The 144,179-nt window shown below is 44.1% G+C and overlaps 1 protein-coding gene and 1 long non-coding RNA gene across 5 annotated transcripts; one reads left to right on the forward strand and one right to left on the reverse strand.

Moving 5' to 3' along the window:
• The first annotated feature begins 7,246 nt into the window (after positions 1-7,246).
• On the forward strand, positions 7,247-113,525 carry TNRC6B (trinucleotide repeat containing adaptor 6B). 4 transcript variants are annotated; one of them, XM_077277371.1, is made up of 24 exons: positions 7,247-7,317; positions 10,462-10,545; positions 12,760-12,855; positions 80,445-80,532; positions 85,798-86,167; positions 88,714-91,131; positions 94,361-94,519; positions 94,675-94,850; positions 96,316-96,390; positions 96,832-96,877; positions 96,999-97,147; positions 98,039-98,209; positions 99,488-99,613; positions 99,713-99,844; positions 100,120-100,218; positions 101,386-101,551; positions 101,860-101,985; positions 102,270-102,446; positions 103,435-103,581; positions 104,081-104,164; positions 104,274-104,510; positions 109,713-109,783; positions 109,877-110,016; positions 112,396-113,525. In XM_077277371.1, the coding sequence occupies exons 3-24, from the start codon at positions 12,821-12,823 to the stop codon at positions 112,763-112,765; spliced, it is 5,562 nt and encodes a 1,853-aa protein (XP_077133486.1). In that variant the 5' UTR covers positions 7,247-7,317; positions 10,462-10,545; positions 12,760-12,820; the 3' UTR covers positions 112,766-113,525. The 4 variants fall into 4 exon arrangements, with proteins under 4 accessions (XP_077133486.1, XP_077133487.1, XP_077133484.1 ...); XM_077277372.1 differs by having other exon boundaries at positions 7,267-7,338; XM_077277369.1 differs by lacking the exons at positions 7,247-7,317; positions 10,462-10,545; positions 12,760-12,855 and adding an exon at positions 40,848-41,118.
• Positions 113,526-118,130: 4,605 nt separating this feature from the next.
• Positions 118,131-122,303, reverse strand: LOC143788034 (uncharacterized). Its single transcript, XR_013218537.1, has 3 exons — positions 119,793-122,303; positions 119,362-119,662; positions 118,131-119,189 (listed from the first exon to the last, which is right to left on the reverse strand). It is a non-coding gene; the product is annotated as an uncharacterized LOC143788034 (long non-coding RNA).
• Positions 122,304-144,179: the final 21,876 nt, after the last annotated feature.

The following is a 144,179-nucleotide window of genomic DNA, read 5'->3' on the forward strand; positions in this document are numbered from 1 at the left end:
ACGATGCCAGAGAAGTATTTCAAAAACCATTTCCCTGAAGCGATGAGGTCTGAGTGGGGACAGGTGATAAAGTTGACAGCCGCCAATCAGCTCCCCATCCTGGTCGCAAGGGTGGCATGGATGCAAATTAGAGTCTGCGGCAAAGACTTGGGCCGCCAAGGTGTGGTACTGACTTCGAGTGACACTGAGGATGGATATACTTCCTTCAAGGCTTTTAAAGTTTAAAACATTAAAATTTTGTTAAAGCTACAAACAAAAAATAACTCTGTTATAGTCATAATCGTACTGACCTGAAGAATATGGTCAGGCCATTCTTCCCACACAACACTGTAAAAAATGAAAAAGAATACGACAATGTAATTGCAGGGCTACCATTTTTTTCCAGTACATTCTAAAATTGGAAAATAAATGGTGTCACATAAAGACACTTTTAAGGATTTATTTTATTCCCTGGATCCATCTAAATGTGTATGTAACATGCAATAAAATAATTAGATTGCAGTCTTTCCCGTTCCTCTGATCACTCATGTAACTGAAATTTCGACTCTGGATCACACTGTGCTCTTATGTGTGAGCCAGAAGTCGCTTTTACAATCTAAGCCTATGGAGTCTTGTTCTGAGGCTCCATAGGCTTAGGATATTGTTCACAAGTGGGGTTTTTGTGCCATTTTTTCCTGTTGGTAAAAGAAACGCATTGCTTTACAGTGGCAAAATATATGAGATTTCTAAAATCTAAGTTTTTTTCCCCTTGCATTTATTGAGCTGCAGTACACGGTTTTTCCTTTTAAAAAGGCACAACGCCAGAGTTTTTTTTAATTTCAGCACTGGAGTGGTGCCACTCACCCAATTTCTCTGCCATGGTCTTCTGCTCTTCTCAGTGCCGCCATCTTGAAACCGCAACTTCAGAGTGACCGTAAGTCAGAGGTAACGGTCACAAGCTCTCACTGTAAGTCTAGGAGATCATCGTTCTGGCTCCCATAGACTTACATTGAGTTGTGACTTCCGGATCGCCCAGCAAACATCAAAGCGAACCGGCGGGTCACAACCTGCAGAAGACGACCGGAGCGGCACTGGGAAGAGATGAAGACTGCGGCTGGTAAATAGGATATTGGGTACAGGCAGGGCTGTGGAGTCGGAGTCGTGGAGTCAGAGTTAGTTTTGGTTGGAGTCGGAGTCGGTAGAAATGTACCGACTCCGACTCCAGCTTTAAAAAAAATGTATTAATATTTCATAATTGAATTTTCATATGAATTTTATAAATGTTACTCAAATATATATGTTCTATCAAACTATGAACAACAGTGATAATCAGTTCTGCTGGATATAGAGACATTTCTTACTTCTTGTGTGTCACTGTTCTCCACTGCCCTTATCTAATCTTATACTTGGTTAACCTCATGCTGCCCCAACCCCCCTACTTACAATGTATGAAACTGAAAGTGAAAATGTGTTGCAAATTCTTAGTAGTAAAGCTCCTCATCTAGACTAGATGTTTACTAGGTGTGCGTCTTCCAAGCATCTCACAGCTGCTACTCAGAAGAGGAAGACTGTAAGAAGTATTATCCTTTCAACAAACTTTGAATCAGTTAACTGTGAGTACATGAGGAATAACAGTATTACTGAACACTATATCAGTTGTACGACCTGGCAATAATTTTGTACAATTGTTTTTAGGAAAAACAATTTTCATTTGGATTGTGAATGCAGAATGAAAAACCTGAGAATGTCAAAGAAGCGTCACATTAAATCAGCTGTATTTGAACATTTCACCATCACTCAAGATAGAAAACATTATGTCTGTCAGTGTATGACAAATGATCCAGACGAAAACAAATGCTGTGAAGCCAAGATCAGTGCATATTCAGGCAAAGATAAAAATGCTCCTACCAGAGCTTCTAATCTAAAGAGACATTTACAGCGCTTTCATCCAGAAGTACTGAAAGCAGTGGATGAGAAAGACTGCATCCAAACCAATGAACCAGTGCCCAGCTCTTCCAGCCAAACAAAGGAGCAGAGAACTTTGCAGCCATCAATTGCAAGATATTTTGTCAGTGACAAAGTTACTGTGACAATGACAGTAGATACATTTAAAAAACAGATCATAGCTTTTATGTGTCTGAATGGGGAAATGGCCCGCAAGCTTGGCGTTTCTCTGGAGAGAGAGAGTATTAGAAAATTAGTAATCGAAGAAGCTTTTAAACAAAAGGAAGAACTTAAAAAAACTCTCAAGGGACGCTTTCTGTTTCTTAAACTGGATGCCTGCACACATCACAGAGTGAACTATTTTGCCATCAATGTCCGATTTGTTTGTGACAAAAATGAAATATTTACCAAGACATTGGCAGTAAAAGACACCAAAGCTCATCACACCAGTGAGTTTCTCCAGGTCTTGGTGGAAAAGGTTCTGCAAGACTATGAACTTAAAAAAGAGCAAGTTCTTTCTGTCGTAACTGACAATGCTTCAAATATGATAAGTACTATTAAGCTAATGAGAGTAATGATGGTGACCAGCAGCTAGAAGAGCATTCTGGGTCCACAGACACAGAAATGTTTGAACTAGAGGAACACAGTATTGTAACTGAGGAGCAAACTGAAGTTGCTTCAGATGAACAGCATCATGATAGTTTAGATCATCTTGTTGAAACTGTGTCAATACATTCTTTCATTCATCACATGCGCTGTGTTGTGCATACGCTACAGCTGGCTATAAGAGACAGTCTGCAAGAAGGACATGCTGCTGCACTGATTGGCAAGGTGAGAAAATTGGCTACTGTTGCCAGAACCCCTAAAGTTGACTCAATTTTGAAGAGACGTGCTGGAAAAGGGGCAATTATTGATCAAGCTACACGATGGGGCAGTACTTACTTAATGATTCAGCGCTTGGTTGAACTGAAAACCTTTCTTGTAGACATGGCTAACCCTCAACTGACGCTAAATGAAAGTCAGTGGAATCAGGTGACTGAGCTGGAAAAATTGCTAGAGCACCCATTTACAGTGACTAAAAAATTACAAGCAGAGGACTTAACTCCAGGTATTCTCTTAAAGGAGTGGAAGAACCTGATGTTTTGCCTGTCCCAAAGAGGAGGGTTAATTGCAAGTGGCATTGCTACATCAATGAAACGGAGAGAGGAGCTACTATTACAAAATAACATTCTTTTGGCAGCTGTTTATGTAGACCCAATGCATCGGATTCTTCTAGATGATCAGCAGCTAACTAAAGGAAAAGAAGCTCTGTTTGAAATAGCAGTAAGGATGAAAGGGTTGCAGAACAGTCAGGAGGAACAAGAAGAATTTGGTCGTCCTGCCACATCTTCACCCTCATCAACTGATGAAGAATTTAATTTTGAAAAATATTTGGATTACAAGGACCGTGCAAAGCGTTCCCGCATAGAAGAGTCATCCCCATCAAAGAACACAGCCAGTACATTTCAGCAGAATTTTTCATGTGCACTAAAAGAAATGGAGAAATTTGACCGTTCATCAAAAATAACAGTGCAACAAGCGATTCCTCTGTATCCTGACATTGTCAGAGATGTTGCCCGAGTGGTTACTGCTTTGCCACCAACCCAAGTTAGTGTAGAGGTTTTTCACTGCTCTCAAAATAATTAGATCAGATTTGAGGGCATCCATGAAGGAGGATCTGACAGAGGCAATACTTTTTCTGAGGACAAATTTATATAGTTCTTCTTATTAACTGCATAAGTGTTTATTGCATATTTACTTACAAGAGTTTAGAAAAGTTTATAAAAGTTATTTGCTATATTCTAATTGTATTCTAATAAATATAGTTTTTGCTCTAAGTGGTCTGATTACTTATATGATGGTGAGAAACTGAATAAGCACGATGTTAATATTTTACAACAGTAAATTTATTGTTACGAATTGGCCATTTATGAAGGAGTCGGAGCCTGATAAAATCCAGGAGTCGGAGTCAAAACTGTGGCTCACCAACCCCACAGCCCTGGGTACAGGACACTAGCGGCACAACGGGCAGGGCGCCATACTGGTTGGCACACAGCGCTTCAGCCCACAGTAGGACAGGCGGACGTCGTCCAGCGCTGCCAACATGGCGGCACTTCCTGTCCTCACTTGCTATAGAGAAGCCACAAACCCGGGCTACAGCAGTCACTATGGTAACTCAAAGAATAAGGCTACTTTCACACTTGCTGTACGTCGCAATGTGTCGTTTTGGAGAAAAAACGCATCCTGCAAATGTGCCCACAGGATGAGTTTTTTCTCCATAGACTTGCATTAGCGACGCATTGCGAAGTATGGCCACACGTCGCATCCGTCGTGCGACAGATGCGTTGTTTTGGCGGACCGTCGGCACAAAAAAAGTTCCATGTGTTTTGTGCGTCGCGTCCGCCATTTTCGACCGCGCATGCGTGGCCGAAACTCCGCCCCCTCCTCCCGGACATTACAATGGGGCAGCGGAAGCATCGTAAGACTGCATCCGCTGCCCATGTTGTTCATATTTCACAACGTGCGTCGGTACGTCTGGCCGACACTAGTGTGAAAGTAGCCTTACTCCAATGTTACAGTTTAGGTGTTGATACCTTTTAATGGCTAACTGAAAAGATGGTAACAAATTGCAAGCTTTCGAGACTACATACGTCTCTTCATCAGGCAAAGACTAAAACAAATTCTGAAGAATCACATATTTATGCACAACATAGTATAGAGAAAAAAAAAAAAAAAGAGGGGGAAAAAAACATGGATAAGCCAGGTGACATGAAGCAGAATTACCATGGGTGATAAACAGTTACGTCCATAAATATTGGGCCAATTCTTAGATAAGGATTGTTTTATTGTCCTGTGATTAGGGTCTCTGTTGCTATGACCCCACATGGTCTGATGGGCAAGTTCCTTAATTGATGTAAAAAGACATAAATCCGTGTGACACATTCATTCCTGCAGTTAGAGTGTCAAAGGTCGTCATCAGTTTATATTCCCAGACTCTCCTGTCTTTCTGTGTTTTGAAGTTACCTTTCAATACAAGTAATTTCATGTCCATAATGCTATGATTTGGGAGACAGAAATGTATTGCCACAGGTAGATCCATTCTTTTTTCTTTTATTGTATGGCGATGAGAGTTCATCCTTGTTCTCAGTTTCTGCCCTGTCCCCCTACATACAGACCCCCAGTTGGACATTTAGTACTAATAATTAAGTATACCACATTAGAGGTGACGCAGCTGAAAGTACCTGGTATTTTGTAGTCCTGATGTGAATTGGGGGTCTTTATCTTGTCCGTGGTCATTATAAATGGACAGGTTTTACATATTTTCTGGTTGCAAGGAAAGGTTCCTGCAGCTGTTGGAGAGGTCAGGGAGCTTCTGACAATGATGCTTCTTAGATTTGGGGCTGTCTAAAACACAGAAGTGGGGGGTCTGGAAAAATGGATTGTAATCGGGCATCTTTTTGCAGTAAAGGTTGTAATTTCCATGCAGCTCCCCTTAGCACCTCCAGATTTGGATTGTAGGTAACTACTAGAGGCACCCGGTTATTTTCTTCTTTAGTTTTGTAATGTAGCAGGTGATTCCTTGATATTCTGGTGGCTCTTGTGATCTGATTTTCAATTGTTCTTGGATGGTAGCCCTGATTCAGAAAGGTCTTTCTGAGGCGACCTTTCTGAATCAGGGCTACCATCCAAGAACAATTGAAAATCAGATCACAAGAGCCACCAGAATATCAAGGAATCACCTGCTACATTACAAAACTAAAGAAGAAAATAACCGGGTGCCTCTAGTAGTTACCTACAATCCAAATCTGGAGGTGCTAAGGGGAGCTGCATGGAAATTACAACCTTTACTGCAAAAAGATGCTCGATTACAATCCATTTTCCCAGACCCCCCACTACTGTGTTTTAGGCAGCCCCCAAATCTAAGAAGCATCATTGTCAAGAGCTCCCTGTCCTCTCCAACAGCTGCAGGTACCTTTCCTTGCAACCAGAAAAAATGTAAAACCTGTCCATTTATAATGACCACGGACAAGATAAAGACCCCCAATTCACATCAGGACTACAAGATCCCAGGTACTTTCAGCTGCGTCACTTCTAATGTGGTGTACCTAATTATTTGTACTAAATGTCCAACTGGGGGTCTGTATGTGGGGGAGACAGGGCAGAAACTGAGAACAAGGATGAACTCTCATCGCCATACAATAGGAGAAAAAAAGAATGGATCTACTGTGGCAATACATTTCTGTCTCCCAAATCATAGCATTATGGACATGAAATTACTTGTATTGAAAGGTAACTTCAAAACACAGAAAGACAGGAGAGTCTGGGAATATAAACTGATGACGACCTTTGACACTCTAACTGCAGGAATGAATGTGTCACACGGATTTATGTCTTTTTACATCAATTAAGGAACTTGCCCATCAGACCATGTGGGGTCATAGCAACAGAACGAGACCCTAATCACAGGACAATAAAACAATCCTTATCTAAGAATTGGCCCAATATTTATGGACGTAACTGTTTATCACCCATGGTAATTCTGCTTCATGTCACCTAGCTTATCCATGTTTTTTTCCCCCTCTTTTTTTTTTTTTCTCTATACTATGTTGTGCATAAATATGTGATTCTTCAGAATTTGTTTTAGTCTTTGCCTGATGAAGAGACGTATGTAGTCTCGAAAGCTTGCAATTTGTTACCATCTTTTCAGTTAGCCATTAAAAGGTATCAACCACTGAGGACTCTCAATTCTAAACATTTTTCTACCTACTGGCTAACACGGTACCCAGATATATTTCTTTCCTGTATCACAGTTTAGGTGGACACGTCCCCTTTCATTATCTCATATGCCTCCAACAGTAACTGAGCAGCCGCCACACACCACGGTAAACACGTCCACGTAGAATTTCACTAGTGTAGAACTATAAACATGGCCCCTGACGCTCGTCACGGCCATTGCCATGGCGCCGCAGCGTATAGCCGCTACTATTGGCAGCCAGTCCTCAGCCTTTGGTTGGCAGCACAGAAGCCTCCAGAAATGACTTCATTCCCGCAGTAACAGTGTAAACCGAGGCTTGAACCGCACACGCTCCTACGTCATGACACCATCACGCCAGACTTACAGAGCGACGCTCGGAAGGGCGTGCTCACCACAGGCCCAATAAGGAGCTCGGACTAATAGAGGCGGAACTTTGTGATTGACAGCCAAAACAGCCAATCAAACGCTGAAATGTAGAAGCTGCGGTCCAATGGCAGCAGCGAAGGGGTGTGCTCGTGGCGAGTCATGTTGTGGTGTTGTTGCCAGAGGGCGGAGCTAGCTGTGGTGCAGTCAGGCAGGGGAGCGCGGAGTTGGCGGAGGTGGGAGTTACCGGGGGACCGGTGAGAGGGAACGACGGGGAGCGTTGGGGTGGGGGGGTTAAGCGCTATATGTTACGGCTTCTCGCAGCTGGTATGTGGGGGAATGAGCGGCTGTGTGTGAGGCGACGTGCACGAGCGGTGCGCGCCCAGGGCCTAGTGCTGTGGCAGAGTGTGCGGTGCATGGACTGTGGCGCTGACATGTAGCGCTGTGTGCACACGGTGCGGCCTTCTGCCGCCGGTGTGACTCGTGTGGTGTGAGCTCCTCTCCCCAGGCAGCGGCTGCTCACTGCCGGCCTGCGCTCTCCTCCCCGCTGCCCCAGGGCCTACAGTCCCAGGGTTTTATTGCCCTCCCCCCTTGTACAATGCACAGCCGTCCTGTACTATCGCAGGGTGTGTACAGGTGCCCATCTGTGGAGCCTGGGCAGGGCCGGAGGGTGTACAAACATGGCAGACACCGGGGCTATGTCAGGGGAGGTAGTACTGGGTCTGGAAGGGAGCCCTCCCACTAACAGCATTCCCATAGAATGTAAGTCCGCAAGGACAGGGTCCTCTCCCCTCCAAGGACAGGGTCCTCTCCCCTCCAAGGACAGGGTCCTCTCCCCTCCAAGGACAGGGTCCTCTCCCCTCCAAGGACAGGGTCCTCTCCCCTCCAAGGACAGGGTCCTCTCCCCTCCAAGGACAGGGTCCTCTCCCCTCCAAGGACAGGGTCCTCTCCCCTCCAAGGACAGGGTCCTCTCCCCTCCAAGGACAGGGTCCTCTCCCCTCCAAGGACAGGGTCCTCTCCCCTCCAAGGACAGGGTCCTCTCCCCTCTGTACCAGTCTGTCGCTGTAAAGCAGTTTACTGTAAATGATATCTATAGCTCTGTATGTAACCCCTTTCTCATGTACAGCACCATGGAACTAATGGTGCTATATAAATAATAATAATTATTATTATTATAACAGCTTCTTAGTTGCTGCTCTTATGACTGACAGCAGGGTCTAAGGGGTTAAGAGTTGTCTCATGTCCAGAAATGGGTCACGTTGCCATATGCTTCTAAAGAGAACCAACTTTTTCAATTTGCTCATTTATTGAGAAAACATTTTTTTTTTCTTAGTGTTGCCGAGGTTACCGACCACCCTGCTGTCCACTCCTGGCAACAACCTAGGCAAGGAGCAGGATCTTAGCCTGCACGCGCTGCTCTGACCGGCCATCGGGGACATCAGTGATCTGTGGCAGGAGCAGTGAGAACTGCCTCCTGATATCTGCAGCTCTTCTTTTGATTAGCCAGCCTGGTGCAACATCACATCGTAACAATGACACCGTGCCAGGCCGGCTAATCAAACGAAGAGCCACAGATGCCATGAGGCAAGAGGTGATTCTCGGGGCACAGATTAGTGACATGGCGGCTGGACTGTGCCTTACAAATCAGTTCGTTCTTCTGTACTGCAGAGAAAAAGCCTCCTCTGCTAGCAGCTTGGCAGAAAGCACAGTTGGTTCCAGCGGTGTCACCATGCCGCTGATCTGAACTGTCAATCTTCAGGAGCATACTACAAGCGGCAGAGCAGGAAACCGGGGGCAGTGAGCTCCTGAAGATACCAGCCAACTGGCACCCGACTCGGCTCCTGCAAATTGGATGGTTCATGCCTGGGTTTGCTGGGAATTGGTGTCAGCCCTGCCTGTCACCAGTAGAAATTTGTGGACACTCCTGTAATGCAGGGACATGCCCGTTGGTCCTGTTCTGATCAGTATGTATGGTTCCTGAAACGGGACCTGTTCTGTTATCGCGATATACCCTAAGTGGGCATATGGCAAGGGGCTGTCTAAAGCACCTCTGCTCACAATGCCATCATGGTTTTTGACATCATACCAGATCCTAATGAAACATTTGTTTTAATGGATCTGTTCAGGTTATTGTTCTTACAGCCAGCACAGTTTATTATTCTGACCCTTTAGTGTCCAGGTCCAGCGTGTACACCGGGGAAAACTCCCTGCACTAACTGATATCTGTTCATTAGTGGTGAGCGAATGTGCGCAGATAAGGTGTTATCTGAGCATGCTTTGGCGTGCTCGAATTATATGTTCGAATCCCTGCGGCTGCATGTTTTGCAGCCACTCGGCAGCCACAACACATGCAGGGATTATCTAACAAACAGACAATGCCTGCATGTGTTGCGACTGTCAAACAGCCTCGAGACATGCAGCCGCGGGGACTCGAACATAGTATTCGAGTACATCGAAGACACTCGGTTAGCACATGAGCGTGCTCGGAGAACTTCTCACTCGAGCATGTTCGCTCATCACTACTGTTTATTCCTTTATAGGAGCTCACGACAGCTTTTCATCAGTCTGCGGATGCCTCCCCATGCGTCGTTTTGTCGCTGCGTCGAATGCAACATTTTCGAGTGCAACATGCGCAGCATCAAAACGACGCATGCTTAGGCATCCGCATGGCCTGCGTACCCAATGTTAAAGATAGGGTAGGCGGAGCTGAAGGAAGAGGCGCTGCTGTGGGCAGGGCTTAACGGAGGAACTACGCAGCCCTCCGCAAAGCCTTCGTCCGCAAATGTGAAACTAGCCTAATACCGCATTAGGAAATCATTGAATTAAAAAAGCTTTCCTAAAGGGGTACTCCGGTCTAGTCAAGTTACCCCTCACCCAACGGATAGATTGGGTGGGTCCCACCACTCACCAGAAATGGGGTTTGCATTCCCTGTTCTTTCCTGACCTCAAGACCATTGTCGCAAGGCATTCATTAGAGCAGTAGGTCGCAGACGTACCTGACATTTTTTTCAGATTGTCTATACTGAAGTTGAGCGCTGCTATAAAACCCAAATATATATCACTCTAGACCGTCCTGATGCTTTTAGTCTGGGTTATCAGGCCCACCATCGGGTCAGTGCTTGTGTCTGGCAATGTATTGATTTAGGGGTAAGTTCCAATACATTGAGCTGTAGGTGCACACGCTGCGGTGTTCATTACTGGCGCACGCGGTTGTCGGTGTGGTGCAGTTGGTACAGGATATCTAGTGTATAGATAGGTTGGCCCATAGCGATGTGCGCTTGTGCTTATTGCAGCAGATCTGAGGTCAGGTTCCCGATTCTAGCAGGTCAGAGGCTTGATTCTGTAACATTGCTTATCTCTGGTTTTCCTTTTATTCACAGGTCCTTTGTCTCTTACTCTGTGCACTGACTCTACCCAGGATTTGACACCTTGCTGGCTGTTGTCACACATAGAGCTGGTGAAAGGTACGATCACGCTCTCACATCCCACCAGGCGCATCAGCAAAACCATTCAGCCCAACATAGTGTTAACAACGGGAATGGCTTTTTTTTTTTTTTTTTTTTTTAACTGAAGAAAGATTTCTAGCAGAGTCTGCTTTTTTCTTTTAACTATGCAACATTTTGTAGTTGCAATAAAAAGCCTCACTAAGAAACATTATGCATTATTGTTATGTATTCCAAATGCTAGATGACCACATTAAGCATGGGTCTGGTTATCTGCCCTAGGGAAAACATAATAAATCAGTCTGACATTTTTACATATACTGGTACTATGTCCATGGTTATTTTTTCATTCATTTTTTTGTGGTATGGCGATTTTATGCCATGTCAGACACCATGTGCTGCTTTTATTTTGCACAAAAAAATGCCTAAAATGGCTAGTCGTTGTAGTCTCTTGGTCCCTCTACTTTGAGCCATTTTCCTATCCATGTCCCATCTTTTATCTGTACAACTAGATATGTATCCGCATCATATCCATATCGCGAGTCTTCTGTTTGTGATAATGGGACTTGTGCTTCTACTCCCCATCTATTGCTGATTATATCTTGGGGCTCATTCAGACATCAAGTATTTTACATACAACTGAGGTCTATGTTTTTCACAGAACTACTACCTACTTTAATTTATGGAGCTGTTTACACGAGTGTGTAGTTTTAGAACTGAGTGGTCCCACACAAAATCACGGAGACGTGTCTGGTTTTGACCCAAGTCTTGGCTTAAACTCACCAGATTCAACTTTTTGGGTCCATGTAAAGAAAAATCAGAGAGCACTTGGATGCTGTTCCATTTTTCACGGACTGTGATAGACGTTTGAGAAACATCCCTCATGTTTTGATTTTCATGAAAGAAAAACTGATGAGACTCAGATAAAGCTGACTCTGAGCAAACTCTCATGACTCCGATCAAAGACACTGATGAAACTTGGATCATATTTTTTGTGATAAATATCAGTGAAGTCTGAATGAGCCCCATACGGGCCACAATGAATGGACTGTCCTCCTTCATATATGTCTATGAGGCTGGAAGTTCAGGTTGGGAGAACTGCGGTCGGTCCATGTACAGACCGTGAAATTTTGTCTTCTAATCCTGGTCACACCCTGTCAAAGAAGGTCATATACGTTGAGTCTATATTTTGCTGTCCCTAGATAGGGTCGACTGCAAGGCCCAACATGGTCTGTTTTACTTTGGCTTTCTGTTTTAAAGCCCTTTAAATAAAATGTAAGCTTTTTTTCCAACATTATCCAATTTGCATCTCCACATAGAAAAATTGCCCCAAAATTTGTGGCGGATTAGCTGCAGATTTTTTTTTTCCTTTTGATTTGCTTGCAGAACACTTGCAATGTTCAAATGGGTGTAGAAAAAAATGTCATCCATGCACTGGCAAAAATAATCTGCAGTGGAAATTAACCAGCAATGTCAAATATTCATGAGCATGTGGATTTATGCCACGGATTTCACCCTCTCCAATGCAAACCAGTTCCGTGGCTACATTGGCTGCGCATACTGTGTGAATGTACAGGTAAATAGAGCTGCCCTGGCTAGTTTCCACAGCAGTGTCTGTAACCCTCACTAGTAGAAAAAATGTCCTTCATTACCCTTTTCTCGGTATCCTCCAGCATCCCAGTACCCTCCATCAGTGAAAGAGGTCATAGACAAGAGGAGGATACAGAACTGTCATTGTACGATAATCATTGCACGTTGTCTGTGATGCCAATCAATGAAGGACAGAGTGAAAATCCCAGATGTCAGGGCTGATTTTCTAGTTAACAGTGATGTAACCTATGGGTTCAGGGGCAGTATAGATCTAGAGGTCCGCACACTTTAGGTCACCCGTACTTTCTTCAGTATCAGGGAACTGGCTGAATATTTAACTATTATCCTCAGGTTAGGAACTTTAAAAATGGGCTTTGTCACTGGTGGAATTTTTTCATAACACATACAGTACATGGTCTGGAGCCTGTAGTGATCCTGATGGTCATAGGACTAAAACCAGTATAAGCTACATATTCTGAATGAACCATGACCCGGAAGGCCCATGCATTTTTCGTTAATATGTATTTCAGCACAATCTGTATTTTTTTCTTTTTTGTAAATACTTCTGCGTGTAGTTTGCATGTAACAATTGCACATGATCTGCGTACTGATGACAATGTATTCTTTATCTGATTTTGCTTGCAGGCAATACCTGCGTGTGATTCTTCACCATTTTGCACACCATTTTTCATTCCCATGCAGACGAATGAGGGAGAAACACTTAAGGAAAGCTGTCCCAAGGTCAGTTCATGGAGCAGTTTGGAGGTTTGCACAAGATAAGGCTTAAAATCTTGTAATGGAGCAATATCGAAACATCGCAGTTTATAAAAGTTGTAAGCGGTTTCCTTCACTTCATGTGAGCTGTTCTTGTTTCTTTGGGGGGGAAAAAAAGCATGATCATGATGATCATGTGTAAGAGAAGCTGCCTGAAGGACCCCTTACACATAATTTTTTTTTGTTTTGTTTTTTTCACCCACAATGTCAGAGATGGTGCAGATTGGTGTAAAGGCCATAGCTGTATTCTATGGTCGACTGCCGGGAGATCTACAAACTTCCTCCTACTTGCCACCATCCCTAACTCCTCTTTTGGTTAGCTAACTTGGTGCAACGCTACATATGCATCATGCTATAATAATGGCATTGCACCGTTCTGGTTTATTAAAAGAAGAGCCGGGGATGCCATCAGGTAAGACATAGTTCACAGGCCTCCCAACCATCAGCCAAATATCACTGGTGCGGCCACTGGACTGGATCCTGCTAATCAGTTTGCACCAACTTTTCTTGAGATCTGATGGGATTTCCCATCATTAAAGTGATTGTCCAGTCCAAACCAATAAGTATGCTGTCACTCTGTGACTGCAGACTTATGATTCCCTCCAGCGCACACACTTAGCCCTGTGCTTATTCGCCGGTTTCTGAGACAGGGCCCAGAGGGTATGTATGAGTTACACATACTCCAGACCAATGGGCGCAGCCTCGCTCTCCATACACTTGTATGGAGCGAGGCCACATCTCGTCTAGAGACGTCGCCGACTAGAGGACGTGGCCTCGCTCCCCATACAAGTGTATGGAGAGCGAGGCTGCTCCACTGGCCGGGAGTATGTATAACTCGTACATACCTTCTGTTCACCAGCTCAGAAACTGGCGAATCCCTACAGTGCACGCTGGGGGGAATTCATAAGTTTACAGTCACACAGAATGAGTCTACAGACTTACTGGTTTGGATCGGAACCCCTTTAAGTCCTCCTTAGTGGCAGCTTTCCTTCAGGCAGCAGACTATCCTTGTTGCTTAGTGCATCTGGGCGTTTGCGGAACGTGTTACCAGTGATTATTTTTTTGTCAATTCAATTGATCAGCAATAAATAATTGTTTTTCATTCATGTTGTCCTGCATTCACTTTGGGCTGTCATTGTTACAATTACTAGTAGATGTGCACATGGTGACAATAAGGGTATGTGTCCACGTTCAGTTTTGCTTCAGGCTTTGGTCAGGATTTTATGCAAGTAAAATCCTGACCAAAACTGCACCTGAGGTCATTGGCAGGTCACCTGCGGTGTACCTGCGTGTTTTGCTCATAGTAGCAACATGCTGCGTTTTGAAAAAACGCACCACGCATGCGTTTTCGCGGCAAAAACGCGTGCGTTTTTTAACGCATAGTGGAGTCGGGATTTCATGAAATCCCCTCCACTATGCTGTAACATCTGGACGCTGCGTTTTTGACGCTGCAGAAAAACACAGCGTCAAAAACGCAGCGTTTCCTGAACGTGGAAACATACCCTAAGGGTATATTCCCTCCTGACATATCCACTGCAGATGACATTGTGTAAATGGTGAAAGTTTTCCTCCTATTTCTACCCTTTGCGTGCAGTGGATTTAAATTCCACAACACCGGTCAGTAGGCACTATGGATTTTCTGTATAACTTGTGGAAGAGCGTTAAAAACATTTAATTCTCATTGCTACAATTCTAATACACACATGATTTTCCACATGCCATATTGGGCTGGGAAATCTGCGCATGCTCCCCGTGTGCTGCGCATTCTCGAACTGTCTAGCTATGACAGTCTTTAGTTGGGTCATCTACGAGACAAGTAACGGGCCCAATCATTCTTGCAAATTCCCTTTCTTATTTAAATAAGACAAGCCGCGGAGCCTGGAACTAAATGCTCATCCAGTTTTCTTCAATATGAATGACAAACTGCAGCGCTACTTGTATAAACCCGAATATCCCCATTAATGTCATTTTCATGGTCCCCAAATACTGTAAAATTGGTATAAATATCTTCAGTAAAAGAGAACGCGACACCTGAAACACGCTGACTAGTGATGAGCGAATATACTCGTTACTCGAGATTTCCCGAGCACGCTCGTGTGTTCTCCGAGTATTTTTTAGTGCTCGGAGATTGTTTTCTTTGCCACAGCTGAATTGTTTACAGCTATTAGCCAGCTTGATTACATGTGGGGATTCCCTAGCAACCAGGCAACCCCCACATGTACTTATTCTGGCATTCATCTGTAAATCATTCAGTTGAGGCGATGAAAACTAAATCTCCGAGCACTAAAAAATACTCGGAGGTCACCCGAGCATGCTCGGGAAATCTCGAGTAACAAGTATGTTCGCTCATCACTAATGCTGATCAAACCCCCGGCTGCATGATTTCGGCCATGTATGTCTGAGTGAAACACTGTGGCATTTCAGAAAAAAAAATTACATGTAAAACCCACTGGGGACCATGCTGCTCTGGTGATTAGTCCAAGAGGTTGATCCCCGGCAACTTCTTCCTGCCCTCCCCCACTGGTGTGGCAGATCTTTTCCTATTTGCTTGTGTAGGGCGAAACCTGTCACTCAAGCCACAGGTGACCAGCCACTTGGACTAGTTGCCAGAGCAGCAGGATTCCTGGCCGGCCTTTAAATATATGTTGTTGTTTTTTTGTTTTGTTTTTTTGAAACGGCAGTATTTGAGTAAAACATACTTTGCTACAATGAATAGCGCCAGTGTCTGATACATGCTGCCTGTGGTTTGGGCAGCATTTATCAGCTGTCAGGTTCCCTTTAATGCAAACCTTCACCTCAAATATTACATTATACCAAAGATTTCCATAGCGTTTGAGGGTAATTTCCATCCTAAACATTTATGGTTTGTACACAGGATATGGTATAAGCGTCTATTTGGGTCCCACCTTTGTAACTTTCTTTTATCCTTTACCTAAGAATGGTCCCTATGTTGTGCCGCCAGGAGAGAGAGGTGGCAATGCATTACTGCTCCCAGTAATCCTGCTTTGAGCACGGCGTTGGACCAGATGACCCAGGAGGTCCCTTCCAACTTCCAAATTTTGCTAGACCTTTCTCTGATAGATTTCTTTTTAGGGATCGCTCACACTTGCATGTAAATCGGATGAGTGCAATCCGATAAAAAAATCGGATTGTACTCGCACCAATGTTATTCAATGAGGCCGTGCAGATCTGCGTATTTTTATGAGCCCTTAATGTGTGTACTCATGGCTTTCTTTCCCCCCACCCAGAGGAAGGAATGGTGCACTACCTGGACACATTCTAGAAAACAGCAATGTATTGCAACCTTTTAATCTTCCCTGTGGGATAACTTCAAGTGCTCCGCAATGCTGCGGGGAATAAGCTACAAGTGTGTTACAATGCCCTGGGGGTTAAGGTACGAGTGCGCTACAATGCACTGGGGGTTAAGCTACGAGTGCGCTACAATGCACTGGGGGTTAAGCTATGAGTGCGCTACAATGCACTGGGGGTTAAGCTACAAGTGCGCTACAATGCACTGGGGGTTAAGCTATGAGTGCACTAGAATTCGCGGGGATTAAGCTATGAGTGCGCTAGAATGCCCCAGGGGTCAAGCTACGAGTGCACTAGAATGCCACGGAGGTTAAGCTAAGAGTGCGCCGCAATGCCCCGGGGGTTATGCTGCGAGTGGGTAAGCCACTTGTGTGCCACATTGCCCCAGGAAGATGGAGTGTTAAGCCACAAGTGTTGCCGCACTGCCCGGGGGGAACCACAAGTGTTGCCGCACTGCCCGGGGGGAACCACAAGTGTTGCCGCACTGCCCGGGGTGAAGTTGCGAGCGCGCCTCACTGCTCGAGGGCTAAGTTAAGAGTTGCGCCACACTGCCCCATGGGGAGTCCACAAGAACATTGCATTTCTTCACTGCGTTATAAGACGTTTTTCCACACATTGTGGTGTGGACAAAGTTTGGAAGCGCTTGTGGGATGTATAGACGTCATAAAGGGCACTTGCTTATCAGTTTGATATTGTATTTGCCCGACAGACTTAATATATTCTGAAACGCCATTTAATTCCACCAAATGCAGATTTCTATGACCTTTTTGATCAACTTGAACTTGTTTTATTGCCAATCATCTTTTATCACGTATTGTGTTGCAAAGGTGAACTCCTTGGTTTTGCTTATCAGCGGCTCGTGCTTTGCGAGTGCAGGATCAGCGCAGTCCTATTAGTAAACAGTCATTGACGAGGATCTGCTTATTATTCTCCTGAGAAGCCACCATATAGCATTGCTGCACCGAAAAAAGCTGGTGTCCTCCCAAACCTGAGATTGTTACTACACACAATGGGCGTCCATTTGGTATAAGAGAAGAAAGGGGGAACTGTTTTTGTTTACAAGCTATTAGCAATAATTATGGCGGCTGATGACCACCGCAGCTACAGTAGTTGGGACCCTCACTGATCAGGTGCCACGCCGGTGGCATCAACACTAGTAAATATGGCCCTACTGAGGAGGGTATCTGCAGTGGATCAGCAGGGTGGGTGAAGACGAGCAGTTTTTATTTTATTAGATACATTTGCTGCTTTTTATTTGAAACAGTTGGACAACCTCTTTGATTGGACAGGTGATGGGATCCAGTATGCACCATCATCTTGGAGAGTGGGTTTTCTCAAAAACGAGTTGGACCTAAAACTTTTGACAATTTGTAGTTTCCGTTCAGGCTTCACCTGTACCCCACGGACTTGTGTGGCACCGCAGCGCCGTCACTTTTGGAATTATGCGGTCTCTTGTTATGTTGACCTAAGTCTTACAAAGTGATCACTGCTTTATTTAATGTTTATCGCTTCATATGAATTTTATCCGTCGTTAATCCCCAAATCTTGACTCTGCTTACAAGCATGATGTTTCCCTCTGCGCTTTTTATCCTTTGGTGGGATAAATGGTCTCGAGTGCCACAACGATCAGCAGTGCCGCGGATTGTGGGTTAAATCCTCTCTCCGCTGAACATGTGACTCTTTGTATTTTGTAATTAGCAACCTTCCTGGGAGCATCAGGCATTTCCCATCCCTGGCAGATTGGAGGCCGCTCAGGCTGTAATCTTGTTTGGCTGACATGATATTTTTGAGTTACTTGTACATGTTCTTCACAGGCTTAACCCATGTAATGTCAGAATGAATGTGCAGTCTTATGTAATGTGGTAAGCCGGATTGCTTTCTGTGTGTGGGAAAAGTCCTCAGTTGTGTTAGGCTACTTTCACACTAGCGTTAACTGCATTACGTCTCAAAACGTCTTTTTTCAGAAAAAACGCATCCAGCAAAAGTTTTTGCTGGATGCGTTTTTTCCCCATAGACTTGTATTGGCGACGTATTGCGACGGATTGGCATACGTCGTGTCCGTTTTACGATGGATGCGTCGAAATTTGGCCACACGTCGTCGGCAAAAAACGTTGCTTGTAACGTTTTTTGTCTCCGCCTAAAAAACGTGTCGCGACGCATCCTGCGGCATACGTCGTTGGCTACAATGGAAGCCTATGAGCGACGGATGCGTCGGGACACGTCGTACGACGCAATGCAGCGCTGCAATACGTTTTTTTACACTGAGCATGCTCAGAAGCTGGATTTTGTTGCCAATTGGCCAGACACCCCCAAATCTATATAAACCTGGCCTGGGCCTTCAACCCCACATATGCCAGCAAGACCCAGAGAGAAGACTGCCAGCCACAAGACCCCAGCCAGCCACGTATATAAGTGCCACGTATATAAGTGCCACGTATATAAGTGCCACGTATATAAGTGCCACGTATATTAAATACTATAACTACGTGGTTATACGTGGCACTGAAATACGTGGCACTGAAATACGTGGCACTGAAATACGTGGCACTGAAATACGTGGCACTGAAATACGTGGCACTGAAATACGTGGCACTGAAATACGTGGCACTGAAATACGTGGCACTGAAATACGTGGCACTATGACTGTCAGAAAATGTTCATTAAACGGTTAGGGGTAGGGTTAGGGTTTGGATCCCTTTATCATCATCCGTAGTTCATTAATCGGATGTATCCAGAGTCGCCTCCGTCTCCGTTGCTGCAGAAGCATCCTACGTCTTTCCGCTGCCGCCTCCTTCTCCCGCACTATGATATCCAGGCGAATCGTCTCAAAGATAATGTCGGTAACCAAACTAGCAATGCTCACAAGAACACCTTCCATCGCTGCCACAAAACTAAAACCCTCAAAGATGGGCTGTAAAAACAGTAACTATATAGTTTTCCATATTTTCCAGTAGCCAATCAAATTTGGGAGCCTCCCATTTTAAAAACGGATCAGTCGTAAAAACGGATGCAACGGATGGTAAAAACGGATGCAACGCATCCAGTATTTTCGACGGAAACGTTTAACGGATTTGCGACGGATCCGTCGAAATGCTGTATGCGTTGCATACGTTTTTCACTTTTTTGACGCATCCGTTTTTTCGGCAAAAAAATGGATTTGCGACGTAATGCAGTTAACGCTAGTGTGAAAGTAGCCTTAGTTTGAGACTAAAAATGTTACTAAATGTCTATTCCTTTATTGCAAAGTTGTTGTGTGTTTTTTTTTTTTTTGTTAGCAGGTAAAGATTGCTAAACTCAGGGCAGAATAAATTCCTGCAAGATGGAAATGTCTTCAGCATCAAGACATCAAGTGTTTCCCAGCATGTGGACACGAGGCTTAGGCATATTATAGTAGCCAGTGAGGACAATGGTGTAAGAAAACAAAGCATAATCTATATTACAAAGTTATATGAAGACCTCCCCTCTCTGTTCACCCTTATGAGCCAGAACACAGACCCTCTCTGATGGTTTTCAGATGTCTAAGTAATACAGTCATCTGAAAATGTAATGCAGCAGTGTCCAGCTGTTCACAGCTTTCACTGCCAAAATTAGCAATTTGTTGGGGGTGACGGGAGCCGGAGTAGTAAGGTAATCCTGGTGTACAAATATACAGAACTTTGTTCCCTCCCCCCCGCATTGGATCACATATCAGTCCACAGCCACACTATTAGGTCATGTGATATTTTAGATACTCACTTTTCCTTAGCGATTTCCCTATTGACTGATTTCCATTCATACTGTAGGAACACTACCGTCACTCAGCCAAGGGCCACTCCGTTACATTGACTTCATGTGCCCCACGCTCAGACCAATTATAGCCAGTGTCTTAGAGCACATGGCCCACTTTCCACTTGGAATAATGGTCCTCGTGGGAAAAATTGCAGCATGCACTTTTGTGGTCCAGTATACAGACCAGACTAATGCATGTCATGTAATAGCAGCTCTGGCTCCTATCCACAATACAGACATGCTTACGAAGCCTGTCACGTCTGAATTTGAGGAATAGACTGGCTCGTTTTTCTATACAGCCATCTCAACCTGGCCGTATAATGGGAATTATTTTTTTAGTTCTGTGTGCTGTAACTGCCGAAATAATCAGTTTTATAGTTTGTCCAAAGTGCCTTGTCTTCCGTCAAGGAGGCCGACCTTTCCCCCCCTGCTTTAGACCCACACAGCCGTTATCTTCTTGGCGCCGGGCGCCGCCTCCTCACCGCTGTTTTGAAATGATGCGGCGCCTACGCTCTTTTCTCCTGCCTTGGGCAGGCGCAGTGAGCGCTGGCCGTCTGTCCTCTGTGCGTACGTACGCCCTGCCTGTGAATCCCAGCCCCGCAGTATCTTATGATTTATTCATACTACGGGGCTGGGATTCCTGGGCATGCGCATTGCGTGTCTAAGCCTCTCACCCTCTTGGCAAGGTTCCAGGCGATTGCACGGAGGAGGGATCACCTGAGGATGCACACGCTGTAGCAGGCGGTGTGAGAGGCTTAGACACGCAATGCGCATGCCCAGGAATCCCAGCCCTGTAGTATGAATAAATCATAAGACACTGCGGGGCTGGGATTCACAGGCAGGGCGTACGTACGCACAGAGGACAGACGGGCAGCGCTCACTGCACCTGCCCAAGGCAGGAGAAAAGAGCGCAGGCGCCGCATCATTTCAAAACAGCGGAGAGGAGGCGGCGCCAAGAAGATTTGAGTGACGGCTGTGTGGCGTCTGCAGCAGGGGGGAAAGGCCTGCCTCCTTGACGGAAGACAAGGTATTTTGGACAAATTATAAAACTGATTATTTCGGCAGTTACAGCACCCAGAAATAAAAGCGCCACCTTGTCAGAATGCAGCATTACTGCTGCACAAGGTGGCTCTTTTAGTTAAAAACGCCTGGGGGAGGGGGTGACAGGTTCCCTTTAAAGGGGTTCTTTTTTTTTTTTTACTTCACTTAAAGGTGAACTGTCATCTTCAAGATTATATGTAGTAATAATAGCAAATACCTCCATTTAGAAATGTAGTTTAGTTTTTCTGATTCGCTGTCTTTCCTCATGTGCAGGCATTGCAGGACCTTCGGTATCCATGGTTTCAACCAATAGCAACTAGCTAACTGTCACTATATCAGTGGTTCTAACCATGGATACCTGCACATGAAGAATGAGATGTAGTGAATCAGAAAAACTATACTACATTTCTAATTGGAGAAATTTGCAATTATTATTACACCTACTACACCTTGGGATAGTATCTTGGTGATGGGAATACCCCTTTAAAGCACAGTTGTTTATTTGTTGCTGTTGTTTTTTAACCTCCCTCATTCCAGTGTGTCTCCGCCGCTTCCCCAATCTGTTTTTTGCCTTTAGCAATGAGGCCATGTTAACAGTGCTGCAGCCAATCTCTGATCCCAGTAATTGGCTGCAGTGCCGTTGACATGTCACCGCTACAGCCAAACAACACAGACCGGCACAGCGGTGGAGACTTGCTCGTTATTTTAGTGATGTTTTTAAAATATGGGGTATAGAAAAAGATAGCAAAAATCCATAAGTAAAAATATACCATGTAGTCCCTCACATGCAAGTATGGACAGGACATACATACATACATAGATGTTGCCCCCTCTGATTTGTTAATCCCGGTTCTGCTAGGCAACAAATTTTACTCTTTTAGGCTAAAACCTCTCCCCTTGTTAAGGTCCTTTTACACAGGTAGATGGCCATGAGAGCTGATCAGCACTATAAGTGCATTCATGGGCTGTAATTATCATGGCTTTCTTCACATCCCTGTGTACATGAAAGCCCGTGTTGTGTTAACTTTTGTCATTGTAGGAGATGTGAATGATCGCTTGTGGGATCTGTGGGCGCAGTTGTTCATATGAATGATTGTTCAGGGGATCATCGCCTCGTGTAAAGGGCCTGAAGCACTGTAGTGGAAAGCTCATTAGAAGCAGAGCAATACAGCTGTTGTCAAAGGGTATAAGGAACAAGAACTACAGAAATTATTATTATTTATATAGCGCCATTAATTCCATGGTGCTGTTCATGAGAAAAGGGGTTACGTACAGGGTTATAGATAACGTTTACAGTACACAAATTTACAATGACAGACTGGTGCAGAGGGGAGAGGACCCTGTCCTTGCGGACTTGCATTCTATGGGATAATGGGGAAGAGACAGAAGGTCGGGGGAGCGGTAGCTCAGGCGGCTGGTGACGCGGTAGCTCAGGCGGCTGGTGACGCGGCAGCTCGGGTGGTGGTGAGGCGGCAGCTCTGGCGGTGGTGACACGGCAACTCGGGTGGTTGGTGATGCGGCAGCTCGGGTGGTGGTGAATGGTCATTGCAGGCTGTAGTCATTCCTGAAGAGATGGGTTTTCAGGTTCTGTCTGAAGGATCGAGGGTGGTGGATAATCGGACGTGTTGAGGCGTGGAGTTCCAGAAGATATCTAGGGGATATTCAGGAGAAATCTTGGAGGTGGTTGTGTGAGGAACGAATAAGTGTGGAGGAGAGTAGGAGGTCTTGGGAGGATCGCAGATTGCGTGAGGGGAGATATTGGGAGATTAGTTCAGAAATACAGTACAGACCAAAAGTTTGGACACACCTCTTTTAAAGATTTTTCTGTATTTTCATGACTATGAAAATTGTACATTCACACTGAAGGTATCAAAACTATGAATTTACACATGTGGAATTATATACTTAACAAAAAAATGTGAAACAACTGAAAATATGTCTTATATTCTAGGTTCTTCAAAGTAGCCACCTTTTGCTTTAATGACTGCTTTGCACACTCTTGGCATTCTCTTGATGAGCTTCAAGAGGTAGTCACCGGAAATCCAACAATCTTGAAGGAGTTCCCAGAGATGCTTAGCACTTGTTGGCCCTTTTGCCTTCACTCTGCGGTCCAGCTCACCCCAAACCATCTCGATTGGGTTCAGGTCTGGTGACTGTGGAGGCCAGGTCATCTGGGGTAGCACCCCATCACTCTCCTTCTTGGTCAAATAGCCCTTACACAGCCTGGAGGTGTGTTTGGGGTCATTGTCCTGTTGAAAAATAAATGATGGTCCAACTAAACGCAAACCGGATGGAATAGCATGCTGCTGCAAGATGCTGTGGTAGCCATGCTGGTTCAGTATGCCTTCAATTTTGAACAAATCTCCAACAGTGTCACCAGCAAAGCTCCCCCACACCATCACACCTCCTCCTCCATGCTTCAATGTGGGAACCAGGCATGTAGAGTCCATCCGTTCACCTCTTCTGTGTCGCACAAAGACACGGTGGTTGGAACCAAAGATCTCAAATTTGGACTCATCAGACCACAGCACAGATTTCCACTGCTCTAATGTCCATTCCTTTAGCCCAAACAAGTCTCTTCTGCTTGTTGCCTGTCCTTAGCAGTGGTTTCCTAGCAGCTATTTTACCATGAAGGCCTGCTGCACAGTGTCTCCTCTTAACGGTTGTTGTAGAGATGTGTCTGCTGCTAGAACTCTGTGTGGCATTGACCTGGTCTCTAATCTGAGCTGCTGTTAATCTGCGATTTCTGAGGCTGGTGACTCAGATAAACTTATCCTCAGAAGCAGATGTGACTCTTGGTCTTCCTTTCCTGGGGCGGTCCTCATGTGAGCCAGTTTCTTTGTAGCGCTTGACAGTTTTTGCCACTGCACTTGGGGACACATTCAAAGTTTCCCAATTTTTTGGACTGACTGACATTCATTTCTTAAAGTAATGATGGCCACTTGTTTTTGTTTACTTAGCTGCTTTTTTGATGCCATAATACTAATTCTAACAGTCTATTCAGTAGGACTATCAGCTGTGTATCCATCAGACTTCTGCACAACACAACTGATGGTCCCAACCCTATTTATAAGGCAAGAAATCCCACTTATTAAACCTGACAGGGCACACCTGTGAAGTGAAAACCATTCCCGGTGACTACCTCTTGAAGCTCATCAAGAGAATGCCAAGAGTGTGCAAAGCAGTCATCAAAGCAAAAGGTGGCTACTTTGAAGAACCTAGAATATAAGACATATTTTCAGTTGTTTCACACTTTTTTGTTAAGTATATAATTCCACATGTGTTAATTCATAGTTTTGATGCCTTCAGTGTGAATGTACCATTTTCATAGTCATGAAAATACAGAAAAATCTTTAAATGAGGTGTGTCCAAACTTTTGGTCTGTACTGTATATGGAGGGGACAGGTTGTGGATGGCTTTGTAGATCAGTGTTAGTAGTTTGAACTGGATTAGTTGGGGAATTGGGAGCCGGTGGAGGGATTTGCAGAGGGGAGAAGCAGGGGAGTAGCGAGGAGAGAGGTGGATTAGCCGGGCAGCAGAGTTGAGGACAGACTGGAGCGGTGCAAGAGAGTTAGCGGGGAGGCCACAGAGGAGGGTGTTGCAGTAATCGAGGCGGGAGATGATGAAATAGTACAAATTGTGTTAGGCTGATATTGGATAATTCTTTGTAATCCCTCACCCGTCCATCAATCACGTGACCGCCACAGCCAGTGTCGCTTGCATGTACAGAGAGTAACTGTTTATTGTGAATTTGTGATTTGTAATATAATCTGCATATATTGTCCTGTAAATCTGCGTTTTCAGCAGCAGATTGTGCACTGTCTAGCTGTGTGTGAACATGGCCTTAGATTTTTTTTTTTTTTGCTTGATGTTGCCATGTATAGACTGTACAATATGGGATACTGCATTGTGCACCCGAAATGTGCCATTTTACACTGCCGTTTTATTTTTGTTTGGGGTGGGGTTTTTTTGTGTTTTTTTTTTTTTAGACGTGAAGCCTGACTGATGCTCATTTTGTTCTCAGGCTAGAGGGATATAATGGGCGGTGTATTCAGGTATACCATTGTAATTGGGATCTGAGTAAACGTGCACTATACTAAGATCATAACAAACTGTGTGTTTTTTACGGTACTTGAAGTTTTACAAGAATTATAACCATTGCGCTATGTGTGATCATATTTTACAATAAGGCTTTGTTGGCATTGGCGCTGTGGCTTTGCCATGACCGGTGCACCACAGATTTCACCCTCGCAGTGGACACAATCCACTGCACTTCCAATCCGTGTTCATAATCTTCCAGGTACGACTAGCACAGACTGACCTGACTGTGAGCATGCTGATGTAGTGCGCCAAGCTTATTAAGGTCCCTTTAACGCACCATAGCTTTTCATACCACTAATAAACGATCGGCGGTATATGATGTCCACACCGATGTTACCATCTGTAATGGTCATTGTCATCAGGCAGACTTTTGCTTCCATCATTGTCGGATGGCAGTCCTCACCTGTGCCGTATGCCAAGTGGCGGGACCAAGTAGAAAAGTCACCTCTGATAACAGTAATTCAGGCCAGGGTTTACGGCATTATATTGTACCTTATGTGGGACATTTATCATTGCGTTTGTGCCAACATTTTTGCTAAGATTGTGTTGTCAGAAAGGCCTAAGCCAAATGTATTTAATGTGTTAACCCCTTTATTACTAACATCAACATTGAGAAGTGAAGTGCGATGCTCGCAAAGCTGCACAGGCATGAGCTGCACCAAATATGCAATTAAGGTGCAAAGTTTGATCTAGATGGAGCAGTGGGTAAAGCGAGTGCACTAAAGATTTGATGCAAATTACAACATTTTTTCAAACTATATAAAAAGATTGCAAACTTTTTTTAGTATAAATAATTACAGAATGTCAATAGACAACGCGTTCTATATTGTCAATAATACAATAACATCAACATCATCCCTTTTGTAAAGCTATAAAATATTTGATTAATATAAATTGTTCTTGATAAGAACTGGATACATAACACAATCTGTAGTTGTTCCGAGGAAATGTCCCAAGACATCCAGGTCTGTATACATTTGTCCACAGAAGTATGAAGCCTAGCTGTCAGATGTTCCATCAAACGAATATCCTTTATTCGTGTAGATAAGTCCTATGTCGATGGGGGCAGTTTTTTTTTGTTTTCCAAAGCAAGGCAATGAAATATTTTGCTGCAGTCAAAAGTTGAATGAAAAGTCTGGCTCTAGGTTTATCCAAATCCCTTGGGAACACATTTACTAAATATGCGATCCGGTCTAGAGGAATGTGTTTATCCAGTACATTTCTGACAAGACTTTCAACCTCCTTCTGGAAGTTAAGATATCAGAAAGCAAGTCCAAAATATGTGGAAGAGGGAGCCCCTTCCTGAATTAAATTATCCAGCATTTATCTGGTATTGCAGAGTTAAACTCGTGTAAAAGCTCAGGAGTAGGATACCAGGTCATGAGTATTTTAATTTGGGTTTTTTTTGTTAACCGCATTAATAGACCTAAATGACCTGGACCATATCAGCTGCCACAGATGCTGTGGTATCTCTCTTCCCTCCTATCTCCTCATATGCGGATGTTTATGATTGGATTATAATTAAGTATATAAATAGCGGATATTAGTCCTTTTGGTAGAAGAGCCTCTAGAGCACAAACAGCAAATGTGGCCCACAGGGTGATTTTATTTGGCCTGCGACGCTGTTACTGCCCTTCTTTCCCCCGGGCATTGCACCTTCAACTGTATCGATATCCTGGATGCCAATACTAATGAAGCAGCGATGGAAGAGAGGGCCCGTCAGCTGACATTCCCTCCTCCATCAGTCTCCCTCTGCGTGTGAAGTCTCAGCTTAGTTGGAGCGATGATGCCACTATTTCTCACTCGCTGTGAAGAGCTGCAAAGACCGAAGCAACTGAGGACTAGATTTTTTTTATTGTAGGGCCCATTATACTGTATTGAGGACTGTGGGGCACATTATACTGTATGGAGGACTGTGGGGCACATTATACTATATGGATGACTATGTGGGGCCCATCATACTGTATGGAGGACTATGTGGGGCCCATTATACTGTATGGAGGACTAAGTGGGACCCATTATGCTGTATGGAGGACTGTGGGCATATTATACTGTATGGAGGACTATGTGGAGCCCATTATACTGTATGGAGGACTATGTGGGGCCCATTATACTGTATGGAGAACTATGTGGGGCGCATTATACTGTATGAGGACTATGTGGGGCCCATTATACTGTATGAAAGACTATGTGAAGCACATTATACTGTATGGGGGGACTATGTGGGGCCCATTCTGTAAGGAATGATGAGGAAAAACTTCATCAATTGTAGACATGTCAAAAATATCAAGGTTGACCCACGACTTTAGAAACTTGGACAGTTTTGACCCTTTGTCTATTTTTGTTTGTCAAATAGACAGAGCAAAGGTATTCAAACTGAGAAGGGCTAGGAGAACCAATCGATCTCATAGCTGTGGAAAAATGGTGGATTATTTTATGGTAGGAAAAATATGCTGATAGAGGTAATTTATGTAAATGACTTAGTTCGTTAAATGTTTTGGGTTTCTTTATAAGTGGGTTGACTATATCTCGAAAGCAAAAAAAAAAAAGTCCAGCTTTAGACCAGTGGCTGGTCCTACAAGTTTTCAGGCCCTCTACCAATGTGTTGTACAGGTTCCAGCGAGATTTCAGCACATACGCACATGTTCTCTGCCACTTGTATTAGTAGTAAGTAGGGATTCAATTGGCTGTGCACCGTTTTTTGAGCTGACAGACTCGTCCATGTGTATTTTGCCGGGCACACACACGATCGGTAAACTAATGCAAATAGATCTATGGAATCTTGACTTTATTCACATTGATGAGAAACAAGTGAATCGTAACCCTAATTAGCCAAGTTAAACAAATTTGTTACAGGGATTGTACACACGTCTTGGACAACCCCTTGCTAAATGCCCAAGTAGAGTAAGAAAAGCTTATACTCTCCTCTCGCACCATTGATGTTCCATCGATGTCTGTGCTGGCGTGATATCATGCTTTGGGAGCACTGCAGCCAATCGGGAGACCCTGACTGGCTGCTGCCTATTAATATTCCATCAGAACAGGCGTCTGCTTTGAAAGGGCAAAGGCTGCAGACAGTCGGCCACTGATTACCTGCAGTGCTCACAAAGCATAATGTCATGCCCTAGGTGAATGACAGGTCTCTCCCATGTGTGTGCATATAGAGATGCCTGTAGTGCCACTGGAAAAAGTCGGCCAGAAGTTACACCAGACTTCCCTAGTCTCCAGCTGTGGTCCCCAACCGGATCTTCAAACTATAATATTTTCTTTGAAATTCTGGAGCATTTCAGAAAAACATGTATTTGGCTGCCGTAGTTCAGACTGTGCCCAAACCACATGGTAGCATGCATCAGCTGACGGGTTCCCTTAAAATACCCGCAAAAAAAATAAGAAAGGCTGGCACATTTCACAGAAATATATACCAGGCTGCAGTCATAGGCTAGGTTCACATTGCGTTAGTGCCATCCGTTTAACGTATTCGTTAAACGGATGCGCTAACGCTGATGCCCAAAATGTCTTTTTTTTTTTTCTTCAATCGCGTTAACGCATGGTTCCTTTGTGTTGGTATGCGTTAGTAATGGAGATCTATGTACAGCAAACACGTCCGTGTGCTGTGCTTTAGACCTAACGTACCCGAAAACGCGGTAGACCGTGTTCGAAGGTGTGTCACAAAGTAACGGACCATCGCTAAAGCATGCCAATTTTTGACATGCGTTAGGAAGCGTTACGATAATGGATAGCAATGGGTGCATTAACGGATCCGTTACATTGCGTTAGTGCCGCTTAGTACCGGATCCGTTAAACGGATGGCACTAACGCGATGTGAACCTAGCCATACAGACAGTGTGTGATTCATGCTGCCCGTGACTTGGCCAACATTGCAGGAAACCATCCTAAAGCTATGTTCACACATTGCGTTATCGCAGCGGGTTTTTTATGGCAAGTTTAAGCTATGTTTAAACTGCTTATAAAAAGCAGGTTTTGCATAGTTTTTGCTGCGTTTTTGTCAGGGTATATTTGTTTCTTGTGCATGCTGATAGTTTAGTGCATAAAAAAATCTGATTCAACTTCATCAGGTTTTGGCACCAAAAACACAGCAAAACCTCATGCCTGCGTTTTTTGTAGCGGTTTTGCACTACTCATTGCTTTTAATGAGTGAAAAATGCTGAAAAAAAAGTGACATGCTCCATTTTGCAAAAAACAAGCTCTTTGACAAAAAAGTCAGGAAAATAAAACCAATGTATGAGCATGAGATTTCCGAAATCTCGTAGACTTTGATGGTACTCTGAAACGCAGCGAAAAAAAAAATGCTGTGAAAATGTAACGTGCAGTAAAGGCCCCGTCTCACATAGCGATTTACCAACGATCACGACCAGCGATATGACCTGGCCGTGATCGTTGGTAAGTCGTTGTGTGGTCGCTGGGGAGCTGTCACACAGACCGCTCTCCAGCGACCAACGATCAGGGGAACGACTTCGGCATCGTTGAAACTGTCTTCAACGATGCCGAAGTCCCCCTGCAGCACCCGGGTAACCAGGGTAAACATCGGGTTACTAAGCGCAGGGCCGCGCTTAGTAACCCGATGTTTACCCTGGTTACCAGCGTAAATGTAAAAAAAAACAAACAGTACATACTTGCCATCTGATGTCCATCAGGTCCCTTGCCGTCTGCTTCCTGCTCTCACTGAGCAGCCGTACAGCGAGAGCGCAGCGGTGACGTCACTGCTGTGCTCTGCTCTCGCTGTACGGCCGGATCTCAGTCAGAGCAGGAAGCAGACGCCAAGGGACCTGACGGGCAACAGATGGTGAGTATGTACTGTTTGTTTTTTTTTACATTTACGCTGGTAACCAGGGTAAACATCGGGTTACTAAGCGCGGCCCTGCGCTTAGTAACCCGATGTTTACCCTGGTTACCAGTGAAGACATCGCTGGATCGGTGTCACACACACCGATTCAGCGATGTCAGCGGGGCCTCAACGACCAAAAAAAGGTCCAGGCCATTCCGACACGACCAGCGATCTCGCAGCAGGGGCCTGATCGCTGGTACGTGTCACACATAGCGAGATCGCTACTGAGGTCGCTGTTGCGTCACAAAACTTGTGACTCAGCAGCGATATCGCTAGCGATCTCGCTATGTGAGACGGGGCCTTACGGTCTGATTCACAAGACCATATTGCAGTGTATTTCTCCTCTGACCGCAGGTCTCATGACCGTAATTAATATAGCGTATTTTAGATAGTTTCTGATCTGATCGCCAGTTTTATGCTTTGAACTAACTGCATTATAGTCGTAAGACCCTGGGTCAGGTCAGAAATTGCTGCGGAAATACAGATGAGAACATATATGGGTACAATACGGTCATATGGACCAAACTTAAAAAAAGGAGCAACATATCTAGTATCTAGTTTGTTGCACCAAATGTCAGACCTCATGCGGCTTTTTCATGGTTATGTTTCAGTTTATGCTCTAAAATAATGCTGCTTACGACTGTAAGGGTATGTTCACACATGGCGTTTCTGATGCATTTTCTTTTTATTATGGCCAGAAACAGCAGCTAAAATTATGTATGGGTTTCATTTTGGCACTTATTTTGATTTCAGTGAGGGAAAAACTACTGAAAAAGTTGACATGCTGCATTTTTTTAACCCCTTTGCACACCCCGCCATATATATTAGAATGGAACACCATAACAAAGTAATATTAAAAATAGCAAAAGTTTATTATAGAGAAAATTACATAAACAAAAAACAAAAGAAAAAATGATAAAACAGGGATATGACAAGGTAGACCAATAGTAGATGGCACCACAGAACAACAACAGAACCCAGTCAGGTATATGCTAGAAGTATAAAGAACATGCTCAAAGATCAGATACCAGAATTAGTGCATAGTCACAAAAAGCATCAGAGATAGTGCAAAAGGGGCTGTAAACCACCCTTAAGACTGAGAGCAGGGTAAAGCCAATAAGGTCACTAAGTGCTATAAGTAGTTTACCCGAGTGAGTTCTGGAGCTCTGAGGTGCCACCGTCCCCAACGCGCGTTTCGGCGCTATAAGCCTTCTTCCGGGGGATGGCATCCAGAACACAACAGAGTCCTTATATAGGAGAACTTGCCCAATGAAGCTAATGCAGCTGTCATAATCACCGTATGGAAGCGGCGCATGTGAGCGCCGACACGACCGGAAGCGGGCGCGGGCGAGAATGTCATCAGGTGAGTCAGCCCGACCGCGAGGCCCCGCCCACAAAAATCACGTGAGCGGAGCCCGGCGCACAGGAGAAAACACCCAGATGAAGACGCCGTCACACGCGTCCAACCACCAGGGGCAGGCGCACATGCGCACAACGGTGAGAAGCCAAAATTGGAGGACAACAGCCGACATAAGAAAATAAAGTGCAATACAATACAGTAATTAAATGCTGATAAATAGTGCTCAGAGAAGTGGATATAAGATCAAAACAATGATACATAGGTATATATATATGAAGAATATAAAATACAAGTGCCAAAAAATTTAAGATGCGCATGAGATATACATAAAAAGATACATGAAAAAGCAGCAATATATATATATATATATATATATATATATATATAAGTGCATAACGTGAAGAATCCAACGTGTATCCATAGTAAAGTGGCTGATTGATGGGAGTTAATTTTCACCTCCAAAGCTGAATAAAGGCAAGTAAACACCAAAATATCAATAAGACTAAAAAATAGAAGGTAGAAAATAAAGACTGTTAAAAAATGATGAAAAGCACATCATAAATTAAGATGCCATTACAAATAAATCAGCAAAAGAGATCAAGGGATTTTCAGAAAGGGAACAAAACTTAAAACCTCATTCAAACCCTGTGGCTGTAGGGTACGGAGTTTCCAGATCCAGAATGATTCCTTTTGCGCCAAAAGGCGACTTAAATTGCCCCCACGTAGACCAGAGACAATGCGGTCAATGCCCTTAACCCGGAAGCCAGAGGGGTCGCAGGAATGGAATTTCCTAAAATGGCGTGGGATAGTTTTTAAGGCCTCGATATTTTCCTCCTCAGCAGCAGCTAGAATATCGCAAACTTGCTCCCTTGTTCTCACCTTGAGAGCTCGCGGTTCGGTATTTTTTTGTCCATGACCAGCTTCTCCTCCAGTGACAATGAATTTTTGCTTGTTCTTTTACAATTTCTTTTAACTAAAATTTTTTTCCTTTTCAATGGGTCCTTCTACCTGCAGCTCCAGGGAACTGCGATGGGCGCGGCTTGTGCGCCAGCTTACGCTAACCTGTTCCTGGGGCTGTGGGAGAAGGACCTGTTCTCGTCGGATCGTGATTCATCAATGGAGCGGGTCATTTTTTGGACCCGCTACATTGATGACATTTTCATGATCTGGCGGGGTACTCCTCTTGAGTTACAGGATTTCTTTTCTGCATTAAATTTGAATGATTTGAACATCCACTTGACTTTTAAATTTGATTTCAATTCGATTGATTTTCTAGATGTCACTGTGAGGAGGGGTACTGATGGTATTTTGTTTGCCGATGCCTTCCGTAAGGACACGGCCGTCAACTCTGTACTGCATGCCACGTCTTCCCACCCTCCCCATGTGATCAACTCTGTTCCTGTAGGCCAGTTCCTCCATATTAAAAGGATTTGTACATCTAATGAGGACTTCGAGGTACGGGCTGGTGAAATGATGGATCGTTTCCTGGAAAGGGGTTACAGTAAGAGGTGCCTTAAGAGAGCTTACAATAGAGCCCGAAACACTGGGAGACATCAACTTCTCTACTCCCCTGGTACTAATAAAGAAGATACACAGGTAAGATTGGTCACACAATACCACTCCCAGTGGAAAAATATGCTTGATGTAGTCTCCAAATACTGGCCGATCCTTCTGGTGGACCCCATCCTTAAGCAATATTTACCCTCCAAACCTTCTATTACGGCCCGTAGGTCTCAGAATTTGGGTGATCATCTCGTAAGGAGTTACTTGGTGCCCCCTCCCCCACCCCCCATTTTTCCAGGTTTGCCTCCCCGGGTGAGTACCTGGGGTTGTCAGCCATGTGGTAGATGTGTGGCGTGTCCTAACATCATGACAGCTCGAGATTTTTCTTCTTCTGATGGCCGTACATTCACAATCACACAAGCAATTACGTGTACGACCACAATGGTGGTGTACTATGCTTCTTGCCCGTGTGGCAAAATCTATGTATGCCTCACTAATGGCATCTTAATTTATGATGTGCTTTTTATCATTTTTTAACAGTCTTTATTTTCTACCTTCTATTTTTTAGTCTTATTGATATTTTGGTGTTTACTTGCCTTTATTCAGCTTTGGAGGTGAAAATTAACTCCCATCAATCAGCCACTTTACTATGGATACACGTTGGATTCTTCACGTTATGCACTATATATATATATATATATATATATATATATATATATATATATATATATATATATATAATCTGCTTTTTCATGTATCTTTTTATGTATATCTCATGCGCATTTTAAATTTTTTGGCACTTGTATTTTATATTCTTCATATATATATATATATACCTATGTATCATTGTTTTGATCTTATATCCACTTCTCTGAGCACTATTTATCAGCATTTAATTACTGTATTGTATTGTATTGTATTGCACTTTATTTTCTTATGTCGGCTGTTGTCCTCCAATTTTGGCTTCTCACCGTTGTGCGCATGTGCGCCTGCCCCTGGTGGTTGGACGCGTGTGACTGCGTCTTCATCTGGGTGTTTTCTCCTGTGCGCCGGGCTCCGCTCACGTGATTTTTGTGGGCGGGGCCTAGCGGTCGGGCTAACTCACCTGATGACATCCTCGCCCGCGCCCGCTTCCGGTCGTGTCAGCGCTCACATGCGCCGCTTCCATACGGTGATTATGACAGCTGCATTAGCTTCATTGGGCAAGTTCTCCTATATAAGGACTCTGTTGTGTTCTGGATGCCATCCCCCGAAAGAAGGCTTATAGCGCCGAAACGCGCGTTGGGGACGGTGGCACCTCAGAGCTCCAGAACTCACTCGGGTAAACTACTTATAGCACTTAGTGACCTTATTGGCTTTACCCTGCTCTCAGTCTTAAGGGTGGTTTACAGCCCCTTTTGCACTATCTCTGATGCTTTTTGTGACTATGCACTAATTCTGGTATCTGATCTTTGAGCATGTTCTTTATACTTCTAGCATATACCTGACTGGGTTCTGTTGTTGTTCTGTGGTGCCATCTACTATTGGTCTACCTTGTCATATCCCTGTTTTATCATTTTTTTCTTTTGTTTTTTGTTTATGTAAATTTTCTCTATAATAAACTTTTGCTATTTTTAATATTACTTTGTTATGGTGTTCCATTCTTGTGTGATTTTCAATTAATTTTGGCACCTATCTTGACTATTTCTGCACCGTTCCTTGATTGGTTGGGGGTGCAGGCCTTGTTTATTTTGATTTATACCCCGCCATATATGTACTTATTTTTTTTGGGTGCACGTGTATGGAGCGCACTCAGGTGCTGTGCCTGCTGTAATACATAGCCGGCATCTGCCCATAACTACAGCAATCACCATTATCCGCTTTTGCTGCTGTTTAACAATTGAAATGCCGCTGGTAGTCTGACAGTGGCATTTATCTAACATGGCTGTGCGTACTCACCAGTGCCCACCGCGGCACAATCATTGGCTACCAGTGGATTACCATAGTAGCTGGGGAGCCTGCTGAAGGCACCCATCGCCGCCATCTTGGTACTCTACCATAGGCAGAGTAATTTGTACTATATTTTGCAATACTGTGCGCCCGTATAAGCGAACATAAGACCACTGGCAATAGTCAGAGGTTTGCCACGCAACAAACAAGCTCTTACAGCTCCGTGGACAAAGATAAAGTTATGGGTTGCAGAAAATGCCGACACAAAAATGTATTTATTTTATGCGACAAATTTTAGATTTTTTTTCATTACCAAAATGTGCAAAAAAACAAACAAACAAAGTTTGGTATCTCTGTAATCGTACAGACCCGAAGAATCGAGTTGCCACGTCGGTTTGACTGCAGAATGAACGTTGACAAATACCCGACAACACACAACAATTACAGCTTCTTTCATAATTTCACTCCATTTGGAATTTTTTTTTTTGCAGTTTTTCCAGTACATGCTAGCTGTAAAATAAATGGTGTCATTAAAAACTAGAACAAAAAACCGAAGCCCTCTTACTTCTGGGCAGAAGCATAAGGCTAAGGGCTCATTTCCACTGGCGAGAGACAAATCGGTCCGTAATCTGGACCGAAAAAACGGATGTAACGTATGCGATTGTCATGCGAGTGCAATGCGATTTTTAATCGCATCATCCGTATGACATCAGTATGACATCCGTATTGCTGTCCGATTTTTACGCACCAGTGTCCTTTGAAAAGCCGGCAAATCAGCGCCGTGTACAGTAAAATCACACTGACAGGTTAGAATAGAGTAGATATATGCACATAGAATGTGTGTATATACATATATATATGTCAGTGAGACACCTATATATGTATATTTATATTTAATGCAGCGCTAGATAGCATAAAAGCCGCTAATTCAATTAACATAGTAACATACTATGTTAATAAGCGTATTTTTCGCTTTGTAAGACGCTCCGGATTATAAGACGCACCCCAAATTTTGAGGAGAAAAATAGGAAAAAACTTTTTTTTAGTAAATTGGTGGGGCGTCTTATAATCCATGCGTCTTATTACTTACCAGGGGTTGTGGCTGTGGTGGATCAGGGTCCCAGGGTCGTTGCTGGAGGCAGGAGTGGAGCATTGCTGCAGGCTGGGATGAGGGGGTCTGCAGGGGGGCTCCTGTGCTGCAGGGGGGCTCCTGTGCTGCAGGCTGGGATGAGGGGTCTGCAGGGGGGCTCCTGTGCTGCAAGCTGGGATGAGGGGTCTGCAGGGGACTCCTGTGCTGCAGGGTTGTCTCCGATGCTGCAGGGCTGTCTCCGGTGCTGCGGGGGGCTCTGGCGACATTTTGTGAAAGGCCAGAGCCCCCGGCAGTTCGTCCATGCGTTCCTGTATGACTGACTCCGGGAAAATGGCCGCCGGAATCTCGAGAGATGAGATCTCAGCGCTGAAATCTCATCTCCCGAGATTCCGGCGGCCATTTTCCCGGAGTTAGTCATACTGGAACGCATGGACGAACTGCCGGGGGGCTCTGGTCTTTCACAACATGTCGCCAGAGCCCCCCGCAGCACCGGAGCCTCCAGCATCACCTGGGGCAGCAGCGGCGGGAGACAGCGGCAGCGGGCGGTAGCGGCGGCGGACACCCCCTCATCCCAGCCTGTAATGGTAAGTGGTATATCCGCTTTGTTAGACGCACCCACATTTCCCCCCCAAATTTGGGGGAAATAAAGTGCGTCTTACAAAGCGGAAAATACGGTAGTTAGTAAGGCCGAAAAAAGACATTTGTCCATCCAGTTCAGCCTATATTCCTATATTCCATCATAATAAATCCCCAGATCTACGTCCTTCTATAGAACCTAATAATTGTATGATACAATATTGTTCTGCTCCAGGAAGACATCCAGGCCTCTTGAACCCCTCGACTGAGTTCGCCATCACCACCACCTCTGCAAGCAATTCCAGATTCTCACTGCCCTAACAGTAAAGAATCCTCTTCTATGTTGGTGGAAAAACCTTCTCTCCTCCAGACGCAAAGAATGCCCCCTTGTGCCCGTCACCTTCCTTGGTATAAACAGATCCTCAGCGAGATATTTGTATTGTCCCCTTATATACTTATACATGGTTATTAGATCGCCCCTCAGTCGTCTTTTTTCTAGACTAAATAATCCTAATTTCGCTAATCTATCTGGGTATTGTAGTTCTCCCATCCCCTTTATTAACTTTGTTGCCCTCCTTTGTACTCTCTCTAGTTCCATTATATCCTTCCTGAGCACCGGTGCCCAAAACTGGACACAGTACTCCATGTGCGGTCTAACTAGGGATTTGTACAGAGGCAGTATAATGCTCTCATCATGTGTATCCAGACCTCTTTTAATGCACCCCATGATCCTGTTTGCCGGCTTTTGCTCTCACCTTCACAAACCCGACAGGATATGAGACATGGTTTACATATAGTAAACCATCTCATATCCCCTTTTTTTTTTTGCATATTCCACACTACTAATGTTAGTAGTGTGTATGTGCAAAATTTGGCCGCTGTAGCTGCTCAAATAAAGGGTTAAATGGCGGAAAAAATTGGCGTGGGCTCCCGCGCAATTTTCTCCGCCAGAGTGGTAAAGCCAGTGACTGAGGGCAGATATTAATAGCCAGGAGAGGGTCCATGGTTATTGGCCCCCCCGTGGCTAAAAACATCTGCCCCCAGCCACCCCAGAAAAGGCACATCTGGAAGATGCGCCTATTCTGGCACTTGGCCACTCTCTTCCCACTCCCGTGTAGCGGTGGGATATGGGGTAATGAAGGGTTAATGTCACCTTGCTATTGTAAGGTGACATTAAGCCAGATTAATAATGGAGAGGCGTCAATTATGACACCTATCCATTATTAATCCAATTGTTGGAAAGGGTTAAAAAACACACACACACATGATTTAAAAGTATTTTAATGAAAGAAACAAACAGGTTGTTTTAGTATTTTATTGCTCTCTCAATCCATCAGCAACACCCTCGCTTGGCAAAACAATAAACACACAATATACATACCCTCTCTGATGAACTGTCAGGTCCCACGAGGTAATCCATCTGAAGGGGTTAACTAATATTACAGGCAGGAGCTGCGATAAACCACTCGCTCGTGCCTGTAATCCCCGGGTGCTGAAAGGAAAGCAGTGATCTATACTTACATTCAGTCGCGGTGATGCGCCCCTGCTGGATGTTCTCATGAACTGCAGCCTGGGAACTTTTTCCCACGCTCCAGGTCATATGAGGACATCCACCAGGGGGCGCATCACAGCGACTGAAGGAAATGTAGGTCAATGACCTACATTTCCTTCATTCGCCGGGGAATTACAAGCACGAGCACAGCTGCATTTGCAGGGCTCCTGCTTGTAAATTATTTTAACCCCTTCAGATGGATTACTTCGTGGGACGTGACGGTGTATATTGTGTGTTTATTGTTTTGCCAAGCGAGGGTCTGCAAATGGATTGAGAGAGCAATAAAATATTAAAACAACCGCTGTGTTTATTTCATTAAAATACTTTTAAATCGTGTGTGTGTGTGTGTGTGTGTGTGTGTGTGTGTGTGTGTGTGTGTGTGTGTGTTTTAACCCTTTCAAACAATTGGATTAATAATGGATAGGTGTCATAATTGACGCTTCTCCATTATTAATCTGGCTTAATGTCACCTTACAATAGCAAGGTGGCATTAACCCTTCATTACCCCATATCCCACCGCTACACGGGAGTGGGAAGAGAGTGGCCAAGTGCCAGAATTGGCGCATCTTCCAGATGTGCCTTTTCTGGGGTGGCTGGGGGCAGATGTTTTTAGCCACGGGGGGGCCAATAACCATGGACCCTCTCCTGGCTATTAATATCTGCCCTCAGTCACTGGCTTTACCACTCTGGCGGAGAAAATTGCGCGGGAGCCCACGCCAATTTTTTCCGCCATTTAACCCTTTATTTGAGCAGCTACAGCGGCCAAATTTTGCACATGCACACTACTAACATTAGTAGTGTGGAATATGCAAAAAAAAGGGGATATGAGATGGTTTACTGTATGTAAACCATGTCTCATATCCTGTCGGGTTTGTGAAGGAGAGAGCAAAAGCCGGCAATTGAATTAGCGGCTTTTATGCTATCTAGCGCTGCATTAAATATAAATATACATATATAGGTGTCTCACTGACATATATATATATATATATATATATATATATATATATATATATATATATATATATATATATATATATATATATATATGTATATATATATATATATATGTGTGTATATATATATATATATATATGTGTGTATATATATATATATGTGTGTGTATATATATATATATATATGTGTATATATATATATATGTGTATATATATATATATATATATATATATGTATATATACACATTCTATGTGTATATATCTAGTCTATTCTAACCTGTCAGTGTGATTTTACTGTACACCGCGCTGAATTGCCGGCTTTTCAAAGGACACCGGTGCGTAAAAATCGGACAGAACTCGCATGGTGCGAGTGCTGTGCGATTTATTTTTTTTTCTCGCACCCATTGACATGCATTGGCGACTCTCGTCCGAGACTCGCAGCATGCTGCGATTTTTTTCTCAGTCCGATTTCGGCCGAGAAAAAAATCGCAAATGAAAAGACAACTATTGAATAACATTGGTCCGAGTGCAATCCGATTTTTTTTATCGGATTGCACTCGTCCGTTTTCCTCGCCAGTGGAAATGAGCCCTTAGTCTATGTGCACACGTAGGAAAAGTGATGCAGAATTTTCTGCACAAAATCCGCATCTCCTGGCAGAATCCGCAGCTGCGGATTTGCCACGGATTTTGTGCGTTTTTTATACGGAATTAATACGGATTTTCTGCGGTTTTTGCCACTGCGGATTTTTAACATGGAGGGGTGCAGAAACGCTGCAGATCCGCACAAAAGAAGTGACACGCACTTCTTTGAAATCCGCAGCAATTCCGCACTGATTTTTCCGCACCATCTGCACAGCTATTTTTTTTATCCCATTGATTTACATTGTACTGTACATCACAGTGCGGATCTGCAGCGTTTCTGCGCGAAAAAATCCGCTGCGGATCCGCAGCAAATCCACATTGTGTGCACATAGCCTAAGTGCACACTAGGTGTTTTTGCTGCTTTTTTATGCTAATTTTCAGCTGTGTTTTACAGTATCAGCAAAGTCTGAGATTTAAGAAATCTCATGCACTCACATTGTTTTTTTTGTCAGCAGTATTTTGTGTTTTGCATGGTTTTAGCACGATAGAGCATGTCACTTCTTTCAGTGTTTTTCAACCGTTGAGTAGAATGGGTGGTGAAAAAACGCAGGTATCTGTTTTTGGCACAAAAAACCGCTGCAAAACCTGATTCTATGGAAGAGGAAATGCAGCAAAAATGTGGTAAAAAATGCAAGAAATAAACAAGGAAAAAATGTTTTTTTTCCTGCAGCTTCTTTCCTGCCAAGAGATCAGGTTTTGCTGGATAAAAAAAAACCGCCTAGTGTGAACTTACCCTTAAAAAATAAAAGTTATGGCTCTTGGAAAAAGATGCAAAAAAGGGAATAATCTTCTGGTCCTGAAGGGGTTAAAAATGCACCTTCTGCGTGAGTTTGTTTTGCTGTTGCTTCAAAACGCTGCGTTTATTTCCACCTGTAAAAGAAATAAAAAAATTAAACTGCGTGAGAACGATTATGCAAATTAATTTTACAACATGTCAGCGACTTTTGTGGATCTTAATAGCGTTGTTTTAATTTATTTTTATTTTTACCTATATATATTTATTTTTTTATTTTTTAATTCTTTAGTTCATTAAAGAATAAAAACTTATAAGTTCATAAATGTGTGTAGTATGTGCGCATGAAGGGAAAACACTGAATGTTTGTGTGTGTCTCTCCTGTATTCTGTTACTAAGAAATCCCGGTAACCAGGCTGCTAAAACTGGCTGCCGGCCCTTTAAGACCGATGCGCCCTCCTCCCCCCTTTTTTTTTCTCTCCACTTGCTCTCCTGATTGACAAGTCTAGCCCTGGTCACATGACCTGCCTCTATTTGAAGGTCACAAAAAAGCTGCTTCCTTCAGAGAGGGAGAGCGAGCTAGAGGGAGGAGAGAGCAGAGAGAACGATCAATGCAAAATGGCTGCCAGTCTCTGGTTTCTGCACATTTCCCTTTAAACAGAAGACGAGAACGCAGGAGTGTCTTGGGATTTATTATTGTTGTTGTTTTTTTGCAATTCCGTCTATTTTTCTTTTATGTGTTTCGTTTGTTTCTGGGGGTTTTTTGTACTGGATTTACCTTGTATGCCTCAAATCGCTGGATTATAGCACAGTTGCACTTTATAAGGTCAGTACCGTGAGCGCTGGTGTTGCAGTGTCATTTTCAGCAGCCGTCACAGCAGAGCGACCTGCTGTTTGCCTTCTGTGCATTTGTGTGGTTTTGTTTTATGTTTGTTTCTTACGCTTTCGTTGTACACATTGTTTATATCGTCCAGACAGGAGAGTGGAAAACCTCCAGATGATTTGCTGCAGTGTATCTATCCGTCCTCATAATACCGGATTAAATGCTGCAATTAGCAGCTGCAGCGGGGGGGCTGCATTTACCTTTTTTTTTTCTTCTTTTTTTACCGACTGCATTTTGTTGATGCTAATGAATAGTAAAAAAAATATATATTTAGATATCCAGATGTCTCAGGCGGAGCCCCCAGTATGAGCGCACACGGGGGCTCGGGTGACTGCTTTTGTGATCCTTGTCATTTTCCGTATATTGAAATCTGCAGTGAATGTTGCCGAAATATCAATGGATTTGCATTTTCAAAGCCACCGAAGGCCTAACAGGAGGGGAGAGAAGGAAGGAAGGGAGGGGGAGGAGGGAGAGACACAGTATGGTGGGGGTTGGGGGCAGTTTTTTTTTTCCTGAATGCGTACGAGCTACTGTATATATGCAAACTGCAGGCATCTGCAATGTTTGTGATCTGCGTCTACTCTGGATTTTATTTTGAAGGAGGGGTGTGTGTTTTGCTCGCTCCGTGCTTGGGAAAAAAGGTGCTAATTATTGTTTCGAGAGCGCGGTGTCACATAGGATTAAAGCTCTCTTCTGTGTATGTGTGCAACTTAACCTCTTCGTTTCTGGCAAAAGGGGGGAAAAAAAAGATAATGCTGACACCGGGTCACCGGTTAAATCGATTATGGAAACGCTGCGCTTCGATATTTCTACCAGGCAAGCAGTCATCCTGATTATTATTATTAAAAGAAAAAGGCTGTTTTAATTTGTGGGCATGTGCGGGGTTAATAGACTGTACTATTACCAGGCTTGATGGCGTATAGTTTTTACGTTTAGTTTGTGTGTAGGGCCGGGTAGTTGGTCGCTATCCATGGCATCTGTTGTCAGTACGGATCCTGGTACAATGGGCAGTTCTAGATGTTCTGGAAGAGCCTCCTACCTATAGAGTGACCCGGCCGTGACAGCCCGGCACGGACTTTCCAGTGCAATCGCATAGAATCTGATTCCAGGGCCGTCCCCTTTTCTTTCTTTCTTTTTTTTTTTTCAATGTATGTATTTTTGGGCTGTTATCGTGGAACCACTTCTGTATTTAGGTGGTATCTCGCTTGTATCGAGGAAGCAAAGGTAATGTGCAATACTAGGAATCAAAGTGTAACGTAAGAGGTAAAGCTGCCTGGCCAGTCCTCATACTAGGCCACTGTGGTCCTTATTTGTCGGGGGTCTCCTAATTTTTTTTTTTTACTAAATTACTGCTGCATTCCCTTTGGTGCTCATCCTAGTATTATTATTATTATTATTTTATTTTTTTTTCAAGGCCTGGTTCACACAGTGCGTTTGCAATTTAGAATTTTTCCCAAATTTTTGTGCAAAATCTCAAACGTAAAATAGGAATTATCAAAATTGCTTTAGGGTCGATACGCAGCGGCAGTAAATGCTGCTGGATCTAGTTTAGATTATTCTGCAGATTTCCCTCAGATTCCTCCTGTTTCATGGCAAAAGATGAAATCCACTGTAAAAATCCGCTACGTAAATTGACAAGCTACGGATTTACCGTAAATGTCATTTTTTTTTTTCCCCCATGTAGGTTATTTTCATAGTCTCATCCACTTTGCCAGTACTATTATATGTTTTATTGTAGTGTTTTGATTTGCGGGGTTTTGATGTTGCTTTTGAATTATTTTTTTCATATTTTTGTATGAAAACGCTTCTTGAGCTGGGCATGGCTTCAGGTCAGGTTAGGACTATTACAGCATCAGAAGGGAAGGAAAATAATTGTTTTGTTTTTGCTACATTTTAAACACAATTTCTAACCTTTTTTACTCTGTTTTAATAGGGTTGAATGCAAGTTGGTTTGGAGATCTTAAAGGGAACATGCCAGAACAATGATGTATGACTTGGTGCAGCAATGAGAATGATATCTGTTTTGTAGTGACCCAATGTGCCGGCGCTGAGAAATGATTAAAGGGCCACTGTCACACCCCACCCCACCCCCAGCCGTTATAAACTAAAAGAGCCACCTTGTGCAGCAGTAATGCTGCAGTCTAACAAGGTGGCTCTTTTAGTTTTTGATTCATTTATTACCTCAATAAAGCGTTTTAAAAATTGGCCACACATACCAGATATTGTACCTGGAGGCGGTCCGAATCGTCCTCTATGAAGCTCCCAACTGCCGTCACTCTTCTCTTCAGGGGCGATGGTCGCCGCCCCCTTCGTGCTGTTGCTTCTTAAATCCGGCGCCTGCGCTGTGCGTGCCTGCCTGGGGCAGGCGCAGTCTTCATTGTCAGTCACAGCTCAGACGCAGGGTGCCTGACTGTGCCTGTGCGGGCAGTGCGGCCACCCTGTTCCTGAATCCCCGCCCCGCACTGTTATTCATTATGCACAGTGCGGGGCTGGGGTTCCTGGGCATGCGCACTGCGCTTGTCAGACGTTCCCCCGGTCCCCCGCCTTCCAGCGTTGTTCTTTGTGGCTGTTCAAAACGTCGGCAATGAAACCTGTATATTCCGGCAATGCTGGAAGGCGGGGGACCGGGGGAGCGTCTGACAAGCGCAGTGCGCATGCCCAGGAACCCCAGCCCCGCACTGTGCATAATGAATAACACAGTGCGGGCCCCAGGCAGGCACGCACAGCGGAGGCGCCGGATTTAAGAAGCAACAGCGCTCAGGGGGCGGCGACCGTCCCAAGGAAAACATGTCCATACCATTTGTATGTTCTCCCTTTGTTTGAGTGGGTTTTCTTTGAGTATACAGTCTTTTGCCACATTCCCACTTGCATACTTATGTTTTCAGCTCCAATGGGGACAGTTCGTAACGACCATGTATTTAAAGGGGGTCCCCAAATGCTTTACGTGGCCAAGGGCTCAGTACATAGTTGTGCCCCCCAATTTGCCTTTTTAGCACTCCCTCTGATCTTGGTTGATAGAAGCGCTGACATAACTCGGTCTGCATCCCTGCACGTTCATGGAATAATTACGTCAGGAGCTGCACGTAAGAAATGTTCTTCCTCCCTCTATGAAGCCGCCACTTCCAGGTGTAGCAAGTGGCGGCCATAGAACGAAGCTATGGGTCACAGCGGAGTCGCACCCACACTGAGACCATTGGGCTCCTGCAGTGTCGGTGTGCAGGAATGAAGAAATGAGCTGTGTCAATCAGGATCAGAGGGCGTGATGAAAGGCCATAACGGTGCCATGCCAAAGGTGCACCAAAGTGACCCAATTGCTAATAAATTTAGTTGATTTTTAAAGGGACTGCATAAATTGATGTCGTTATTTTTGGGGTGACAGACCCCTTATAAAGCGCTGTGAAATCTGTTGGAGATATATAAGCTAGCGTAATAATTGAGTTAAGGTAATTTGCACGCTGCTTCAAAGCCTGATTTCTCATCATGGACACTTATGATTACTACAAAAACCGGTATCCTTTTATAGGTGTACTAGGTCCTTTACAGCCATGCCACTAGTTTCTATAGTAAAATCGTCCTGTCAGGTTTTCTCCCCTGCGCTTTGTAGTAAGATTTACGCTTACAGTAGGCATTGCTGCTTCGTGCACAATAGGAAAAATTATGCTCCTCTCCTAGTTTCCTCCCAGTTAGCAGCGAGGGTCATCCTGATAGGAATGCCCAGCAGATTGACTTGTTAATGGTTTATAAAAGTATTCTCTATGAAAGCAGCTTTAAAGGGGTTGTCTTTTCTGTTCTGCAGGAGCACACTGCTCCCACCGTACTTTCTGGATGGCGTGTGCTCCTGGTTGACAGTCGGGATCATCTGCATGGTCGTGCCTTAGGTTGGCACAGTGCACTCGCGGTGCTGCTGTGTGAAGCAGCTGTCCTTCTGTAGCATCAGAGCTGCGCATTTGCCCTGAAGCTGGTTATATCAGGAGCTAAAAGTGCACTCCAGTGATCTCGGCCAACTGCAACGCAGTCCTTACAAGCTTCTTGGAAATGTCTTGTTAGTGCTGTATATGATCGACCACTGCTCCCATACTACCGTGATGGCTGGTGAACTAGGCAACGAGCCTAATAAAATGAAAAATCCCTTCATTCTTCAGAATAAAGACTTTTTATAACGGTAAAATTACAAAGTTGTTTATTTTCATGAGCACTTAGCAATTTCATCCATTACCATGTGATTAACACGATCATAAATGGGTAAAATGGGAAAGTGCTTGGAGAAAAGAAGCAACTTTGCAACTCCTTTACTAAAAAATACAAAAAACCTCTGTTCTCAAGAACAATGGGATTTTTAATTTTATCTTTTTTGTCTAGACCGAGAAGATGGCTGGTAACCAATCAGCAATGGTCTGTTTACTAAGCAAAGTGCACAGCACCTATTTTAGAACTTGCAAAAAGCATGCAGCGCTCACAAGCTCTTAAGAGCTTGCAAACGCTTTTCTAAAGCTAGCGCTATCTGGCCGGCTCCTGTGCTCCTCTGAGGCTGCAGAGGCAACGTTACCTCTGCTTTAAGCATTAGAGAGTGTACAGTTTGGGCCGGCAGCTCATCCATGCCACTGGCACAAACTGACAATCTGGAGCGTAACGGCGTTCCCACTCCCACAGGCAACAGTTGTCATTTTGGCTGGGGTAGAAAATCTCACACACAAAACTGATTTTCCTTTATAGAGACAATTACTACTCAGGCTCTCAACCTCAAATTGAGGCAGAAACATTGGAAGTGGCAATATAGAGGTGGAGAACGGAGTACATTTCTGGGTGCAGACTGCCACAGTGAGTGTCAGGTGCAAAGAATTTGTTCTCGGCAGCTCGTTTCATGACCGAATGGGTTTCTCCAATAGCCTGGCATGTGCTGTGGCAGCCAGGACCTGCAGATAGATGCACTCTGCTGGCACCAGAGAATGTACTTGGTAACCGGTTTGCTGTAAATGATTACAGATTACAGTGCAGCGCCAGGGGAGCAATCAGCCGCTCATTGTGATATCCATGGTGTATAGGATTGTGGGATTGTCCAGGAACAGCCTTGGGACTGATAAATCTGGAGCTTTCATTGCTGACAGTTCTTCTGAAAGCGAAGTTCTGGAAACCCGTTTGGTAGAGATCAGGGTTTAGCTGAATGATCACACATGACTTCTTTGTCAGCCAGCGCTTTATGTAACAGCATTTCCATGATCTCGGCAAAGAATATTAAAAAAAAAAGTTATCAGTCTTTTAACTATTTTACAACTCCTTCCCTTACTTCTCTATGCATCGATGGATGTAAGTGTTACTTTTTTTTCATGGAGCATTTGTGCGTCTCTTTATATGTAAAGTACTATTGCGTGACATTTCACTTTAGGTAAATGTTTGCTAAAAAGTTTTACTATTTAAAAATGAACTTTTTGCAGCATATTACTTTGACTTGAGTTTTAGGCCTTATTCCCACATTATGGTCATTTTACAAAATTTGCAGTGAATGCGTGAATAAGATCTTAAGCAGTTGGAATATATATATATATATATTTTTATTTAAAGAACCAATTCCAGGTCCAGTAGTTAAGTTCCTGCTTATGGTTGGAAAATACAAAATCGAAACACTGGATCCCTTCCATCATCATGTCTAGCTTCTTCTCACAAGGATGCTTCCCGTCACCAGCATTAACTGTGAATGATTCACAGTGGCTGCTGCTTTTCTGTTCAAATTAGTGGCTCTGTCATCAGATTTCACAATACAAGCTGCAAAATTGAGATCTGATGAGGCTGGTGTGCTCACTATGAAAATGTTACAATGGCTATATAATCTGGTGTTTAACCCCTTCACTACTTGGGTGGTACTGGCACATCCTGTGATGGGCATGGGCGTATGGAGCGGGTTCAGGAGCTGAGGCTGCGCCACACATGACGAGTGGCAACTGACAGCAGCCACCAGAGCTAGCACTCATCACTGCTGTTTATCAATGATGTCTCTGACAGCGGCATGGTTTTAACCCCTTAGTGACGGAGCCAAGTTTTTGAAATCTGACCGGTGTCACTTTATATGGTAATAACTCTGGAACGCTTCAACAAATCCCAGTGATTTTGAGATTGTTTTTTCGTGACACATTATACTTTATGATAATGGTAAATTTAGGTCGATATGTTTTGTGTTTATTTACAAAAAATATCCGAAATTTGAGAAAAATGTTAAAAAATTAGCAATTTTCACACTTTGATTATCCCTTTAATCCAGATAGTCATACCACAGCAAAACATTAATAAATAACATTTCCCTCATGTCGGCTTTACATCAGCACCATTTGTAAAATGTTCTTTTATTTTGTTAGCATTTTAGGAGTTTTAAAAATGTAGCAGTAGTTTTTCATTTTTTCAAGGAAATTTACAAAATTTACTTTCTTAGGGACGTATACATGTTTGAAGTGACTTTAGGGGTCCTATATATTGGGAAACCCCCAAAAGTTATACCACTTAAAAACAGCACCCACTGACATATTGAAAACTGCAGTCAGGTAGTTTATTAACCCTTCAGATGCTTTTCAGGACTTAATGCAAAGTGGCATGACAGAAATGAAAATGTGTATTTTTACCACCTAAATGCCGCTAACTTCTGAACAGATTACTACAGCCGGCAGACTGTAAGGCCGCTAATTGGTTATGAATTGCCATGGCAAACATCAGGACCACAAAATCATGATCTGAGGGCACCAATTTGGATAAAGACAAAGCCCCCACACTCTGTTAACCATTTATAATGATGTAGTCACTATTGACAGCAGCATCTAAGGGGTTAAACGGGTATGGAAGGTGCAAACACTGATCGTGGCTGATAAAGCAAGTTGTCAGCTATAGTGTACAGCCGACAGCTGCTGGATTGTCACCTGTATGGGAAGGCTATTCTCTTATATCTCAGGTCAGTTAAAAGACGTATTGGCGGTCATTAAGGGGTTAATCATTGTGAAAGCACACCCCTGTTATGATCCGGTGACCTTGGAACCGCATGAGAGACGTTCTCAGGAGTAGGTGGTACCTGTACTGACCGCAAACCCTAAACTAACACCGCAACTAGAAGTAGCCGTGGGGTGTACCTAACACATCCTAGACACCTCAACACAGCCGGAGGACTAAATACCCCTATAGATGGAAATGGGAATTCTATCTTGCCTCAGAGCAGAACCCCAAAGGATAGGCAGCCCCCCACAAATATTGACTGTGAGTATAAGAGGAAAGACACACGCAGGCAGAAAAACAGGATTTAGCAAAAGAGGCACTTCTAGCTAAACAGAAAAGGATAGGACAGAATTCTAAGCGGTCAGTATTAAAATCCTAAAAATATCCACAGCAGATGATACAAATATTCTACATCTAACTAAAGACATAGAAAGTATATCTGCATCTCCTGAGAATCCAGCATGACTGAAAAATCCAAACAAAGTCTAAGCTGGACAAAAACACAATGAATTGCACTGAATTGCAAAGCACACTGCATGTGTGCACAGAGACAAAAAAACAGACACTTATGCCCTGCTGCCAATCCAGCTAAGATGAGGAGCCAGAGAGAGATGCAATCCCTCCAAGTACAATGAACAACTGGCATTGACTCATGGATCCTGCACACCTAAATACCTAATAGAGCTGCAATCAGCAGAAACACCTGCCCTGGATTACAACCCCAAGACAACTGCACTACCACCAATAACCACCGGAGGGAGCCCAAGAGTAGAATTCACAACACACCCCTTATGAAGAGATTGGGGGAAGCCAAATGGTGAGAGGTGGAGACCTACTGAAGGCCCCATTGTGGCCATATTGGGGCTCCTATGAAACCCAGCCTTTAGCTGGGCTTCATAGATCAGTAGTTGCATTATATACAACAGTGTTGAATTGCAATGTATAGTATGAGTGATCCAAGGACTGTAGTTTCTAGTCCCCAAAGGGACAAAAAACGAAATCAAGAACTGCCAATAGAAAGTTTAACAAAAATATTAAAGTAAAAAAAAGTTTAAATCATCCCTACTTCTCAATTAAAAAGAGATTAGAAATATAATAAAATACACTCTTGTTTTTGTGCCCTTTAAAAGTCCAATCAAAATATAAATGTATTGTTATATGGTCAAGTTAATTATGTAACTGAAAAGTATAACTAATCCTGCATTTAAACAAGTCCTCACACTGGTATGCCAGCAAAAAAATAAATAAAAAAAGTGATGGCTCTTGAAAGGGAGGAGAAAACAAAAGTATAACAGCAAAAAAAAATCACCCACTCAAGAAGGGGTTAAATTGAGCATTTTTAGGAGTCGAATAAAGTATTATACAGCCATTCTATCATTGATTTTCAAAGTAAGTACTCCTGCCTCATCAGGTCCAACAAGAACGATTTAATATTGCTTGCAGCTTGTGTTGTGAAATCGACCCAACGGACGTTGTGAAATAAAAGCACAACGGGGGCAGCGGATGCAGTTTTTCAACGCATCCGTTGCCCCATTGTAATGTCCGGGGAGGAGGGGGCGGAGTTTCGGCCGCACATGCGCGGTGGAAAATGGCGGATGCGACGCACAAAAAAAGTTACATCGGCACTTTTTTTATGCCGATGGTCCGCCAAAACACGACGCATCCGTCGCGCGGCCATACGTCGCAATGCGTCACTAATGCAAGTCTATGGAGAAAAAAACGCATCCTGCGGGCAACTTGCAGGATGCGTTTTTTTCTCCAAAACGACGCATTGCGACGTCCGTCACACAACGTTAGTGTGAAAGTAGCCTAACTGACCCTCAAGTTCTTTTTTTATGTTTGTTCTTGTCACGTTCTGGTTAGTGCTCTCACTGAGGAGCTTTTCCTTCACTTTTGCATGCAAATATATTCAGAACATGGCTTCACTGTTGTCCGGGCATCCTCTTAAAACCTTTAAAAGTGTGTATTATGTGAAATTGTAGACCCGCATATGTAACGGTGACCCTTCAGACGCTATCTTTCCGTTTGTTTCCGGTTGGTTACTCCATATGGTTTGGTTGATCACACTGATGTCATCTGCCAGTTTTTAATCTCTTTTATGAGCTATATGTCTTGTACATGATCTTGCCCATGTCTGCCCACTTCCCGTGATGTCCAGTGGTATACCCAGGTGCTCGTGTCACAGCGGCTGATTTACCACGTGGATATAGGGATTTGCATTCCCAGCTCATCCGTAACAGTCTGTATTGTGCTGTAAACGAATTGCTGGGCTTGAAGCGCGTTGTTCTCCTCGAGTCACCTTTCGGGCTTTATTTACCGTATATGCTGTTTACAGAGACTGCAGAAACGTGTGCTTCTTGGACCTTCTTTTGTATGTACAGGAGGGTTCTTAATGTTGCAAGTTTTCCAATTACCCTAAAATGGCACCACTTATGGAAATTACTGCAAACAAAAAAAATGTCTTTCCTAAATTTTGATGTAGTGTATATGTGTTACCACATTCCATTGTGAAGCAATGCATGATAAACGCAAAGCCAGACCCTTCTGTGTCCTCTTGGCTGGAGCAGGAGAATGTCACATTCATGGTTCCTGTCGGCTGTATCGCTGGTGGTCTGAAACGTCATTGCCTTCAACGTTGAGCCTAATATGTTCTGAGGTTTTAGGAGCACTGCTGCAGGTCTTTCATGTTAACGGAGCTTTTACTTTTGAGACGTTTGGGGGCTGCTTACGTTTAGTAAAAGGTTGCATTTTTAAAAAAAGAAATAAATACATTCCAGAATGCTGTAGATAAGCCCCTGATGTCGGTGGGCTTAGCTCACCTTCGATTTAGGGGTGACAGGTTCCCTTTAAAGAGGGAGCTATTCCCATCTCAGAATAAAGGCTTGTTCAGACAGGCCGATAATTGGGAGCGAGGGTTCCTAGGTACAATCGATTCCCATCTATCTGCTTGTGTAAACGGGCTCGTAATCGTTGTTCTTCTCTGTGTAAACATTGTGGTAATGTTGTGAAGCAGTGGGTCAGCGCTGGCTGGAAAAGGCAAAGAGCCGACGACTGCAAGTGCACAGACAAGCTCACCCGTGCACTTGCAGGCCTAATTTGCTTATCAATAAAGCTCGAAATGTGGCGCAGCAGACTGTGCTGTAATGGGCATCTGTCATAATGTTTTACACTGCCCTATCTTGATTTATTTATGATACGAACAGGAGTTTGGGTTTTTTTTAAACCCCTTCATGACCCAGCCTATTTTGACCTTAATGACCTGGCCGTTTTTTGCAATTCTGACCAGTGTCCCTTTGAGGTAATAACTCAGGAACGCTTCAACGGATCTTAGCGGTTCTGAGACTGTTTTTTCGCGATATATTGGGCTTCATGTTAGTGGTAAATTTAGGTCGATAATTTTTGCGTTTATTTGTGAAAAAAATGGAAATTTGGCTAAAATGTTGAAAATTTCACAATTTTCAAATTTTGAATTTTTATTCTGTTAAACGAGAGAGTTATGTCTTGTGACACAAAATAGTTAATAAAAAACATTTCCCACATGTCTACTTTACATCAGCACAATTTTGGAAACAACATTTTTTTTTTTTGCTAGGAAGGTATAGGGGTTAAAATTTGACCAGCAATTTCTCATTTTTACAACGAAATTTACAAAACCATTTTTTTTTAGGGACCACCTCACATTTGAAGTCAGTTTGAGGGGTCTATATGGCTGAAAATACCCAAAAGTGACCATTCTAAAAACTGTGCCCCTCAAGGTGCTCAAAACCACATTCAAGAAGTTTATTAACCCTTCAGGTGCTTCACAGCAGCAGAAGCAACATGGAAGGAAAAAATGAACATTTAACTTTTTAGGCACAAAAATGATCTTTTAGCAACAATTTTTTTATTTTCCCAAGGGTAAAAAGAGAAACTGGACCCCAAAAGTTATTGTACATTTTGTCCTGAGTACGTCGATACCCCATATGTGGGGGGGAGCCACTGTTTGGGCGCACGACAGGGCTCGGAAGGGAAGGAGCGCCATTTGACTTTTTCAATGAAAAATTGGCTTCAATCTTTAGCGGACACCATGTCGCGTTTGGAGAGCCCCCGTGTGCCTAAACATTGGAGCTCCCCCACAAGTGACCCCATTTTGGAAACTAGACCTCCCATGGAACTAATCTAGATGTGCGGTGACCACTTTAAACCCCCAAGTGCTTCACAGAAGTTTATAACGCAGAGCCGTGAAAATAAAAAATAATTTTTCATTCCTCAAAAATTATGTTTTAGCAAGCAATTTTTTATTTTCACAAGGGTAACAGATGAAATTGGACCCCAATAGTTGTTGCCCAGTTTGTTCCGAGTATGCTGGTACCCCATATGTGGGGTAAACCACTGTTTGGGCGCATGTCGGGGCTCGGAAGGGAGGGAGCACCATTTGACTTTTTGAATGCAAGATTTGCTGGAATCAATGGTGGCGCCATGTTGCATTTGGAGACCCCTGATGTGCCTAAACAGTGGAAACCCCTCAATTCTAACTCCAACACTAACCCCAACACACACCTAACCCTAATCCCAACTCTAGCCATAACCCTAATCACAACCCTAACCCCAGCACACCACTAGCCACAACACACCCCTAAGGCTAGGTTCACATTGCGTTAGGGCAATCCGTTTAGCGCTAGCGGATTGCGCTAACGCAATGTATTTGTAGGGGTCGCGTTTAGGGGTCGCCTTAACGTCCCCGCTCTCGCAGATCCCCTATCTGCGAGAGCGGGGAACGGACCTCGGGCGCGCCACGGACGCTGCAAGCAGCGTCCCAGGTGCGCCACAAAAGAACGGCACATCGCTAGCGCGAGCCGAAAAAGGCACGCGCTAGCGATGTGCTTCAGGCAGAAACAACATTGCTGTCAATGGGTGCGCTAACGGACCCGTTGCACGGCATTAATTGTGACATTTTCGCCGTGCAACGCTGTCCGTTAGTGATCACCCAATAACGCAATGTGAACCTAGCCTAACCCCAACACACCCCTAACCATAACCCTAACCACAAGCCTAATCCTAACCCTATTTCCAACCCTAGCCCTAATTCCAACCCTAACCCTAAGGCTATGTGCCCGCGTTGCGGATTCGAGTGAGATTTTTCCGCACCATTTTTGAAAAATCCGCCGGTAATGGGCACTGCGCTTTACCTGCGGATTTCCAGTGTTTTTTGTGTGGATTTCACCTGCGGATTCCTATTGAGAAACAGGTGTAAAACGCTGCAGAATCCGCACAAAGAATTGACATGCTGCGGAAAATACAACACAGCGTTTCCACGCGGTATTTTCCGTACCATGGGCACAGCAGATTTGGTTTTCCATAGGTTTACATGGTACTGTAAACCTGATGGAAAACTGCTACGAATCCGCAGCGGCCAATCCGCTGCGGATCCGCAGCCAAATCCGCACCGTGTGCACATAGCCTAATTCTAACCCTAACCCTAGTTCTAACCCTAATTCTAACCCTAGCCCTAACCGTAGTTCTAACCCTAACCCTAGTGGAAAAATAAAAGTAAATATATTTTCTTTTATTATTGTCCTTACCTATGGGGGTGATAAAGGGGGGGGGGGGGTTGTTTACTATTTTTTTTTTATTTTGATCACTGTGATAGGTTTTATCACAGTGATCAAAATGTACCTGAAACAAATCTGCTGGCCGGCAGATTCGGCGGGCGCAGTGCGCATGCGCCCGCCATTTTGGAAGATGGCGGCGCCCATGGAGAAGACGGACGGACACCGGGAGGCCCGGTAAGTATGAGAGGGTGGGATCAGAGCACGGGGGAGCGGACAGGAGGTTGGGGGGGAGTGGACCGGAGGATGGAGGGGAACGGACCACAGTACGGGACAGAACGGAGGACTGGGGAGGAGATCGGTGGCGGGGGCAGATCAGGGTTTCCAGCCATGGCCGATGATATTGCAGCATCGGCCATGGTTGGATTGTAATATTTCACCACTTTTCATAGGTGAAATATTACAAATTGCTCTGATTGGCTGTTTCACTTTCAACAGCCAATCAGAGCGATCGTAGCCACAGGGGGGCTGCGCCACCCCCCTGGGCTGAAGTACCACTCCCCCTGTCCCTGCAGATCGGGTGAAATTGAAGTTAACCCTTTCACCCGATCTGCAGGGACGCATTCCCTCCATGACGCCACATAGGCGTCACAGGTCGGATTGGCACAGACTTTCATGACGCCTACGTGACGTCACAGGTCGGGAAGGGGTTAAGCACCCCTCGGTGATTGGTTTTTATTTCACCCTGGGAGTGGTATCACCAAGGCCTGCTCCCTGCCTGTAGTAAAATACTTGGCAGCTGCTGTCGTCTTCTGTTCTCGGCGCCGCTCTGGTCGCCTTCTGCTAGTTGTGACCTGCCGGATCGCTTCAGTGTGTGTTGGGCAGAACGGAAGTCCCTTTTCAGTGTAAGTCTGTAAGAGTTGGAACAAGGTCATCATAGACTTACGTTGGGAGCTTGTGATCATTAGTGACTTCCAGTCAGTTCCACTTTGGCGGAGTCGGAACGGCGCTGGGAAGAGCAGATGATGTCGGCTCAGAACTATTACTACAGACAGGGAACAGGCCTTAGTGATACCACTATGGGGTGAAATAAAACAAACAAAAGAAACTCAGGACTGGTGCTTTATAGAAGGAGGTTGAGTAGGCTTGTACTTGATAAATATGCAGATTCATCTCCTCCCTCCCGCCCCCAGCGTATGATTGACAGCCAAGGCCTTCTTGAAGTCAGGGCGAATCTGCCATGTTCCACTATAGATATAATGTACATGTATGCGGAGTTATCCTCGGTGAACTTGCAGCAGATGGTGTTCTCACACGCTGAAAGTGCTGCTGTAAGGCGGGCTCTTTCTTACCATAGTGCTATGGAGACTGCAGCTGCTTCTGAGCATGTGCACGATTTTAGCAGCTGGAGCAGGGAGGACAATGAATGGAGCTCGTCAATCAAGCGAACTATACAGCCTGAACACTCTTGGATGAAAATCTGGCAGGTTAGAGCTGCACTCATAAAATGCTGAGTTTTCAGAAAGGATTCTAGAGCCATTCTATGATGGGTTTGTGAGCTCCATACTCGGCGGGCTTCAGGACTAGGGGATTTATTCAATGAAATATGCAGATTATATTGTTAAATGTATTGACAAATTCTAGTTGGCCTCTTCCACGTCCTATGTCAGGTGCCTGTAAATGAAAATGGCTGCCAAGTTGAGTTTGCATTGTAATCAGCACATGCCAGCTGTGCTGCACAGCCAGCATCTGATTGGAACAGTAGTGAATGGAGCGAAGATCCAACCACTGCTGTTAACCCTTTTAAATTCAACAGTCAAATCTCTAAAAGCAGCATTTTTGACGACGTTCTGGGGGCTAGCTGTTTTGTGTGCCAATTGGCCATGTGCTGAAGTGTTGGCATGGCCGCCAGGGTCCTGCTAAAGGTTCCAATGACTGCCATATTGGTACTCCCCTGAAGTCCAACCACAGGCGGTTTCTTTCTCACATCTCCAGCATACTGATGGTATTGTAGAGGATATTTTACGCAATATATATTCTATACTATCTACTACACCATTCTATAGTTTCGCTCCCAAACCCCGGTACATACAGAATTTTACATGTTTCCTAAAGATGCTACATTCTAATGTCTTAGTAAAGCTCCACCCAGTTGTCCTTTTGACTCTCTTCTGATGTGTGCTTTTTTCTGAGTGCACATTATCAGAGCCTTTGTTTTTACTTAATCCCCAGATGAGTCTTGACTCCTCATTTCTCCAATCCAGGATTCTGGTCTGAAGAAGGAAAAACACCTCTGGGCAAGGGCCGACGCCAAGTAAAGCTCACTTGATTTTTCTAGTGGACTTATAGTGACCTGAACACTCCCTCCGAGGCAGCAGTTGGGCACGAGTATAAATCTACGGTGCGTTCACACGCCGTGGTGACATTGCGGCTGAATCCATAACGGCCTAGTGATTCTGGGATCTTCCACTGCACTGCACTGTACTGCACAATTGCTTCATCCACGCGTCTGATCATAATGGTCCTGTGGTTCTATAGGCAAAATGGCGGTTTCCTTGAAAAATAATGTGATCATGGAAATACCGCAGCGGCACAGGGGGGTTACTGTGATTTTTCAGCCACAATGTGACTACAAGGTGTGACTCCGGCCTTACATTTGATAGCAGCAGTATGTTTAATTGCTCCAGCGTTGAGTTTGGAGAAGTCCAATATTTTGTATGGGTCCGAACTATGGTTCATAATTCTGGGAGCCCACAGTGCGGTACATCTGGCTCTCACGCTAGGACAAGGCTGCATCTACTACTGGTGCCCAGCACTATGGGATGTTGTATATTGATGTGTACTCAATTATATAGCAACGATAATTCCACAAGGCTTTTACACACATTATCATCACTGTCGCCATTGGGGCTCACAATCTAAATTCTCTATCAGTATGTCTGTGAGGAAACGCACACAACCACGGGGAAAACTCCTTGCTAGTGATGAGGGAACCCTTGGATGTTGGGGTTCCACCGGACTTCTTTAAAAGTCAGCTTCAGGACCCAAACTTGCCACCGAACCCTAAATACATCAATGGACACCCGAACTTCTTCAATGCTGTAAAATGGCTGTGAAATAGTTGTAAGGACTAGGAGGCTGCAAAAGGAAGAAACATGGGGGTAATAGTGGGACAATTGCCCTGTAAACAAATGTGGATAAGGAATTGACATAAAGGGGTTCTGTAACCATAGCAATCATGGTAAAATAGGAAGTAAATGAATAACATAAAAATTTTAACAGTTCCCTCACAGAGGCAGGTTTAGTCTAGTTAAAAATTTCACCCACAGAGCATAGGGCCCAATACCCCCAGAGAAGCAGCTTACAAATTTCACCCAAATAGAGTATCCTCACAGCTCCAAAATGTCTACTCCAGTAGCGCACGTTAAAAACGCTCACGAAAAGCTTGTAGCATGATCTTGGATTTAGCTGGCGGTCTGCCACAAGACTTGCTACCGGCAGTCCAGTTAAAAATTTCACCCACAGAGCATGTTTTCACATTTTCCCCACACAAGCTGATGACAAATTTCACTTCCAGACAATGGCCCACAGCGCCCCCACAGGCAGGGTTGCAGAGTGCACACAGCGACTTTTGTCTCGGTACTCCCACAGTTGGACTTGCTGATTACACGAGTAACGGAGAATTGGGGTTCTGTTCCCGAGCGGCAGCCTGATAAAGGTGTATGTACCACATCCAAGGAAGGCAGCAGTAAAGCAAAGTAACCGCTTCTCAACTGCGTCAGTAGTTGATGCAGTGAGACAATCGCCATCCATGACAAATTTAGAGGTTGTGTAATTGGAATGAGTAGTTAAATCCTTTAATGAGCTTTAGGCCCAGCCACAAAGGTAGCATAAAATTATTTTTTAGGCACACTACTCGTGCTGAAGAGTGGACAGAGGCTTTTGGGCACAGTACCCCCACAGACGCTAATAACAAATTTCACCAACAGAGCATGTTTCTACATTTTCCCCAGAAAAGCTGATTATAAATGTCACACTGAGACAGTGGGACACGGTACCACCCTACAGGCAAGGATGCAGAGTACACACAGCAGCCTAAAGGCACAGTACTCCCACAGACATGGGATAAAGAATATACACAGCGGCTATTGGCACAGTACTGTCACCGACCTGCTTTAATAAGAGTCGAAAAGTATGTTCACTCCCACCAGCACAGTTGAAGATTATAAAAACATTTTGGTATGATCACAGACAAGAATCTTGAACCAGGAGGAACAGGTCTAAGTGGAGGAGGAGGTGGATGTGGCGTTATAGGTGGAAGAGGCAGGGAAACACGGTGGCTCAGTGGTTATTACTGCAGCTTTGCAGTGCTGGGGTCCTGGGTTAAAATCCAACCAAGCATATTTGTAAGGAATTTGTATCTTCTCCGCATGTTTGCGTGGGTTTTCTCCCGGTGCTCTGGTTTCCTCCCACACACCAAAGAGCTCCTGATAGATAAATTAGATTGTGAGCCCCAATGGGGATAGTGACGATAATGTCTATAAAGCGCTGTGTAAATAATGGTGATGTATAACTGAGTAAAATACATAGTCAAGGGAGGAGTAATTAAACACTTTTTTTCCCCACTATTTTTTTTTTTATGGAACTGACCTAAAACAACCTATAATTTACAAAACTAAATTGTACCCAAAGTGCGCAACACTGTGATGGCAACAGGCAGTATTACGAATATGGTGAATATGATGGAGTGTACACTGACCATGCGATGTGTAATTGGCTTCACCGGCCGGACACCTATATATACATCCAGGTTAGAGAGCAAGTTCTAAGCACCACCCCTTGAGAAAGCAAAACGTGCGTCGGGGCAGTGTGGGGCGTCCCATCTCTATACACCATGAGTAAGTGACATATTACACCACTCATTTGCAGCTTCTTTTGATAAGAGTACATCTACGGCCTATGTCTCTGATGCCTTTTATGTTTTTTCACTTTTTGACCTCTTTACTGTGAATTTGCAATACTCAGGTGTCTGACTACTATTTATCTATACTTGCCACCTATTATCTGTTTTCAGTGGTAGTATTTGGTGACATATGTATTCCCATGGATGATACTGTATATGGATGGGCCACCCCTTCTTTTTCCTCCTTGTATAAAACCTCTTATTTACTGTGATGTGATTTTTTATTTTTTTTTTATCAATTTTTTTGGCTTTTACTCTATTTTGTGGTTTATGGTTTCTCCATTTTTCACTTTTGTCTGCAAAACTAAAACTAGCTGTCTAAAACCACGAGGCCTAGGTCCAAGTAGAGGAACAGATGGATGTGGCAGTATAACTGGAAAGGGTGGAGTTGGAGGTAGCAAACACAGTTGTTGGGGGTTTTTTTATTTCAGGAGGAGGCATCCAAATTAAATGAATGGCAAATGTTGAATATTTGCTGGGTGCGGCTGGTATCGTTGTCTGGTCATCCAAAGGTATGGACAAGTCCTGTGGGATCCACGCTTGGTTCACTTTAAGGAATATTAGGTTCCCCATGTTGAATGTGGATAAGCAGATGCGCCTGCCTGTGATGACACTCACTGCCTTGCTAATCACACGTTGCGACAGTACACTTGCCGCCAGACAAGCCAGCACCTCCAAGGCATAAAGCGCAAGTTCAGGACATGTGTCCAATTTGGAGACCCAGCTGTTAAAGGGGCTGACCCATTAGTACGTGGAGACGTGTGGACACATACTCTTCCACCACGTTCTTGTAACGCTGCCTCCTGCTAATGCGGACCCTATCACATGGTGGGTACCAGTTGTTGTCCCTTGCCCATAAAGTTTTGCAACATTTCAGCCATGTTAGATCTGCCTTCTGAGGTGCTGGCGGTACCCCAGCTGCGTTAGTGACTTCCCCCTCCGCTTCTGCCTTGTTCTTTCATTGATCCCCCGCGGGTGGGGTGGGAATGCAATCAGTAGTTTCCCTACCAGTGTCTGCTTGTATTTATGCGTCTGGTGCCCCCGCACCAGCACCAGCGTCTGAAATGATGATGGTACATTGTCCTAGTAGTGGGGATCCAGCTGTGTGGCCACCCAGTAATCTGCACTGGTAACAATATGGGCTACTCGTTGGTCGCTGCACAGTGACTGCAGCATGTATTGGCTCATGCGTGCCAGGCTGCCCAGAGATGGTGACAAGCTGTCCTCTGTGGGAGGTGTATCGTCTGGGTACTATGTATCCCCCCAGCCACGCTCCAGTGATGCCTGTGAGCTAATCCGAGTGCCACCCTGCTCTGAACAATGCTGTACCTCCTCCTCATTCTCCTCCTCTTCTTCATCATCGGCTGTACAGTTGGGTACCTGGCAGCTGTTGGGACATTAACCCACCCTACAAGCCATGTGTGGACGACAGGTCTGATAACAGTGTGAATTATCGCACACCACCAGGCCAGGCTTGAGGATCCCCAGCACCAGCCACTCATCTGTCTACTGTTTGAACCCCATCCACAGCTCCTTTGCAGGGTGAGATTTGTCCCCCAAACATGAGTTTCAGATCAGCCTGCTGTAGTTCCCCTGGCTGTATTGAAGTTGGTGGTGCAGGTCTTACAGTGACGGGAGAAGGCAACCTGTACAGATAAGAATCCAGCAATCCTGGGTGGTGGTAGGACATGGGCTACAACGCCTTCCGCCTCTGTTCCAGCCTCCCCTACATTCTCCCAGTGGGCAGTTAAAGAGATGTAATGTCCCTGGCTTTGCTTGCTGGTCTATGTATCTGTGGTTTTATTTATCTTGCCATTGATGGCGTTGCGCAGTCCACGCCTGATTTGTCCGCAACATGTTTGTGCAGGGTAGGGATGACCTGCCTGGAAAAGTAGTGGCGGCTGTAAACCACGTACTATGGGATGGCAGCATTACAAAGGCCATTAATTTGTAAATGCTGTCATTCAGGACCGTGGGTGGCTATGGGGGTGTCTCTTTTTTTCGCCGGTTTGGAGGATGGAAAGCTGAACACTTCCACGGAACGGTGTGGAGATGCTTGGTGACATTGGTGGTGGTGCGGCCCCATCCTCTATTTTCGGCAAGGCAGGTTGCCCTGTTTAAAGTGAAGAGGTCGAGACCATAGGAGGAGGCTCAGATCTGTCATTCTTTTAAGGTGTGTACACTACTGCACCTCGTGCTTGGAATACAGATACCTCATCATACTGGTGGTGCTCAAGTTAAGAACATATATGCCTCGCTTTAGGGTCTGAGGGCACAGTGTGCAGACCACCTGTCACTTGTCGGCATCACATTCCTTGAATAAATGCAACGCCAAGGAGCTTTTTTGAGCTTTCTTTGGTGTGCTGATTTCAGAGCTGCGGTGGGCAGCAGCAACCAATGTTCTGCCTAGTGGCTGCTCACTGCCTTTGCACCCTGCTCCCTCTTTTGCTGTGGCAGCGTAGCCACCTCCTCTTCCTCCGAACTGCGCATGTCACTAGGATGGTCTCCACTCCAAGTGGTGTCTAGGACATCATCCCCCCCCCCCCCCCCATCGTCTTCCACCAAGTCCTCAATCCCGTCCTCTTTGCCAGTCTGCACACTGCAGAAAGGCGCTGCAGTTGTCAACTGAGTTTCGTCGTCTCGTCATTGGACATGTGCTGCAGTGGTCCCCTGACCATGGACTCTAACCCTCCTAGGTACTCCTCCTCCAACCTAACAGGTGGTTGGGCATCAGTGCACTCAGCCTCTTCCACTTCTGTGGCAGGGCCAGGTGGTTGGACCACGGCACCCCAGCCATCGAAGCCATGAAAAAGCAGAAGAGACTGCTGCATGACTTGACTCAGACTGCTTGGCTTATTTGCAAGGGGGTGAGGTGGAAGCCGGATGACGATGGTCCTCAGGTGCCAACTGTGCTCCTTTTGCAGTGGCCCAGGTTGAAGATAATGCGAAGGAAGCAGAGCCATCCAATCTAACACCTTTTCAACAACTTGTGGCCTCACTATTTGTGCAGCGGTATTCGGGCCTACGAAAGGACACATAAAGTCCTGTAGCCTTCATGCATCGGAGGAAGGTGTTGTATTTGGGCACGTAGCTAGTACTTAACGACCACGTCCTCTCCCTGCAACGGCTACACCATCAGCAGCTAACCCAAGCACCACCACGGTAACGTCCACGGTAACGTCCACGTCCCTTCATTGATGTTCTCCTCACTTTTGGAAGTGTTTTTTTTTTTTTTTTTTTTTCTCGAAACATTGCTCACAAAGAGATGGTGGAAGAGTAGATGTATTTATTTGCAACATTACTAGAAAACACACAGCGGTTCTGAAAAATTATTTCTTTGGCCTATAAATGGCAACGAGATGGCTGATGCCATTATTTATTTCCCAGACTACATGAAAACAACGGCTTAAAAGCACAGTACTCCTACAGGACGTGGGTGTAGAGTACACACAGTGGCTTTAAGGAACCATACTCACACATGCGGCTTAAAGGTACAGTGATCCCACAGATATGGGTTGCAGAGCACACGCAGCGGCTTTTGGCACTGTTTTCAAACAGGCGGTGGGTGCAGCTTTTTCACAGTGGCTTTTGACGCGGTTTTCCCACAGATATGGATTGCAGACTACACCCAGTGGCTTTTAGCACGGTACTCCCACAGATATAGGTTGCAGAGTAGCGTTAACACAGCAGTTTTTTGCAGAGTTCGCAGTTAGAATCTGTCCCTCACTCCAGCTGCATCCTATCCCTACACTAAGAGCAAAATGGCATGGCTGTGATGGCTCCTGAAGTGCCCACAGTCTAAAAGCTTATTGATTGACTGCTCTGCAGCCTTTCAACAAGCTTTATTAGGATGGCAAACCTGAGCATGAAACCGGACATACAGTAAAAAGTCTGTGTTCAGTACTGGACACTAGGTGTTCGGTACAGACCCAGAACATTAACGTTCTGGTCTGATTTAAACCAGAACCACATCGCTGTAAAGCAACAGTGCTAACCACTGAGCCACCTTTAATTTTATCAGTATACAGTATCTTGCCCAACGCACCTTAATAGACACTGCAGAACTATAAAGCATCATCAAAGTAATCAAGATGTAAGGGGTTGGTTCGCTTAATCTTTTATTTTGCCGGATCTGTTGGGGACTTGATTTTGTGCCACTTACTAATGTATAAATATTACAGATTCTCCTCCTTCCTATAAAGATGAAGAGCTCATGTCTACAAAACGTCTGCTGATTGAGGAGCATGTGACCAGACTTGTCAAAAATCAGCTTTGCCATGTGCATTGTTTTTCACTTGGAGGAGACTGATGGACTGGACAGACCACATGCTCCTCCACCAGCAGTCATATTGTGGTCAGGAGAGCTGTGAGGGGGGCGACTCTAACAACTACTTATACGTTAGAAAGTGCCACAGTGTCATGTCCCCAACACATTTAGGAAAATTACGGTAAGATGAAGTGTGTAACCCTTAAAGGTTTTCACCTTTCTGTATATAACTGTTCCCTTATTAAAAAAAAAAATAGCCTTTACTCATCCTTCCCGGTTCCAGAGTTGTCTATGTGCCACAGCTCCAATGATTTATTTTCAGGCTGCAGAGCGAATTCCACATCTACAGCACTGCAGTCAATCACTGGGGTTTAGCAGCTCTGTAAGATTAGACAACACGAGCCACTGAACCTATTGATCGGCTGCAGCGCTTCTGATATAACTGCTGCAGATTGTAAACCTAGACCAGAGCAGCGGTGGGGATACAGCTCTGGTCCTGGGGAGAGTGTGTAACGGCTAATTTTATTATTTTTAACATGGAGGAATCCTAGAGAAAACTTGACATTAAGTTCTGACAAGCCGCCTTGCCTGGCACAGTATGGGTGTAGTGCTCCTTATTGCGGGTTTGTAAACAGTGGCCACATAAAGCAGAAGATGCATAATGGAATTATATGTGCTCCTCATATTCCTCCTGTCTTGGAGAGGTGAGCGTGGACCATAGACCTCAGATGGCTCTTTATTGAGCGTGTAGGTGTTCTCAATTGAGAGTGGCAAGTAAACCCCTGCCAGACACCACTCGTGGCAGCTTGTTGTGAAGGAAAAAAAAGGATTGAGCATGACGAATCCAACATGTCTGAGCCTACTGCCATCATTGTACAATAGATGATACCCCATACACATTAAATGGTCGTCAGGGATTAGCCGACAATCATCTGATGTCTCTTCATCATAACTCTTAAGGCTCACACAATGTCCTGAATAGGGGGCAGCAAGATTTGTAGTGGTTGTAACCCCTTTAATTCTTGTTGCCCATTAAACCATGTATACACAGTGAAGGTGCATAATGAAATCAGTAGCAAGTTGAATGATTAACAGCGGTGCAAAAATGTGGAAGGAGCCTCTTATAATTTTCCATAGTTGCTAGGCCTCCTCCAGCGTCAGCCTAGCTCTGCGCCTTCCCGGTGTGTCCCATGCCATGCTTTACAGAGCGTTGTATATGCGGAGTGCTAATAGACCTGCTCATCTGCTTTTCATTATGGGTTGTGCCCCTGTCCGGGCCTCTGAGAATACATAATTTAGCAGCTTCCTATACAGGCTGACAGCTCCGTGGCCCGGCCATGTGATCTCATATCCACTGATGAGCCGCAGTGAGGCCCACTGCATAAAGGGCAGTTTCCGCTTATTTTATGGAAAGTGAGAGAAATCTTAAAGTATGTGATGGAGGAGGCGGGCGATTTGGAAGTCACTATTGAGCTGCAATTCTCGGAAAACGTTTTATATTTCTGTCCCGCTGCTTTTCAGAGCTGTGTAATACTAGACAGATCTATTGTTTGGCCTATTACATGGCTGCAAATAGTGCCATGTATAATGTGATGGTGGAGACGAGTGCAGGTGAGCGCCAACTACACTATATATGCTGATCACCATTATTTACACTACGCGATTGTGATAATAATAATAATCTTTGTTTTTATATAGCGCTAACAAATTCCGCAGCGCTTTACAGTTTGCACACATTATCATCAATGTCCCCAATGGGGCTCACAATCTAAATTCCCTATCAGTATGTCTTTGGAATGTGGGAGGAAACCGGAGAACCCGGAGGAAACCCACGCAGACACGGAGAGAACATGCAAACTCTTTGCAGATGTTGTCCAGGGTGGGGCTTGTACCCAGGACTCCAGCGCTGCACGGCTGCAGTGCTATGATATTTTACTATGTCAGCAATAGGTTTACAAAGAGGGATCACAAAATCTGTTTTTGCACCAATCAAATATTACTAAGCAGTCAGAGTCTATTAGAGACTGTTTGCATCCGTGCCCAGCAGTGGGCTCCGATTACCAGCTCCCCATCGATCTGTTGCTGATAATTATCATGGTTGTGTTTGATAAATTCCCTCTTTGATGCTGTAGCTTTAGCATGATCTAATAAACTGCACGGTTTGTTTCTTTTTTACCCCAGCGTGTTAGTGGGGTTTCGTTAAAGGAGATATGTCCTCTCTCTTGACAAGCCTGACTTAGTACATGCTGATATTCTCCATGAAGTAACAATGCTGAAGCAGCAATCATTAGAATTCTGCGTTGTGCCATCCCTCTGTCTATAAAAATCTGCGCTAGAGTTGTCTTGTCTTGAAGTATACAAATACTTACACCGACTAGGTCCGTCCAGAGTGGAGAGAGGTTTTATGGTGGATTTTTGGTTCTGAAACGACACAAAATCCAGAACAAATACATCACATGTAAAGTGTTAAGTGCTGCTCTCCTATTTGGAAACTCTGTTCTCATATGGCCCATTATAGGGTTTCTGGGTACATAGAGGAGGGTCTCTGTTGGGGATCCTCCATTAGTTTGGATTTTGCACATTGACACACGGGAAGCTCCATTCTGATCTAGAAAACACTTGTATTTCTTGTAAATGTGAATTATGAGAGTTGTGGACAGGTGAAAACCTAACTAGCACTGGGAAAATATATATATTTTTTAAAAAACATATATCTGATGGGGTTAAATTATGGTTTGTTGTACATTGGCTATCACAGGAAAAAAAAAAGCTGCCATGCTTACCAATAACTAGTCACAGGACTAATGCACTGCAGGAGGCAGCAAAATACTGGTAAACCAACCACTCACACCTTGTTATAGTAAGGCTGTGACTAGTGGGCTGTAAGGTGACATGGTGCACTACACGTATGTCTGTGGCTGGCTCCCTAAACAAGCCTTATCCCTGTGCATTTATAGCTTTTCATGGACAGCAGTGATGATATGACACTTTGATGCAATGTGAATTTGTCAGTGTACAGCTTATATAACAGTGCAAATTGGGTGTCCTCTAAATAACTCCACACACAGCCTTTAATGTCTAAACCTCTGGCAGCAAAAGGGAGTACACCCCTAAGTGAAATTGGCCAACTTGTGCACTAGGTGTCGTTATTTTGTGTGGCCGCCATTATTTTCAAGCACTGCCTTAACTCCCTTGGGCATGGAGGCAACTAGAGCTTCACAGGTTGCCTCTGGAATCCTCTTCTGCTCCTCCATGATGACTTCACGGAGATGGTGGATGTTCGAGACCTTGCACTCCTCCACCTTTCATTTGAGGATGCCCCACAGATACTCAATAGGGTTTATGCCTGGAGACATTATTGTGCAGTCCAGCACTTTTAGCCTCTTTAGCAAGGCAGCAGTCATCTTGGAGAAATTTGTGGCCCAGTTTCTGAAAGGAGGGGATCATGCTGTTCTTCAGTATGTCACAGAACATGATGTCATTCATGGTTTAGTCAATGAACTCTAGCTCCTCACAGCAGGCTGCACTCATGGAGCTCCAAACCATGACACTCCCTCCACCATGCTTGACTGTAGGCAAGACACACTTGTCTTTGTTCTCCTCACCTGATGGCCGCCACACATGCTTGACGCCATCTGAGCCAAATAAGTTTTTATTGGTCTCGTCAGACCACAGGACATGGTTCCAGTAATCCATGTCTTGGTTTGCTTGTATTCAGCAAAGTATTTGCAGGCTTTCTTGTCCATCATCTTTAGAAAATGCATCCTTCTGGTATAACGGCCATGCAGACCAATTTGATGCAGGGTGCGGCGTATGGTCTGAACACTTACCGGCTGACACGCGCACACACACTCCCCTCCACCCCTGTAACCTCTGCAGCAATGCTGGCAGCACTCGTACATTCATTGTGAAAAGACAACCTCTGGACATGACGCTGAGCACATGCACTCAACTTTTGGTCACCCATGGTGAGGCCAGTTCTGAGTGAATTCTGTATTATTACACCCCTCTATGGTCTTGGCCACCGTGCTACAGCTCCGTTCCATGGTTTTGGCAATCTTCCTATAGCCTGGCCATCTTTATGTAGAGCAGCAATTCTTTTTTTCAGATCTTCAGAGTTCTTTGCCATGAGGAGCCAGGCTGAACTTCCAGTGACCAGTTTGAGTGTAAGAACGATAACACCAAATGTAACACACCTGCTCCCCATTCACACCTGAGACCTTGTAACTGAGTCACATGACACTGGGGAGGGAAAATGGATAATTGGACAGAATGTTGACTAAGGGGCGTACTCGCTTTTGTTGCCAGCGGTTTAGACATTCATATCTTCAGTGTTGTCCTCTGAAAAGATAGAATAAAATATTTACAAAAATGTGAGGGGTGTACTCACTATTGTGATATACTGTGTGTGTGCATGTCTCTCGTATTGCTAAGTTATCTTTCAATCTGTAACCAAAATACTTGATAAAAGTTTATCCTCTAGAGTTGGTGATAATTGATTCACAGGACCCAGTCCACCGACCACGCTGATGTGTCCGCTGGACAGGAGTCCTTAGAGCCACTTCCTACCTCCCCGGCAGCCGCGGCTCTCTTGGTTAGCTGGCCTGCTGCGACGTCATGTGCGACATGCCCGCAACGAGCACACAAGGCCCAATAATGGTGCAACAAAGAGCCACAGAGAACCACGGGATAAATATGATGTTTTTGTTGTAATTTAACACTACGTTTGCCACATTATGCAAAAAAGGAGGAGACCAAGAAACTGCTGAGGCCTATTTATGAAAAAATCTGGAAGAAAATCTTCTGGAATATAGAAATGTAATACGGTTCAACAGTTTCTCAAATATATCCAGTTGTATGCCGATTTAGTTGCATATGTTGTTGCCGCTATCTATTCACATTGACTAAATCTTAAAGCGACGTCTCTTGACATCTCAAGTATTAGTGCGTGAAAACTTACCATACAGTATACGTCAGATGTTTTTACAAGGTTTTACTTTTAAAGGGGTTATCCGGTCTCAGAAAAAAAGTCTTTTAGCCCAGCAGGCACATACTTGCAGGCATGTGCCTACTGTAGACTCACCACTAGACTCAGGTTAGCCAGATGAGACTAGTCTGTACGAAACCACAAGTATTCAAATGCATTTATGCGGTCGGGTGGGTACGTGAATTAGGACTGTGTGCACAAAGCACAATGTCACAATTTGGCAGTCTGCATTCACTGTGACTGCAGACTTTTCCTCTACTACTGGACAACCCCTTTTAACTCTGCCATAGGCTTTTATTTGCCAGATTGAGGCCAAAAATGTGTTCTTTTGGAGCTCTCTGGTTATATGTATCTACATATAGATTATTTAGCTGTGTAGAAAAGAAACAGAGAGTGGGCTTTTATTAAACAGAGGACAATGGCAATAAAAGTATACCTTGCGGTATTTTCTGTGGCTGTGTATGGCAGGCAGATCCCTACGCATCCATCCAGACTGTGGCCACTGTTGGCTGCATACTTTGACTGTGTGTGCCAAAAGGTGGCCACAGTCTGTGCGTAGACTAATAGATGCCAGTCTTAGGCTACGTTCACATTTGCGGCCAGCGCCGCAGCGTCGGGCGCCGCAGCGGCGCCGCATGCGTCATGCGCCCCTATATTTAACATGGGGGCGCATGGACATGCGGCGCACTTGCGTTTTGCGCCGCATGCGTCGCTGCGGCGCCCGCGTCGGGGCGCAGAGGACGCAGCAAGTTGCATTTTTGCTGCGTCCAAATTCAATGAAAAAAACGACGCATGCGGCGCAAAACGCAGCGTTGTGCATGCGTTTTGCTGCGTTTTTGTTTGCGTTGTGCGCTGCGGCGCCGACGCTGCGGCGCACAACGCAAATGTGAACGTAGCCTTACTTCTAGGACTCTCATGTATCTCCAGAACAGGGTTATTCCAATGTCCAATCCCGACTGGTGCTACAACCGATGTAACAGGAGAGATGGTCTCCATCCACTGCTCTCTCTATTTCCTGATATAGGTGTTTAAAATACATCTGAGTAACAGAAAGCGAAAATCCTGCATAAATTGCTGGGATTAGAGATGGTGAATAGCAATCATGGCATCTAAGAAGCATTAACAGAAGGAGAAGCTTCCTCTTCTACCCCATTGGCATCCCTACGAAGCATTTGTGGGGAGGATCCATGGTTTGCCATAGCTGCTGTGGGTCTAACATTGGCCCCCTTGTCTACATCTCTATTTTTATATTGTCAATAAAGGCAATAGACTGCAGTCAAGTCCCATAATGGGATTAAAATAGTCAACTACTAATGCTATGTAGATCTCCTATGTCTGATGAGGCTGGCATGCTTACTTTGTCAATTCGTGTCAGAATAGCTGTTTAATCCTGTTATTAAAGTGAGCATTTTTCTATCAGACGAGAAAACTAAGCTGGACTTGTGAAATATTAATTGTAACGGGAATCTGTCAGAACAATCCAAGCGGTTTCCATGTTACTCTTTAAAAGATGTCATCCATACATTTACTTATACTATCTGTTGCCCATTAACCGAAGAAACTTTTTTCTGCACCACATTTCCTATGGCATTATCATTCACAGAGCAACATGACCATCTAAAGTGTGTGAGGGGGTGGATTGGTATGTACATATATAAGATATATATAATATATTGACCTTGCAAACAAAGAAGTAAAGCAAAAATGCAGAATTACATTTTTTTTGTTTTTTGCTTTTCTCCAAAATAAATTCTGAAAAGCTCTTGATATCCATAAATGGTACCATTTAAAGCGCCACTCCATCATTTGTTTTTTTATTTCTGCTCTGGAGAGATGCTACTATTGTAAGTTTCCTGACCCTAGTCTTATACTCACCCGCCGCAGTGTTCAGCTCTTCGCAGTGCCATCTTGGTCCCACGCCGCCATCTTGTGACTGGAGGTCCGAGGTAACGGTCACACGCTCGCAGTGAATGTCGGAGAGACTTATTCTGGCTCTTGTAGACTATGTGCACACGTTGCGGATTTGCCTCAGGAATTTTTTGTGCGGATTCTGCATCTCTTGGCAGAAAACGCAGGTGCGGATTTTCTGCTTTTTTTTTTTTTTACCCCTGCAGATTTCTATAACGGAATGAGTACAAAAACGCTGCAGATCCGCAAAAAAGTGACATGCTACTTCTTTTAATCCACAGCGTTTCCGCACGGATTTTTCCGCACCATTAGCACAGCTTTTTTTTTTTCTCATTGATTTACATTGTACTGTAAATCACTTGCGGATCTGCAGCATTTCTGCACGATAAAAAATGCTGTGGATCCGCAGGAAATCCGCAACGTGTGCACATAGCCATAGACTTGCATTGAGAAGTGACCTCTGGTTCGCCCTGGAATCACTGGAGCAATCCGGTAGGTCACAACCTGCAGAAGAGGACAGGAGCGGCATCGTAAAAGATGAAGATCATGGCTGCTGAGTATAATACTAGGGACAGGGAGCTTGGATTAGTTGCACACCTTCAACACTGTAATAATAATAAAAAAAAAACTTGCAATAAGGGAAAAAAAACGCTGACGTGATGCTTTAAAAATGTAACTCGTTCTGCATAAAAATGAAGCTCTGTTGCAGCTAAGCTAATAGCAAAATGAAAGGTTTGGCTCTTGTAATGGAATCCAAATCTGCTGGTCTTGAAGGAGTTACTGGTTTGAGCAGATGTTACTGAAGCATTTGTTATATCACCCTTGTAAATTAGCCGCGTTTTATATCCTAAACTGCCTCCTCCATAAACTTGACGTTGTAACCTTACTCCAATAACGCTATAACCTTTCATGGTATAAAGCCAGCCTTCATCAAAGGTTTGTTTGGCAGCCGGTTCCTTAGCTTGAGTAGGACAATAATAGCAGCAGGTTGCTATTTGCAAACTACAGGTATTTCCCATTGTATAGGGAGAGGTTTATGCATGTTCAGCGTTGCAACATACACTACAGGGAGAAGAGTATTGTGATGTGCACCTCCTAATCTATGAACTTTCATTCTGTCCCATTGCCGAAGGTGCCAATATCCATTCTCTCACCATGTCCTCTGCCCTTGCTAACGTATGAAAGAATGGGTGGCCTAAGGAGCTGAGGGGATACCAGCGCTCTCCTGTAATAGGACGGTACCAGTGTGACAAGTCAGTCCGTGGAATATTTAGGAGGGAAGAGATTTCACAATTAACTGAGGGGTTTTGTTGAAAATTGGAAGTGTAAACTCTTCCAGTGTTCAATAAAACCTCTCATGGCTAATAGGAGCTCGTCCACAAAGTGGAGACCGCGTAAAATTGCATAGTGGAGTTGCTGAGTGGTGAGAAGCCTAGCAGATAAGTCGTTGATGCTCTCCGTGAGTCATTACATGCAGAATCCAAACCTCTGACATTGAAATCGGCACAAAAAATTGAGCTTCACGATTTCCATGGATGCAAGCCTTACATCACCAAGCACAACCCCAAGCATTGGATGTAATGGCGTAAAACAGCCACCACTGGACTCTGGAGCAGTGGAAACCTGTTCTGTGCAGTGGACGGGTCACACTTGTCTATCTGTCATCTGATGGACAGGTCTACGTTTGGTGAATACCAGGAGAACGTTACCGGTCTGCCTGCATTGTGCCAGCTGTAAAGATAGGTGGAAGAGGGATAATTCTATGGGGTTCCCTTCCAGGGGGTCCCAGTGAAGGGACATTTTAACACTTCACCTTTTATTATATGCTTCCAGCATAACTGTGCCTCAGTGGTCAAAGCAGGGTCCATAAAGGCATAGTTGGGTGAAGTTGGCGTGGAAGATCATGACTGACTGCACAGTCCCATCAAAGTTGGGTTGAGCTAGAATGCAGATGCCAGAAGCCAGATCATCTTGTCTAACGGTAGTGTCTGACTTCACAAATGGAAGGAAAAAGTAGAATCGAGCATGTTGGAATCGGACATGCTCTATCTTTTCTCCTGCTGTGGATATGTAGGCCCCACCTCTGGGACCAGCGACTGTCTCAAGGGTGGAATAAACACATGACCTCATAGTAATTTCTTTGGGATCTCCAAAACTTCCCTAGCGAGTGCCCAGCAGATATCGGTCATTCGTGGCATATCCGATCACTAAGCTAGGAGTCTTCCAGATGGGAAAACCCCTCCGATGTTGTATGTGAAGAAAGAAAAACTTTTTCAGAGAAACCTGTAACGGAATCCTCACCATTTTTTCTTTTTTAGGGGGGACACCTGCTGGTAGTGATTGAGTTGGGCGGTATAAGGTGACACTGGTGTGTTTCCCATCTAGATTATAAATGAGGAAAAGTACTTAGTGAGTAGCACCAGGCGCTCGCTCCTCTTATCCCCGGGGATTTCTTCAGCCACAGTTCCCTAATACAGCGTGAAAGGATCTCTTCTGTGTGCTACATGAGTGGTCTGAAAATAGAGCGGGCGTCTGACCCCACCGTGCCCACTGCTGAAAGCTGAGCCAAGGTGGGGACACCCAGTGCTGGAATCACACAAGGGATTCAATGTCTGGAGATGCTGGCAATCTCCTCTGCATTCACCTGAACATTGTGTCTATGGTTGTGTGCGCCTGGCCGGCCATGTACAATGTCTTCCTATAAGGAGCTGAGCCATCGCTTTGTCTAAGTGTCGTCGCTACAGCAACATTAAGTTTTTGGTGCTAGTCATTTTTTGACGCTAGTCAATAGTTAAGATGTGCGCGTCACACCGAATCGAGCATGTAAAATTCTATAAAAGTAGCCCTTGATATAGTCACTGTAAATATCCGGCCATGGCGGCGCGGCATTTGCATTCTCTTATTTCGAACTAGGATTATCCTGCTGCATCATGTGAGAGCACTTAGTGTCTACCCCGGTTATGGTATAGGTCTACTACTTGTAGAATATGCAGCCTGTGGGTTTTGTAGATTGGAGCTGCTTATTGAGACTTTATTGCACATCTTTAATATTAAAGCACTATTCCTGTGTTTTATGCCAGCTAGCGTGCAATTATTATTTTTTTTTTGCCCATGTCCTCTATATTATTGTGTAACAGTCACTAAGCTGATTAACATCTCCTTGTGAAAAGTCTGTATGTGCAGGGAGGAATTAAAACATGAATTTAGTCTGTATCCACCAAGTTGGCCTCGCTTAAGAGTATTGCCCCATTGAAATGTGTCAATGGATTATTCCCGTCTTCATAAATGGTTGTCGGATAATGAATGTAAAAACAAGGACTTTTGTAATTTACTACTTTATGAAAATTTTGAGCAGTTCTTGAAATATTAGCACTTGTTTACAAGCTCGCTGCCTTGGAGACCGACCACCAGTGCTAGACAGCAGAATCTGCGCAGTTCTTCCAAGCACTCTTGTAAGCGCTGATTTGAGGCTGGCTGGGATCACTGGAGTACACTGTTACACCCTAAGGGTATGTGCATGCGATCCGGAACTGGCAACACTTTGGATGAAGCGTGTGTTTCTGCGTCCAAAGCTCTGCAGTCTATTGAGCGCAGGTAAATCCGCATGTGTTCACTGAACCGCGAGGATTCGCTGCATTCAATACACTGTACGGGTGAAATTTCTCTTAGCATGCTGCTGTCTGGAGAGACACGTCGCATGTCGGTCTCTGCAGGTGAGGTGCAGGCATCTGTGGATGCAAGAGGGCATGGGAATTCTTGAACGCAGCATCCAACCCGCAGCGTTTACTGATCGTGGACACAGTGTTTACAACCTACACAGGAGTGGTGGTCGGTCTCCTAGGCAACGAGCTGTAAACAAAGTTAATATCTCAAAAACTGCTGCAAATTGTAAAAGGCAGTAAATTGCAACAAGCAATATCCATCTATGAAAAGGGAATAATCCTTTAACACTGTATTCAAGAACTATGCAACTTTAATATTTTATATGTAAGTGCTAAAAGCGCCCTTACACATTTAAAGGGGTTGTCCAGTACTTGAACAACCGCTTCCCAATCAGCATGTTTGCCCTTGTAAAATAACACTTATACTCTCCTGTGGTGCTGGTGATCTTCCAGCATTGTCAGCACTCGCTTTCCCGGGGATTGCATGAGATTGTGTCATGCAAGCCCTGCAGCCAGTCAGCGCTGGCTTCACTGTCATCACCTTCGGATAAAGCCGCCATTAAGAGGAAGCTAGATCTGTGACTGGCCGCTCAATTCTTCTTCATGTTTGATTTCTTCCCAACACAGAGAGAACATATTCTCTCAACTCTAATTATGAGAAGTGGCGGTCTGCTGAAGCTGATGAGTAAGGACCTCTGTGCTCCTGACACAACCACAGTCCAGCACTCGACCATGTCCCGCTTTAAGCACCGATGCTGCTACTACTCCACTTATTCTGTATCTGTTGATTATATCTGGTCTGTGTAGCCTAAACACCCACCATTACTCTCCTACCACATGGTTATTCACCACCGTGCAACCCCTCATGTCTAAAGCCTAGTGTTGTGCGGCTGGAATGTCTGGCACCAGTTCTGGTGTTGTTCTGCTGATGCAGGAGACCAGGTAACCTGTGATCCAGATAATACAGTGATAACATGTAATGTTTGCTTATTTAGTGACAGAACATAGCCCTGTATTTTTTTTGTTCCTGTAATTTCATTGCCACTATATCGGCAGGGCCTTACTCAATCATAACTGGCCGTGGCTCATGTGCGCAGGGTGAATCATACTTTACCATCATAGTTGGTGATTTGTGATGGACGCGTGTATGTGAGTGTATGATCTGTACACATGGGTGAAGCCTGGAGGCAGGAAAAGTTTCTGCATTTAGTGCATGGATTTTAGTATTAAAAGATGAGCCGCTAATTCGTCTAATAAGATAAAGTAGCGCCTTTTCTCTTTTCTTATTAATCCCAATAGCCCTATGCCTAGAACTGTCTTGGCATCACACTTCTTTAAGATGTTTTTTTTTCCCTTATGGCTACAGAATAATAATAAATGTATTTCTATAGCGCCAGCATATTGCACAGCACTTTACAAATTGGAAAAAAGACGCTATCTAGAAAGAAGAAATCTCTGTATAATGTCACATATATAAAGCCATCCTGAGCCACGACTAGTGATAGTAGCCACACCAAACCCCCACTTGCAGACAGCTGTTTCTGGTTTCTTGCCTTTTCATATACAGTACAGAGCAAAAGTTTGGACACACTTTCTCATTTAAAGATTTTTCTGTATTTTCATGACTATGAAAATTGTACATTCACACTGAAGGCATCAAAACTATGAATTAACACATGTGGAATTATATACTTAACAAAAAAGTGTGAAACAACTGAAATTATGTCTTATATTCTAGGTTCTTCAAAGTAGCCACCTTTTGCTTTGATGACTGCTTTGCACACTCTTGGCATTCTCTTGATGAGCTTCAAGAGGTAGTCACCGGGAATGGTTTTCACTTCACAGGTGTGCCTTGTGCTGTAACTTTAATAGAATCATTGTTTTATTAGCAGGAGATTATCACTAAAGGACTAGTAAACCTGCTACCAGGTAATCCTCCATAGTGATGAGCTCTGTATAACAGCACCCTTGATTGGCAAGTTTCTGCCTATGCACAGTGTACAATGAAAGCTTCCAATCAGTGGTGTGGGGGTGGAGTTATAAACGGCTCAGCATTCACAGAACTGCTAAATCTGCAGCAGAGAAAACAGTGGTTTTTTTTTTTAAATCAAAACAGCAGCAAAGAGCCTATTAAGTGATACATAACTGGAATCGGGATCTCTGTCCCTACATTGTGCTGTCCTAATAGGGTATCAAAAACCTAGTGACAGATTCCCCTTAAAGGGGTTGTCCGGTCTAATTCTGTAATTCCCCCATCCCCTCGCACGCACTGTGTACTCTGTAGATAAGGGTGCGTTATACATACTGCCTGCCAGAGCCCATCTAGAGGGTGCTCCATACACTTGTATACAGCGAGGCCAGCCCCCATCTGGGGACGTGACCGACTAGAGGACGTGGCCTCGCTCCATGGCCAGGAGGGTGTATAGCACACACATACCCCCCAGTGCCAGCTCAAGCTGGTGAATCCCCTGAGTGCACACTGATTTGGACCAGACAGCCCTTTAAATTGGACACCATTTGAAGGAATTTGTGCTTTATATCATTGCAATGTGACAAATATCAAGAGCGTCTGACCATGCTTGGCCTTAGAGGGATTCCTGTCAAGGAGCCGAAGTTAAAGAGATTGTTCCACAAAGAAAGTTCATTTTAATCAATAGATCTTGGAGTAAAAATATGTCTCACAATTGTATGTGTTAAAAAAAATTATTTATATATATATATATATATATATATATATATATATATATATATATATATATATATATATATATATATATATATAGTAAAAATATATATTTATTTAGTTGCATGGGTCAGTGCAGTGGGTTACACGCTTCAGTGCTCCGTGTCTGTGCTTTACTTGTTCTTGCACATCGATTTTTTTCCACTCCACAACAAGTTGATCAGAGCAACTCTAAAAAAGCTGGAATTTGTGAAACGTATGTGTTCACAGGCTGGCATCATTAACCCGTGCCAAGCAAAATATCACTGAGCTCCTCAGTAAGACAATGGAGGTTGTGTGGATACGTGCTTGACTTAGTGCATCTATGTAATGTTTATTGTGATTACTGACCCCATCTGCCTGGCAGAGGAGATGTCTGCACCCCTGGTCCGTTCCTTCTGAGTTTTTTGTTGTGCAGGATACAATAGTCCTCTTCCTAGAATCCATTTTAAAACTATAACCCTCATTGTTGTCAAAGCCTAAATCCTGCCTTGTGTGTTTTCAGTTCTAATGGAAATGCATATTTTTTATGCCTGAAGTGTGTAATATTTGGCAGCTTGACCATTTTTTTTTTTTTTTTTTTTTTACTTAAGAACTTTCGAAGAAAAAATCTTGAGTATTATAATTTATCAATCTGCACAGTTCTTATGACAACTCCTGGAAGAGAAGCGTCAGTGACTGACGATACGATCTGTCTACTAGCCTGGGGTAATTTGGATGGTAAACCTTGTTTGGCATGTTGTGTGGTGACCTCAGATGATGCGGAGTACACGGCAACACTCCTCCATTGAGTCTGCCCCAGACAGCTGGGTGCGGTTACTCCTGTGTAATCTACCAGCGCAGGCTGACCTGTAGACATGGAGATAATATATACTCCTCTCTGCAGTCAGGACTATATGAGCTGAAGCCGGCCACACAAGACCATTATCAGCACTTTGTACTTTTTCAACCCCCCCCCCAGAACATGCAAATTTGACTTGTTTTTATGGCTTCATAGTATTTCTCCCAAATAATATATTTCTATCTGATTGCTGTGATTAGACATGTGGTCAGCTTACGTAGCCAATTAATGGTCCTAAAAGCAGTCCCAATGGACCGCTAAAATGACAGCTGGTTTCTGTGGACAGCTCCCAACACTGTAATATTGTAATTAAAGGTTTACAATGTTTTTTACACTTAAAAATGCCTAGAATCCAAAATTGCCAAACCATAGTCTGCACTAGCGTTGTCGTCTCTCCATAAGGTACAACCTGAAGCAAAAATCTAGGCACCATAGGTCTCCTCAGTCCAGCTCCTGCAAAATTAGATGTAGCTGATAGACTGCTGGGAAGAGTACTCATGCATTTATGCGTTTGTCTGGATATAAGGTCTAATGGCTTATTACAGTCTGCCATACACAATCATTTAGTGGCGGGCTGTTTGGTAGGAACCACTGCCTCTTCTAATATTGCCAGAAAGACTCAAAGTGATGACAATTTCAGTAATTGTGAAGGGTTACTTTTAAGGCATTCTTCTTCCCATCTTTTTGGATTTCCGCATTGCCTTCTCAACACTGAAGGTATTAATGCCATAATGTCGATCAGTAATTTTTGAAGGGGTAATCTCATTTACTTAAATGGATACAATGGAAAAGTGGTTGTTTAAATAAACAACTTTGCAATTTGTAATTAGTGTACAGCTTGTTGCCTTGGTTACTTCTGCATTGTCAGAGCTGGTATATCTCTTTGCCATACAACTTTACAAGCACTGCTCTGAAGCTACTCGGAACCCCCGCACTCCTCCAATGCTGGCTGTATCCGGCCATCTTCAGACCCCTGAACTCCTCCAATGCTGGCTGTATCCGGCCAGCTTCAGAACCCCTGCACTCCTCCAATGCTGGCTGTATCCGGCCATCTTCAGAACCCCTGCACTCCTCCAATGCTGGCTGTATCCGGCCAGCTTCAGAGCCCCTGAACTCCTCCAATGCTGGCTGGATCCGGCCAGCTTCAGAGCCCCTGAACTCCTCCAATGCTGGCTGGATCCGGCCATCTTCAGAGCCCCTGAACTCCTCCAATGCTGGCTGGATCCGGCCATCTTCAGAGCCCCTGAACTCCTCCAATGCTGGCTGGATCCGGCCATCTTCAGAGCCCCTGAACTCCTCCAATGCTGGCTGGATCCGGCCATCTTCAGAGCCCCCGCACTCCTCCAATGCTGGCTGGATCCGGCCATCTTCAGAGCCCCTGAACTCCTCCAATGCTGGCTGGATCTGGCCATCTTCAGAGCCCCTGAACTCCTCCAATGCTGGCTGGATCCGGCCATCTTCAGAGCCCCTGAACTCCTCCAATGCTGGCTGGATCTGGCCATCTTCAGAGCCCCTGAACTCCTCCAATGCTGGCTGGATCCGGCCATCTTCAGAGCCCCTGAACTCCTCCAATGCTGGCTGGATCCGGCCATCTTCAGAGCCCCTGAACTCCTCCAATGCTGGCTGGATCCGGCCATCTTCAGAGCCCCTGAACTCCTCCAATGCTGGCTGGATCCGGCCATCTTCAGACCCCTGAACTCCTCCAATGCTGGCTGGATCCGGCCATCTTCAGAGCCCCTGAACTCCTCCAATGCTGGCTGTATGCGGCCATCTTCAGACCCCTGAACTCCTCCAATGCTGGCTGGATCCGGCCATCTTCAGAGCCCCTGAACTCCTCCAATGCTGGCTGGATCCGGCCATCTTCAGACCCCTGAACTCCTCCAATGCTGGCTGGATCCGGCCAGCTTCAGAGCCCCTGCACTCCTCCAATGCTGTCTGGATCTGGCCATCTTCAGAGCCCCTGCACTCCTCCAATGCTGGCTGTATCCGGCCATCTTCAGAACCCGTGCACTCCTCCAATGCTGGCTGTATCCGGCCATCTTCAGAACCCGTGCACTCCTCCAAAGCGGGCTGTATCCGGCCATCTTCAGAGCCCCTGCACTCCTCTAATGCTGGCTGGATCCGGCCATCTTCAGAGCCCCTGAACTCCTCCAATGCTGGCTGGATCCGGCCATCTTCAGAGCCCCTGAACTCCTCCAATGCTGGCTGGATCCGGCCATCTTCAGAACCCCTGAACTCCTCCAATGCTGGCTGGATCCGGCCATCTTCAGAGCCCCTGCACTCCTCTAATGCTGGCTGGATCCGGCCATCTTCAGAGCCCCTGAACTCCTCCAATGCTGGCTGGATCTGGCCATCTTCAGAGCCCCTGCACTCCTCCAATGCTGGCTGTATCCGGCCATCTTCAGAACCCGTGCACTCCTCCAATGCTGGCTGTATCCGGCCATCTTCAGAGCCCGTGCACTCCTCCAAAGCGGGCTGTATCCGGCCATCTTCAGAACCCGTGCACTCCTCCAAAGCGGGCTGTATCCGGCCATCTTCAGAGCCCCTGAACTCCTCCAATGCTGGCTGTATCCGGCCATCTTCAGAACCCGTGCACTCCTCCAAAGCGGGCTGTATCCGGCCATCTTCAGAGCCCCTGCACTCCTCTAATGCTGGCTGGATCCGGCCATCTTCAGAGCCCCTGAACTCCTCCAATGCTGGCTGGATCCGGCCATCTTCAGAGCCCCTGAACTCCTCCAATGCTGGCTGGATCCGGCCATCTTCAGAGCCCCTGAACTCCTCCAATGCTGGCTGGATCCGGCCATCTTCAGAGCCCCTGAACTCCTCCAATGCTGGCTGGATCCGGCCATCTTCAGAACCCCTGAACTCCTCCAATGCTGGCTGGATCCGGCCATCTTCAGAGCCCCTGCACTCCTCTAATGCTGGCTGGATCCGGCCATCTTCAGAGCCCCTGAACTCCTCCAATGCTGGCTGGATCCGGCCATCTTCAGACCCCTGAACTCCTCCAATGCTGTCTGGATCCGGCCACCTTCAGAGCCCATGCACTACATTGATGCTGGCTATATGTACATGCTCAGTAGTGACCAGTGCTGTGGAGTTGGAGTCAGTCAGTCGGTGATATAACTTACCGACTCCACAGCCCTGGTGTGTAGATCCCCTCTGCATCTTCCTTCCACTGCCCAGCTCCATCCGATCCCGCGGACACAACCTGTATTTTAGTCTTTTCTTCCAACATGCATATGGCAGCCTGAGAAATGTATTTAGCTATTCTAGTCCTTTTTTGATGCTTTGGTTACATCTGTTTTACTCCCTTGTTGCTATTGTTTTTTTTAATATACCATAGAGTGAGCATTGGGAAGCAGAAAGCAGAATTTATGTAATCTGTACTCTTCTAAATGCTGTCCTCATTTTTGCTTTTACAGAGAGAAGGAGCAAGAAAGGGAAGAACAGTTAATGGAAGACAAGAAAAGGAAGAAAGAGGATAAGAAGAAGAAAGACGCTGCTCAGAAGGTAGCTCCTTCAGCTGGCATTCTGATTATGCTCAGGTTTTCTCTGGAAAAATCTGACCCCATACAGTATTGCCCTTTTAACTGTTAAATCGCTACACTACATTAAAGGGAGAGACAGAGCAGGAAAACTGCTAATCATGAATGTCCACTACTGAATGCAGGGAAAGGTGGATTAACATTCTTGCCACAGGAGAAACAGCAGGGGGCGCTACCACTGACAAAAAATGTAATGTATTTACAAAGCCGGGCACTAATTTTAATGATGTACATCGCAAGTAGCCTTCATGTGACATACCCTTTAATGCCCTTCTGTTTCTACATCCGTTCTGCTTTTTTCTGTATGTATTCTGTTTCTCTGTTCGTAGAAAACGCAAGTGTGAGCAGATCTTATGTAAGTTTGTGTTCTGGATTCTGGAGCGCGCTAGCATTACTGTATTACAGTCCTTACATCAGGGCATGAGATGACCCGTGGGCAGATGGACAATCAGCATATTGCACATACTTTCAATTCATTTCTTCCCACGGTCAGGGATTTTGTATCCTTGGTTTTTCAGGATTTTAACAGGTTCTGCACAAAAATGATATTGTATGCATTAAATCTGTCTACAATAATAGCAAATTGTCAAGATGGCAACTTATCAGATTGTATAAACTTCTTACTGCTTCAAAATAAAAACTTGCCTGGGACCTGCTGCAATCTTGGAGGGTCATAAGAAAAACCGGAGGGGAACAGCGTCTCTCTGTAAATGGCACTGTCATAAAGTCTGCATTTCTTTGTATTTCTTTGGCTGTGCAATCAAGCAATCCTGCCTGTTGATATAGTGCCAACATATTCTGCAGCGCTTTTCGGAATTGGTCATCATTCACATCAAGCGCTGTCTCCAATAATAATACCCATCTTATTTTCCTATCGCACATATTCCAGCCAATTAATTTGCCAGTATGTTTAAGTAGTGTGGGAGGAAACCCGCACAAAAATGGGTACTGCAAAGAAGCCATCACTCTTAATGGGGTTGCACACTACTAGGACAACCCCTTCTTAAACTAATGTTCAGCCCCGATTTAATAATAACAAAAACCTATACTCCCCTCCTGTGCCAGCTCCGTTCCCGCAATGTCGGCACTCTGCGGTACCGGCCTGTGATGCTGTGGAATCTGCACAAAAAACGCTGGAAATCCGCAGGTGAAACGCAGTGCGTTTTACCTGCAGATTTTTCAAAAACTGAGCGGAAAAATACGCACAGAAATCCACAACGTGGGCACAGCCTTATTATTTTGTAAGGGCTGAACATTTAGTTTAAGATGGGGTTGTCCTAGTAGTGGACAACCCATTCAATGCTAAATTCCTCCTCAAAAATGCTTGGAAACTCTTTGCTGTTCATATGCGGAAGGTTGTTGTGTTTTTGGTTTTTTTTATTTATTTTGTTGGGGGGTTTTTGGTTTGTTTGTTTTTTTGTTTGATTTTTTAGAGGTTTTGAAGTTGGCATTGTGGGGAAACTTTCATTTCAATTCATTCAAGCAGGTCCAGATGAAATCTGCTTCAAACTAGGCTGTCAAATTTAAAAAACTGTCAAGTTTTGAGAAAAACTTGCAAAGATGCTTTCAGGAAAGTTAAAACTTTATTTCAAAAACTTCACAAAATAGGAACTTTTTCGCTTGAAAAACCCTTTGTTTTTGAAAGTATAAAAAAACTTTTATGAACAGAGCCTAACAGGTACTCTTGTTATGCAGTAGTGACAATGGGGCACGCGAGCAGCCCTCCTTAACTCCTTGCCCTGCCCAGTGCCAGGTGCACAGTATGAGCTGTGTTATTTCACAAGACCTCCTTAAATTCAGTCTTGAAATAAGTCTCTCCTTATGTGCTTGCTAGGTGAGGTAGCTGGACTCCTGAAAAACTCCTTACTACAAAGTTCCTGTGCATCCACAGTGCAGTTTTACTGTTGTTATTGATCCCCTCATCCAGTCAGCATAATTGTCATCTGATTAATAGACCTTTTAAAGGGGGCGTCCAGGATTTTCAAAATGTTGCCCAGGGGGCTGATATCGATACAAAATAATAAAGAACCGTTGCTTGCCTCTTCAGCCCACCTCTGCTATAGCACAACAGCTCTGATGGTGTTGTCAGTCACAGGGCTGCATCAGCCAATCACTGGCCTCCGCTGTGACACATGTATGGCATGTGACCACTGAAGCAAGTGACTGGCCGCAGGTATCATGTGACCAATAGATGTGATGTCTCCTCTGCTGGATCGGTGGAGATCATCAGAATGGCCGCATTGTAGCGGAGGGTGATTGAACAAGAAAGTAATACTTGTCTTATTGTGTAACTATTCCTGCTGTCGAGCAACTTTTTGAAAATCCCAAACAACCCCGTGCCGTTGATCTTTCCATGCAGGTTGGCTTTGCTGGCTTATGTCGGGGAAGGGAAGCCTTCCGTAGCATATTTCCTGGACTTGTACTCTTTATTCAGTGCTTTCACCACATTTCGCATTATTTTGGCAAGTTAATAAAAAACGATAAGGAAACCTGTTTTGTGAGTAAGGCTACTTTCACACATCAGGTTTTTTGCATCAGGCACAATCCGGCGAATGTTGGAAAAACCGGATCCGGTGCAGATTGTGAAAAACTGATGCGACGGATCTGTTTTTTCGTCGGATCCGGCTAGCATATCTATATTATTGGATAAAAAAAAAATTTGGAGCATGCTCAGTTTAAAAAAACGGAATCCGTCATTTTCCGGATCCAGCACCTTCTGGCTCCCATAGGCTTCCATTCTAGCAAACAGCCGGATGCGGCGCTTCCAGCTTTTTCGCTGGAGACAAAAAACCTTGCTATGGACGTTTTTTCCGGAAACGGCAGATTTTCCGGATCCGGCGAAAAATGGACGAAACGCAATGTCATCCGACGCAATCCGGCACTAATACAAGTCTATGGGGAAAAAAACTGATCCAGCAGCAACATTCGCCGGATCCGATTTTTTTGAAATTGAGCCTGACAGCGAAAACCTGATGTGTGAAAGTAGCTTAAGGAGTTAACATCCTGTGCTGTAGAGATTTTTCAAAGTCTCATGTAAGATACCTGCCTCCTTTTGTAGGATAGCTTCCATTCACCGCCCTCCTCCCCTTGGGACAAGCAATTAAAGTCTGGTATGAAAGCACTTTAACTAAAAAAAAACTCAAACCCATTGATATAGAGCCCCGCTCTTCAGACTTATCCCAGGCAAGAATTAATGGCCAATTCATATTCGCCTTGTTTTCCCGGGTTATTGACTTATCTCACCTCTTCAATTCAGTGTCCACTAGTTATGTTGTCCATGCCTTGCTCGCTATGTATTATGTGTCATCTGATAAGTGCAGGGGCATTTAAATGTCAAACATTATTAGGTTTTATAATTTTTCAGCTTTTTATTAAATGATTGTAGCAGCAGTGTTATACAGTGCAAGTCGTCTGTAAAATGTGGCATTGTGCCCATTGGGACATGTAGACATCATACAGCAGGGTCTCCCACTTAGCAGCACTCTGGATCCTAAGTAACTGCGGCTCCTGCTGTTGTGAGGCTTGTATATTACTTGATTGCCTATTCACTTGAATGGTTGCCCATTACGTCTCTCCTGCTAATTGCTCAAACAACCTCTTTAAAGCGAACCTTTGCCCTAGTGATGAAAGGTGGCTCTACATGTCCTGTGCATCACTTTACCTGGTCAATAAGTATTGCCACATGTAAGGAGTCCTTACTCTGGTCTGCCACAGATCAACATGTAATGAGCTGCCAGCCAGTGGAACACTGACTGGCTGAGATAATAATGCACTGCACTACTTAAGTATTGCACTGTATTTTCTATATTTAGGTTTCACTAGAAAAGTAAAAAGAATAAAAAAAAAATCTAAGTTACCCAATTAATAAAAGGTTTAATCAGGGGAAATAACTAAACCTCAAAAAAAGCCATATATTATTGTAATGTCTGTAACAATCCTTACTATAAAAAGATATTACTTACAACAGAGTGATTGTTGTAAAAAAAAAAAAAAATTGTCAGAATTGCAGTTATTTGTTCATCCCTTCCAGCAAAAAAAGTAAATTATCAACAAGTCAAATGACTCCAAAAATAAAGCCTGTGAGAAAGTTTTGGCTTCCAAAATATAACTATATAACTATATATATATATTATAATTTCTAAATGTGAAAATTAGTAAAATGTAAAAAAAAACAAAAAAAAAAACAGAGCTCTAGAAGTTTATTATCTCCGTGATCATACTGAACTGAAAAGCTACCGTATATCATTAGATATATAGTGAATGCTGTAAAAGGAAAATAATAAAAAACAATACCAGAATTGCTGCTTTTTACTTGGAAGTCTGTTTAAGAAATAATGAAAAAAATATAATGTTGAAGTCCTTTTATATAGAAGTTAATGTAGTGACTGACAGGACGCGTCTTTTCTTGGCGAGATTACGTTAATATCTCTGGTCTCGTATATTGTTTCTCGTTCATCAGATTCTCAGATATAAAAAGACGAGAGTTTTTGCTAATTGCAAATAAACATGAAACTCTTCATCAAGCTAAAAATAATTGTGCCGAGGAATAAAGTGTGACCCCTCTGCCCTGATGAGATGGTTGCCTGGTTCACAGGTGAATCGATCATAACCATTGATGAGCGAGCGTGCTCGGATACAGTGTTATCTGAGCATGCTCTTGCGTTAGAGTATCTTCGACTTGCTCGTATATTATGTTCCTCGCGGCTGCATTTCTCGTGGCTGTTTGACAGCAGCATCACATGCAGGGATTTCCTGTTTTCTTAGCCAATCCATGCATGTGTTGCTGCTGTTGAGCAGCCACGAGACATGCAGCCACGCGGACTAGAACATAGTATTAGAGCATGCTGAAGATACTCTCTTAAAGCAGGAGCATGAACAGATAACGCCTTATCCAAGCACGCTCGCTCATCACTAATCACAACCATTTTTAGTAGCACGTTGTCTATTCACTGCTTTCCTTCAGAGTTAAAAAAACAAAACTTGTGTTGACCATTCTTTCTCTGCTGTTTGTCCTGTTAGTAATTGCGTTCCTTCGTGCCTCGCCTGTAATAGTCAGTGTCTTCTTTCCTCATTGTCACCTCTGACCATTTGAAGTTGCCACTGATACCAATCTGGTAATGAATCCATGAGAGCAGAACTATATTTTTGCTGTAAAAAAAGACAGTGCGTTAATGAAACCGCGATGAGGGTTTTAGTTTATTCATTTATTTACTTTTTTTTTTTTCCTTAGGTCACAGAACAAAAAACCAAAGTGCCCGAAGTGACGAAACCAAGTTCAAGCCAAGCGACGGCCGCCAGCCTACCTGGCAGTTCCCCCTCGCCACCAGTAAATGGTGGCAACAATGCCAAAAGGGTGGCAGTGCCGAACGGACAACCGCCCAGCACCGCCCGCTACATGCCTCGGGAGGTGCCACCGCGATTCCGCTGCCAGCAGGACCACAAAGTGTTACTGAAACGTGGGCAGCCCCCTCCGGCGTCCTGTATGCTGCTGGGGGGAGGAGCAGGGACTCCCCCCTCCTCCTCTGCACCAGGGACTAGCCCAGGCAACGCACAGCCAGGGACAGGAGCACTGCTGCCGGGGGAGAGCGGACCCGCTACAGGTAAGCCAAACTCTATGGCCTTTAGTTTCATTAATCTCCAACTTTAGCCTCCCTACAGATCTGATCACATTCGCCCACTAGTGTGGATTTCTCAGGAAAGTCAATTTGCAGCAATTTTTTTTTTTTTTGTTGCAACTTCAATGTTCCTTTTTAGGCTCTGGGGTCTTTCCAAACCCCAAGATGTGTGTATATGTGTGTGTATACTGACAGACCACGTGACACTTAGAGTGTGCACAGGGGGACGTCCTGTCACTAAGCATGTCAATTGCTTGCACCATAAATTTTTCATTCTTCATAGCCAAAAGGGTGAATACATATGCACATGCCAATTTTTAGTTAATCGATCCCATAAATTTATTTATGCCTATGTTTTTCTATTTAGTGCAGATGCATCACACAAATCGGAGTACAAAAATATTTATACACAGGTTGTAGTGTAACAAGATGGGTAAAAAGCCAAGGGGGTGAATACTTTTGCAAGCCACAGTAAGATAGCTGACTTTGAGACAGAGGGGAGGGGAAACACTCAGATTAGATCTCCTGGCCTTTGCTCTTGTGGGAACTATCAGGGATGTGTTTTTGCATGCGTATGGGAGGCACATGCCGGGAAACACTAGTGTATCCTCTGCTAACTCAATCGGAGCTTTTCGTGTTTGTTTTTGTGGTGGTGATTTTTTTGTTGTTGTTTTTTTGTAATGCATATCTTTATGACTGGGTGTGGGTAAGACATAATGGCCGTTTGTTGTGTGGAACCGTAAATGTTTTGACAAATTGGAGATAAAAGCTGTAAGTTTGCGAATTGTCAGGCCCGGTCTTTGCAGCAGGGGTGTGATGTAGGATGGACTAGGAATAGGAGCGTACTCTGTATGTGGCAGGGTCTCTGCAGGAACACAAAGGCCCCTTTCTGTGGAAAACTAGCAGTGTACATGGTGTTCTGGAATAGCTTTTCAGGCTGTAAGAATCTCTTTCACGTATTGAGGCCTCTTGAGGGGCAACTCTTGTGGTGGCCAAGACTTCTGTCCAGACATCTGTAGACTCTTATGTAGGTCCAAAAGCTTGGCTTCTATCCTCCGGAGTGGAAACAGAAACGGCTCTCCAATGGTGTGTGTGTACCCGGGGAGACCTCTACACGCACACTTTTACTATATGTGAGAACAGTTTGGTTTTTTTTTAGAAAATTAACATTTCCTTGTTTTCTTCACAATGGTTTAAATCTGTGTTTTGTACTGGCAGGGAAACAATTACAATGTTTTTTTTCTTGTGTATGGCTGAGAACTTCTATGCAAAAATACAAGGGCTTATGATTAACAATATTCTGGCTGTGCTTGGTGCGATCCTAGGCCATTTCAGATGCTCCAATGCTTCTTTTATCCTCTCCATTAGGTGGGAGATTGCATGTCCGAGGGTAGGATCCTTCATCTGCGGCTGTATACTTTCCTTACGGGATCATGTATAGGATGTATATGGTTGTAATGTGGGTTTCTCCTGAACTGCAGTATGGCATCGTACACACATCCTTTATGTGCTGCCCAAATCCTATACAGTTGGGCAACTTTAGGTGCCCATATGGCCATTTATGCAAGTGGGAAAATTGGCAAAAAATATTATTTTTACTCGATTCCTGCAATTTCTTTCTTTCCAAAAAAGCTTTTTTAAATATATTTTTCCTAAACAATGTTATAAAAGGATTTAAAAAAAAATATATATATTTATTTAATGATTTTATTTTTTTTCATGAATTTCATAGGGAACTTCTTTTTTTTTTTTAATTTAAAAAATCCTGCCTATTTTCTCACCATTGTAAACTTGGGCTTAGTGAGGTGCTAATAATGCCTAAAACTCTAAAGGGGATGTCCTTGACTTTTACATTGCCTATCCTTTGGCCATGTTCACACGTTCAGTATTTGGTCAGTTTTTACCTCAGTATTTGTAAGCCAAAACCAGCAGTGGGTGATAAATGCAGAAGTGGTGACGTGTTTCTATTATACTTTTCCTCTGATTTTTCACTCCTTTTTTGGGCTTACAAATACTGAGGTAAAATACTGACCGAATACTGAACATGTGAGCGTGGCCTTTGGATAGCTCACCAATATCTGATTAGTGGGGGTGTGACACCCAGCACCCACGCCGCTCAGCTAATGCAGGGGACGGCGGCGGTCGAATCTGCTCAGTTGCGGAGCTGCCTATTCACCTCCTGTTCAAGTCAGTAGGGGGCAGATGTACAGTACTTTGCCGCAGCCACTGTACCATTGACGTAGCTGTGCTGTTAAGCTCCGTAACTCATTTGTGGGGGGTGCTGAGTGTAACGCCCCCACCAATCAGATATTTATGACCTATCCCAAGGAAAGACTATTAATGTAAAATCCCAAACAGTCCCTTTAATAAACATAGGGAACGGCATGTGCCTCAATTTTACAAAATAATTTTGCCACACATTGCAACTGCAACCATTTTTGACCTATGCATGATGATATAAATATATATTTATTATATAGTTAATGCTTTATTTAGTTTTGAATCTAATTTTACTTATTTTTTTTCCCCAGATTCGTCAGGGGCAGCTGCTACTTCAAATTATGCAAATTCCACTTGGGGCTCGGGAGCCCCATCCAGCAGCGGCCCCAACGCAAACCCTCCCCACGCCTGGGACAAAGTGATTGTAGACGGGTCGGATATGGAAGAGTGGCCTTGCATAGCCGGCGTGGACGCAGAGCCCCCTTCCGATAACGCCACAGACAACAACAGTGCCTCGAACCCAGCCTCGGAGAAGGGTCCCCCACAAGGAAGCGCCACTAATCACAAAGGAAGGGGGGGCCAAGGCCAACAACAGCAGCAGCCTGGCAGTGAATGTATTCAGGGGGTATGGAAAGCTGACCCCAAGGCTAAGCCCGTCCCGTCTTCCAACCCTGCTACAGAGGGCGTTAATAGACTAGGAAACTGGAGGAATATGGGTGGGTCTGAAAGAACGGGACCTGCCTCTAGTTTCAGCAATTTTAACCCAAATACCAACCCGGCGGCCTGGCCGGCCCTGGTTCAGGAAAGTAGCAGGAAAGGGAACCCAGAGCCAGATGGCAGCTTCTCCAGCGCACAGCTTGGCCCCACGGGTCCATCCTCTCGGGAGCAGCAGTCAAAGATGGAAAATGCGGGTGCCGGTTTTGGAGCCTCAGGCAGAGAGCCGGCAACAACCCATCACACTGACGGACCAAAAAATGGAAACACTAACTCTACGAACTCAATTTCTTCGAATCCCCTTGACAACAAGGGAACTGCCTTTGGGGCAGGAGATGCCTGCCGAGGTTCTGACCTCTCTGCTCAAAGCACTGGAGAAAGAAAGAATGGAGGGGTGGGCACTTGGGGGACAGCAAGGGGTCAGTCTGTCACAGGAGATGCCAATAGTGGACATGGCAATTCTGGAAATAATGGACGAGAGAGGGATGATGCAAGGAAAGTATCTTCATCTCATAGGCCCAATGGGTCCAGGGGAGATTCTTGGGACAACAACAAAAGTGGTGGAAATGGTTCTTGGGGATATGGCCCACAGGCAGATCCCAGTGAAGTGAAGTGGGGTGAAGGGAACAAAATGGTGGCAGGTGGGGTGTCTCAGGGAGAATGGAAGCAGCCGTCTGGACAAGAGGATTTAAAAGTTGGTGATTGGGGGGGTTCAAGCCAAGGAAATTCTAGCACTGGAGCATGGGACAATCAGAAGGGCCACTCACTATCCGAGAACCAGGGCAACTCGTCATCATCGGCCTGCTGGGGCCGATCTCCCAGCTCTGCAGGAAGTGAGGCTGGTGGGCAAAGCACTGGAAGTAACCCCAAGGCTGGGGGTAGTGGAGACAGCTTGAACTCCTGTAATCGGCGGTCACAGAGACCTACTCTCCCAGATAGTCAGGATGCTTTGAAGACCCTGCTGAATCGAACAGACTTAGATCCCAGAGTACTTTCCAACTCTGGCTGGGGCCAAACCCAGATAAAGCAAGATGCAGCGTGGGACACAGAGGAAATTAAAGCTCGACCTGACGGTAAAGCAGACCGTGGCACTGAAGGATGGGAAAATACATCACAAGCAAAGAGCTCAGGGGGTTGGGGGGATGCCCCCAGCCAAAGCAATCAAAATAAGTCTGGTTGGGGAGAATCCCATGCACCGGTTTCATCTGGTCAGGAATGGAAGGACACCAAAGCAACTAGCTGGAATGACTATAAAAATAGCCCATCTGGTTGGGGCGGTGGTGGAGGAGGAGGTGGTGGTGGGGGAAATGGGGGTGGGGTTGGTGGACGACAAGAAGAAAAGGCAGGTCCTGGATGGAACAATGATAATGGTTCAAGTACTGAGCAAGGTTGGGGCAATCGACAACTTAATTCTGGAAGTGGATGGTCTGCCGGAAAGAATGGATGGGGAGGAAGCAACAGTGAGGACATGGAGCCACCCAAAGGCCCTGTTGGCTGGGATGGTTCAGGAAACAAAGCTTCCTCTGGCTGGGGAGAAGTAGGGCAAAATGATGTTGGATCTTGGGGTAATGGGCCGAATGCTAACCCAGCTTCTCGAAGTGGTTGGGAGGAGAGTAAAAGGCCTCCTGGAGGAGGTAATTGGGGAGAAGCCCCTCGGCCTCCCATACCCTGGAACAAGCAGCAGGAAGCTACACCGGCTGCGCAGTCTTCTGGCTCTTGGGGCCCTCAGGCTCCAACACCTGGAAATGGGCGGCAACCACCGAACCCAGGATGGAAAGCTGGCCCTACACCTACAGTGTCGAAGGATGAGGAGCCAAGTGGCTGGGAGGAGCCAACAGCTCAATCCATTGGACGTAAAATGGACATTGATGATGGTACAGCGGCCTGGGGGGATCCTACCAATTACAATTACAAGAATGTTAGCTTGTGGGACAAGAATGCGCAAGGAAACCCTGGTCAGATGCCACGGGAGCAGGGCATGCCAGGGTCAGTTGCCAACAAGGCGGCGCCATCAGGTATGGGTAAATACATTGGTGTAAAATGTTGTAACCATTCCATCTGTGTATTTTACTTTTTATCTAAGAAAAGTTTTGAAAACATTACGTTGAGCACTTGATTTTATGATTTTGCCCATTAGTAATTGAGTTGTTTTGAAGCCATGGATTTTTTCTTTTAAAGCCTTTCCAAGTGCGTGTGATTATAATCCAATAAACGGCACTGACACATGGCAGACCGAGGCTCAGAGCACTGTGGATTGGTGCGACACCTGGTTATTCCACAAACCCACTCCTTGTTTGGCACCATTGGTCTGTCCATTACTTTTGACTAAAAGGGTTATTTCGCCCCCTGAGTACATTTTGGCTAGCTATGTAGCTTTTCAAACCCTAACAGTGTGTAATATGCACACCTTTATGATTTGCCTCAAATTGTCGGCTCCAAAAGTCGTCCCGAGACCACAAGTATGGAATTTGCAGACTTGTGGTCACATGCTGACCCAAGGTACTGATACTTCATATAATAGGACTTTGAGCTGAGACTCTAATTCTAAGTCTGCAAATCGCACTCGTAAGTTTCTATAATGACTACTGGGACTGGCAATCTGCTGCCTATCCTAAAAGTGTGTACATTACATCTTTATCACTTGGTGAAAATGTACTTGGGTGGACAGCCTCTTTAACGCAATAGATTGATGTGATATGGAGGGTGAAGTGTCTGGCTCTCCATGTAAACAAGTGGGGAAAAGTCTGGTAAATGTGCAAGTGAAATGACACTGGGGTCTTTTTGTTTGTTTTTACACTGTAATGTAATTTCTATGTGTAACCTTTGTTGATCCCAGCACTCTAGACCAGAGGTGTCAAACTGCATTCCTCGAGGGCCGCAAACAGGTCATGTTTTCAGGATTTCCTTGTATTGCACAGGTGATAATTTAATCACCTGCACAGAATGATTCCAGCACCTTTTGGAATGCTAAGGAAATCTTGAAAACAGGCATGGTTTGAGGCCCTGGAGGAATGCAGTTTGACACCCCTGCTCTAGACCATGGGTGACTCGTAAGGCCCAGTGCACAGTTCTGCTCCTTTTGTAGGATGACTTGTACATGCAATGTTTGAAGGGGTTTGACCAGAAAACACATCCCTTATTCACAGCTCTTGATCCCCCATTTCCCCTTACTTTGGTCGAAATTGAATGAAGTGACCTTGTCGAGCATGGTCATGGCTGCTCTTTCGGTGTCCATGGGACTGACGGACAGCAGAACGCTGGACTCTGCTACCTTCTCTGGCCCTATAGACACTGAGTCTAACTGCAGTGGTAATGCTTGACCAGGCTGCTCCATTCAATTACAAGCACAGTGAGGAGGTTGGGGGATCACGGCCCCTTCTAGTGATCAGGCGTTTAACCCTTTCCCATGTCACAAGAATTAACTGAAAAGGGCACCGAATCCATAACATATCGCTGATAAAAAGGCCATCAGCTCCGTGCAGGATGCAGACAGTCCGGTGATGATATACAGTATGATGGAGGTAGCACAGCAGAAGTATACTGACGAGCCATCACTCACACCCCCATCATCCATGGAAGAGGGCAGATGCTTGGTATTATATGTACACAAAGGCTTGCATAGGGCTACTGTCACATAGATACATGCAGTGTGCCATGTTTATCTACCCAAAACATGTAAGCATTATGGATTATTTTTGTTTCCATTTTGCCAATTTTTTTATCCTATATGACTAAAGCTTAAGTTTTAGCTACTTTCCCTTGGTGCTGGAGGACGCCCCCTTTTGGACCATTGACTGTGCCATATTGGCTGGCAGCCTGTTGGTCACATCCGTATTATATTAGGTGGGCATACCAGCGCTATATGTGCACCCCACAAGGACGGGCACAATATTTTCCCACCAACCTTAGCGGGAATGGCTGCATCCTGTGAAGATGAACCGTACATGAGACAGCCTTTTATGTTTTGGCCAAAATAGCCAGCTCCCAACCTGTGTCCAAGGGTCATCATTATTTTATAAGTCCTTACATTAAAAAGCAATTGTGTGCATCTATAATCTGAATGCTCTACCTCCAACATATAACCATTGGGGCTTGTCGGCACGCTGCACTGAGCTGGTCAAATGGCTGTATGTATTGGTCAGCATGGCCCAATTTTTTTTTTCTCATCCCCCATATAAAAAGTGTCGTTGGTCACCTTTTTGACCATTAAAAATCTGTTAAAATATTGAAGCATTAAAAATAGGCTCACACTCAGTGGGATTTATATTATTTTGCAGAATTGGGGGTTGAATATGCATGTAACTGAACTCTGTGATCTTGGTCAGATTCGGACTACTCTGGGATGGCACACTAAGGCCACGTTCACACGTTCAGTATTTATAAGCTACAACCAGGAGTGGGACAATCCAAGAAGAAGTATAATAGAAATTCAAATACTCATCTAAAATACTGATCAAATGCTGAACATGTGAACGTGGCCTAAGACGGTGTACAAAAATTATCCAGTGTCCTGCAACCTATATATTCCAGCATGCCTGTTAGAATTTGTTGGAAGTTTTATTTTTGAAAATTGGTAGCACGGTACTGAGAAGAAGCTGCACAGAATGATATATAGGATTGTTAGAGAAGATTCAGTAGAATTTGGATTTTATTCACTGGAACTTCTATATGTAGAAGAGTCCAGTGGGTGGAGCTACTCAGTGACTGACAGCTGTCACTGCATTGCACAGTGATACAGAGGAGACTGTCAATCACTGATAGGACCGGACACCAGGGATTTCAATAAAAACCAATTTTTACTGAAACCTTTAACACAAAAATGTAGATAAAAGACCAGCCTAAGTTACTGTATTGTAAGTGCAGATATTGTCAGATGGCCAGAATAGTCTCGGTAACACTTGTCATCCCTTGTAGGCAGGTAATGTTGTGCTTTTGCACTGTTCGCTTCTGTCCTGTGTAATAAATGCATGTTCCTATACAGATCATCTTTACCAATGTTATTGCACTTCTTTTCCTTTGGTGTATGTGAGCATTTACAGCCATGATCAGACCCCCAGTGTGACATCAGTCAGTTGGAGTGCCCTCTAGAGGCCAGCCACGATAATGCTTGCATAGTGCCGTTAATATGTGGATATTGAGACCGTTTTCTTCAAACCCTCCCCTCCTTAAAAGCAGTTTGGCTGCACCATCAGATGCGTACACTTGTATTTTCTACCAGATTTCTATTTTTATTTGCGTCCACAGTTTGGAACAAGAATAAGGGTCCTCCAGCTGATAATGGGACATCGGCCTGGGGTGATCCGTCTGAGCCTGCCTCCGGATGGGGTGAAGGAGAGGAGACAGGACCTCCTGCCCCAGGGTGGGGTAATGCAGCCCCTGTAGCTCCCAGTGCCATGAAAACTGGTGAGTCCCATAGCAACGACTAATGGTGGCTTCTAATGTTTGGGGTGATATTCTGGAGATTTGGATTTCCGCGTACTATTTCTGCACATGCGGCACAGTGGTTCAAGGATAAATGTACCGTGATCACAGGCAAAAACATTTTCTCTTCTTTGCAGGTACAAAAACTATGCAAGATGGCTGGGGAGAGACTGAAGGGCCGGGGGCAGGGACGCGTCACAGCAGCTGGGATGAGGAGGAGGAGGGTGGCGTCTGGAATAGCGCAGGATCTCAGGGAAGCGGCTCCTCCCACAACTCGGCAGGGTGGGGCCAAGGAAAGAAACCACAGATCAAGGTGAGCCCCTGTTCCCTTACTATAGTGTGTGGCATTGAAACCACCTTTTGGCCAGGGGAGAGATGTATTCGGCAGCTGGCTGTTGGCTATGGCCAGGTTAAAGCCGGCCATACACATTAAATGGCTGTCAGCAGAATGATGGTCCAGACTCTCGTTCGGCTGGCAGTCGACTCTCCCATACACAGGCGTAACCGTTTGGCCGACTGCTCCTTTGTTCTCTACAACAAAGCCACCAACAGACATGTTGTTGCTCATCTCCAGAAGAACAAAAGATCGGCAGTGCAAAGTTGGGCAGGCCAGATTCTTAATGCCCCCATACATATTAGATGGTCGGCCAAACTCCTTGATACAGGCGAGTTTGGCCGATATTAGTCTAATGGTTATGGGGAGATTTAATCCTCTCAAATGGAGTTAGCAAATGAGGGCTCCGTTGTGCACCCTTGGCATGGCCAAGGGCGCTGTGCACCGTTCTGCTCCGTTTGCCTTCACCACCCCTAGGTTGATTACCAGAGGGAGTGTTGCCTGAATCAAATTCCTGGCTCTGAATGCCCACACTGACTCTACAGGAGCCGAGCAGTTGTCCGCACGGCGTCAGTACGGGTGTGCTCTCATCTCTCCTGTCTGTGCAGCTTGCTATTGTGTAATTCTGCGTGCAACTCGCAGATGCTGCATATTCAAGAGAGGGATGACAAGGCACCCGTACTGACACTGTGTGCGGCCACCTATTCGGCTCCGGCAGTGTCTGTGCAAGCATGCAGAGCCGCGGAATCGATTCAAGCAACACTCTGGGCTATTGAGCTCTGGCAATCAAGCTAAAGGGGAGGTGCACTGAGCTATTGGCAATGCCAAGGGTGCACCAAGGAGCCTTCATTCGCTAGGTGCTACAAACTGTTAAGCAAGCAGAAGCCGTCCACTCTTGAACAGATGTTAAATGGGATATCCGGGACTTAATGTGCCAAAGCATATAGTTGCTAACAGAGGCAACTACCTTCCTGTTGTGCTCCATACGTAATGTGCAACTGGGATGTGTTTCCTACCTTCCTGTTGTGCCCTGCATCAGTCATTGACCACTCCTGCCCAAGATTCAGCTGTTCCCTGTCAACAGAGCAATGCTTTCTCTTCCTGTTGGCAGAGCTGGACTGCTGACGTCATACTGATTGACAGACGGCTTCCCCCAATTAGGCTGTCGATCAGCATGACACCAGTAATCCCACCCTGTCAAGAGGAAAATAAATTGCTGTTCTGTTGACATGACGTCAGCGGAAGTCTGTGACCGCTCCGAGGCGGCAGAGAACGGCGTCGACACAACAGGCAGGTAGGTAGCAACTACCTACCTGCTAGTGCTTAGGCACTTTTTGTTTAAGTCCCGCTCAGTAAGTAGGCGCCTGTAAATTTCTATGTAAATCAATACTGGTGCTGAGAACCAACCCATTCACTGAAAACTGCAATATCTTATTGTTTTCAGGGTTCCCTAAAAGGGGGAAACAATGATTCCTGGATAAACCCATTGTCCAAGCAGTTCTCAAACATCGGATTACTGGTAAGCCACATCTGGATGCATACATGTCCTCTACCTTCTCTTCCGCGGTTTATATGTTATACTTAGGCTTTACTCATGCAAATTTGCTGACCCTCTCCACAGCCGTCACCTCCGCGGCCTGTAGAATTTGCTGATGAGGACGGGTCCTAATAATATAATTTCCTTGGACCTCTTCTCCCATTTTGATGTGATTAGGCCAGTGGGTATATTTTAGAAACCCTGGTTCCAATTTATCCGGTCTGGCAATTACAAACTGATGAATTAGTGCCTTTGTAGGTCGTCTTTTTTTTTTTTTTTTTAACTCAATTTTTTGTATATATTGTATGTGTAATTTTACACAAGTGAATGTCCAGGTATAAAGTGCCCAAAACCAGTCTCCTGTCTCTCTCTCCGTGTACGATGGTAATTGATCTGTTCTGAATTTCTTTCTGTGTTGTGTAGAGCCAAGTGGATGACTCGCCTGCTAGTAAGATGGACCACCCTGTTGGTGAGGAGTTTTACGTTTACATACGATCCTCTTCTGTATGAGATAACATCACTCTTTCACATGCAACTTCCAGATACTGAATTGCAAAGTTAACATTTTTCCCCCTTACCCCCCCCCCCAGGTGTTCTTCCAGAAAAGAAGTTTGAGGCTGACAAGAGGGGTGTGAATCTCGGGGATTACAATGATATGATGCGGAAGGACCGCTCAGGCTTCCGTCTGCCCAATTCCAAAGAGATGGGAGCCGCAGACAGCGGGCCTTATTTTGAGAAGGTGAGGATTTATCTTTGCAGCCCAACCTTAAGAATGTCTCGAAATAAATCTTTCTCTACCATGATCAATAATGAAATAATTATTTACACAATGATATCCATTGGAAATGTATTATGCAGGTCTGTTTTGTTTTCTTGGTACTAGTTCTGGTGTGGTTCTGTCTCCTTGCCGCAGTCGGTCATATTTTGGCATCGTCTGTACTTGGCAAGGGGTAGACAAACACAGGAATTCACAGTTCTCTGAAATGTATAAATTGCATGTCTGATAATGCATTTAGATTGATTATTTGATTATTATATGCAGTGAGGCATATTTCATGAACTTGAAGGGGTTGTCCGATACATGATAAAAAAAAAAAAATAATAATAATTCTTGGATGGGTTTAAAACAAAAAAGAATAGTGGTATCCTCGCCTTCCAGCAGATCTAATGTACTCTGTTCTGGAGCTCTGAGTCCTCTCCGAAAGTGATGCCTGAAGTCACATAACCACTGCAGCCTGTGATTGTCTGTAGCGGTCAAGTGACTAGAATAGTTTGACACTCTTGTCACATGACTGCTGCAGCGGCCCTATTTCCGAATGGAGACAGGCATTGCTTCCGGAGCAGGCACAGATCTCCAGCATTAGGTGACTTTTTAAAGCTCATCCATGCCTTGTCATTTTTTTCCTATATTGGACAACCACTTTATTTAGTGAGGCTATTTCTGAGTGGCGTTTTCCTAACTGATTTGCACGCTGTCTGCGTAAGAACGATTTTCTCCACTAAATGAATGTGATTGGCAGAAGACTGACGCGTCTTTCATTTGCACTCAATAGAATTTCTGTGTCTGTCTCTCCTTTTCCCCTCTCGCCTTCTGCTGCATCACTAACCAACACCCCCTGACTGGCTTTAGCTGACTTTGCCTTTCTCCAATCAAGACGGGTGCCTTGGGGACGAGGCTCCGTGCTCTCCCTTTTCTCCCTCCCCCAGCTACAAGCTATCTCCCTCCGGCTCCTCGCTCCCATCCGTGGGCCTGGGGGCTATTGGTTCGGGCCTCAACCCCCAAACCTTCGCTGCTAGACAAGTAAGAGTTGTGTGCTTTGGATCACTTGTTAAAGCAGCCCATCTTTGCAGTGGTATAATAAAAAATCCTTTTAGTTTGGGCCCATTTTATGTGTCTTGGGGACCACTCGGTGCCAATCATTTTGTTTGCATAGATGATACTTTTTTTTTCTTTTTCATTGTTCTATATAGTGCCATCATATTCCTCAGTGACTCTCATTAGTACATATCCCCAGCAGGGGTCAAAACCTAATTTCCCTGTCTGATGCACACCAGAGCAAATTTTGCCGCTGTTTTTCCCTGATACCATTTGTCAGCTAGGATTAACTTCAGCCTTCAAAAAAAAAATAATAATAAAGTCTGGTGGTCCCACTAAAAGTCAATAGGATCTGTATTAAAAAAAAACAAACAAACAAAAATTCTGCTAAAAGCTGATGGATCCATTGATAAAAATGGTACTGCGAGCTTCATGCTAGCAGAGGCTCACTTCGCTGACCTGATAATGTCCCAATCTAGTTGTTGAATGCCTCAGGCTGTATTCGCAGAATGCTGATTTTACCGTAATTTTCCAATATTGCGTCACGAAAAACACAGCAAAGCTGCAACATCTCATCACCCTACCTTGGGTTTGTTTCCAAAGTTGAAGGTTATTCGTGGATTTGCTTAATGATTGCTTCAAATTCTCATTTTGTTGTTGTTTTTTTTTCCCCCTATGCATTTCTCTCTCCTGTAATATGGTGGTGTAATAGGTACGCCTGAGCAGAAAATTAGAGTTCTTTTCATTCATTCACTTTAGGAGTGCACCAAAACCACTCCTCTGCCTTATGGCTTCTTGCTCGCTGGTGGGTAGTGCACTCCTGAAGATTGACAGTCTTGGGCCGGTACGATGGCTGAGCCACTGGTCCAGATTGTTTGCTTTCCCAGGCTGCAGTCGGAGGCTGTTCTACCTCTGCAGCATCGGAGCAGCGCTGGGGCACTGATACTGGCCGAATCCAGCCATCCGGGAAGCTTCAGGCCTTCACTTGCAAACTCTATAGAAAAAGATCTTGCTAGCGCACGCTGCTTAATTAGGAAATCAGCCACCTCTGATAAGCTGCAGAGGTGGCCGGTGTCCTACACAATGAGTAGCAATAAGACAAATAATCCCTCCACTCTTGAGAATGGAAAGAATTTTTAATTAGCTGAAAATTGCACCTTGCCATCGTACCCATTTCTGATTATCCTTTAATGCACAGCAATTTATATTAAAGCACACTCGCCAAATCTAAAGCTCAATAATTCTTGCCCTTTTCTTATGTAGGGTGGCAATCACGGTCTGTTCGGGAACAGCGGTGCACAATCGCGAGGCATGCACAACCCTGTGCCATCGCTCAACTCATCTCCCAACCTCCGGGCACAAGTGCCTCCCCAGTTCCTTTCTCCCCAGGTAAAGTTTGGTTTTTGTTTTCTTTTAGGTGGCAGCATTTTTACAATACTTTTATATTTGGTTTAACTTTTTTTTTTTTTTCCCCTTTTATTTTCCCAGGTCTCGGCCTCTATGCTGAAACAGTTCCCTAACAGCAACATGAACCCAGGACTGTTCAACATGGGGCCCCAGCTCTCTCCTCAGCAGATTGCCATGCTGAGCCAGCTCCCTCAAATCCAGCAGTTTCAGCTGGTGAGTAGATGAATGCAATACAACCAATATTTGGCACAGTCCTCCAGCAATCCAGAGTGAAGGACAGATTGGTAAAAAATTTTCTGCAAAGTTCATGGTTAACTTTTTACCCCATGCAGCTGGCCAAGCTCTGTGCACCACATCCAGCCTTTTATTATGCATCATTATTTTTTCTTATCCAGAGGGAAGGTTCAGCTTTACGTCTGTAATTTGCTACAAGCAAAATTGTGCTTTGGTATATTTGCATTACTAGTTGTTTGCATGTCTCTGTACAGGCCTGTCAGCTCCTTTTACAGCAACAACAACAGCAGCAGCAGCTACTACAGAATCAGAGGAAGATCTCGCAGGCCGTCAGGCAGCAGCAAGAACAGCAGGTAACTATTAAACTGGTGGCTGAAAACTTCCCCCAATCCACTAAAGGGGCCAGACCAAAGATTATTGACTCAGAATGGGATAAAATAATGAAGAAAATAAATACTCACCTTACCGATTCCCCGCTGCTGTTTCAACGAGTATATCCCAGTATATCTTCATCCCATTGTATGAAGACAGTATGTTATACATAGGCCTCGATTAGAGCTGAATCCTTATTCTGCGCAGCCTGTAGTCAGTGTCATGGCTGCTTGCATGTTGCAGTGGGAAGATAAGTCTGTTTTTTGTGCTTGGTGTCAATTATTCTTGGAGGGCAATATCATGCCATGTAAAGCAACTTGGTTGTGGGGAAGGTATCAGTGAAAACCATTTCTTGTTTCAGAAGCCAGATACCCTAGTATTATTCAGTGTATGACATGTGCTTGTCAGTTTAAGCATCATTTACTTTAAGCCACCTCCAAAATCAATTAAGCAATCAGTTATTTTCCCCTATAAAAATAACACTGGCCCTGTATCTATTAGCGGTACAGTCCCTGAGAAAAATACATTTAATGTGCTTGACACTGAGGGGTTTCGTTGCACCATTGGCGTGGCGGCCAAAGGTTCGGTGCCCTCTACCGCCCTTTCATTTTGCATGATGAGAGCCTTTTACTGCTTCTGATTGACAATGTTTGCTTCCAAGAGCGAAGCCTGTCTGAACTTAGCCCACGTGTGTGCGCACTGGCACTGTCTGAATCTGTAGCTGGGTTCAAGCGGTGTCTGTGTGCATGCGGGCAAGATTCAGACGTTGCTCACTCCGGGAAGTGAACCCTGTAAATCAAAAGCAGGGAAGGCCTGCAAAATGAGGGTGCATTATGGCGCACAAAGCCCCATCATTTGCAGGTGAATTAAAGATATTTAGTGTATGGCCACCTTTTAGGTTCACAGACGGGACAGATCTTGGGGCTCTTCTGCAGGCTCTTATCTGCCATTGCAAGCCATCACCGTCGGCTCCCTCCATCAGGCTAACCACTTAGTGGCCACTGGTTGGGACATGTAAGGGTTTAACCAGCTAGTCAGCTGTTATTTATTTGCTCCTTTTTGGTTGTCTTCTGTAGCCTGGCAGATCAGTTTTATTTCTGCAGCATTATTGTACATCATTGATTCGCTTGTTCATGCTTTTTTTTCAGCAATTGGCTCGAATGGTAAGTGCCCTCCAGCAGCAGCAGCAACAACAACAGAGGCAGCCGGGTATGAAGCACTCTCCCTCTCATCCGGCTGGTCCCAAGTCTCATCTGGATCCTGTAGGGCTCTCAGACATGCAGTCCAAAGGACACATGCCTGGATATGGATCAGGTTAGTGCTTTACGCTTAGGAACGTGGGGTAGGGGGGTGTAAGGAACTAAAGCTGTCATTGGAGCAGTGTTAAGCTCATACTGCAGAATATATTTGGGTGTAGTGACCTCTAGATGGTTCCTCAGTCCCTCTTTAGCTTGCACGAGTAGTAGAACGGTTTTCTAGGCCGACCCTAAAGATTCTGCTTTTTAATGATGGCGCCATTTAAAAAATAAATGATTGTCTTGGTGAAAATTGATTTGGAAAGTAGCAACTGATTTATTTCTTACGTTATATAAAAAAAAAATAATAATTTTGGTCATTTCTAGGCTACAGCTCAAGTGGAGTTGATTATGGAAAGGAGGCTGGGGTGGAATCCCGATTTAAGCAGTGGACATCCATGATGGATGGGTTGCCTTCATCAGTGTCTCAAGATGTTAGTCTACCTAAAAATGGTAAGCCTTTGTCTTGCGTTACAATATTGTGCAAGATAGAAAAAAGAGTGTAGACATTTTCAAGAAAAATATTTTAAAAAAAGAAAACCTTAATTTGGAGGCTCAGAATTAGTGACGCCTTTTATCAAACCTGGTTTTCTCATGACCAGCTGAGTTTGTGATTTTAACCTATAGTTTAACCTATAGTAAGCCCATAGCCAATAAGAATATCCACCCAGGAAAACTCCTTTTAAAGAATAGAGAGTTACAAATATTTTTCTAATTGCTTTTACTTTTACCTTCAGGCTCCATTGCACCTCCTGGGAAGAATCGTGGGGGTTCTCCCTACAACCAGTTTGACATGATGTCTGGAGATTCTGTGGGACTGCATGGAGGGCCAACGGGTGACAGCTGGTTACCTGCCAAATCACCTCCTTCAAGCAAAATGGGAAGCAAGTCCATTAATACCAGCTGGCCTCCAGGTGGGTGCCGGGAATCATTGTATATATTGGTTCTCAATCCTCAGAATCTAGACAGGCAGGTAAAGACAACTGCTGCTCTATGGATAGGTTTGACAGAAATTGACACCTACCAGTTGATATAGATTTTGCGCTGTATGCTGTAGTTTTTCCAGATGGCACAATAGCCATTTATAGTCAGCATACTATCATTCTTGGGCTCGGTTTGCATGAACATCAGCGTTCTCAGACCAGCCACGACTGTGTGTAGCTCTGCGAGCTTCTGCACGTAGGAGAAGGGCACAGGAATTGTCCATTTGTACTAGTGCTGTCTCTTCTGTCTAAGGGAAGAGACTGGTGCTTGCTGAACGTAGCCTTATATGTTCTGTGCTGTCGTCTTACCGTAGAAAGCCATGCCTCCATGATGGGCAAAGCCTTCTACTGAGACAAGCAAGACAAACGTGTAGCTGCACTTGCACGGGTTCTGTATATCTTGGAAATCTGCACTTGTGCAAAGTTTGCATGGAGTTGCAAGATTACTATTACTATCTATCAGGATGGCCCACTTTTCTCCCATCTCTAGGATAGGTGATGACTTACTGATCGCTGGGATCTGCATGACATCACTCCATTTATTCTCTATGGGACTGCAGAAAAAGGCGAGTGCAGCGCTTGGCAGCCTCATCAGGAATGATTGAAGTGTCGGTCGAGCATGGGCACTGCCAGTCCATTCTAATGGAAAGAAAAGTGCCCCTTGCCGGCGATCAGTCCAGGTCTAGTAGTCAGACCCCCACAGTAAATAAGTCAGGACAAAATCACAAAGTGTAAGCAAATCACCATAGATGGGGAAAAATGAATTCATGTAGTTGGCAGGACGCTTTGTTTTTAGTTCTGTGCACGAGGAAGGTTAGTGATTTCATTTGTCTCAAATGTAGACTGTAAAATATGCTGCATCCACCCCACTTATAATGGAGATCTTTGTCCACATGATGTTTATCATTTTATTTTGCAGAGTTTCAACCAGGCGTGCCATGGAAAGGAATTCAGAATATTGACCCAGAATCCGACCCTTATGTTACCCCTGGCAGTGTGCTAGGGGGTCCAGCCCCATCTCCCATCGTAGATACTGACCACCAGCTACTGCAGGACGCCCCAACAGGTAAAGCTGGGTTTGCAATGCTTTTTTGGCTTCCATTTACTTTGTATGGTGGTATATTGTAAGTGGAAGCTCAGCCATTGACTAATGATTTCTATGTAACAGATTGTGGGGAACCTTCCCAGTGTACACGTTACAGCGCAGAAGTGTGATGCAAACAGAGCCTAAATTATAAATGAGGATTATATAAAGTTACTCTTGTTCAGGATCTCCAGCAAATACATAGTGTCCTCATTTTAATGAAGTAATTATTGGCAATTTTGTGGAGACATTTAGGCTAGGGAAGGGTCGCACATTGTGGTCGAGTACGGCCACAAACTGACAGTCGCAACTAATATGTGGTTCCAGTAACTGCACTTGGTATTTACATGACCGCAGTGTATTCTCGGCTTCACCACAGGAGGGCAGTGTAACCTTGCTGGTCTTGTATTTTACCACTTTGCTGTATAAATAACCAGTCTGTGCTAATACAACCAGTGTGTCCTGGTATTTCACATTTTAGGGTCCACTTCTTCCCTCAACACCTCGCTGCCTTCACCTGGTGCCTGGCCCTACAGTGCCTCAGAGAATATCCACAGCACTTCAGGTATTGCCCTCCATAGAGCTATGTAATCCGACACGGTTTGTATCCGCCTTCATGTGGAATAGGATGTTTTACGAAATATGTCTCATATTATTTTTCAATTTTTTTTAAGCACTCTCAGCAAAGTTTGGAGACTATAAATCCACCTGGTCACCAGACCCCATTGGACACAACCCCTCACATCATTCGAACAAGATGTGGAAGAATCAGATGTCCAGGAATAGCCCTGGGCTGCCTCGCCCCCCTCCAGGGCTCACCAACAACCCCAAAGCCACCAACTCCCCCTGGAACAGCACAGCCCCTCGGTCTGGCAGAGGATGGGGGGCACAGGACTCCAGGATTTCATCTGGTAAATGTCTAATGGTCCTTTCCTGTCATGTAGCGTCCACTCATTGTAATGATTGCTCATCTTCTCCCCAATACGATGATTCCAGCTCCACCGTCCACCACTGTCCAGATTTTATATTTATTACAATCCATAATTACATTCTCTAAAAGGAATTTCATTTTTCCCCCCACTGTTTGCTTATTAACCCCTTCACGACCTTGCCCTTTTCCGTTTTTGCGTTCTCGTTTTTCACTCCCCTTCTTCCCAGAGCCATAACTTTTTTATTTTTTCCGTCAATATGGCCATGTGAGGGCTTGTTTTTTGCAGCACAAGTTGCACTTTTGAACGACCTCATTGGTTTTAGCATTTAGTACTAGAAAATGGGAATAATATTCCAAGTGCGGTGAAATTGCAAAAAAAAAGTGCAATCCAACACTTGTTTTTTGTTTGGCTTTTTTGCTAGGTTCACTAAATGCTAAAACTGACCTGCCATTATTATTCTCCAGGTCATTACGAGTTTATAGACACCAAACATGTCTAGGTTACTTTTTATCTAAGTGGTAAAAAAAAAAATTCCTAACTTTGCTAAAACAAATTGCGCATTTTTCCAATACCCATAGCGTCTCCATTTTTTGTGATCTGGTGTCAAGTGAGGGTTTATTTTTTTCATGCCGAGCTGACGTTTTTAATGACACTACTTTTGTGCAGATACGTTCATTTGATCGCCCGTTATTACATTTTAATGCAATGTCGCGGCGACCAAAAAAATGTAATTCTGTCGTTTTGAATTTTTTTTCTTGCTACGCTGTTTATCGATCAGGTTAATGCTTTTTTTTTTTATTAATAGATCGGGCGATTCTGAACGCGGCGATACCAAATATGTGTAGGTTTGATTTTTTTTATTTTGAATGGGACGAAAGGGGGGTGATTTAAACATATATATATATATATATATATATATATATATATATATATATATATATATATATATATATTTTATTTTTTTTTTTATATTTTTTTTAAACTTTTTTTATTTTACTTTTTGCCACGCTTCAATAGCCTCCATGGGAGGCTAGAAGCTGGCATAGCCTGATCGGCTCTGCTACATAGCAGCGATCATCAGATCACCCCTATGTAGCTGAATTTCTGCATTGATCTGAGCACCGACCACAGGGTGGCGCTCATAGCAATCCGGCATCAGCAACCATAGAGGTCTCAAGGACCTCTATGGTTACTGTGCAGACGCATCGCTGACCCGATCATGTGACAGGGATCGGCGATGCGATCATTTCCAGCCCGATGTCCGGAAGCGCCGGTTAAATGCCGCTGTCAGCATGTTCAAAACAGCTGACATGTCTCGGCTTTGAGGTGGGCTCAGCGCCGGAGCCCACATCAAAGCTGGGGACCCGACCTCCGCAGTAATAGTATGACGGAGGTTGGGAAGAGGTTAATTTATTGATCTGTAATGCTCTTCTTCATAGTCTTTAACTCCTTACATATTTTGGACCGTTTAAAGATGCTGCTTGTAACAACTTACTATTATTTATTTTTTTATAATTTTAACCAAATTTGCTGACCTCCCATGTCACACACTGCTATAGTTGTGCAGACGTGGGAAGCCATTGTTAGCCCCCAGAAAACCAACGGCATTGCAGGAATAGATCATTCTAAAAAAATTTTAAAAAAATAGCAATGATTGGGAGGGATCAAACACTGCTGAATGAAGGCAATGGTCTAGAGGTTCAATCATTAATTTCTTTATTTGTATTCTAATGTACAGAATTGTATCAGGGGTAAAAGAGTGAACACCCTTCCTCTAACGCAGGGGTGGAGAATTATTTTTCTGGCAAGGGCCATTTGGATATTTATCCCATCCTTCGGGGGCCGTACCACAAAGTGCATCCTGACTCTGGCACTGGTGTCAGGACGTAATCTTTCATTGCATGCCCTTCAGTGTTCAGTAGTGAGCACTGTGTGTGTGTGCTAACAGAGCAAGAAGAAATTAATGAGCTGATTGTAATCAAAATACAGCTCCCTACCCAAGAATCTGTCCCTGAGAATCTGCTCAGAGGTTACTACATTTCTGTTTTTTTAAGTCAAGATGGGGTGCAGAGTGTACATTAATGAGAAAAAAAGAACTTTTTTTGAATTTAACAAATTGCCGCAATGAATCAGAGTGAAAATTTTCAAGGGGTCTGAATACTTTCCGTACCCACTGTATATGATGATGTAACTAGTGACAGCAGAATCTAATGGGTTAAACAGATATGGACAGTGCCAACACTGATCATGGCACATGCAACAAGTTGTCAGCTATAGTGTACATCCGGCAGCTGCTGGATTGTCTCCTGTATGGGGAGGCTATTCTCTGATATCTCGGGTCAGTAAAAAAAACAAACGTATTGGCGGTCATTAAAGGGTTAAAGAGCCTGTCCTCTTTTGGGGACATTTATGCGGATAGATAAATATTTTTTTTTTGTGCAGATATATGTATTATTACGCCTCTTGCTTTCATCTATACATAAAAAACTATTATACACTGCGTGCAGAATTATTAGGCAAGTTGTATTTTGATCACTTGATACTTTTTATACATGTTGTCCTACTCCAAGCTGTTCAGGCTTGAGAGCCAACTACCAATTAAGTAAATCAGGTGATGAGCATCTCTGTAATGAGGAGGGGTGCTGTCTAATGACATCAAACCCCTATATCAGGTGTGCTTAATTATTAGGCAACCTCCTTTCCTCTGGCAAAATGGGTCAGAAGAGAGATTTGACGGGCTCTGAAAAGTCCTAAATTGTGAGATGTCTTGCAGAGGGATGCAGCAGTCTTGAAATTGCCAAACTTTTGAAGCGTGATCACCGAACAATCAAGCTTTTCATGGCAAATAGCCAACAGGGTCGCAAGAAGCGTATTGGGCAAAAAAGGCACAAAATAACTGTCCATGAATTGAGGAAAATCAAGTGTGAAGCTGCCAAGATGACATTTGCCACCAGTTTTGCCATATTTCAGAGCGGCAACGTTACTGGAGTAACAAAAAGCACAAGGTGTGCAATACTCAGGGACATGGCCAAGGTAAGGAAGGCTGAAAAACGACCACCTTTGAGTAAGAAACATAAGGTATTTCTTGGCCCAGTCTTGATGTTTTATCTTAAGACTGACTTTTCAAAGGTTTTATGGACTGATGAAATGAGAGTGACTCTTGATGGGCCAGATGGATGGGCCAGAGGCTGGATCAGTAAAGGGCAGAGAACTCCACTCAGACGCCAGCAAGGTGGAGGTGGGGTACTGGTATGGGCTGGTATCATCAAAGATGAACTTGTGGGACCTTTTCGGGTTGAGGATGGAGTGAAGCTCAACTCCCAGACCTACTGCCAGTTTCTGGAAGACAACTTCTTCAAGCAGTGGTACAGGAAGAAGTCGGTATCGTTCAAGAAAAACATGATTTTCATGCAGGACAATGCTCCATCACATGCCTCCAACTACTCCACAGCGTGGCTGGCCAGTAAAGGTCTCAAAGAAGAAAAAATAATGACATGGCCCCCTTGTTCACCTGATCTGAACCCCATAGAGAACCTGTGGTCCCTCATAAAATGTGAGATCTACAGGGAGGGAAAACAGTCCACCTCTCGGAACAGTGTCTGGGAGGCTGTGGTGGCTGCTGCACGCAATGTTGGTCGTAAACAGATCAAGCAACTGACAGAATCTATGGATGGAGGCTGCTGAGTGTCATCATAAAGAAAGGTGGCTATATTAGTCACTAATTTTGGGGGGTTTTGTTTTTGCATGTCAGAAATGTTTATTTCTAAATTTTGTGCAGTTATATTGGTTTACCTGGTGAAAATAAGCAAGTGAGATGGGAATATATTTGTTTTTTATTAAGTTGCCTAATAATTCTGCACAGTAATAGTTACCTGCACAAACAGATATCCTCCTAAGATAGCTAAATCTAAAAAAAAAAACACTCCAACTTCCAAAAATATTAAGCTTTAAGCATATTTATGAGTCTTTTAGGTTTATTGCGAACATAGTTGTTGATCAATAATAAAAATAATCCTCTAAAATACAGCTTGCCTAATAATTCTGCACACAGTGTATATGTATGTGTTTTGGTGTTAATCTTATTTTTGCACAAAATGTTTCACCAATTGGCTATTTACAGAGTCTGTTTATCTGCACATTCAACTTGGTATTGTCATAATTCTCCATTTTGCCTTTAAGATTCTCAGAGCAAGCTCACTTGTGGATTCTCAGTTTACTCATTCTGCAGAAAATGCAACACAGATTATAGAAGGCAAACCATGCAAAATTAAGGCAATTCAATGGCACAAATTTTTGTCCAAACTAAATGCTTTTAAGGAAAAACAAAAAAAGTTCCTTAGTCGAAAGCCTCCTTTAACTCTCTAATAAGAAGCATTTTTTTTTTTTTTAAATTCCTTTAAGCCAGTTAGTCTCCTTAGGTTTGCCTTACACATTAAATCGCTATGGGTCGAACCATGCCTTAGCCAATGGAAGTATAAATCCAGCTTCCAGGGACGTCCGATAAAGTCCAAAATGTTTTATTGAAAAAATAATTGAAACCAATCGCAGCTACGACACCATGATAGTAAAATGAAACGCGTTTCAGGTGCTGAATCATTGCATTGCTCGGCCATTTGTTCACAGCCGTCCCAGCCGAGTTCTCCTGTGTTCTCTGAGAAAGCTACTGGCTGACACATCGGCGGCGGGTTTTCACAGGGAGCACAAAACCATCAGCGCTCCGAAATCAGACATGCCCGCCCTGTTGATTTTTGTGGGTTCAGCCGACATTAGTCTGATATGTGTCATACAGCAGAAAAGAATATTAACCAGAAGCGGCTTTTTGCAGCAGCCTTATGAACGGTATTGGAGTGGGAAAGAATAATCAAGCATGTTGGATTTTAGCATGCCCTGTCCTTTGCTCCCTGGAAGAGCCCTTAGCTGTGCTTATTAGTGGTACATAGGGTCGGTGTTTGTATGGTCCCGCCGATCAGGACTACCTGCTCTGAGAGTAGGGGCAGCCACTCTGTTTTTCGCCATCAGTACCATTGGCGGTAAGGATGGGGCGGTATGTGGTTCTCTAACCACGATGGATTCCCTGTACTAATGAGCAGAATTCCCACAGCAATCATAAGCAGTGGCCAATGTTATTATGGATGTCATGTTTTATAAGGAAATTACTAAGCTACTTTTGACCTTTTCTAGGCTCTACCTGGAGCGATGGCAGTTCTGTGCGTCCTAGCTATTGGCTCATCCTTCTTAATCTTACACCACAGGTATGATCAGTCGCTGTTTATTAAAGAGAGGAGTGTCAAATATTTTTTCTTTTTTTATGTTTTGTGTGATTTTATTTGATTTCCTCTTTCTAGATCGACGGCTCTACACTGCGGACGATCTGCATGCAGCATGGCCCCCTGCTGACATTCCATCTCAACCTCACCCAGGGCACAGCTCTCATCCGATACAGCACCAAACAGGAGGCAGCCAAGGCCCAGAATGCCCTGCACATGTAAGTGCTCGTAACGGCCACGTAACATGCTGCCGATGTGTTCAGGCCGGCGAATCCATGTGTCCAGGTCTGTCCCTGTAAGATGTTGCTGCCAGAGGTAGCTGATTTTCTGTCTCAGTTGAGAGAATGTCTCGACATTGGTTTCTTGTAGATTTGCCCAATTTTGGATGATAGATTTGAAATTCCGCAAAGAAACGGTAAAAAGCTCGGCCACCCCAGCTCCAGCCCTGGCCACTGATCCGTTTCTCCGTTTTGGCACACAGACCTGTCTGAGGTCTGGCCTCATGTAGTCTTTTGAAGGGGTGAGACGTGTGTCCCCAACCATGTGATCGCATGAGACCTCAGATTGGAATGACAGAAAAACAGGACTGTGGACTAGGCGGCAGAACAGGTTATGAAACAGGAGTATAAAGTTTTGGAATTTTTTTATTTTTATTTTTTTATTTATGCTTTTACCTTTCCTTCTCCTAAGTAAAATCTAACAAAATGGGATCCCACAGGCTTGTCAATGAATGAATTTGATTTTGTTGCTTTCAGCACCTTGTTACCACCCATGACTCGGATGAATGAAGGCCTACAAGCATGCACTTACTGACCGTTTGTAATCTGCTACCAATATAATCAGCCAGAGCACTAATATCTTGTTTAAATGGGTTGTCCGTTTTAAAATAAGTCTGCAGTCACTCAGTGTGTCTGCAGACTTATGAATCCCCCAGCACTGTGCACTGCGAGGATTTGCAGATTTGAGTCAGGATCAGCAGTGTGTTGGGTGAATCAGCCGTCTAATTGGTGCGTCCGTGCTCCATACACTTGTATGGAGCGAGGCCGCATCCATTAGACGTGTTCTGCCTGGGAACATGCATATCACATACATCGCCACTGTTCCCGGCTCAGAAACCGTCGAAACCTAGGAGCGAACCGTGCGTGCACAGGGGGGATTTATAAGTCTGCAGTCACACACCCAGTGCTCTGTAGAATTATGCTCTTGAATAGTTGCAGTCCAACAAATCTGGCCCCATGAAATGATGTCGGAAGCCCCCTTAAATCAACTAGTCTAATGTCTTCCACCCTAGCCTGACTTGTAATTGTGCTGCAATACAGAAGAAAAGCCACTGCTGCTGATGGTCACTGTCCACTGAAATTAGCAGTAATCCAGCTTACTGCAGGTTCATCCAGGTTTGGCTATATATCATCGATGCATTCCTTATTGTTCCCACAGTATTATGGACCATGCATTCCAGTTCCTTAAGTTTGCATCAGCTTTGTTGTTGTAAAGTTAGAAGGAGTCTGTCACCCCCCCAAATAAAAATAAAAAACAAAACTGCAATTTCAGCTACTAAAACATCTATATAAGGGACTTGGCCCCTATCAAAACCATTCCAGTAGTATAAATTTTAGTTTTTTAATAGCAAATAGATTGCCTTATTTTGTGTGCAGATGAAGGTGCTTTGGTGCACCCCTGGTGTGGCCACTGGACTTGTTGCCCAGTTATGCCCTCTAATTTGCGTCTTCAGCACTATCCCTGATCTTGGTTGAGTGCACTCGCTTGGCATAAGCAAGTGTTGTCTAAACTCAGATACAATCCTGCGCTTGTGGGCTGACATTGGAAGACTCGGGGACATGCGTGGAGTGGCGGGGCTGGGCATGTGTGCACTCTGATGATCTGACAGTATGCGGTCGCTGCTCTCTACATCCAAAATTTAACAAGTGAGCGGCTACAGAGATCAGAGCGCACCATACAGCCCATGTTTGACCTCTTGAATGAACATGGAGCTGATTCTCGTGCAGGTTTTCGGCACATCTGCAGGATTTAAGATCACCAGGCTTGGATTTCTGCTGTGAAGAGTAATCTACATGTCGGCCGACATGAAACGTGTGACCGTCCCTTAGAGTTGGTGTTGTCATACAGTTTTACCCTTTATAAAAATCCCTTATTAGGCTTCTTTTACACTTGCCGTGATTTTGCGGCCCAATACATTTCTATGGGGCCGCATAAATTTATCGGAGCACCGTAAGGCCCATTTATACGGTCGTGAAGGAATATCGAGCCTGCTCGATATTTTTCACGGCTTACGATACGGCCCCCATTGAAAATCAATGGGGCCGCAAAAACAACGGAAGCTTGTTTTTGCGGTGCACCGTTAACACTGTATTTGCGGAACGCTGGGGTTTTTTTCTCAATACTTTTACTCTAGTATTCGAAACCAGAAAAACGGCTATCTGCAAGGTTTTTGCTGCAAACCGTGAAATTTACGGCAATACGGCTTGCAAAAAGGGCCCACAAAAATCATGGCAAGTGTAGTAGAAGCCTTATTGTCAGGTAATACAGCATTCTAGAGTTATGTATGCTCATTGTGTCTGTCTCTCTTCACAACCCAGGTGCGTTTTGGGTAATACGACCATCCTGGCGGAATTTGCAACGGATGAGGAGGTGAGCCGTTACCTTGCACAAGCCCAGCCGCCAACTCCCTCTGCTCCTGGCGCAGGCTGGCAGCCTTTGGAAGTGGGACAAAACCATCAGGCTGAACCGGTAGGACCAGCCCTTAACCTTTTCGGAGGAACCACAGGGCTGGGACAATGGAGCAGTGGCGGTGGTGGTAGTGACCTGCCAGGTGTATCTCTATGGGGTACACCAAGCTACACATCCAGCCTGTGGGGGGTGCCCAGCACAGAGGACGCCCATCGGATGGGTAGCCCCGCCCCTTTACTACCCGGTGATCTATTGGGAGGAGGGACCGACTCAATATGAACTTTTGAACTTTCAACTCTGACCTCGTGACCTTTCAGAGCAGCAGCAGCACTAACTTGACCTTTTTACTTTATTTTAATTTTTTTTTTTTTTTTTTTTACAAAACTTGCAATAAGTAATTTTTTTTTATCTTTAAAGAAGAAAACAGAAAGCTAAATCAGGTGGGTTTAAGTTAAGACTCCTGATCGCCAATGTTACAAAAGCCTGCGGTCACTTTCAAAGTGGTTGTTTTTTATTTTCCTTTTTCGATTTTTTTTTTTTTCCTATTTTTTCTTTTTGTGCTTGCAGTTTCCTTCCTCTCCTCCCCCCCATCGGAGATCAGAAGTAAAAGGGGGGAGGAAGGGGGTCCTGAAAGAAATGGTCTGGGGGTGGGGGGGAGAGAGACATTAGAAAATGAAAGAAAAAAAAAACAAAAAGGACAAAAACACATATCAGTCTTGAAATACTTGAATAATGAAAGCCAATGTTGAAAGACAATGTGAATTCACAAAACCTACCATTTAAGAGTCATTTTGTGCTGGGGGGTGGGGTTCAGAGTGGGGTGTTTTTTTTGTTTTATTTTACATGGCATTTTGGGACTGCTGAAGACAAATTATGTTGGTGCAAAAGTTATTTTTTTTGAAGATGCAGGGAAGAGGGGTATTTAAAAATCGAAAATAAAATAAAAAGATCCGGTTTGCTGCCAGAGCGGGCTGTGACATGTTGCACATTAATGCACTAAAGTTCTCACTGGTAGCAAAGTGCTTTACCCATTAATAGAGCTGTTTGTCTTCAGGGTAAGTGAGTAAAATGCTCCTCTAACATTGCATTGAATGAACATTTCAAGGTAAAACGTGGCAACGTAAGCACCTATTTCTTTCCCAGCTTGGGACGGGTGGGGGGGCGGCATGGCTGGCAAAGACAACCAAATTGCATTATGTCCATCTTGTATTGTGTACTGTGACAGTCAGGACATTACTTTTTTGTCTTTCCTTTTCATCCGGTCAAAGATGTAATGTAAATATCCAAGGGAATTTTTATGGTATTCCTCAGACATCTGCAACACACAATGCAGGAAAAAAAAAAAAAAAACGTCCTGCCGGGGGGGGAAAAAAAAGGGGACATAGGCTTTCAGTTAGGTGGCGACGACATACAGCATACTCTCCCCTAATGTGTTGGGTTGTTTTTTTGTGCTTGGTTTAAACCCTTTTTTTTTTTTTTTTTTTTTCCTTATGTTCCTGGGAATCTCGCATATTACAGTGCATTACGTCCGCAGGATCCATAAGTTATATTTGCTGCCAGAGAGGCCTTCATTTTCTAGATAAGGGTCAATGTCTGAACTCTGATCTCCTTATTGGTGGCACTTACAGTTTCTAGTTCATTGGATTTCTTTGGATGTCGGTGTCAAAAAAAATAAAAAATGCAATTAGAAGATGGCCAGTGGCACAGCGGACTTCCACAAATGCAAGAACTGCACTTGGCACTCATCTATAGGTTAATTCTGCATTGGATTTCTGAGATAAGTGACAGCAATGCATAGAATCCGATTCTTATAGGCCTGGTTTACGAGCCTTCTGTAGTTGCTGCATAGATTGAACTGCCAGTCTAGATACCTGTACCTAAACCGTCGCTTCTGTGTCCACTTCCACCAACACTGATCTTTGTACCACTGCAGCAGGCCGAATCTACAGGTAAAACCACACTGTGTATTCAATGTTTTTAGTTTCAGGCCTGTAAAACTCCCAGAATCCAGCCCTATGAAAGGCTCAGGGTAAGATCAGATATGCTGGAATTGCTGCAGATTTGCAATACATGAACTGGGGAGGGATAAGTCATGCAGAGATGTGAGCATGCTGCGATAATCACATCGGATGAAATCCACGCCAAATTCCACTGCAAAATCTGCATCAGAAATGATCCGCCATGTCTAAACTTGCCCTTGGGCCTTATTAAGTAACTAGTTGTGAACGAATACAGTTTTACAGGCAAAACTAATACAAACCATATTGTATAACCTGCTGCTAAACGTATTGCTTCTTTTTCCATAACACGATCTGCATCTTTACAGGGTTATTTGCAGCGGATGAGCCATAAATGTACCATGGAGGCAGGTGTCACCGCCGAGAGCTACGTCTGTCTCCAGAATTAGGCATCCCCCCATCTATTTGTAAGGGGGCTCCAGACATTGCTGAGCTTTTATGGCACAGAAAATGAGAATAGCCCCTGAAAGTTGACTTATTACAATGAGTGTTTGTATAAAGGGGGAATATATCTAATTCCATAGGTGTGTGACTTGTCCTGAATCCTACAATACAGATGTGCACTGAGTCCCATTGATACAGTCTGAATTGTGTTCCCTTTAAATATTTCAGTAGGTACGTCTCCTACAACGAAAAAAAAATATGGCCATTTCTTCTTTTGAGAACTTTAGAGACCTTGTTACCAGACAGATCTTCATTAGGCTCCCTCATAACCATGAAGTAGCGGCTGCTGATTCAAGACGGTCACACGCTGGGGGTCTTGTGATGGGAGTTGGACACACGATCCCCCTTGGCTTACTGACACGTTGTATACTCGGCACATTCAGGTTTCTGTTCTTGGCTAACATCTAGATTTCCTAATTTGTCTGTGGACAGAGGTTCTTTAATCCTCAAATCCCCGTTTGCTATCACCACGATCAGTCCCGTACTATGCCATTCTCTCCTAAAATATAGATGGCGGTCCAATAAAGATGAATCTTGATGGTGGTCTGCATAGAATATGGTTATTGTGCCCCCCACTCTTCAGTATGTGCCACTGTGCAATGGACAGTGTCCACATTTACTTGTCATTGTAACGAAATGGTTAACAACTATCCGGTGCAGTATGCACGGTAACATGTAGGGTACCGCTTATTAAAGGGGGGTCTGAGATGACAGTTGTATCTTGTACTGCAGCTTCAGCCCCATTAACATGACTAAGCTGCAGTACCAGACACAGCCTGCGGACAAGAGCGGCGGTCTCTGAAGTAGCCCCTTCTAGTCACGCGCTGAAGTTCGGAGATCAGATGTATATGTGCGGTGTTCATACTGTTACCAACGGGCATTTTACTGGTTGTTGGTGTTGGCGTGCAGTTAATTTATTATTTTATTTAGCTTAATTTTTGTTACCATCCCAAGTGCTGGATTTCCTTGGTGGCTCGCTCCTTTCCTGCATTGACACAGAAGTGTGCGGCTGACGTCTAGTATTAGTTTGGCATGTTAATCCTTTAAGCGCACTCCAAGCTGCATCCTCATATCTAACATGCGCCGCTCCAGCTCTGTATACGCTCAACCTCCATAATGGATCCCACCTTTCCCAGCAACAGCTTTCCCAGCAACAGATGGAGACCCTTTATTGGGTCCTGTGATTCTCAAGCTCGGCTTGCGCTGCCTATAATTGGAGAGCAGGCACATGGACACCTATAGAGGGACATGCCATTTGTGCAGCGGCAAGAACGAGCCCATTTGGTCACTTTTGTGGTGGATGGGTTTCTTCATCCGTGTCCACACTTATCCCTTTAACAATGCTTGGCTTGCTGTTCTCACACACTGGGACATCTCGTCCCTTACGTAAACTGCTGGAAGTGGCGCGGGATCCATAGTGTGCCGCCACCGACACACATACAAGATGTCAGTATTGCGGACCAAGTTGTTCTGAAGCCGATCATTGCAGTGGATCCTGACGAATGACCGGTTCTTAGTGTTTTGGATGAGTGGACACCGTGGTTGGCCATGAGTAGACTATGAAGGCGCTGGGTCTCCGGCCGGTCAGTATGGCCGGTATCTATCCATTATTGGCTGGTCACGCTGTAGTCATTATTGTGATGCTGCTTGGCACTGTTGGCTGTGCGTGTGTACGACTGAATCGGAGGCTGACATTGTCGTGTTTTTCTGTTTTGTTTTGTTTTTTTTCTGTAATTTTTTTAGTGTGTAAGATTTTTGTTCACTTCTCGTTTTTGACTCCCGACATAGATATTCTGACACGGAGAAAATCTGCAGCATTGCTCAGCAGTCGACAAGCCATTCGCCATGATTGCTTTGCATGTCTTACTGCTTGCCGTGGATTAATTCACCTTATGCACTTGTACTAGTAATTGGCCTTCAGGGTCGTCTGAACATACAAAACGCATTGTCATTTTTTTTTTGCCGAAAGTTTGGGGAAATGAAATGCATTGCTGGCTATATTGTAGGACGCGAGGCACAGAACTCTGGTGGAAATAACACGTAAAAGTAAGTGTGACTAGGGGTACAGATCTGGGTGATCAGTTAGATTTGTCCATGGGGACTCTCCATATTGGGCCCAATTCCCGCTCGGTCAACTCCAGCAGAAATCCATACTAGTATATCCAGAACATTTCAACCATTCCTGACTTGAACGTTTCCACAGTATCGTATAGGTGTAACTCCTAGGACAGCCTTTGGTTTTGGCCCCATTTGCAGTGTTTTCTGTCATTGTCTATGTTACATTATAAGTATATTTTTACAGAATGTCACTACTTGCTCCCATCTAATTGTGTGTTATATCCCGAGGTTAGGTGGGAATCCAAACTCTGGGACCCCCCTCTGATCATGACCGCATGGTATAGATATCCCTTCTGTAGCTCTCTTGTACAGCGCTACTCCTAGCAACCTGCTATTCAGGGAACTGCAGCACAGTCATGTCCTGACTGTGCAGGGGGGAGATCTGTGAAGGAGACCCTTCAGTCTGAGAATTGGTGGGGTCCCAGATATATGCCATTTTCTATTAAATGCACAGCTGTCTATAGAGATGAGTTAGAATGACCTACAAGTCCTTTCATTGATCTGATCCTTGTATCATTGGTCTAAAATCCTCTTAAAGGGAATCTGTCAGTAGGCATATGCTATGTAATCTTGAGAGCAACATGATGTATGGGGAGAGAGCCTGATTCCAGCTATGTATCACTTACTAGGCTGTTTGCGGCAGTTTTGATAAAATCACAGTTTTCACTGCTGCAGATCTAGCAGTTCTATAAGGCTGTGTTCACACGTTGCAGATTATTCGCGTTTTTTTCGCGTTTTTTCCCTATAAAAACGCTATAAAACCGCAAATCTGCTTATATTATGCATCCTATCATTTTTTAATGAATTCTGCACTTTTTGTACACATGATGCGTTTTTTTTCCGCGGTAAAAACGCATCGCGGTAAAAAACGCAGCATGTTCATTAATTTTGCGGTTTTTTTGCGGATTTCCCACTTAAAATGCATTGGGAAGTGTCCGGAAAAAACCGCGGCAAAAACGCGTCAAAACCGCGGCAAAATCGCGGCAAAAACGCACGCGGTTTTCTTGCGGATTTCTTGCAGATAATGTCCAGAATTTTCTGCAAGAAATCCTGAACGTGTGCACATAGCCTTAATGTTGAATTCTGTATAACTCCGCCCACACCACTGAAAGCTACCAATCAGTTGTGGGGGTGGAGCTATTCTGAGTTTATGAATACGAAGGACTGCAAGGCATGAGCCGACTAGTCCTCTAGTGATAATCTCCTGCTGATAAAACACTGATTTTATTGAAAGAATAATAAGCAGCCCAGTAAGTGACACATCACTGGAGTCAGGCTTTCTGCCCCTACATCATGCTACTCTCACATCTGCTGACAGATTCACATTAAGAAAACTGAAATACAGATGGATTAGCAGTAGGAACCCATTAAATCATGTCTGCTATATTTACTAGGTCATTACTTTAAAGAGGTCCTGACGTCTGTTTTGGAGAACGCTTGCATGCACCTCTGGGTAATGCATTGTGATGTTCCTTTTGGGAATGTAGGAATGAACTGACATCCGAGTGTTACACCCCGTTAACAAAAGGAGAATAGTAACCCCCTTCCTCAGTCTGACACTGGCAGAACAGATTGGAAAGTGTCAGCGTTTGGGGATAAGCCCAGTAGCGGAAATGGGATTGGTATTGCCCAGTTGTCAATTTCTTCTTATTTTTCCAGGAGGAATAACAGAGGAAAGACATACTGCAAAGTTGTAATAGCAGCTGCTCCATGATGATTGTTTTGCTAATGTTGAGCTGTCTGGAGTGCTGCGATCTCCTCTGTACTCAATGCCATGTATAGTGAAGAAGATGTTTTTTCCACCAATGTATTTAAAGTCTCTTCCAATAAAGATTGTATTTCTCGAGGACGTCAATCATAGCATCCTGTACCCAGCATTATCATGACGTGACCCATGCCATCACTCACCTGTACCCAGCATCTTCATGATGTGACCTATGCTATCACTCACCTGTACCCAGCATTATCATGATGTGACCCATGCCATCACTCACTTGTACCCAGCATTATCATGATGTGACCCATGCCATCACTCACCTGTACCCAGCATCTTCATGACGTGACCCATGCCATCACTCACCTGTACCCAGCATCTTCATGACGTGACCCATGCCATCACTCACCTGAACCCAGCATCTTCATGATGTGACCCATGCCATCACTCACCTGTACCCAGCATCTTTATGATGTGACCCATGCCATCACTCACCTGTACCCAGCATCTTTATGATGTGACCCATGCCATCACTCACCTGTACCCAGCATCTTTATGATGTGACCCATGCCATCACTCACCTGTACCCAGCATTATCATGATGTGATCCATGCCATCACTCACCTGTACCCAGCATTATCATGACGTGACCCATGCCATCACTCACCTGTACCCAGCATCTTCATGACGTGACCCATGCCATCACTCACCTGTACCCAGCATCTTTATGATGTGACCCATGCCATCACTCACCTGTACCCAGCATCTTTATGATGTGACCCATGCCATCACTCACCTGTACCCAGCATCTTTATGATGTGACCCATGCCATCACTCACCTGTACCCAGCATCTTTATGATGTGACCCATGCCATCACTCACCTGTACCCAACATTATCATGATGTGACCCATGCCATCACTCACCTGTAGCCAGCATCTTCATGACGTGACCCATGCCATCACTCACCTTGTACCCAGCATTATCATGACGTGACCCATGCCATCACTCACCTGTACCCAGCATCTTTATGATGTGACCCATGCCATCACTCACCTGTACCCAGCATCTTCATGACGTGACCCATGCCATCACTCACCTTGTACCCAGCATTATCATGATGTGACCCATGCCATCACTCACCTTGTACCCAGCATTATCATGATGTGACCCATGCCATCACTCACCTTGTACCCAGCATTATCATGATGTGACCCATGCCATCACTCACCTTGTACCCAGCATTATCATGATGTGACCCATGCCATCACTCACCTGTACCCACCATTATCATGACGTGACCCATGCCATCACTCACCTTATACCCAATAGGCCCGGATACAGTTATCTCCACTCATTGCCATTTGCGCTCTGTAAAGATATGGAAAAGGCTGCGTCTTTCCAGCGGAAGTTACATTACTTTCTATGTGCTGCTAATTTTCCTTGTGTATTGTGTTGTTTGAAAGATTCTTATTAGTCATATATTATGCATTTAAAGGGACAGTGTACCCTGTTTATAGCTATTGCGTCTTCTCTCTCTTTGCACCCAGGGGCATACAGAATCCTTTTGCATTTTGAGAAATATATATATATTGTACATCAAAGTCCTATCTTGTCATTAGGAAGGAAGGGACCGATTTTTACCAGTCACGTCCTGAACACATTGGAGGCAACCATTACGCGAGCACAGGCGATACTCGAGAAGTTCTCTGATCTGTGACACCGTCAAGCTTCCTCTTACTAGTTAGTATTGTCGTGCGGGCCGACGGACTCCACTGTGTGTAGGTGCAGGATGCACTTTATTAAGGTGAATACCTCTTCATGTGGCTGAACATGCACACACTTCTACCCTCAGCTTAGAATCTGTAGTTGACGTTTTAGCTTCTTTATGTTTTGGGTTTTTTTAATTCCCCAGTTAATATGTGCAGAATTCAGGGAAACATAAAATATCTGTACCACTTTCCACCTGCAAATGTTGATGCCATTAACAAGGATATTACTATTAAATAGGTGATGTTAAAACGCTGCATTGTATATAATGACACAAGCTCATGAATGACCTGTCTACAAATAAAAGGTGCTTGTCAGTAACTGATGACAGTTTTCCTTCTGTGCGTGTAATGGCGCTGCCTTCTTGTATACTGTGAGCGGCTTCCGAACTCCTCTTAGTGTATTCTCTGCTGTGGTTTTGGTGATTGACAGGTTCAACAGCAAACTGCATATTCCATAGCGAGAAGGTGATGATAGTGTTACTTAGGGCAACCAGAGACTTTTTTTTTCCTTTTTCTTTTTTTTGCCCCTGTGATAGGACTGTTTACACTCCCCTCTAAATCACCCCCCGCCCCATTCCGCTAGTTCTCTGACCACCTTTAAGTTTTCACATATTTCTTAAAGAACTTTGCTTATTATGGTGCTATCTATGAACAGCCTGTGTTGCTGAGTTTTTGTGTTTTTTTTTACATACGTCTAAAGGGTTGGTCTGCCTTTTGGGGAACATAGATATATTTAAAAAAAATATATATATATTTGGGACTTAAAATAATTTTTGCATTTTTCAATTAGAGAATTTTGCACCGTTTTCCTTTAAACCAGCTCCTTGGTTCCCTGTACTTTCAACTTTGATGTGGTCGTAAAGCAGCGAAGAGCGGCCCAGAAAAAAGATAGATAAAAGAATTAGAATTTCTCATAGCTCGCTCACTGACAGATATTCAATTAGCTCATTCTGCAACCAGCAAAACAGAGGCTATAGAATGCAAAATTTAAGATAAATGAACTGCAATTGCAAAAAAAAGATTTTTGCCCCCAATTACATGCATTTAGGTAATAAAAAAATAGATATATACACATATGCGCATACACATATTAGTGCATATATGTTTCAGAATACCTAGAGCAGCACCAGGATAATGGTTTATGTGCCAAGCCTACATGGTAATGACCAAACCATCCAGATACAAATATTTGAATCATTAAAAAATATATATATTCTCCCCCCAAATATGACAACTCCTTTAATTTGCAGGAGAGCTTAGTAACTGATTCTCCCTTATAACTGTGAGTCTGCCCTGTGAGATAAACTAAAATCAACGATCACCTATCTGTTAGCACTTGTCCTATTGACAGTTGCTGTTTTGTTGTCTGTTAGCTTCTTGGCTTCCATGATGATCGCTTTCACTTGTTTGTTTTTATAGGACCCTGGTAGACCACATCAGCAAATAAAAGGGCTTATCAGGTATAGGATTTTTATTATAAGTGCTGCAGTATTCTTATCAAAAATTCCAAAACCACTGATGGAAACAAAAAACGCAAGCATGAACAGAACCTTTTACAATTTCCATACATGCCAAATGCTGTAACTAGCGCTCCCAAAGAAGAGGAAATTGCTCTTTTATAAACATCATTATTAAAATGCTTGGAATATTGTGTACAGACCTATAAGTAAGAGATTTGTACAATGGATGGAGTGGGAGAAATCATCAAAACCGTTCCAGCAGTGATGATGGTGACTTTTCAGCTTTGTAAAAACTGAACCCAACCAAAAATCTATTGTTCAAAAGTCAAACATTGACCATCCTCGTCTGCAGAGCTAAAATCACCTACGCTGTCAAAACCAAAAGTTGCCTAAAAGTTAAATAAACTCCACTTTGTGCGTTACCACTTTGACAAATTACTTTTCTCATGTTACGTTTATATTCTACTTAGAATCCTAGCTGAAAAAAGATATAATTTATGTATAATATGCATGTGTCAATAAAGACGCTCATGTGCTGTACACTTAACATTTCATTATTGTAAGCAACACTATCCTGGCAGACCACCTCTTACAGCTGAGATTCTTTAAAGGGAATCTGTGAGCAAGATTTATCACCCCAAATTATTTTATATGCACATGTAGCTTTTTCAAAAACAAGTCCAGCAATACATTTACATGGCCAGTCTTCCGTTACTAAGAAATCAGAGTTTGAATTAATAGGCAAAGGGCTATGGTAGAGCTTGAAGCCTCTGTCACTCCAGCTCTATTCACTGCTCAGCGTTGTCTCCTCCTGTTTTACTGACAGCTCCTTTGCCTGACATCTGTCAAGCAGAAGGCAGAGAATAGAGCTGGAGTGACAGAGGATTCAGATTTACATAGCTCTTCAGTCTAATTTGCATATCAATTCTAATTCTGAATTCTCAGGAACGGACTGGACATGTCTTTGACAGTTACATGTGGATATAAATAGTATGGGGGGTGAAATCCTGATCACTGATTCCCCTTAATGCAGTGCACATTGACACTACTTACTAAAGACTTCACCAACCAAAATAGGTCGTGTAGTAAATGCTGTACAGACATGGCCATGAGATTAGACCTGAGAACCCTGCAGACTTCAGAATGTTCTCATTCATTGAAGCAATTTGTAACCTAATTGGTGGAGGATAGGAGTAGTCTGCGCTGCTGTGCTAGATTCGAGAAATCCAGAGGACGTGATGAGGATTGGATCATGCGGATAATTGTCAATGCGTTTCGAAGTTGAACCAACTGCTTCATCAGGGGAAGCAAAACTTTAACATTGTGGTTCATGTAATGAAGAAGTTTGTTCAACTTCGAAACGCGTTGGGAATACACCGGATGCTCTAATCCCTCATCACCGATTTTGTTTAGTCTAGTACAGCAGCATAGACTACTACTCCTATCTTCCACCCGTTGTACACATCGGGATCTCCTGACCTGAGGTTACTGCCGCAGCGTTCACACCCTGATTCCTCAGTTGTGGGTTGAACAATTCCAAATGGTGAGGAATTCCTATACCTCTCACCTAGACCAATTTCTCCACCGGATAAGACCCTATTACACTTGGTGTCTCCCCCTCTTTCTAGTCTATAACAGAAGACCTACAGATGTAGCAGCTGCCAGACATTTGTGCACAGCACAGCCCATAGATGCAAAAGACAAACCACGTTTGGCCACTTTTTCTGAAGTCCATTCCTTATCATAACCTTCAGATTACAGCCATTCGTCTGTCGCACTAGAGAGACTGATTAATGGCCAGGTGGAAATACTGTGTCTGATTCTTGTGTGTGTAACCAGCTTTAGATGTACATGGTGAACAAATACTTTCATGTTCTCATTTTTTTCCTTTTGTGAGTTCTAAAGATTGAAAGAATTGATGACAATTTTGTGACAATGTGATAAGCCTCACCATAAATACTATTTCATACTTGTCCGAGTGATCTTCAGTAACGTTATTCTTCTGTCTCTCTAGATCTTTGGCAATGGGGATGGGTAGTTGGCGACCAATCCGACACAGTCGGCACCCAGTGATAGTCACTTGCAGCTTCTGAGCGGCTCTCACTAGGGTTAAAATGAATGTTAGGATGCAATGAAAAACTGTCTATCCTTGCGGGATTTCAACCGCATCGGACAGAGGTGATTTTATCTTAAATATGTATTCACCTTGAACACATATTTAATTGGGATCCCAAAGTACCTGCTCTTAATTGGCAGAGCCAAATGATCCAGATTCCCCTTAAAGAGCCGAACTGCCCATCACGATTTGGCAATGTGCATACTTTGAGATTTTGGTCATTTTCTTTACCTGGCTGGCAGAACATGCAGGAGCTGCACCACTCAATCAACAATTTAGTGTCCGTGTGCTGCACATCCGTCCCCTATAGATTTGAATAGGGGGGCAGAGCAGAAGTACACGGCCTCCATACAGTTGACTGTGCTGTGCAGCTCCGCAACTGAGCACCCGGAGTAGCTGATTAGCAGGGGTGTCGCACTCCCACCGATCAGATACTGACCACCTATCCTAAGCTTATCCATCAATATAAAAGTCCCGGACAACCCCTTTTAAATGCAAATACCAGAAGTTGGATGTTTAGGATATCATCACACAGAATAGGAATGGAGTTGAAATAATCTGCAGTGCACTGTCCAAAATTCTCATGTTACATGCATGTATTGATCACATGTATCACTGGATTTTTAGCAGATTTCACCCTATGCATTACAAAAAAAAGGTGAAATCCGTTGTAAAAAAAAAAAAACACATCTTGTGACATCCTGTGATTTAAAATCGGCACTGCGCTGCAATTTCCATGCTGTGCCTCTGACCCAGTATTCTGCATGAAACATACCACGTTCCCACGTAGAATAAAGAGACCGGGCACTGCGTCTAACAATTCGTGCAAAGTGGTCATGAACTACCTGATTAAACCACATGTAATAAATTCTGTTGTGCTTTTAAGTGCAGAATTTAAAAAAACAAAAACCTTCAAATACAGTGGATGACCTAAAAATAATCAGTGCTGTTGTGTGTTTTCAAGCAGATGCCTGCAAAAAAAAAAAAAGCGGTTTTTTTTTGCATGTGGCAACATAACATTATTTTCCTGTCTATCATAAAAAAAATTGTAAGTTATTTCATTTTCCTGCTTCTATTCCATGATCTCTACTTTAGCTTTTTTGTGTTCCTCTAATACCTGTTAGTAATCATTGGACAACTAGGACTCATAGCAACCAATTAGAATGTCCGCTATTATTTTTCTGTTGCTTCTAAGAATCTGATTGGTTCTATTCTAAATTTTAAAAAAGTGATCGGCATACAAAAAGTGATGTCACAGGGACCCACATCCTTTTAATAAACATCCTAATTCTAATTTTATGGAAAATCGATTTAATATTGGACAAAGCCAATGTTGTATAAAGTGTGTCTACCGCTATACTTGTATCCCCTTTATTTCTATTGCATTTTGAGATTTACGTGCTGCATTCACAGAGTGAAGAGGAAGGGTGTACATGCCATCAGTGTACCAGCATCATCACTGATGGCCTCTGTGATCATACTCAATGTTTGGCCTTACGGAGGGAAGGGACTGCTGTGATCAGTATGCAAGATGCCAGTTATTTGTAGCGCCACCTTGTGGTCCAAATGTGTCTGCTGCTAAGGTTGTTCGTGGGCATTCTTGAGTCCTTGGTAAAGAGCTTTCTGAAAACACTTTTTTGGCATCTGCAGCAAATGACGGCTGTAAGTACTTACCTCATTCCAAAATGTTTACAGATCTGAACCATCGGTGTTACCCCTCCAGTAGTGGGTGTACGAGCTTTATCTCTTCTTCCAGTAACTGCTCCAGTGCTTTGTCCATGGCGCTCTGTCCTTGGGGTGTTGCTTTCCCACGTTGGCTTGCACATTTGTGTATCACCGCTCATTACCTCCTAAGCAGTAATGAAGGCAATGCATCTCCCATTGATGCCTGTAAGGTTTTTTTTCCATATGACAGATCCTTCGCTGATATAAGCCATGTGTCTGTGTTATTGTTAATTATGTGAAGGTGATTTCCTAATTCTGGTCTAAAGGTCTAAAAATTATACACGTCGTTGATCATGCTGGAACTACTTTTTTTTTTTTTTTTTTTTACATCTGTTCTTATTGAAAGGGTTTTCCCATCTTGGGCATATGCCAAAAATTTACAGACCGATGGGGTACAGTAACTTATCAGAAGAAAGAGGGCTCTAATTTTGCTAGGCGGCAACATCCAGTTGACTTCAGGGTAGAGGTAGCTGCAAGACTCTCCATGAAAGGGAGAAGAAATCATGGCAGGAATCCTCATGTAGATGAGCTAAAAATGTCTTGGATGGGACAAAAACCCTCTGTAACGCAAGTCCAATTTATAACTTGGTCCCATAATCTGCCTTTAAGGCTACATATGCAAATTTAAAGGGGATCTGTCAAGTTTGATATGCAGTTAGAAGCTGAGCAGGATGAGATATAGGTGTGTTGAAAAAGAAATACTATAACTTGTAATGAGTCCAGGAGGCGGTCTTACTTGGTGATGGGACCACCCTCTGGACTCATGTATACAAATTCCAGGGATTTTAATGACTAATTTAGCAACACTTTTCCCACAAAAAACTATATCTATCTGATCAGCTCCTCCTGCTGTACAACGTCCCACTTGCAGATCAAATACCATTTTCCACACAACAGTGTCTCTTTAAATGGAACTTGTCACCTCAAATTGGCGGGATATGTAAATGCCCTGTGTCCGGTCCGATGGGCGGTGTTTCCTCTTCTTTCCTTCACCCCTTCCTTCCCCGCTGTCCACAATATTTTCTTGAATTTGAGTAGGTGTCCTCTGTAGTTCGCGCGTGCGCAATGCAATCTTATCTCGCGCACTCACAGTATGCTCTGTCCAACTGCGGGAAAAGCATTACTGCGCCGGCGCACTATGTCCCGGAACACAGCAAAATACTTCCGGGACATTGTGCGCCAGCGCATGCGCAGTAATGCTTTTCAGCTTTGCCCGCAGTTTGGTAAAGCATACTGCGCGTGCGCGAGGCAAGGAAGGGGTGAAGGAAAGAGGAAACAGTGCCCATCGGACCAGACACGGGGCATTTACATAGCCCGCCAAATTGAGGTGACAGATTCCCTTTAAACCCCTCCATATCTTGCTGTATAGTGCCTGGTCCATTTTGTCCCATCTATAGATGATAGGAGTAAAGGGGTATTCGCAGTCCCAGAACTGCATGTGTCCAAAAATTACCAATGCAAAGTAATACACACTGCTGTTTTTAGGCTGCCTAGATTTTCTGGTTCCGTCAATGAGTTAGGATTTGGAGAAAAGCACAGATTTCTAACAGCGTATGCAAAATGCTGTAGTTTACGGTCATGAAACCTTTCTAAAAGTAAATGAGGGTCCTGGATTGGATAACTCTTGATCGCTTTGCTTGCTATTATTGAAAGTAAAACTAAGATTACAGGTTTTTGATGGCAAAATAATTTTTTTTTTTGTTGTTGGTAAAATAGCTAAATTATTGGTACTGTGCCTGTTTTGTTTGTTTTTTTCCAATGAAAGAAGATTTATGCAAGGATTGCAGTCTGAGATGAGACTTATTTTTGTAACCAAGTGAAGAAAAAAAAAAATAATGGATTGCTCACCTGCAATACATTATGGCTGGGGCTACATGGCAAGACATGTTTAGAGGTAGCTGCATGATGGCAACGCAGCAGAGAGTGCCTCTACATGTCATGGCCACGGCACGATGCCCCCAATGTTAAATTACTCTTGTTCATCGGAGTAACACTATTGTCCAATATTGGACATGTATCCCTAGCCTGACTACTGTGAATATTTTGGTAATACAAAATTTAATTAGTTTAACCCATAGAAAATTCCTCTATGGCGCACGTACCTGAAGTTATGAGTCAAAAAGTCTGTACAATTTTGCCAAACTTATACACATTTTGAAGCAATTGTTAGGATTTTATCACATCAGATAGGTATTGAAGCTATCGAAATTTGACAATTTATCCCAAACTAAAATGCACTAAATATATTATTTTTATAAGATTGCGCCTATAAGAGGGTACTGAGCTTTGAACTAAATTTCAAATCGACAAGGAAGGGGAACAAATATATATATAAAAAATAAAAATTCCTCCGCGTTTTAAGAGGGATAATGTTTCTTATAGTGCGTAATTGTGTTACTTGGACCTTTCTCAACTAACCAAAATAAGCAAAAATAAAAAATCAATACAAAAAAGGAGAAAAGAAAGAAAAGAAAAAAAAATGATGTACATGTATTGTTATAAATTCCTCTTGTAATGTTTCATTTGCTAGGTTTGGAGTAAAGGCCACATTATTCTCTGTTGTCTGTTTATTGTTGGCCGGTAGTCCCAGGACTTGAACATGTTATCCCGTCTGGCCCCTTCCCAACCATTTTCTAAACTCATGGGGCATTTAGTGTTCGGAGATGAGCAGATCATGAAATGTAATGCTTATTTTAAAACCTGGTGTGGTGTCTTTCTTTTTTTATAACCTTTGATATGTTGCTGTCATTCCACCAAGTTCTCAAATAAGCCTTTCCGTGACAGTTTTAGGAGGCTGCTGTTCTGTAATGCTTCACCATTTCTGCGACCTTCGACAGCCTTCGGGAGACCTTTGTATACTCCATGATGGGGGTAGGGATTGGATTAAAACTGACTGTCCATTGTTTACAATCCATAAATGTGCATCCGGTCAGCACCATCCTTTCCCAGTCCTTATTTAATATGTGCCCCCTTCCTTCCTGCTGTTGCCAAAGGTAGCACGTTAATGGAAGCTTTTCATCCAGTTCCTGGTTTCTGACCGATTTACTCTTGAGCTCTTACTGCTGAATGTTCGTTCTCAGACCAAATGTATCTTGAAATCTGCGTAGATGCTTTGGACGTTGAAATTGTGAAGTCTGTAACCAGAGAGTCATCTGGAAAATGTCTTAATTACTTTCCAGAGTTGCATATATTAAACACGGTAACTGATATATGTTAGAATTTCTATCTGTGCAGGGTTTTATTTTCATTGCTAGGCCACAGTCGATGATCTATCCTTCCCCATTATTTATTATGTGATTCATGAGTCTTAAGACAATATACCTTAACTGATTCGGCCGGCAGCTGTCTTGGTTGTATCTTCCATTCTCTACGAGAGAGATGCTGCCAGACATTTGTGGCGGCAGCTCATCGCTAAGAGACCAAAAAAATTGGCAATCCTCTATCCAGGGCCCCCAAATACATTACTGTCCGCTGAACCTGGCAGGTTCGGCCGACATTATTCTGTGTTTGGGGGTAGCGGGCTTTACGGTTCAGGGGTCATAAACTAGGTGTGAGCAACTATGGGTCCACCAAAATATCTATAAAAAAAAAAGCTAATGTAATAATGTCTCTGATCAACTCAGTCACTGTCGAAAGGTTACAGTAAAGTCTTGAACATGTAATAGAAATTCCTGGTCATAATGTATTTTCATTCTCCGAACCTTTGTCTTGTTTTGTTTCCCGTCATTATTTTGCTGCCTGATCGGAATATTTGAGCAGGGAGAGATTTGCAGATTTCTAGATTTCAGCGTTCTTAACCATACTTGAATACGCCCTGCTCTATCTTGCAAAGCATTCTAGCTCTTGATCGGTAAGCATTGGCCAGGCCTGCGCTAACTAACAGCCCATGTAAATCTTGGCTGTTCTTTACATGCAATGCTTAACAATCATGACCTCTCGCTACATTTTGCTTCCAAAAAAATGGAATGTCCACTAAGTTTTCCTATGCAGGCAAAAGGGTAACTAATAAAGTCCAAAAAATTCTGTTCATAAACATGAATTGTAATATGTTTTATCTGGTATCAGAAACTTCCGACATGGCACAACGGTGCATAGGGCTCAAGCTATACTCTATTATGTAGACTGCACCATCGGTAACTTCATTATTATCAACCCTCCGCTATTTTACTTTGCTCAGTACTTGACTGTCAGACAAAAATGGTATATGTTATGCTCCTAGGAGTCAGGGTTACTTCTGCTCAGTTACCTGCCTGATGGACAGCTTCAGTCAACGCTGAATGACGAGCATAACCGTGGCCTTCAGTTGGCCATGCATCGGTTACTGGTTGGCCGATGCGCTGTGAAGGGGGCAGGCTGACTGTCCTCCAGTCTTTGCTTCAGAAAGATCAAGAATAAACTTTTTCGAACATGCCTGTTCTTGAGGAGATGAGCAAAGCCTGATATGTCTTGTAGCCACTGATCTACGTATAGCATACACCATGCATGCTCCACTAATCCGAGCAAGCGTATCTATCGGAGCCAGAAGCTGAATGATACTTCTACCTAGTGTGTATGGCTGGCTCTAGACACTGCTTAGTGAGCAATCTGGGGAAACTGCTGTTTCATTTACCTCGACTGGTTATGCCAAATCTTGGCCAGATAAACTCTTTTGACAAAATCAGGTTCTTCAACATCATCTAACGTCCTCAGGCTGAATTGTTGGGTTTACGGTAAATGTTTTTGCTTTTGTTTTTTTCATTTTATTCTTTTTCCTGTTTAGCCTCCAATTCCAGTAATCGCATTTCATCATATCCATCCAGTACAGCCCCCCCTTCTGTCTTTGTATTTTTTTTTTTATTTGTTTTCTGTAGACCATGTTTAAAATCTTATATAGTATTGTGGTACTTACAAGAAGGAAATTTTATGTTCGTCAGATTCCTGCAAGCTAAAATGTGTAAACTCTATAAGTTGTGTATAAGCTGAGACTGTAGTTATTATTTTACAATTCTTCGTGTTTTGCAGCAGCTGGTACTGTATCATTACATATGACTCAGAGACAAACAAAAAACCCAAATTATTGGGAATTGGGTGGGGTTGCCAGGATTTTTCTGGATGCTTTGGTTAATGTCTGTGTAACTTCTCAAAATACCTGTCAGATGTTATATATTTATCCATTCTCTACCAGCAGCTCCTAATACGAAGGGCGAGTCTGGTAGAAAAGGGATTTACATGTGGAGTCTTCTGAAAACTGAGGGGTTTTTTGTTTAACTTTTCAAAGGGGACAAATGTGGGAGCTTTTAACAAGGTTTTTTTTTTTTCTTGTTTTAAAAAAACATTTGATTGTATTATGTGCAACTTTGTTGCTTCACATTATAACTACGACAAGATATTTTTTGGGGGGTTCTTGGAATACAAAGTCTATTAAAATGTGTTTGGCTGCTAAAGCATTAATTAAATTGGCTCCTGTCATTCCTTAATAAGGTCTAGGTGACAAAATGTCTATGTAAATACAGTATGTTCCCAGTCATTTCTTCTTTTTTTCTTTGCACTTTTTCAATTTATAGTAAGGCTTTTCTGCATATGACCATTATTGTACACGGTCATAATAGCAAAGACTTATATGGGACCATTGTGTACTTTTAAATGCCACGTATATCGTATACTTGTGCCATCGGAAGCCTGTTACAGTAATATTTTGTTATAGGGTCATTGTTTCTAATAGAAAACATCCTTATAATACGTCGCTGTGTGGAGGCACCATATACTAGCATCTGGAGTGCCTGGTGTGTCTCTATACTGGCTCCATGCTTATATCTTTGCTGTGTGCTCCACTTTTTTCATTAAAATAACTTAACGGTTGAATTTTGTTTTATAAACTCAACATTGAAATTGCAACACCTAGAATGAATAGTCACGGATTTATAGAAATCACAGAATGGATAAACATGTTAGATATTCAAGGATAAAAAAACACAAACAAAATTTTCAAACCTTGTTGATTTATTCAGTTTCAAATATGGGCGCCAAGTGCAGAAATTCCCACATTTATGTCTTGCCATTGATCAGTGAAGTTATTAATAGTTGTTTGTTGAGATATTCTGCCAGGTTGAATGCATTTGAGCAGCAAATCATCAAGATCCGCTGCGGGCAGCGCCTTTAGAATTGCCGATCAATGATGGCCCAGATGTGCTCCATGGCGAAACGTTGCGGCCATGGTTAGCACAATTAGGTCTAACGGGCTTCTCACAGTAGCACGCGTAATATGCTGCCTGGAGTTCTCCCAAAAAATTCTGTATGAACTGCAATGTGAATTTTTTTATTGAAATCAATAGAAAGCGCTGGTTTGAGAGTGGGGAGGTACACGGATTTTAAGCTGAAAACTAACAGAGTCCATATCACAAACTGCTTCAGTGTAAGCAATAACTGATGAAGGAAGGACAACTTTACTCTCTTCTGTGACCCCAAGGACTAAGATTTTTTTTTTTTTTCTGGAAAGGGGGTGCTAGGTGGAAAGCGGGCAATTGGAACTTCTGTTTTGGGGCTCCATGATTTCTATGTACACCCCTTTCCTGAAGGAAATACCCAATGCTCCGATAATGTCATCTGACTCCCAAGATCTATTAATTAAAATGTTCTTTGTTGATGGGACAACCCTTTTAAGCTTGTTTACATATGTAAAGGTTAGGCTTCTTTCACACTTCAGTTGTTTGGCGTCAGTCTGCTCCGACATAGTGACAGATCCGTCACAATTGTTGAGAAAACGGTTCTAACGGATCCGTTTTTTTGACGGATCCGTTACTTGGGGGTTGTCTGGGAAAAGTATCTACTTTTTGGAGCATGCGCAATTGAAAAAGCGGATTGGGGCGACGGATCCACCGAAATGACGGTCGCGACGGATCCGTCGCCCATAGGCGGCCATCCTATGGAATGGCGGACGCGATGGATCCGTCGCGAACCGCCATTTCGGCGCAGACAAAAAACTTTATAATGTCCGTCAATGTCTAGACAACGTCTGCCAAATTTCAACGAATCCGTCGCATGGCGGATGGAACGGACGACCATCCGCCACAATCCATCGCTAATGCAAGTCTATGGGAAAATAGCGGATCCGCTATTTGAGGAAAATGGTGGTTTCAGACTGACGCTAAAAGACTGAAGTGTGAAAGAGGCCTTAATTGTTATGTTTGATAAGGGAAAACTTCCTAAATTGTAAATATTTTATTTATATAAATATAAAGGCTGGCCCGTTACTTTGTCCAAGTTTTTAATTTTGGCCCTCTGTATTTGAGTTTGACATCCCTGTGTAGATCCTCTGAGCAATAGACGTCCTCAGATGTTGGAGAAAGTGTTAAATGCAAAGACCGAGCCTGAACAGAACTTACTAGTAATGCATGCATGACATGATAAAGAGAAAGCATATAGAAAACTACAGCTAAGGCGACGTTGATCCATAACAACCATGCGAGTCCACGTGAGATTTATTGAATACAGCGGTGAAAGCTGAACTTAATAGTCAAGACTAACATTTTTCTTTCCTTCTAGCCTACCTAATAATAATAATTTTTATTTCTATAGCGCCAACATATTCCGCAGCACTTTACATTTTAGAAAGCACTTGTACAGACAATAAAGACCTTACATGAAAAAACACATAAAATCAACAGATACCAAAAGGAGTGTGCGCCCCGCTGCTCACAAGTGTACAATCTGACCCAAACATTTTATCTTAAATTCATTAAAGGGAATCTGTCACCCCTGGGATGTGTATGACGTATATTAATATGGGCATACAGGTAAAAGAAATGTTACTCTAGTCCTACCTGTCTGCCTCATATTAGCTGTCTTGTTGAGAAATGTTATATTTCTGTATGCCTCCAGTCTTCATCGTAATATTACCCACTCCCATGTATGTCTGTTATGTCCCCATAATCCTGCACTCCCACCACAATATGTACCTTTTACTCCCTTTGTGGGCACTGCATTCAGAGATCATCTGCACAGGCGAGTCACTGTGACCTCTGGCGTGCGCTCCAATAAACTCTTCACATCCTCCCTGCATAGTCCCCACTAGGAACCTTGTGTACATAGCGATAATTATGCAAGGAGGAAGTGGTGTTAGCACATTATCGAAGTGCACGCCGGAAGTCACCAGCGCCTTAGCAGAAGATCCCTGGATACAGCGCCCACATTAGGGAGGAAGAGGTATGTATATCTGAGGGAGTGCAGGGCGCGGGATTCCGGGCCCATAATTGACGTACATGGGAGTAATATTCCAATGAAGGCAGGGATTTCTTCCAAGCACTGCACCCCCCGAAGCCTGGAAGAAATCATTAACGTAAAGAAAGGATATAACATTTCTCAGCATCAAGACCATTAATATGAGGCATACAGGTAGGGCTAGTGCAACATTTCTATTACCTGTATGCCCATATTAATAGGTCATATACGTGCCGGGGGGTGACAGATTCCGTTAAGGCTAGGGGTACATTGTGACTTTGGCCGCAACAGTCGTGGTGTGACCAAATATCGTTTGGTGCCGCTGCAATATCGCAGCATTATGGAAGGGAATGTGGCTGCATTGTGACACCTAAACTGCCCTGACAAGCAAGAAGCAAAAATCAGACCCAACTGTTGGATGTGACCCCATTAACTTGTATAGTGTTGCACTTTGGTCGCGCTAAGTGTGTCATGGCTAAAGATGGTGTAACCCTAAGGGTACCGTCTCACATTGGCACTTTGATCGCTACGACGGCACGATCCGTGACGTTCCAGCGATATCCATACGATATCGCTGTGTCTGACACGCAGCGGCGATCAGGGACCCCGCTGAGAATCTTACGTCGTAGCAGATCGTTTGAAACTTTATTTCATCGCTGGATCTCCCGCTGTCATCGCTGGATCTCTCGCTGTCATCGCTGGATCGGTGTGTGTGACACCGATCCAGCGATGCGTTCGCTTGTAACCAGGGTAAACATCGGGTTACTAAGCACGGCCCTGCGCTTAGTAACCCGATGTTTACCCTGGTTACCCGTGGACCTCGGCATCGTTGGTCGCTGGAGAGCTGTCTGTGTGACAGCTCCCCAGCGACCACACAACGACTTACCAACGATCACGGCCAGGTCGTATCGCTGGTCGTGATCGTTGGTAAATCGTTTTGTGTAACGGTACCCTAAGTCTTAAGTTTTAGGGTACCGTTACAAAAAACGATTTACCAACGATCACGACCAGCGATACGACCTGCCGTGATCGTTGGTAAGTCGTTGTGTGGTCACTGGGGAGCTGTCACACAGACAGCTCTCCTGCGACCAAGATGCCGAAGTCCCCGGGTAACCAGGGTAAACATCAGGTTACTAAGCGCAGGGCCGCGCTTAGTAACCCGATGTTTACCCTGGTTACCAGCGTAAACGTAAAATAAAAAAAACACATACTCACATTCCGGTGCCTGCGTCCGCTTCCCTGCACTCCTCCTGCATCCTGTGTAAGCGCCGGCCAAAGCAGAGCAGTGACGTCACCGCTGTGCTCTGCTTTCACTTTACGGCCGGCGCTCACAGTCAGTGCAGGGAAGCAGACGGCCAGGGACCTGACGGACACCGGAATGTAAGTATGTACTGTTTGTTTTTTTTACATTTACGATGGTAACCAGGGTAAACATCGGGTTACTAAGCGCGGCCCTGCGCTTAGTAACCCGATGTTTACCCTGGTTATAAGCAAACGCATCGCTGGATCGGTGTCACACACACCGATCCAGCGATGACAGCGGGAGATCCAGCGACTAAATAAAGTTTCAAACGATCTGCTACGACGTACAATTCTCAGCGGGGTCCCTGATCGCCGCTGCGTGTCACACACAGCAATATCGTATGGATATCGCTGGAACGTCACGGATCGTACCGTCGTAGCGATCAAAGTGCCAATGTGAGACGGTACCCTTAGTGTTTTGTACAGTAATATAATTGTGATCCATATGCAAATCCACGGTCACTGCATATCGGCCATCCTGGCATAGAACGCATTCATCATCTGGTATGGAGCTTTCTGATATCTCATTTTAGGCTCCATTCATACATTGCGGCTGAAAACCACAGTAGCTCTGTGCTGCTGCAGAGGTTTAATTGTGTCCCTCACTTATTCTTGCAGGGGAACTGCTGTTTCACTTGCAAAGTCGCACATCCATTTCGATCATCCGTGTAATCTTGCAAATGAAACTGCTCTTTCTCTGCAGGACTAAATGAGGATAAATGTAGAAGAAGAAACCCTTCTAAAGCACAGTATTTACGTAACTACCCCTCATAGGGTATGGGTATAGTTCTTTATTGCATTAGTTTTTCTATGCTTTTATTTTGCTAAATCAGACCTAAATAACATCATAACAATTTGTGATTTCATGCATTTATCTGTTGCACAAGACATTGGTAATTGGTTCAAATGACTTCTGTTTGCCTATCTCTCCATTGATGATGATTGGGGTTGTTTTTTTCTTGCCTATTTTTGCCTGAAGATGACTATTTCAGCAGCTGATTTCAAGCACAATATTGGTTCTTCAGCTTTACGATGTTGTATCATTAAAGTTACACCCAAATTTACTGTCTAGAAACGTAAAGCTACGTTCACACGTCATTTTAGACAGAGTCTGCAAAAGTGCCCCATAAATTCAACATAATGCACAGCAATGAAGAAAAATGACATTGCTGTGCACGTGATGTCTTTAAGTGAAGGAAATAAGTATTTGATCCCTTGCTGATTTTGTAAGTTTGCCCACTGACAAAGACATGAACAGTTTATAATTTTAAGGGTGGGTTAATTTTTAACATTGAGACATAGAATATCAAAAATAAAATCCAGAAAATCACATTGTATAAATTTTATATAAATTTATTTGCATTTTGCAGTGAGAAATAAGTACTTGATCTCCCTGGCAAACAAGACTTACTGTATTTTTCAGATTTGGGGGGAGAATGGTGGTGCGTCTTACAATGTGGATATACCTTACTGGCCGTGGTGGAGCAGGTTCCCAGGGTTGCTGCTGGAGGAGGCAAGAGCGGAGCGTTGCTGCAGGCCGCCGGCTGGGATGAGGGGGTGTTCGGATGTGCGCCTCTGCAGGTGTTCGGTGGTGCGGGGATAATGCTGACATTTTGTGAAAGCCCAGAGGCCCCGCACTTACATGGTTTACTATGCGGTGGACTCTGGAAAAATGGCTGCCGGGGGAGGCGCATGTGGAGATGGAGATCTCGGCACCAAGATCTCAGGAGATGATTACTCAGTGCTGAGATCTCATCTCCCGAGATCTTGGTGCCGAGATCTCCATCTGTTCATGCGCCTCCCCCAGCACGTCCGAAAAAGTTTCAAAGGATGTGAAGAGGGGTGGTTACAAACAAGTTCGGAAGGGAAAGTATTGTTATCATGTGTATGACCCACAAATAATTCAGTGGACTGCCACTCTGAGTAGTCTTGTTGCCAGCCCTAGTCCTCTGGTGCCACCTTTGTTCAATGGACCTGTGGGATGGACATGTTGGGACTGTGGACATGTTGGGACTGTGGACATCGGAACCCAGATTGCAGAGACACATGCATGTGGTGCTCCCTAACATAAGACGGCGAAACATGTATATGCAACTTTGACAAATACTGGATGTACCGCCCTCAGGTACACACTATACACTAAGATCCATATCATAAAAAAAAACATCTAGTCCACGCTGTGGGTAATCGGTTTCCTTCCCCACTGCTGCAAAAAATGACTACCCTGGATGAGACAGGACAGCAGGCAGAGGACAGAGGTGAAGGGTGAGACCATGACCCCTTATGAGATGCTCAAACTGTTGTGGGGTAGAGGTGACACGAGGGAGGTTAGGGTGACTGAATATCATCCATGGAGCACAGGGGACCAGCTGGCCATGCTAAAACTACTCTCAGACCCTGAAAGGAACCCAACAGCATTTGCCAGGTCCCTACAGCAAAAGCAAGTAATCTATGACTACCTGAAGGGATTTAGAATCTTTAACAAAAGCAAAGACAAGAGATGTGATTGGCGACATCATTTTAAGTTATACGAATGCCAGCTCCCGGACGCTATACTACATAGGGTATAATCTGACCACAGATAGTGGCAAAGAATTTTGTGAACTAATTAAAAAAAAAAAGTGGGCTGAAGAAAAACAGATGGAACAATCCGTGATTTTGACTGATGAGTATGCTCAGCACAATGTAGGCCAAGTAGTGATGAGCGAGTGTACTCGTTGCTCGGGTGGTCTCCGAGTATTTATGACTGCTCGGAGATTTAGTTTTCATCGCTGCAGCTGAATGATTTACAGCTACTAGCCAGCTTAAATACATGTGGGGATTCCATAGCAAACAAGGTAACCCCCACATGTACTCAGGCTGGCTAGTAGCTGTAAATCATTCAGCTGAGGCGATGAAAACTAAATCTCCGAACACTAACAAATAGTCGGAGACCACCCAAGCGATGCGTATACTCGCTCATCACTAAGGCCAAGTAGTAAAAACACCTAAGAAAAGCACAGCCAAAAGTCAGTACCCTTTCCAAAGGCTACAAATAGACTAGATACAGTTACCTAGAGTAGGAACTTATGAATAGGTAATTGACTATCTGAGTTCCTGAAGGGCTAAATCTCGTAAACATCATACCGGTGGTGTTCAGTAAGGTGACCTATAGCTGAAAATTAATGCACTATCTTTAACAAAAGGTGTATCTACCAAAGCTTCTTGTAAAGTTAGATTATGACCCTTTTATATGAAAATTGTAATCACGTGTTTTCAACTAGTATAATCTTTATGAAAATCTACTTTAAATTATCAGGAACAAAAATAAAAGTTTTCATTATACCACTTTAAAGAGGTTCCTTGTGTCAACAACCGAAAAGGGTCTTGTGAATTACTAAAGAATTGGTACACAAAATTAAAGTTTATCTCCAGCTCTAGGAGAATTGTTAGTACACCCTTCCTTTGTCGGATTAACGTATGCCTCGTCTTGACAAGTCTGATTACTTTCAATGCTTCCAACATCATTTGGCCTGGTGTTCACCTCAAGCAAGGCTTGGTCACCAGGACTTGGTGTGGACCTTCTCTAAGGATTTCCTGATTAGTCTTTTTACCATAACCAGATCCCCAGGCTTTAGATCAGGAGTCCCTTCTAGTGATGAGCGAGTGTGCTCGTTACTCGAGTTTTCCGAGCATGCTCGGGTGTTCTCAGAGTATCTTGGGTGTGCTCGTAGATTATGTTTGTGGCCCTGCAGCTGCATATAAGTGGTATAGTAAAGCTGATGATGGCGTTATCACTTCTGGCCATATTGGTGGAATATTCAAATTAGCGCAAAACACCACCCACATCCCCCCAATGGAGGCCCTCTCATTGGTGGTGAAGTGTTCTGCATTGCGACTCATCCGTGCATGCTGCAGCTGAAACGTCACTATTGCCTAGTGCTGCTCGCGCAGTCTCTTCAGCACATCCAAGATGGAGTTCCACCTTGTTGCTACGTTGCATATCTGCCGGTCATTGGGAAGGCAGAAATTACGCTGCAGCTCAGACAGGCGAGCAGCAACATGGTGAAAACGCCGAAAGTGCACACACACTGCCCACACTTTCAGCAGCAGCTCTGACATGTGTGGGTAGTTTTTTAGGAAACTTTGCACTACCAAGTTTAGCACATACACCAGGCAAGAGATGTGAGTCAAACCAGGTAGTCCCAGAGCTGCTATGAGATTATGCCCATTATCACACATGACCAGACCTGACATTTACCCAGTGGGCAGTTAGGGATATATAACGTCTCTGGCCGTGCTTACTGGTCCACGTATCGGTGGTTATGTGGGCCTTGCCACTGATGGCATTGCGCAGTGCACACTTGATTTGGTCAGCAACATGTTTGAGCAGTGCAGGGATGGCCCACCTGGAAAAGTAGTGAGGCTGGGAACAACGTACTGCAAGACTGCCACCGACAACTGTTTTTTAAACTGTACGACTCCACCGGCTAGAATGGCAGCATTTCAAAGGCCAGTAATTTTGAAATGCTGTCATTCAGGACCATGGCTCATGGGTGGCTAGGTTGGTATCTCCTCTTTCTCTTAAGGATTTGGGGGATGGACAACTGAACACTTCCATGGGATGGTGAGGAGATACTTGGTGACACTGTTGGTGGTGAGGCTGTCACATCCTCAATGCGGGGAGGCAAGTGGCCCTGTTGACCATGAGTGGGAGGAAGAGGCTGAGACTGCAGGAGAAGAGTGAGCTGGAGGATGCTCCAATCTGTCGTGGTTTTTAAGGTGTGTGCTCCACTGCACCGCACGCTTGGAATTCAGATGCCTCGTCATACATGTGGTGCTCAGGTTCAGAACAGAACCGACAGAGAGTGCAAACTAGCCATCGCTTGTCGGCAGCACATTCCCTGAAGAAATGCCATGCTAAGGAAGTGCTATTGAGCTGTCATTCTGTGTGCTTATAGCAGTGCCGTGATGGGCAGTAGCAGCTGACGTACTGGCTACGGGCTGCCTCTTTTGCTATGCTATTGTGGCAGCATGGCCTCCAAACTGCGCACGTCACTAGTATGGCCTCCGCTCCATGTGGGATCTAGGACCTCATCTTCCCCCACATCATCTTCCACTGACTCCTTAACCCTGCCCTCAACTGACTTTCGTCATCATCTGACTTGTGCTGCAGTGGTCCACTGACCATGTACTCATCATCCAACCTAGCAAGTGGTTGGGCATCAATGCACTCATTCTATTCCCGTTCTGGAGAATACACAAGTGGATGGGCTACTGGCCAGCAGACTCATCAAAAAGTAGAAAAGACTGCTGCATGACTTAGGGCTCAGACTGCTTGGCTGATTTGCAAGGGGGTGAGGTGGAAGCCGGATGACCATGATCCTCAGGTAACCGCTGTGCACTTTCTGCACTGGACCGGTTAGAACAGTGTTTCTCAACTCCAGTCCTCAAGACCCCACAACAGGTCACGTTTTCAGGATTTTCTTAGTATTGCACAGGTGATAATTTCATCACCTGCTCAAGCATTAATTCCATCGCCTATGCAATACTAAGAAAAACCTGAAAACATGACCTGATGTGGGGTCTTGAGGACTGGAGTTGAGAAACACTGGGTTAGAAGATAATGCGAAGGAACTGGAGCCATTCTCAGCCATCCAGTCGAACACCTTTTCAAAATCTTGTGGCCTCACCATTCATGCAGCGGTATTTGGGTGTACGAAAGGATGTGTAATGTCCTGTCGCCTGCGTGCGCCAGAGTAAGGTGTTGTAATTGCAGGTACAGAACAACCACGACCTCTCCCTGCATCAACTACACCAGCACCACTACGGCCACTTCCACATACCTTATTTGATACTCTCCTCATTTTTGGAAGTTTATTTTGTAAAAAATGCTCGCAAAAAGATGGTGGAAGAGTAGATTTATTTATTTGCAACAGTACTAGAACAAAAAACACAGTAGTCCTGAAAACTTTGTCTTTGGCCTAAAAATGGCAAGTAGACAGTTGATGTCAATTAATTGTTTCCAAGACTCTTAAAAAACACACATATATTAATATATTGATTTGCAAAACTACTAGAAAACAGACACTATGCCTGAAAATGTCTTTTTGTGGACTAGAAATGGTAAAAAGAAGACTGATACGTAGTGATGAGCGAGCACTAAAATGCTCGGGTCGAGCAAATTGGAATACTCGGGTACTCGACCCGAGTAACGAGCCCAATGTAAGTCTATGGGAAACCCTAGTTTTTAAACGCCATCCCCCCGGGGGTCCTTTTAAGGTCTAAAAACGTCTGAAAATGATGGAAACACTGCTCAAATGACACGGGAACATCATGGAGATCGCCCCTGGAAGTATTTCTGACTCTTAGGTCACAGCTGTAAGCAATGTTGTCAGAGTTTCACGCCATTTTTACAGGTGCACCCAAAAACATAGAAAAACGAAACCTAAATGGATTTTGCTGGGAAATATGTTAAGGTGAATCCTTTCCAGGCCAATGACTTGTATATAAGGCAAAATAATTTACCCCAGACCAAAATGTTCCTCCACCACTTGGGCTATGTTCTCGCCGCGTTTTTGATGCGGTTTTCAACTTTAACATTGCTTTCAACCACTACAAATGCATTCACTGGGAAATGTCATTGTAACATTTAACAACCCTAGCTGGCCATGTGGTGTGTGACACACCTTGTTTCATTTCTGAAGGAGGGACTCTTAAAGTCACAAAGCCTATTTTTAGAGGGGCATCAGTCGGCATTAAAGGGCTACTGTCACCCCCCTCCAGCCGTTATAAACTAAAAGAGCCACCTTGTGCAGCAGTAATGCTGCATTCTAACACTGTGTTATGCATTATGCACAGTGCGGGGCTAGGATTCCTGGGCATGCGCACTGCGTGTGTCAGACGCTCCCCCAGGTCCCCCGCCTTCCAGCCCCGCACTGTGCATAATGCATAACACACTGCGGGGCTGGGATTCCCAAGGTGGGTGGCCGCAATGCCCGCACAGGTGCAGTCTGCAAGCCTGGCTGGGACGTCACACGGCCAGAGCTTAAACACAGCGCAGGCGCCGGTTTTGAAGCGAAAAAAGCGCGGAGGGGGCGGCGACGAAAGCCCCTGAAGATTTGAGTGACGGCAGAGTAGCGGTTCAAGCTGGGGAGTGAGGACCCGCCTCCCTGGATAAAGACAGGCATTTTGGATAAGTTTCAAAATGCTTTATTTTGGGAATACTTGAACCAAAAACTAAAAGAGCCACCTTGTTAGAATGCAGCATTACTGCTGCACAAGGTGGCTCTTTTAGTTTATAACGGCTGGAGGGGGTGACAGTGGCCCTTTAATATTCTTAAAGGGCCATTATTAAACAGTGGGTCTTCTATGCTGTTATTGCCTATGAAGTGAGTGGCTGGGCTGCCAGCAATTACAATGCACACCAATACCCCTTTCACGAGAGGTACAGGAGGACTTCCTGAAAAAAATGTTGCATTGAATGCAAGGCCTGCCTTGCTATCAAGTTATATGCACACCAATAAGCCTTTGAACCGAGGTACTGGATGGCCACATGAAAACCCACTTCACATTCTTCAGTTGGTCCTGCCATACTGTTTTCTTATGTATTACCTGCAAGGCCTAACCTGCTTTCAAGTCATATGCACCCCAATAAGCCTTTGAACCCAGGTACTGGATGGCCACAGGAAAACCCACTTCACATTCTTCAGTTGGTCCAGCCATACTGTTTCTTTATGCATTGAATGCAAGGGCCGCTTTGACCCAAATTTGCACGCACCCCAATCCCCCTCTTGGAAGAAATATGGAGGAGGGCTTCATAAAAAAACTGTCCCATTACAAAGGAGAGGGTCTCTTAGACTCGTAATGCCCATACACTAAGTGCATGGCCTGACAAACATTTCCCCATGGGGGTTAAATTTAAAAAAAATATACTATGGGCATCATAGACACCCTTGCCAAAAAATTGACTGTCTGTAGCAGCACGGAGGACGTGAACCCTCCTGATCTAGTGGTGGAAAATGATGAGAGGTGGAGAAAGGCCTTATTAAAAACTAGGCCCAATTTAAAGGAGACGGTCTCCTAGACTTGTAATGCCCATACACGCAGTGCATGGGCTGACAAACATTTCCCCAAGGGGGATACATTTAGAAAAAATATACTATGGGCATCATAGACCACCTTGCCAAAAAATGGACATCCTGTAGCGGCACAGAAGACGTTAAGCCTGGTGATCTAGTGGTGGAGAATGAGGAGACATTGCTGAAAGACTCATTAAAAACTAGGCCCAATGTAAAGGAGTGTGTCTCCTAGACTTGTAATGCCCATATACGCAGTGCATGGGCTGACAAACATTTCCCCAAGGGGGATACATTTTAAAAAAATATACTATGGGCATTATAGACACCCTTGCCAAAAAATGGACTGCCTGTAGCAGCACAGAAGACGTTACGCCTGGTGATTTAGTGGTGGAGAATGAGGAGACATAAAGATAAATCATAATGAAGTCAAGCAAATAAAAAATGTGAATCCACCGATGAAAATAAATAACAAAAGGGAGGGGCGAGCACAGGTTCATAGATTTGAAGCCAGAATGTGTCCAACGAGATATGTTTGTCCCTAGCAACAGCTCAGAGACAGCTATAAATAAAAATATAATATAAAAGTCTTAGAATAATTTTCTATTGTAGAGGTATACACTACCTCATTAGAGGACTGTACAGAAATAGGGAAAATATAAGAATAAATGGGAATAATAGACGTACATCCCTTTTTTAATAACATTTCCTCCTGTGGGAGTAACATTTGTTTTGGTTTCTAATTAGCACAAAAATAATTGTGACTTTGGCA

The sequence above is a fragment of the Ranitomeya variabilis genome, chromosome 8 (genome assembly GCF_051348905.1).
Source record: "Ranitomeya variabilis isolate aRanVar5 chromosome 8, aRanVar5.hap1, whole genome shotgun sequence".
Taxonomy (NCBI): Eukaryota; Metazoa; Chordata; class Amphibia; order Anura; family Dendrobatidae; genus Ranitomeya; species Ranitomeya variabilis.

Excerpts from the sequence above, each read along its gene's own strand:
- TNRC6B (XM_077277369.1), top strand. The coding sequence starts at position 40,904 with ATGCAAAATGGCTGCCAGTCTCTGGTTTCTGCACATTTCCCTTTAAAC. Across the intron at positions 101,552-101,859 it reads CATGCCTGGATATGGATCAG|GCTACAGCTCAAGTGGAGTT; the intron begins GTTAGTGCTTTA and ends GGTCATTTCTAG. Across the intron at positions 110,017-112,395 it reads GCCCAGAATGCCCTGCACAT|GTGCGTTTTGGGTAATACGA; the intron begins GTAAGTGCTCGT and ends TTCACAACCCAG.